Raw genomic sequence first — 119720 nt, 5'->3', positions numbered from 1 at the left:
AACCCCATTAATGCTGTAGAATAGAAGCAGGTGAAATACCATTGGAGCTCAGAAGAGAAAAATTATCACTTACATACTGGATTAGGTTAAACCCCACAAAAATAACAATTCAGAACTGCTGGGAATATGACAAATTTAGGAGAAGTGGATTTGGATGGACATCGAAAGGAAGAGCTAGTGAATATGGCTTGGAGGCTATAGAGTTCACTAGGACTACCCCAATTATTAATATTCCACCATGACTTTATCCAGCAACAGAAGTAGATATTAATATATTAGAGAAGAAAAGAGAATGGCAAACGAATGAAGTGGGTAACAAAGCCTTAAAATTTACACAGATGGGTCAAAGAATAAGCAAGGGAGTGTGGGAATTGGTGTATACATCCCTGAATTTAAAATAACTATACCTAAAAGACTTTCCGATTATTTATTAGGATATACAGCAGAATTAGTGGCAGTCATAATAGGGTTACAATGGGTTGAAGAGGTTAAACCGGATAGGGTGGTTATATGCACTGATTCAATCGCTGTTTTGGGAAGCATCCAATCGAGGAAAAGTGATAGAGAAGATCTTATCACAGAACTATTTCAAAATTTGTATAGGATCCATGGAGATGGTATTGATGTGAAGTTTTGTTGGGTGCCAGCTCATGAGGGACTGGAAGGAAATGAGGGTGCTGACTTGCTTGCAAAAAAAAAAAAAATCTCAATTTCAATTACATTAGGAAAAGGAGAAGGGAAAGCCCTGATTAAGAATAAAGGAATGGAGATTTGGCAGAATAGGTGGGATGAAGATCTAAAAGGAAGGAGATATTATAAAATTAAAAAATCAGTTAAAATAAAGATCTATAAAGAAAAGAACAGAAGAGAGGAAATAATAATAACAAGACTCAGATTAGATCACACAGGATTAAATAGTACGTTGACTGTTCTAGGGAAAATAAATAGTAATAAGTGTGCTAACTGTGGAGATAAAGAAAATGTAGAACATGTCATTATGCATTGTACCATATATGAATCTGATAGAAGGAACTTACATGACAAAGTAAGAGAAACAGGACGGCCGTGGGATCTAAAAGGGGTATTGGGAACAGAAGGGGAGGAAGAAGGAAGAAGAGAGATCAGGAGGGCACTTTTTACCTTTTTAAAAAGCACAAGATTTGAATAATAGAATATGAGCTAAGTGACATGGTGATACACACTCTTGTACAGTAGGTGGCGGTATGCACCTTTAAAAGTTGTTTGCAACCCGCCAAAAAACGAAGAGAAGAAGAAGACTCTCCAGCGCTGGAACAGGGCTAAAACAAAGTGTGGATATAGGTCTGACTATGCGAGACTGTAGTTTGAAGTAATCACTTTTCTTTGCATGATACATTGACTGCATTTATACGATAGCCTATGTCGGGTTAGCTAGCTAGCCAGCTTTATCAATAGTTGTTAGCTAAATCTGGTGGATGATGACAGTAGTTGTTTATAAAATAGACTGTACATTATAAAGATGTTGACACAATTCAGTATTGATGTGATTCCATCATATCTGTCATTTTGATATATCGATGCGCTATTGTTTCTGTTGTTGCTTACTACTAAATCTGTAGGTGTGTTTAGTGTTATTCATATTGAAGCTTGAATTTTTTGACATGTTTTATTAAATAAAATATTTTTATGGGGACATTTCGATACCCTTCGGATTGTGTTTTGTAAATAGGCATACCTATAAAGTCACTGAAACTTTTTATTTTTTTAATATTTCTAAATAGAAATGGGTTGTGCCCTTTTGTTTTGTTTTGTTTTATTTAGGCCTATGGTTTGTTAGTTTATGGTAGCCTCCTAATACTCTTGAGCGCTGTAAGAATTTTGTTGCATTTGTCAAAAGCTCCCGAAATTGACCAATGCGTGTGGTGCATTTTTCCCCCTTGAAGAGACATATTACGATTTGGAGATGTCAAACATTACCTCTGTTGCAGCGATTTTCACTGCCCTTTTTGCATGGCAAGTGTGTTTAAGCCGACAAGACTGGGCAAATTAAAATTGCATCTCAAAAGCCACTCCAACAAGGCAGTAGTCCATGGATATATAAACACCTTGGGTTGTTTGTCAATATATGTAGCACAAATATTTATATTTACTTTATTTTTCACAGATGTGGCTTGGGCTGTAGAGCATCACTCCATTTCCACTGTCTGTACTGAGCAACTACAGAGACGATTTTGAAAATCATTCACATGTTTGTAAACATAAACAGCATCCCACTTCAGCCAAAATGCCACCAACCACCATTGCAACAGTGCCCAAGCCAATAGTCAGAGACACACCATCAAACACCAGTGCAACAGTGACCACACCAGTAGTCAGACTGTGGGGTTTTCATGTTGATGTTGAGGAATATAGGGAAATCATGTTTTTGACATAAGTAAACCTAGAATTTGTGTGCTTTATAAATATTTGTTGAAAGAAAGAATAATGACATGTGCTTTAACATTTATTCAATTGGCAGATGCTTTTATTGAAAACAACTTGCAGTGCATTCAGTCTATTGACTTGGCAAACCAAAACATTGTCGTTACTATCATCCTTGCACTATCTCTGCCTGTTGAAATGCAGAAGCTCTGTAGCTCAACTGGTAGAGTATGGATCATGCTGAACTTGGCATATATGATACTGTAAACACATATTTGCGTAGTACTTTTATGCAATTTGAACTGTTCTTGAAATTGTTTTTGCTGTTTTTCGGTATGCGCAGCACATTGTCTTGGGTGCACCCTTTGTTTTTACCTCTGTAAGTAATTTACTACCACTTAAAGGAATTAAATTGGACTTCATGCAGTTGTTGCAGCTGATATTTAAAATGGTCTTTTTTTCTATCTTCAAGTAAACCATTCCATTATAAGTAAATGGTGGGCTCTAATTATTTTGGTGAACTTTGGAATTATCTCTGAAAGGGATCTCCCTATTTCCCTTCAGACCACTCTAGCCACCCCCTGAACGACAATTGTAAATCAACCAAAAATGTTTGTTACAGGACAGAAGCATTTGTTCAGGAGTCACTTCCAAGAGGAGAACAAGGAACTCCCAGCAGCAATGAGGTACAGTATGTATCAAATATAGATATACACATATAGTTCTGTATGGATTTATATGTATCACACACACACACACACACACACATATATATATACTGTATATGTAGGTGTTGTTGCAAATATTAAAACCAAAAATGTAATTATTACTCCTCTCTAATGAAGAAGCTACCAATAATTAAAGACCTCAAAACAGTTGTGAAATGGCTACATGGGAATAAACAGCAGTTCAGGACCTCGTTTCCTACAGTTGGAAGAAGTGGACAAGAAATGGGCCATCCGCAATCTTTTTGAAGAACCAGAACTTTCCAGAGAGACCTTCACATTTTCTTTTTAGGAATGACATGGAGATTTGTTTCCTGGAATTACATGATAAGATGGGCCTAAGAGTCAGGTGTTCTTTTGATGTGTTTTAAGTCATCTATTTGTTGTATAAAGTTTGTGTTTCTGTTCAAATGTTGCTGTTGTTTACAAGTTGTTTAAATTATTAATTTAGTTCTATTTCATCAATATTAACATTTCTTATTCGTTTTCTAATTGTTCAATGTACATTTTTGTCAGGCTTTGAAATTGAAAGTTTATTTTTAATTTGATATGATTAAATACAATAACATTAAATGCTCATGCTTTGTTCCTTTCTTATGTACAATTTGTAACATCATGAATGTGATGGAAATCATATTATCTCATAAAATAGTAAAATGGGTAACACTTTAAAATAAGGTTCCATTTGTCAACGTTATTTTACTAAATTTGTTAACACGAATAACAATGAGCAATACATTTTTTGCATTTGTTAATCTTGTTTAATATTAATTTGAACATTTACTAATATATTTTTAAAATTAGAAGTTGTATGTTAATATTAGTTCATGCACTATGAACTAACAAAGAACAATTGTGTGTTTATCCATTAACATTACCAAGATTAATAAATAGCCTAATGGTTAAAAATATAGTTCATTGTTCATTCATGATACTTACTGCATTAACTAATGGTAACAATGGAACCTTATTGAAAAGTGTTACCATTAAATGTTTAAGATAATCATCAAATGGAAATCGATATGAAAACAGCACGTTTGAAATGTAATAAAGCAAACAAATGTAAGAAATGACACTTCAAACAGTAGGTGGCTCAAACATCAGCTCCATTAGCTCTGCTCTAACCTCCGGCCTGAGACTGCTGTGACCTGTGGCTCTGCAGATAGATATATCTAATTAAATCCTTCTGTCTCTCTTTACAGTATTCCAGTTAAGTCACAGGTGACCTATCTAGGTGTATCCATATGTAAGGAAGATAAAGTCAGATGCAGATTGAACTTTGACCCAGTTATTGAAAAAGCTAAGAGGAAATTCAGTTCGTGGTTACAGAGAGATTTATCTCTGAGAGGACGAACCCTCCTTGCTAAAGCTGAGGGTACCTCAAGAATGACTTACACCTCTCTTTATACATGGATAAATCTGTATGTGCAGACATTGACAGAGTGCTATTTGGCTTTTTGTGGAAGTGTAAGAGGCACAATGTCAAGAAGTCTGTGGTTATAAATACATTTTCTAGATTCTGCTTCCTTAAATAATACTTTCAAGGTAAATTGGTTAAAACAGTATTTAACAAACCCCAAATCATTTTGGAATATTCTTCCTAATCTTGTTTTCTCTAAGGTGGGATGTCTCCCTTTCTTTTTGTTATGTACCTACAACATCACTAAATTGCCCCTTAAACTCTCAAATTTTCATAAACAAGTGCTTTTGGCCTGGCACCTGATTTATAAACATAATTTTAGCCCTCACCCTTACTTTATTTGGAATAATTGTGATATTCTTTATAAAAATAAGTCTTTGTTTTTCCCAGATTGGGTCAATAATAATGTTATTTTGGTCTCTCAATTAATTAGCGCTGATGGTCACTTGTATTCTTATTCAGAGTTTTTGAATATGTATGATATACCTGTCACTCCACGAGAGTTTGCTATTGTAATGGACGCCATTCCTTATGGGGCCATAACACTTCTTAAAGACTCAGCTAGATCCCAATTTTTTTTTATTTTTTTTAATTTTGTCAGTTGCTCATCCTTTTGATACTATTGGGAATATCTGTTTCTTATCTAACTCTTCTGGTTGGAACAGGAGAATTAGACAACTATTTCAGAATGAGATAGTTTCTCTCCCATACATTGTGTCCTACTGGAATGGCCAGTTTGTCAACATTCCGTGGAAGAAAGTGTGGACTTTGTCATCTAAATACTTAATAACCAATAAGGTTAAGGATGTATCTTATCAATTATTTCATATTTTCTATTCTGTTAAGCTCTACTTAAAAAAGATGTTTCCAGATATTGACTCTTTATGTTCCTTTTGTAGTGCTGAAGATGAATCTATTTCTCATCTCTTCTGGGAATGCACATATACAACTTTGTTCTGGAAGGATTTCTGTATCTTTGTACGTATATTTTTATCACAGAGTTTATCTTTGTTATACAAAGATGTTTTGTTTGGTCATCACAACTTTGACAAAAGTGTAAAGGACCAATATTTTTTAATAAACTTATTTATTTTTCTGGAAAAAAAATTCTTCTACAAATGTAAATTTCAGGGTACTAAGCCTTACTTTTTCATTTTTTGTAAGGATCTTAAATCCTACCTGGACAGTCTCATTGCCTCCAGCAACTCCAAAGCCCTCAAAACTGTCTCACTATGTAATTTTTATGATATTTGCCTAATTTTGTAACATAATTGAATTCTCAACTGTGCTTACCCCTCACGTTGGTTTTGTATGTTCTAAATATTAATAATAATAAATAAAAAATAAAAAATCTCATTAAAGCCCATATCATTTGTAATGGAAGCACATTACTGCCGCCTGTAACTTTAGGTTAAATTCATTATTCAGTCTCCAAATTCCAAAATTTCTACAGCTGTGTATACACTACCGGTCAAAACTTTTGAAACACTTGATTGAAATGTTTCTTATGATCTTAAATCTGAAGGTGTATGCTTACATGTTTGAAATTAGTTTTGTAGACAAAAATATAATTGTGCCACCATATTAATTTATTTCATTATAAAACTAAAATTTAATAAAAAAAATTAAAATAAAAAAAAACTGATGACTTGGACCAAATAATAAAGAAAAGCAGCCAATAAGTGCCCAACATAGTTGGGATCTCCTTCAATACTGTTTAAAAATCATCCCAGGGTGATACCTCAAGAAGTTGGTTGAGAAAATGTCAAGAGTACATGTCTGCAAATTCTAGGCAAAGGGTGACTACTTTGAAGATGCTAAAACATAACACAGTTTTGATTTATTTTAGATTTTGTTTAGTCACAACATAATTCCCATAGTTCCATTTATGTTATTCCATAGTTTTGATGACTTTACTATTATTCTAAAATGTGAGAAAAAACATTATAATAAAGAATGAGTAAGTGTTTCAAAATTTTTGACCAGTAGTGTGTGTGTATATATATATATATATATATATATATATATATATATATATATATATATATATATACACACACACACACACACAAACACTTTGTAGATGTAACTTTTTAATTTCAATTTACTTGAAAACGGCCTTGCTTTTGCATTACATATCGTTTAAAGCAGCATTACAGAGAATAGTTCCTTTACAAATCCAGGAGTAAACAAGCCACAGACAACAGTAGCAAGAAAAAAAGGTAGATGTCTTGACCTCCTCAAGCTGGTATGTATTTTTTTTTTTTTTACAAAACATACATGCATACAACAAATGTTACTTTGATCAGATGAGATGCCACATAGTATTAATGATAATAGTGACTTATTTGTGGCCTGCCACAAGCAGACTGCCACCTGCTACATCCACTAGTGGTGGCTACTGCCAGCCAGTAAGGGACTGAACACCTTCTGGTGAATTAAATATGATTATGACTTCTAATGACATAGGAGTCCATGTGATATGCACAAAGGGATATAGGTGGTGTAGGACAGACAGTGTTTATGGCAGGCATTGTACAGACTATGTGGTGGTAGATGGGGCAAAAGTGTGGGGTAGATGGCAGGCCAGAGGTGGATCTGGGCATTACAGCAGCTAGTGAACCTCGGGATGGGTGTCCCAAGGTGTGGGTGGATGAAGGGAATAAAAGATGTTACCAAGTGATAAATTGAAAATGAGCATTTTTACATATTTACAAGATTACGCAGATCCTGCTGGCATCCCTTTCTTTTACATGCAAGATCAGAAGAGATATATTACTAATGCAATCATCACTGGTGCATAAACAGTGAAAAATACACAGAGCATCTTTTGTAGTATCACTTGAGCAATTACTGTAGGTGGAAAAAGACTACAATGTTAATCTGGGTTACTCAACCATACTATTACTGTATATATAAATTACAGTCTATATGTTTGATTTGATCCAGTGTTTCACCTCTATTTGTTTAAGTAAAAGTTACCATTTATTCCTAAAACAATACCCAAACCACTTAAAAAAAAAAAGAAATAAAGAAGCATGCAACTGCACCAGGTAACATTCTATTAATAGGTCAAAATTGGTTTTATTGACATTTTCTTTTCAGGGCAGAAAAAAATAAAAAAAAATAAATGTAGTTTTCCGGTGTGAACATTCAGCGTAGAAACACTATTTATAACAACACAGTAGCACATTGTTACAGACAATAAATAGACATAAGAGACAAAAAATACAGACTATATACTGTATGCAAAGGATAGACAATTTTTTTAAATAATATTCAGGGTTGGGGAGTAACGGAATACATGTAACAGGATTATGTATTTAAAATACAAAATATAACTGTATTCCACTACAGTTACAATTTAAATAATTGGTAATTAGAACACAGTTACATTTAAAAAGTATTTTGATTACTGAAGAGATTACTTTGCATTATATTGTCATTTGTTTCATTTAATATTTAGTCCTTTCAGATGGAAAACATTTATACATATAAATGATGCAATCCAAAGTGCATCTGAACAGCGGTGAAACACTTTCTTATGATGTGTTACATTCATACGAGCAGACAGAGAAGTAAGTTTGAAGTTAGTTTGGAGCAGAAGAAATAGAAATAAACCTTGTGTTAATTGTCAGCTTTACACTAAGCTAAAATGCTATTTCTAGCCATTTTACATGCACGTTACCAGGCACGATCATATTTTTTTATCAAGAAAATTCACCTTAGATCATAATTTATTTTTTCTAGTAAGACCTTTGATATTAGGGCAAAAATCATATTCTTGATAATAATTTTTTTTATTGTTTTCCTGTAAAAATATCTAAAACTACTTTAAACAAGATCAGTTTGATTTATCTTGTTTTAGAAACAACACTACATAAGATATTTAGGTTTTTCAGAGAATGTATTTTTAACATGTGTATTTTTGTCTTACTGTACTGGCAGAGTTTTTATAGTCAAAACAAGTGAAAAAATCTACCAGTGCTGAAGAAGTAATCCAAAGTATTTAGAATACGTTACTGACCTTGAGTAATCTACCAGAATATGTTACAAATTACATTTACAGCATGTATTCTGTCATTTGTAGTGGAATACATTTCAAAAGTAACCCTCCCAACCCTGATTATATTAGATTATCCTGTATCTTTTTAAAATCTCTTGACACATGAAAAAAAAAAAAAAAAATCCTAGAGTCCTAGATTAAATGACAGGATTAATCGTGTATCTAAATGATTTTTTAACAAGTGCCTTTTATTTGGGATATCTTAAGGTGTGACACGTGCAATTAATGTACTCAAAAGTAATTTTTGAATGACTGGCTTAATGATGGTCTGGATATTATGAGGACAGCTTGCAAAATTCCTTTGTTCCCTGTACAGTGAGGTTCTGGCCCTTTAAGAAGAGACATTTCAATCTAGGCGTGTTTCCTGCTCCCGAAGAGAATCCAGCCCTGCTCGCGCATCTTACGAGGGAGAAGCTGAAGGAAAGATTATACTCTGACTAACACAAATACTTTCTGTATAATCGCCATAGGGTTTCCTTAATTTAGTTATTAATCTTTTTAAGAGAAAAGGGATCGTAGAATCCTGTCGGGATAGACGCTTTTTTAACCAGCGACTTGAATGACAGTCGGTCAAGGTCCAATCTCCAGATGTGCTTTCAGCATTCACACGTTTATTTGATCTAATTTGAATCTAAACTTAAACTTCTTTTAACTGCTTTAAAGTGTATTTTTTTGAAAGCCATTATGGGACATCTTCGCTTGTGGATGAGATTTCTTTTTTGTATGGATTTTGAGCCCAGGAGGGCAGATATGTAGAGCGACGGACTGATGATTTAAAGACTTGAACACTGAAGATTCCTGAGGAAACACACGGGGAGAAACCTACAAACAAATCTCGCACCTGAAGGAAGAATTATACAGAAGCTCTTTGAACCGCATTGCTGATAATCGTTCACGTTTGTCTTTAGTATTTCCTCCGCCCAGGTTAATAATTTAGTGGACACGGCTGCGATCTATTTATTTCAGATTACATCGGCAAAAGGCTCAAAAGATCAGTTTATTTGCTACCATGTCGGCGATCATGATAACACGGAAGGCAACTCGAAAATGGGAGAAATTACCTGGGAAAAACACATTCTGCTGCGATGGACGGGTTATGATGGCTCGGCAGAAAGGAGTATTTTACTTGACGTTGTTTCTCATCATTGGAACCTGCTCTCTGTTCTTCGCCTTTGAGTAAGTTCATTTAAGTCTGTGGTGGTTATTAGACACTATTTGTCCACATTGCTCGCGACGCGACACAACTAAAACGCTTCCATTAGAACCATCGACGCTGCAACAGGAGAGCTTTAGCTGGTGGCGAAGTGCCAATGGCTTTTGTTTAATGCCATTGTAAAAATGATACATTCTTTTAGTAAACCGTCCAAAAATGACGTTTTTGACCATTTTAGTGCCACCTGCCAGAAAACGCCAATCAAAAATGTGTATCAAATGTAGGACTGTGAGCTTTTATTGTTTGGAAGTTATATAGGCCATTACTCGGATATGACAACTGTATTCTGGGGCCAGTTGAAATTAAGTTTTTTTTATGCAATAGCTTTACTTCAACAGTCAAGCTCCAGAGAAGCCAGTATTGCAATGCATTATGGGTGGCACATTTTTGCTTCAGAAACATATGCTTGGTTAATTGTCTGCACCCCTTGTGTGTGACCTCCAATTATATGAGTTTATGAAGACGATTTAAAGGGATATTCAATACAAGTTAGGCTCAATCGACAGCATTTGTGGCATAATGTTGATTACCATAAAAAATCGATTCGTTTTTATTTTTAAAAAGCCAAAAGGTTACAGTAAGGCACTTACAGTGGAAGCGAATGGGGCCAATTTTTGGAGGGTTTAAACACAGAAATGTGAAGCTTAAAATTGTATAAAAGCACTTGCATTAATTATTCTGTGAAAACTTGTGTATTATTTTAGCGGAATAATGGTGTTTAAACTCATGGTGTATAAAAACATACGTTTAAATTGTCGTTTTTAAGGCATTAGGTCGTCATGGCAACAAAGTTGTAAAACTGCATATAACTTTGCACAGAAAAGGTTAGTAAGCAATTTTAGCGTACTTAAATCATGTTAACATGCATCTTGTTTACGTGTTGTGGCTATACGTCAACATTTATTTAGTATTTAACATTTACAGATTGGCCCCATTCACTTCCATTCTTAGTGCCTCACTGTAACCCAAATTTGTGCTTTTTTTTAAGAAAAGGAGGGACAAATCGAAATGGATTTTTGTGGTAGTCAACATTATGCTACAAATGCTGTTGATTGATCTTAACTTATATTAAACCCACAAATATTCCTTTAATGTTTTAAACCTTTTCTAACCTCTGGATGTCAAGCTATAACATGACACTCAAAATACTTCTTACCTTGTAGAATGTAGATCTGCTATTGAAAGATCTTTAAAATTACACAAGATCTTTCACCTGATGATATAGATAGAAAGGAAACAAATAAGACCATTGCACATTTTTGTTTATTACACACATTTTTGCAAAATAAATGAAATTCAAATATATTTGGAAGTGGCTTGGTGTCCATGTTGATAAAACACATCCTGGTTGTGCTTCTGCATTGGATGTGAGCTCTCTTGGGTGGATATGAGCTCCCATGTGTGGACAGTGACGCATGTGGTCTGTGTTTCCTGAGATTGAGTGTTGTGCCCTGCCCTGCCCATATCTTGGATCCTCCATTTGGCATGTTCATCAGCGCACAGGAAACGGTTGGCCTGCCCCTAGCCAGTGGTCAGACTGATATACACTGGCAGCCAAAAGTTTGGAATAATATACAGATTTTGCTCTTAAGGAAAGAAATTGGTACTTTTATTCACCAAAGTGGCATTCAACTGATCACAATGTATAGTCAGGGCATTAATAATGTGAAAAATTACTATTACAATTAGAATTTTTTTTTTCAGAACTTATTAAACAACTTCAAAGAGTTCTCATCAAAACAATTCTCCATGTGCAGCAATGACAGCTTTGTAGATCCCTGGCATTCTAGCTGTCAGTTTGTCCAGATACTCAGGTGACATTTCACCCCACACTTCCTGTAGCACTTGCCATAGATGTGTCTGTCTTGTCGGGCACTTCTCACGCACCTTACAGTCTAGCTGATTCCACAAAATCTCAATGGGGTTAAGATCCATAACACTCTTTTCCAATTATCTGTTGTCCAATGTCTATGTTTCTTTGCCCACTCTAACCTTTTCTTTTTGTTTTTCTGTTTCAAAAGTGGCTTTTCTTTGCAATTCTTCCAATAAGGCCTGCACCCCTGAGTCTTCTCTTTACTGTTGTACATGAAACTTGTGTTGAGTGTGTAGAATTCAATGAAGCTGTCAGCTGAGGACATGTGAGGCATCTATTTCTCAAACTAGAGACTCTGATGTACTTATCTTCTTGTTTAGTTGTACATCTGGTCTTCCACATCTCTTTCTGTCCTTGTTAGAGCCAGTTGTCCTTTGTCTTTGAAGACTGTAGTGTACACCTTTGTATGAAATCTTACAGGTTTTTTTTTTTTTTTTGGCAATTTCAAGCATAGTATAGCCTTCATTCCTCAAAACAATGATTGACTGATGAGTTTCTAGTGAAAGCTGTTTCTTTTTTGCCATTTTTGACCTAATATTGACCTTAAGACATGCCAGTCTATTGCATACTGTGGCAACTCAAAAACGAACACAAAGACAATGTTAAGCTTCATTTAATGAACCAAATAGCTTTCAACTGTGTTTGATATAATGGCAAGTGATTTTCTAGTACCAAATTAGCAATTTAGCATGATTACTCAAGGATAAGGTGATGGAGTGATGGCGGCTGGAAATGGAGCTTGTCTAGATTTGATCAAAAATAACTTTTTTTCAAATAGTGATGGTGATGTTTTTTACATCAGTAATGTCCTGACTATACTTTGTGATCAGATGAATGCCACTTTGGTGAATTAAATTACCACTTTCCTTCCGAAACAACAAAATCTGTACATCATTCCAAACTTTTGGCCGCCAGTGTAACTCACAGTCATGTGTGAAGCTTAGTTTACAGCACACCGTGTTCATATTGCTGATACCCATAATTACTCCTCATGGGCAGTTATATTAGCATAGAGACTAAGCTAAGTGCAAAAGCATAATTGCAAACTGTGTGTTACTTGGTGTTGACCAGCTAATTGAGGAAGTGGATTTTTTCCCCCCATTGAAAAGAGCTCCTACCATTCCAGTTTTTCTTTTTTTTTGAAGCATTTTCTTCAACCAGCTCTAGAATGTGTAATCTTTTGTTTGTACTGAAACCGAAACTGACATGAATGCCATGAATACCTTTATCTGAAACACTTTGTGGAAAATGTCATTGGTTGCAGGAATGTTTTTTTGTCAAATAGTAGCTTTTGAGCGTAATCGGCTCGATAAATTTGTGGTATGTGGGATCATATCAAATAGGATCTCTTTTTTTTTTTTTTTTTTTACTAGGCTATAGCTAGCATACATTTAAAGTCTAAATGAATGTGCACTGTACCTTTTAAGTAATGCAGAGTATGACATTGCATAAAAGAAAGGCAGTGTCTGTGAAACTTGTATCTGTTCTAAGAATTACTGATCTTACTGCCCATGAGCAGCCTAGATGGAAATTAATCCAAATCAGAGAGGCTATTTTTTTTAGCGACTGTCCTTGTTTCTTTGCTGGCACTCAGCTTCTTATCTAATAATTTGCAGGAATTATTCTAAGAGTTTTGTTGCATGCTCACACTACTATGTCCTCATTGGCCTTTATAGGCCAGTTCATCCCTCCACAGAGCTACCAAGTACAAGACTGATTAGTAGGGCTAGACTTTGTTCTTTCTAAAGACCTTTGTCTTTTGCTCTGTGACTGTGTGCTTGGGAGAATCTATTCCTCTTTCCTTCTCCCTCCTCCCCCTGGCCTGCACCCCACCCATTCCTCTCCTTATGTGTCTTTGTTTGTCTGTTTTTGGCTGTGATACCACTCTGGGGATGTGGAAGAGTAATTTGTGCATTCATATATTTTAATTTTAGGAACTAGGGCTTGCATGACTACTCATTTTTACTAGTTGACTAGTCTTAAAAAGTAGTCAACTGGTCGTTGAGTCAATATTTACTTTATGTAAAAGACTCTACATGCACAGTTCAGCTGTCTTTGCAGTTTTTGGCATGTCCAATGCTGCATTAATGTCTGCACAGCTGAGATGGTGTGAGTTAGAAATGAAAGCATGCCTATCTTCATTGTCAGATTTATGCTGCTTGTATTGTCATCAACAATGCAAAAACAGTCATGACTCACTCTCTAATAGATTCTGTCAGCCTGTTGGTGACACTTGATTAGTTTCAGAGCAGTTTGCAAGAATTTTGGTTGTATGTGAATGTTAAATGATCGTAAATATCAGGCCATCTCCAATTTCTGCTATGCATTTGTGGACAGGAATTTCCCTCCTCCTGTGGCCATGTATGGAACATGAGCAACTGAAGTCACAGAGACACAACACAACAGAACTAACTGACTAGAATTGGCTGAAAGAAAGAACCTCAAAGCATTTGTCTTGTGTGAGCTCAAGAAGGCCACTGTCTGGTGCTGTCTTGACAAAAACGAGAGAGCTGTTTATCTTTTTTTTGTGTGTCCCTCTGTTATGTGAGTGTAAAACTGGAGTCTTGGCAAATTTTTTTTTTTTTTTTTTGTGTGTGGTATTGCATAATTTATTTGCTTCGGGAATCACTCACTTAAATGGGCAAACTCTTTATGAAGAATTAACAGAGGCTGTGCATGAATTTTTTAGCCTTGCAGCATTGCAGAACATTACAACAGCTTCATCTGACAGCTTTATCTGAGTGACGCAGCTAAAATCTCTATTCTGCTTTATTAGATCAACTACACTACATATATTTAGTGTACTTTAAGCACTCTTAAAAGTCCCACAACACAGAGAAGAGCCACTGACATCAGATCCGGATTACAGTTTATTTGTTCAATTGCAAATCTCTCCCCACTTTGCTACTGTTAACACTATTATTGCATATGATGTTTTAATTAATTTTGCATTGCAAAACTCAAATAGATGAACTGATTATTTACATGTTGAATGTTTTTTTCCCCAGCTTGCCATTTACTTACTTTTCACTCCTTATCAGTTTGACCTACTTTTTGGTTTAAAAGTACATACTCAGACATTCCGGAACTGATCTGTTTCCACAGAAATTTAACTGGAGAAAAAAAAAAAGAAAAACACTTTCACTCTGTATTCATTGCATTTGTACACATATTCTGTGGAGTAAAATGAAGCATTGTTTAGTCCAGTAACATCGTTAGGTACAGTAACAGTAGTTACCATTGTGTGTCAATGAGGGACACTATTCCTTTATTTACACTGCATTTGTTTTTCAAATACGATCTTTAGGACGGACTTCTGCACTGTCAAATAATGAAATCTGATTCGTTTGTTCAGACGGTATAGTCAATATCCAGTGTATAATAGGTTGCCATAGTAATGACTTAATCACCATGTCTGGAGACATAAGAGAGGAGTTGTCATTGTGTTAAGAGAGAGGATTGAAAAACTGGAAATTTTGCCTCTGCTCAGTCATGACATATTGAACGCCACATGTAAGTTAAAATGAATACACAGATGAAGACACTACCGTGCTTTGTGGATGACATTACATACACGTTGCAGAAATGACGATCCTTCCTCCCCCCAATCTGATTTCACCATTCTGCAATGCATTTTAATTGAAATTAATTGGATCTGGCTCGTAAAGGTCGTATTTTATTTGTGTTTTGCTTTTCAGACTTCAAACAACTAGTCACATATGCCAAAAAAAATCTGATTTTTGCTCTCTGAACAAAGTATTAATTGTATTAATGGCATGTAGAGTATATCCAAATTATAGCCAGCATACATATGAATGTAAGAGGTCATTGCACATAAACACAGTATTCGACATCACAGATCATGATCAATAAACATGCTTCAAGTATATAATGTTGTCATATTTGTCCTTAGATTTGTTTGAGACTGGACCAGGTTGTGCATCAAATATGCAATCTATATTTATTTTCAGTCAGCATCCGTTTTTTTTATTCCCTTCTCATTATTCTTTCCGGTGCATGTTTGCTTAAAGCACTATCAGTAATGATGATTGTCAGGCCTCCCTTCCCCCTGTCCTTCACTGACCTCCACCTAGAGACCAGGCCGACCAATGAAGCAACTCTATTGAATACACTGTAAGCCCTTTTCAAACAAAGCCATAAAACTCTGCAGTTGTGCTTGATGTTGTCTTAATTGTGGAAAACGCTCCTTTTCACCTTGTTCTCTGTGGAACTGTGTAAGCAGATAATTCACCAAGGAGAAACTGTAAAGGTAAACCAAAGGGTGGAGATGCAAGAACAGAGTAACAGGAAGGACTTTGTGCATGATTTGAACTACAAGCATTTGTTTACATTTCATGATCAAGCAGATTATGAAAAAGTGTGTTTGCAAAACATTTTCAGAGTCTTCCGCTGAAATACAAACACTTAATTTTTCCGTGTTGTTTTATTAAGCAGTAAAAGTGTTTACTATGCATATTCAGGCACAATACATACAGTGCTTATTGCATGGTTTTATGGGGGGAATAGAGCGTGGTTAAAGGAATGGTTCACCCAAAAATGAAAATTTGCTGATAATTTACTCATCCTCAGGCCATCCATGGTGTATCTGAGTTTCTTTCTTCATCAAAACAGAATTTAAGATTTTTAGGATTTCATTTCAGGCCTCCTCCTTTAAGCAATGCAAGTGAATGTACTCCATTTTTTGACGGTCCAAAATGCATATTTAGTGTGCATCAAAATAATCCACACAACTCCAGTCGACAAATACATTTCTTCTGAACCCAAACGATTGATTATGTAGGGCTTTACTGGTTGTTTAGATCAGTGTTACTATCAGAAATAATAATTATTTCTGTAGTTATTAATTAATATTAAATTGGATCTAACTCATTAAAATCTCATATGGGGCTCCAGTAAATGTAGTGTGCTACGTTTAGGAGCAAGTTTGGTTATTAGCAATAATTAATAATTATCAAAGATAACTACTAATTATTAAAATCAATAGAACATTGATGAGAATCAATGTTAGTTTTTTTTAATCCTTTAAAAAAAAAAAATTAACAAAGATAATCGTTAATTGTTAACATCGATGAAACATTAATTAAAATTAACACTAGCTTATTGATCATTCAAATTCAACAATCATCAAAGATAATTATCAATTATCAAAAATCAATAGAATATTAATAAGGATTAACATTGATGGGGCACCACCCTGGAATCAGGGACTAGTAACCAAATATTAAAACAGTCTCAATATTAGATTGTTTTCTTAGGAAAATCGACATCCGAAGAATATCGATTTTCGGGAAAAAAAACAATGAATGAAGGTTTGAATCCGAGCACTGTCATCCCGTCAGCATGACACAGGCGTATGCGAAACAAACCAAAACACTTCTCTTTGTAATATAAACAAAGTTTATTTATGCAGTAAAATCAATTAATAATTAATACAATGCAGTCAATAAACTTCCGACTTACAACTACAAACTAAACAGTGATATGATTAGATATGAAAATAAAATAATCCTATAACACATAAGGTGTGTGTGACAGTGTGTGTGTGTCAGTGTGGTTAGTGAGAGAGAGAGAGAGAGAGAGAGAGAGAGAGATGATTAAGTGACAGCCCTAAAGCCGATTTCGTGATAGTGGGAGAGAAAGCAGCTGTGTTCATCACTCAGAGACGCGGTTTTACGAGCGGGGCTCGTAAAAGTCCTGCGTTATTTGACTCTTTAATGGATGAACTCAGTTTCTGTCTCACCCACGATGGCAAAATTGCACAACAATCCAATTTGGTTGGACCACAACACAGCAAAACAAAATCGTGATAATTAATACCTTGAGTATTAATAATGAGCGGACATGGTGATCCGTAAACTGTACAAGCAAAAACCTTGAAACACAAGAATAACACACTATAATATTCTATCTCTGCCCAGATGTAAACCTCTTACTTGAATCGCATGAGGACACAGGTAGAATGTATTTTCCTCCGTCCTTTAACTTTGACCCGGTTCCTTGAGGCTCGTGTGATGACGGGAGGCCGTTTCCTCGCTCTGTCGGCGGGCGGTACGGCTGTTGATTGTCGGCGGGCGGTACGGCTGTTGATTATCGGCGGGCGGTACGGCTGTTGATTCTCGGCGGGCTGGCGGAGAACTCAGAAATGTCGACTTGATTGAAGATGGAAGAGAAATCTTTAATCTCTTCACTTCTGTAGGCAAACGGATGAAGATGCGAATTGCTCGGCGGTCTCCTTCGGATCCATTAGAGTGTTTGGTTGAACACAAAGTAATCTCAACTCGTCCAGCAAGATGGAGATTGTATGGCTACAGTTTCAAGTCGGACATTACTTCCTTGTGCCACGAGGTTGCACCTGAGAGCAGCAAAAAGCTACGTCTATATTCGGTGAACAAAGTCGTTGGAAGTAAATTCTGGAAGCATTTCAGAGGTATTTCAACTCCTGATGATGTCATGTTTGAGGGACGTTCTGTTGTGTGCCTCATCCAATAGGAGGTGAGAGTTCGATCCTTTAGTGAGCAAGGCTTCATGGATTTGTAGTCTGTTTTGGACTCCCTTTGTTTGATTTTGACGCGATTTTTATCAGTATAATTTACGACTTGGAAGGTGGGGGCTTGAGTTAGGTTTTTACGACTGTATTAGGCCTGCCTTTGTCTTCTATCTGAATACATGAGGCCCAACAATTATTTTGAGAAACAAAACAATACTTATATACTTTTTAACTACAAATGTTCACTTCCATACATCTGTGACATGCGCTCATGAGAGAGATGACGTAAGCTCGTTGGTAAGGTCACGTGGAGGAGGAGGCAGGTAGAGCGTCATTGTTTACAAGGGAAGGAGCAACTTCAAATTTCATTGATTGCCTATACATGATTATGAGTGATTGAAGCTCTGGCTTATCGTGCTGAACCTGGATATCAGTACACCCCTACATTCTCTGAAATATTGGAGGGTGTGCAGTGAACATTTTACCCCTGAGGATTTCAGATCTTCGAAAGAAACAAAGGGTCTATATCTGAATTAATCGGCTGTGCCGTGCTGTTTTTCCAGCGAACTCGGGTATGTGTGAAAAATTTTGTCATTGTCACGCCTCCACCTCCCTCAGCGCTCCGCTCCTCATTTCTAATTTCTAATTCACTGCATCTGCACTCAATACACTCGCTCATCACTGCCTGCATAAATAAGTTTGTGAGGCTTCTCTTCTGTGTGATATCACCTGTACCATTGATCTCACTGTGTAAACCCTGTAAATCCTGTGAATCTCAGTAAATGCTCTTGCACTTGATTTCACTAACTACAACTTGTGTGGCTTGAATTCCTGACAGTCATATAGCCTATATATTTCTGCTAAAGAAAAAGCACAAGTAGATAACGCAACGGCATTGCTCCGAAATAAAGGATGGTTATTTACTGCAGTAATGTGTTTTTTTAAAAAAAAATTATTATTATTTTTTATTTTATTTTATATTGTTTTGAAATTGTTTTGGTTTGTGAACAGCGCTTGGTCTGTGCCAGTTTCTCTTGTAAAGGATGCACTTCCTGCATCCTCTTCCACGTGACGCGTGACCTTACCAACGAGCTTACGTCATCCCTCTCATGAGCGCGTGTCACAGAGACATACGGAAGCCAACATTTGTAGTTAAAAAGTATATAAGTATTGTTTTGTTTCTAAAAATAATCAATCGTTTGGGTTCAGAAGAACTGTATTTGTCGACTGGAGTCGTGTGGATTATTGTGATGCACACTAAATATGCATTTTGGACCGTCAAAAAATGGAGTACATTCACTTACATTGTTTAGAGGAGGAGGCCTGAAATGAAATCCTAAAAATCTTAAATTCTGTTTTGATGAAGAAAGAAACTCTGATACATCTTGGATGGCCTTTGGGTGAGTAAATTATCAGCAAATTTTCATTTTTGGGTGAACTATTCCTTTTAAATAACCTCAGTGTGTCAGATATATGAGGAATTTGCACTTTTTTTTTTTCCCAATTTGGAATGCCCAATTGCCAATGCGCTTTTAAGTCCTCGTGGTCACATAGTGATTCACCTCAGTCCGGGTGGCGGAGGACGAATCCCATCTGCCTCTGCGTCTGAGACCGTCAACCCGAGCATCTTATCACCAGGCTTGTTGAGCGCATTGTCACAGAGACATAGCACGCGTGGAGGCTTCACGCCATCCACCGCGGCATCCACGCTCAACTCACCACCCACCGAGAACGAACCACATTATAGCAACCACGAGGAGGTTACCCCATGTGACTCTACCCTCCCTAGAAACCAGGCCAATTTGGTTGCTTAGGAGACCTGGCTGGAGTCACTCAGCACACCCTGGGATTCAAACTAGCGAACTCCATGGGTGGTAGCCAGCATCTTTGCCACTGAGCTACCCAGGCCCCAGGAATTTGCACTTTAATGGTGATGTGACGTGTGTAATCCCAGCTTAATATACACAGACAACTAATTCATTTGTGGATGGATTTCCCTGAAAAGTTTAAACAGTTAAGCTCTGTGGCACTATCAAAACATTGCTCAGTATGTTTGAGCTTCCCGACCAGCCTGAGGGTTTGGGAAACCTGTTTGAAAACAGTTAATATATTTGCAATTCCATTTGTTGACACTATTGGCACAAAAATGACACACTTCAGTTTTAATATTGAAGCTGCTTATCGCTGGTATTGATTATTGAGGAGAGAGGTCATATCCTGCACTGCATGTTGGGTAATGTCTGGCAAGCTCAGAGCTGTGATAGGAACTAATAATGGAGCACATCCAGGATGCTTAAAGTCATCAGCAGAGACATGACACACACACACACACACACACACACAGACAGAGACACAGACAGAGACAGCGCTCTCCTCTGTTTCGCCCTGCTCTTCCCTTACACTGTGCTTTCACAATAAAATATGGATTACCCTGCAGCATTCTACACAGGATCTGGGCATTGGAAAGTTTTATCGACCAGCTATATGCTCTGAATGTTTTTTTCTCCTTTTTAATTTTTCAGATTCCTGAGTTTAAAACTGAAAAGATCACACTAAACCAACCCGTCTCACAGGTAGAATTCCAATGTATTGAAGGTTTAGGTATGCTGACACACCAGTGTGATGTGTGCAGATGAACTTTGGACCCAGTACAGTGTAGTCTGACTGGAAATTATCTTTCTGTTGCTAATTAGTGATGCTTGCTATGATAAGTTTGACTATCATTAATGCTAATTCTTAGGGTTAGGCAGTCAAACATTCAACTTTACAGCTTTGTTTTTAACTTTGGTGTGCTTTAACAAACCCTATCCGATGTGTTCTCACTCGTCCTCCACCGTTTGTGTTATGAACCTGACTGATGCCTCAAATCTTGTGGCTTGTTGTGGAGAGAGGTGCTATTACTTTTCTAAAAGACTGGACTTTTGCATGCTGGACTATAAAAATGTGCAAAAAAAAAAAAAAAAAATCCCATAGATTTAAAATGAAGGGGTGACCCAAGAATATCATAAAGACTTTTGACTCTCTTTTGACTTGGTCCTGTAAGCAACCACCCAGCAATCACCCGTTGCACTCTAGCAACTAGCTAGTGTTGCCAAAGCAATCGTATAATGAGCTCTTGACGCATTGTGTATAAAGTATATTTGTCTCAAATGGAACACTGTTGTTTACTACATGGAATCATTCCCCATTTTTCAGAAGGAAGTGACAAATAAAACACTTGCAATGTGTTTCTGCTAGCTTTTGCATTGTTAGGGCTAGCCATATCTTCTCTCACTGAAGTGTATTATAGTTAGTATTGTAAAGACTCCTCTTCATTTACTTAATGCTAAATGTTGCAAATTTTCCCGAGTCTGTATGCACAGTCCTGTGATGAGGTGTACCATTATAGTGATGTAAAAGCCATACATTACCTTAGTATAGCTGGTCTACATTGCAGGAGAGAGTGGATAAGGAGAGCCAGAGTGACCCTATTAATAGCTAAATGCAGTGGCCTGTGGAGTCGGCCAATCTGCTGCAGTCTGAGCACAGGGAGGCACTTTTACAGGACCAAAGCCATCCGCAGTAATGGGGAACAACCAAATTCATCTCTACATGGCTGTCTGCCGGTGAAATGGAGAAATCACAGTAGTTCATAGTAGGGCTGTCAACTGGGCTGAGAAACTACATTTGAATTTTCACCTTAAAGATTATCTATATTCGAATTAAATTTGAACTTTAAAGTCAGCAGAGTATACTACCCCAGACTCAGGCTTCATAATAACTGCGATACCACAGTGTTTTTCATTAATTACAGTTGTATGTATGGTAGAAATTTTCCAAGATAGCAGGGCTATTCAGTTGTACTCTGTGGTGAAGTGGTTCAGACCATGAGCCTAGGGGCTGTTCAAACAGATGGAGCACAACAGAATGAAATAGAGCGCGAGGATCTCGAGACACATATTTCCAAATTTAACTCCTTTCCGGACAAACTGTTTTAATTTTTTAACTTAAATTCGACTAATATTCAAATTTTAATTTGACAGCACTAGTTCATAGTAAACATTGTCCCTGACTGCTTCATTGTTGGGAAAAGAATGTCTTTAGGGGAGTTAAATTGTTAATTATTTTATAAATAGTGTTTCATGATTGAGGCCCATTGACTGTTTCCAAACAGGTTTCCCAAACACGCCCCTGCCTACAATTGTTCAAAAACGGATAGTCCCGCTCCAAACTCACATCATTGATTGACGTTGCTAGGTTGGGCTGTTCAAATAAAGAGATTGCAATTCTGTTTAGTGTCTGTTGTGAAACAGAAATGACACATTTCACATTAAAACTAGATGTTTATTTCTGTTTCACTTGATGTGCTGGTAATTCCATGTTCACCATGCCCTCCTTTGTAACAGTTGTTTTTGCATTTGTCCCTTACAGGTGCCCGTATCTTGCAGTGCACCTGTCTCCTGCCATCCCTGTGTTTGCGGTGTTGCTCTTCCTCTTCGTAATGGCCATGCTGCTCAGAACCAGCTTCAGTGATCCAGGGGTGCTGCCGCGGGCACTGCCGGAGGAGGCCAATTTCATTGAGATGGAGATCGGTAAGTGTTTTCTGACTGACTGTAGGAAAGGGATTTGAGGCATTATGCCATAGTTTGTACCATCAGCACTACCTGCTTGTGTTTTGATGGAGCGTGTAGCAGGCGTGTGGAGTAAGTGGGACGATGTTAGCCCAGCTCTGCTGATTTATTGTATTGTTGTGCTTTGCAATTAAAGTGGCTGGGTGCATTCATCCATGAGTGTGGGACATGTGGGTGACCTTTTGTTGTTCTTGACTTCCTCTCAAGGTTAATGGGCTGTATTTCATGGCAATCTTGCCATCCGTCTAAATCTGGAGTTTTGAGTAGGGATCCGATATAGGCACCGATACCACTTTTTCTCTTCTGATATCGGAAATCTCAGTATCGGCCGATACCAATCCCAAGCCGATACCAGTGTTGTTTTTTTGCATAATCGGTTTAGAATATCTTTACATTATTATGTGGAACTAATTGGGAGTACTCTTTAAAATGTAAAGAAATGCCAACCTCTAACTACACATTATTTCAATATAAATGTATTGCTTATTAAGAAACAATTTATTATTAACTAGTATACTGGATAATGTAGCAGCAAAATTAACAGTAATTCCAGTCTTTCAAGTCTTCAGTAGAAAGAAACTAGTGTTTTTTTTTTTAGTTTTTTTTTTTTTTTTTTTCAAAAATGTTTCAACTTGTATCTGGACTTTAATGGATTCGATCTCTTTTTTTTTGTTCAATTTAGTTGTAAGACATCAGTTCACTTTTCATTCACACAGTTATTTTTTGGAACCCATTCAACTTAAATATTGTTATAAATTGTAAACAAATACTAATGATGACAATAATAATAATAATAAATTATTAATATTATTATTGTTGACTTTTAATTTTAAATACAACAGTAATATATTTAAATTAAAATTTTTAAACCCTCACGCTTTTATTTTGACATTCTAAACTCTCCAGGAAGTCCTGTATGTGTCTGTTTGTAGGCAAGTTTATTATTTAGCACAGTAGTTTAATTAGCTTCTTATTCAAATTCTGGTAAAATGTACCTCTGGTGCCATTCTAAATGCATATTATAAGTGAACCGAACTATTGAGCATCTACATCTGAGATGGTATTCTTGAGTAGCGCTCAAATATTGCGCACCGCTATGAAGGCTAAAAATAGCCGCAAGTGCATCACCGGCCTGTGCCTGAGTTTGTGTCAACAGAGCAGCACCATTCACTAATGTGCTGGCACGGCACATACTATATATTTACTCATTAAACACAGCCTTTTGTGATTCACAGAGCTATCGCACATCTTCAAGTGGCTTTGAATAAAATGCACAAGTCATATCAACTGCTTTAATGGTGTTTTTATGGTTCTTTTATGTCATTTTTGGAGCTTGACACTAACAAACATGACTAACACACAGTATCGGATTTGGATCGGGCTTGTCGGACCGATACCATATCCATCTAAAAGCTTCAGTATCGGAGCCGATACTGATCCAGCTATCGGATCGATGCATCCCTAGTTTTGAGGTTGAGCTAGATCTCTAGTGTACAGCACTACAGATTTCACAGCTCTGACTGACGTGGAACACTTATACACCAACAATCATGCCACGTTCCAAATAACTGAGATCACATTTTTTTCCCCATTCTGATGGTTTATGTGAACATTAACTGGAGCTCCTGACCCGTATGTGCATGATTTTATGTACTGCACTGCAGCCACGTGATTGGCTGATTAGATAATTGCATGGATGATTATTGGTGCCAGATGGGCTGGTTTGAGTATTTCTGTAACTGCTGATCTCCTGGGATTTTCAAACACAACTAGAATTTCTCTAGAATTTACTCCGAATGGTGCCAAAACAAAAAATATCCAGTGAGCGGCAGTTCTGTGGATGGAAATGCCTTGTTGATGTGACAGGTCAACAGAGAATGGCCAGACTGGTTCAAACTGACAAAGTGTACAGTAACTTAGATAACTGCACTGTACAATTGTGGTGAGAAGAATATCATCTCAGAATGCTATTTCTGAGATGCGGGTTGGTGCTGTTTTGGCGGCACAAGGGGGACCTACACAATATTAGGCAGGTGGTTTTAATGTTGTGGCTGATCGGTGTATGTTGTTTTACTATTTTATGATAACATCAGAACATTGAAGAACAATGCAAGGAGGCATTTTGTTTTATGACATTGAGGTACATTTAATTTTAAGATTAAGAAATCGGATACACCCAAACAATACCAAATGTCAACTCCCTTGGACAGAAACCAGTATTATGACTATTCCGAATTAAAGTTGTGTCTTCTGCAGGAGTGTTTGACAGCAACTATTGAGTCTCACTGGAGACATTTGTCTGTTAAAAACAATTATTTTCAAATAGCGAGGATTTTTCTGAAATGAAAAATCTGCACAAGCATTCACTCTAGAATAGTGAAAGAAAAAGTCTAAACCTTTAATCACAACTGAAAAATGAAAGTTATTTTCCAACTTCATCCACATTAAAGGAATGAATTGCAATAATTAGTTGCTATAAGGGTAAAAATGTGCACTTAGCCTGCAACAAACTCCACTCTTTTCACTACAGTGGGTAAAATGTTTTACACAAAAGTAAAAAGTAAAAATAGGGTATTTATAGTTTTTTGCTAACTTGTCCTACTTTGAATGTCACAAAAGTTAGCGTCATTGCAGCAGACTAATTGGATTAGATTAACTTGATGAGCTGCTCCCATCTTTCTAATTTTGCTTCTAATGATTCATTAATGTAGTCTTGGCTCACTTGTCTCTATGGGAATATTGCCTGATGCAGTTCAGTCACCAACCGTTCCATGTACTGATTAGAAGATCTTGACTACAGTAAAGATGAATCCAGTTCCCTTCATGTAGCCCCCTCCTATCTCTGCCTTTCTGTTCTTCACTTTTTCTGTTCTCTCTCTTCCTTCCTCTTACCTACTCCCTCCCTTTCTCTTTTAAATGAGAGCACCGCTGTTATACATCAGTACCACGGCTAATGCTCAGATGTGTCCGGGGCGGTGCAGCATTTGTTATTACTGATGTTTACTAAACCAAGATATAATTATCTCTAATAGTCCTCCTGATAAACCAGAGTATTCTCTAATGTCAATAAATATCCTCAAACCCTTGTTTTCACTGACTCTGGTACAAAATATGATCTCTGTTCCATAACCTAGTGATTCAAAGGCAGCATTCTAACTGTCATGGAACATCATAAGTGGCTGATTTTGGACTGTTCTATATAGACAGCAGCTCTGCGTGCCACACACGTGTGCCTACAATGCCTTAAAATGCTGCTTTCAGGCAGCTCACGTTTTGGAACAGAGCAATTCACATTCAGAGTTGATCTGCAATCTCTGTCTAAAAAAAGAGCCAATTTGTTTAAGTACTGCAGTGAGGCATAGATTGATTTTTCTATACAAATTTCCTCTCCTGTCTCAGCTCTGTTTCAATATACCAGCTTTAATATGCTATTTTTAGATGAATGTATGTGTGACTGATTAAAAGTGGCTGATGCTGGATCAGATGCAAGCACAGATGTGCCATTTTAGCCAACCCAGGCATGTGGATTAAGAGGCAGCTGTGTGGTTCTGCCCTTTGTGCCTTTTGAGTACATGCTAATGCTACCATCTCTCTGGAGTACTAAAGTGCAGAGGCAGACAGATGTAAGGAAATTACGTTTTTTTTTTTTTTCCACAGCATGATGGAATAAGAGGCTTGTGTTTTAAAGAAGCACTTTGACTTCGATAATGTTGCTATCAGAGGCGTTGAAAGTGAGTCATTTTGAGCAAACACTAATAAAGAAGAGGATATAGAAAAGACGAATTGCCCATTTCAGTGGCCCATGTCTTTTATACCTCTATATTCAAGTTGACAGAAACAGAAGTAAATGGAGTTAATAGAGTTAATAAAATCTTTATGATATAAATAGCCACTAGGTTGGCATTTTCTGAAGGACTTGACATACCAGGACTTGTAAGGCACAAAATAATAATATTTTAGGTAAGTGTAGGTAGTTTAAAGGGTTAGTTCACCCAAAAATGAACATTCTCTCATAATTTACTCTCCCTAATGCCATCCAAGATGTGTATGCCTTTCTTTTATCTGCTGAACACAAGCGAAGATTGTAAGAAGAATTTCTCATCTCTGACGGTCCATACAATGCAAGTGAATGTACCAAAATATTGAAGCTCCAAAATCTACATAAGGGCAACATAAAAGTAATCCAGATGACTCCGGTGGTTAAATCCATATCTTCAGAAGCAATATGATAGGTGTGGGTAATATGATAAGACCAATATTTAAGTAATTTTTTACTATAAATTCTCCTCCCTGCTCAATCTCCACTTTTACTTTCTTCTTCTTCTGTTTTTGGTGATTCACATTCTTTGTGCATATCGCCCCCTACTGGGCAGGGAGGAGAATCTTAATTTATGTTCTGCAGAAAAAAGTCATACACATCTGGGATGCCAGGAGGAAGAGTAAATCATGAGAGAATTTTCATTTTTGGGTGAACGATCCCTTTGAGTCAAGCATAGGTTTAAGGCTCTAGATCTGCACAAACGAAATACAACATCAGAGCCTTATTTTGCTGTTTTCATGACATTCACTGTGCATCTTGTCTGCTATGCAAGACAATCAACACAATCACGCAGTGTAAAGGTGTCTATAAATGGTTAAATATATGCAAAGAAGACTAATCACAATTCAGTATGCAAAAAGATGTAAAAAAAAGACCAATCGAATTCAGTATGGAAATATTATGATAACGTCATTGCTGATACATTTTAAATGCTTACTATTCTTTCATTGTAAGTAAATGGGAGATATTCAGACCATTCTTAACCTTAAATATATATATATATATATATATATATTATATATATATATATATATATATATATATATATTAGGGGTGTAACAGTACACAGAAGTCACGGTTCGGTAGGTACCTCGGTTTTACGAGTCACGGTTCGATACGAGTTCGGTACAACAGGAAAAGCAACAAATCCCAAATGCTAGTTTTCTTTTCATTTATTTTGAACAGACAGTTGTGCAAATTACAGTTTGTTCCACCTAGCGGCATTTAGTCCCTCCTGAGGTAGTTGGTACAATACAGCATCCTTTAGTGTATTAAGCACTAAGCAGTAAACAGAATGCTCTCTTGCACAGGACATATTTTTTTGTAGGGTTGATAAAAAAACAAAAGGTATTTGGTCACAATCAGCTACAAAACTGAAAAGCATCTCTTGTGTTATAAAAGTAAAAAATAAATAGAATAATAAAAAATAAAGCTTGTGCATTAGGAGAAGCCATTCTTGTTTTGGGTTGGTGCATAGATGGTCTCTTCTTCTTGTGCTCTTTTTCCTGTTGTGGCGGTTAGCAAACAGTGTTGCATTACCGCGCGCGCCCCCTTCTGGATTGGAGTGGATCGCCTGTGACTGACTCGGATGTATTCTTCGTCTGACTGCATGCACCGAACCATGACGTCAGTACTGGGACAGTTCGGGACGAATACATGCACCGTTACACCCCTAATATATATATATATATATATATATATATATATATATATATATATATTACACAGGTGCATCTCAATAAATTAGAATGTCGTGGAAAAGTTCATTTATTTCAGTAATTCAACTCAAATTGTGAAACTTGTATATTAAATAAATTCAATGCACACAGACTGAAGTAGTTTAAGTCTTTGGTTCTTTTAATTGTGATGATTTTGGCTCACATTTAACAAAAACCCACCAATTCACTATCTCAAAAAATTAGAATATGGTGACATGCCAATCATTTAATCAACTCAAAACACCTGCAAAGGTTTCCTGAGCCTTCAAAATGGTCTCTCAGTTTGGTTCACTAGGCTACACAATCATGGGGAAGACTGCTGATCTGACAGTTGTCCAGAAGACAATCATTGACACCCTTCACAAGGAGGGTAAGCCACAAACATTCATTGCCAAAGAAGCTGGCTGTTCACAGAGTGCTGTATCCAAGCATGTTAACAGAAAGTTGAGTGGAAGGAAAAAGTGTGGAAGAAAAAGATGCAAAACCAACCGAGAGAACCGCAGCCTTATGATTGTCAAGCAAAATCGATTCAAGAATTTGGGTGAACTTCACAAGGAATGGACTGAGGCTGTGGTCAAGGCATCAAGAGCCACCACACACAGACGTGTCAAGGAATTTGGCTACAGTTGTCGTATTCCTATTGTTATGCCACTTCTGGCGTCTTACCTGGGCTAAGGAGAAGAAGAACTGGACTGTTGCCCAGTGGTCCAAAGTCCTCTTTTCAGATGAGAGCAAGTTTTGTATTTCATTTGGAAACCAAGGTCCTAGAGTCTGGAGGAAGGGTGGAGAAGCTCATAGCCCAAGTTGCTTGAAGTCCAGTGTTAAGTTTCCACAGTCTGTGATGATTTGGGGTGCAGTGTCATCTGCTGGTGTTGGTCCATTGTGTTTTTTGAAAACCAAAGTCACTGCACCCGTTTACCAAGAAATTTTGGAAGCTTCATGCTTCCTTCTGCTGACCAGCTTTTTAAAGATGCTGATTTCATTTTCCAGCAGGATTTGGCACCTGCCCACACTGCCAAAAGCACCAAAAGTTGGTTAAATGACCATGGTGTTGGTGTGCTTGACTGGCCAGCAAACTCACCAGACCTGAACCCCATAGAGAATCTATGGGGTATTGTCAAGAGGAAAATGAGAAACAAGAGACCAAAAAATGCAGATGAGCTGAAGGCTACTGTCAAAGAAACCTGGGCTTCCATACCACCTCAGCAGTGCCACAAACTGATCACCTCCATGCCATGCCGAATTGAGGCAGTAATTAAAGCAAAAGGAGCCCCTACCAAGTATTGAGTACATATACAGTAAATGAACATAATTTCCAGAAGGCCAACAATTCACTAAAAATGATTTTTTTATTGGTCTTATGATGTATTCTAATTTTTTGAGATAGTGAATTGGTGGGTTTTTGTTAAATGTGAGCCAAAATCATCACAATTAAAAGAACCAAAGACTTAAACTACTTCAGTCTGTGTGCATTGAATTTATTTAATACACGAGTTTTATAATTTGAGTTGAATTACTGAAATAAATGAACTTTTCCACGACATTCTAATTTATTGAGATGCACCTGTATATATCAAAACAGTGATGCTTTTCAAGCACTTGTAATATTTTTCCCTTCTAAAATGCCTTATGGAAATTGTGCACATGGGCATACAGTGCTGTGAAAAAGATTTCTTCTGATTTTGTGCATATCTCATTCTAAATTTTTTCAAAATTCAGACAAAATCTAACATAAAACAAAGGCAATCGGTGTAAACACAAAATACAGTTTTTAAATGATAATGTTAATTAATGAAGTAAAAAAGTTATCCAATACCAACTGTGCATGTATGAAAAAGTATTTGCCCCCTTAGTTACTAAATCCCCAAATATATGAAACTACATTCAGAATGGGGTTCAACTGGACTAGACACACCCAGGCCTGATTACTGCCAGCCCTGTTCAATTAAAACAACACTTAAATATAAATTTTTTTGAAGTTTGCTAAAGGTCTTACCCAGCAGCACACTATGCTAAGGTCAAAAGAAATTCCAGAAATGAAGAGGAAAAAGGTGATTGAAATACATCAGTCTGGGAAGGGTTACACAGCTATTTCAAAGGTTGTTGGACTCCAAAGAACCACAGTGAAAGCCATTATCTCCAAATGGAGAAAACTTAGTGCAGTGGTGAACCTTCCCAGAAGTGGCCGACCTTCCAAAATTCCTCCCAAGAGCACAGCGACAACTCATCCAGGAAGTCACAAAAAATCATCCAAGGAAAGACACTGACCAAAAATGCCATCCATGGAAGAGTGGCGAGGCAAAAACCACTGCTAACCTAGAATAACATTAAGGCTCATCTGAATTTTGCCAAAACACCTTGATGATCCTCAAACCTTTTGGGAGAATGTTCTGTGGACTGATGAGTCAAAAGTGGAACTGTTTGGAAGACAGGGGTCCCATTACATCTGGCATAAATCAAACACAGATTTCCACAAAAAGTACATACTACCTACGGTTAAGCATGGTGATGGTAGTGTGATGGTGCTGGGATGCTTTTCTGCTTCAGGGCCAGGGCAACTTGCAATAATTGAGGGAAACGTGAATTCTGCTCTCTACCAGAAGATCCTAAAGGAGAACGTCCGGTCATCAGTCCGTGAGTTGAAGCTCATGCGCAACTGGATTATGCAGCAAGACAATGATCCAAAGCATAGACATAAGTCCACCACTGAATGGCTCAAAAGAAGCTAAATTAAAGTTTTTGAGTGGCCTAGTCAAAGTCCTGACTTGAACCCGATTGAGATGCTGTGGCAGGACGGGCAGTTCATGCTCGAAAACACTCCAGTGTGGCTGAACTAAACAGTTCTGCAAAGAAGAGTGGGCCAACATTTCACCACAGCGCTGTTAAAGACTGATCTCCAGTTATCGGAAGTGTTTGGTTGCAGTTGTTGCTGCTAAAGGTGGCACAACCAGCTATTAAGTTTAAGGGGGCAGTTAGTTTTCACATAGGTGATACAGGTGTTGGATAACTTTTTGCATCAATAATAAAATATATATTTGAAAAATGTATTTTGTGTTTACTCAGGTTGCCTTTGTTTTATGTTCTATCTTGTTTGAAGATCTAAAACAATTTAGTAAGAAACGTACACAAAAATAGAAGAAATCAGGAAGAGGGCAAATATTTTTTCACAGCACTGTACTTGTAATTTTTAGGGGGTAAGAGGCAGGCCACACCAAGTATTTTTCGAAGAAATTCCGATTAAATTACTAAACTGAAAATAAATCAGAACAGATAAAAAGAGCATTTTAATCTCAATCAATGTGTAGCATCAAGCATACCGACATGGCAAGACCATTAATTCCAAAACCATTATGCAACATTATAACAGCACCATCAGCACTATCATGAATAACTATTCTGTACATGAATGTGTGACCTCATGTGACAAAGCCACACACACTCTCAAAATTCACGGTTCTAATTTATTTTTATGTCTTCCCAGCCTTGTGACATTCCAACATCGCCGGCTGTGCTGTGTGTCATGCATATGAATCTTAATCAACGGGAGTGGCTGCCGGTTGCCACGTTAACTGTTTCTACCCTTCTCTCGCAGAGGCAGCCAATGGGAACGTCCTGGCCGGACAGCGGCCTCCTCCCCGGATCAAGAACGTGCAAATCAACAATCAGATCGTCAAACTGAAGTACTGCTACACCTGCAAAATCTTCAGGCCTCCTCGTGCTTCCCACTGCAGCATTTGTGACAACTGTGTGGGTGAGTGTGTCTGACTGAACTCCACCAAGAGCTCAGGGAAGACCCATTGTGCTTTCATCTGTGCAGTGTTTCTGCATTAAAAATGACCGCCTTTGTCTGAGCCATGGTGCAGTGGGCTGTGCTGTGGCGCTCAGGACATATGGGAGCTGTTTTCTCACGGGGACCCAGGTTCGAGTCCAACCTGGGTCATATCCTGATCCAGCTCCCCCCCCCCCTCTCTCTCTCTCAACCCTACTTTCCTGTTATACTCTACTGTCCTATAAAATAAAGAAAGACCCCCCCCCCCCCCCCCCCAAAAAAAAAGAGCGTCGTTGAGGGCCAGTAAGCAGCTACCCAGAACACCATATCAATCACTTAACAACCATCCAGATATTACAGATATCAATTTTTTCATGAAATCTTCACATAAGAATTCTAAACCAACCTGACCTTTGATATGGTTGCATATGTGTGCCATTTGATACTTTAGTGTAATATTGAATTGTTGAGAGATGAGTCAGACAGCAGGCAGCCTTACACACACAAACACACATGCACACACACTGCAAGGTTAGTGAGATACATATGGTGATATTAGAGATTTCACCAAGGCCTCAGCTTGCACAGTCATCCTCAACACAGCACCATTTGTTTGGGCGGCCTGTACCTGCTTTAGATGGTCTGCCACACACACATGCCCACATACACATACACAATCTCTGGTTTAGTATACCATCTCCCTCTTAGCAGTTAAAATATCTGCCCGTTTCTGCCAAATAGATCCACACTCATCAATTAGGGCTGGGTGGTGTATAAGGAATGTTCATACATATTCTCAGTAATTTTGCTGGCAATATAGCAAGCTATATCTGGAATATTGCATTGATTTACAATGCACTTTTTATTTGGCAATTAAGTTTCCTAAAGAGCATGACATTAGGCTAGTGAAAAAAAAATTATTGTGGCAAGTCGCTGTGTGGCATTTTCCATGCTTTAAAATGTTTTTGTAAAATAATATATAAGTACTGTAAATATTGCTGTTTATGTCTGTATTGATATATTGGTGTATACAATGGAAGTGACTCAATAGTATTCTTATTGTGTTAATTTAGTGAAAAACATAGTGGAAAACATGCCTTGATTATTTTTAACGAAATTTTTACTTTATTTTACTTATTGCATTAAACATTTTAAATCTTCTTAGCAACAATGGTTGCTTGGTTAAGATAATGTTTCCTCTATTTAGATATAGATGTATATCAAATATCATAAAGTCTAAAATATATCAAAATATAATTTTCTTAAGCTACAGTATATAGCCTAGCCTGACTCTCCAATAGAAGAATGTAATGTAGAAACTGTCTTTCACAATTTAAAGCTTTTCATTTATCTTTATTCATTCATAAATACTCTTAATTCTCCTCTTCATTATCTTTCCATTAGACCGTTTTGACCATCACTGTCCCTGGGTTGGAAACTGTGTAGGAAAGAGGAATTACAGATACTTCTACCTGTTTACACTCTCCCTATCTCTGCTCACCATCTATATCTTTGTCTTCAACATTGTCCATGTTGTTCTACGTAAGTATCAAGGCAAGAAAAAGCTTGTGAATCTCCAATATAGTTTGGCATGTGTGACTTGTAAGTGTTCTAGAACATACTGTATGTGTCTGCACTATTTATGTTCTTTTTATAAGTGTCTTGTGACTACAATATTTTAAATGTGTATCTTCACTGTTGACATACAGAATCTGATTATTTGAAAGAGGAAATTACATTAATAACATCAGTACCTATTTTAAATGCACAGATGGTCCATCAGTTTAATGACCATGGCTTCTGGGAAAACAAGTTCCCGTAAGCGACTATAAATGCAAGTGAATACAGGAGCCATGAGTTTTCTCAGGAGGCATGTTACAGTCAGAGATGTTCAGGATATTGGATGAGCCACTGTGCTTGTAAATAGCTGCTGTCTTTCCCACTATTTTTAAGTCCTTCTTTGATCTTCCTCTACTCAATGTGTCTCAAAAGACAGAAGAGAGAGAGAGAAAGAGAGCAAGAGAGGCCGAATTCCATCGGACTGCATGAATGGATGTAAAGCTTGACAATTTGCTCTGAGCTTTTGATCTTAATTTAGAGTAAAGAATTAGTTCACCGAAAAATTTAAATTCTGTTGTAATTTACTCATCTTAATGTCATTCCAAACCTTCGAAACAAAAAAAGAGAAAGTTAATGAATATTTCAGTCCATCTATTTTTTTTTCAATACAATGACAGTGAATAGTCTCTCACTTTAAGTGATCCTTTTGGGTCCTTTTTTATGCTGTAAAGTTATCCACTGCCATTGTATTGAAAAATAAAACTGGATCTTCATTAAAACATCTCTCTCTGTGTTCTGTGTAAAAAGAAAGTCATATGGGTTTGGCACAACATGAGGGTGAGTAAATTATGACAGATGTTGAGTTTCTTGGGATAACTATTCCCTTAAACACACTGACTTGCCTTTTTTTTTTTTTTTTTAAAGAAATGATTAACCCAAAAATGTAAATTATTTAATTATTTTTTTCACCCTCATGTCATTCCAAACCTGTACGCTGTTTTTTTTTGTTTTTCGGTTGAACGCATAAGGAGCATTTTAAAGCTGCCACCGTCTATACAATTACTGTTTCTGGTTCCCATTATAGCACAAGAGTCATATGGACTAATTCTATGGTGTTTTATAGTGCTTTTTGTCGTTTTTGTAGCTTGACAGTTGTGATCACTATAAATTTCATTGTATAGAAAAAAGCTGTGTGAAGATTCTTCAAAATTCCCATTTTTGTGTTCCACTGAAAAAATAACAGCAGACAGGTTTGGAATAACATAAGGGTGAGCAAATAATGTCAGAATGTTTTGGATGAAGATTTGAACCTTTTTATGACACTATATTTGAAAAGGTGCATATAAATGGAAAGTGCAAACTTATCAGATCTGGCAGACTGTGGGTGGGTTTATGTGCGAATATCTTCTGAACATTTCATGTAATGATGGGAGAGAGCAAGAGAGATGCATGTCTGATGCTGTGTGTTGCATGTTGGAGCATTTATCAAGTCTTGTGTGTTTTACAGGTTCTGTGGACTCGGGATTTGTCAGTACTCTTAAAGAAACTCCTGGAACATATCCTTACATCTGTACCCCAGAGCCAGTCATTGAAAATTTGAAAACGAAATGAGCTCATCATAAAACCATCATGCTTTGAATGATTTAATGAAAATCTATACCAATAAACTGATATGTTTGTTTACATTACACATAATTTGATTATATTTGAACAGGCACAGAGCTATTATTGTTTAGACGTGTGTCATAATGGCAGCACATTGAACCATTTGTATCACCAAACAAAGCAGACTCGTATATCAAATTTCAATATTTATTCTGTTGTCAACAGACTCTGCTGGGATAAGATGGCAACTGTGTTTTTGAGCATTGTTGCTAGTTTAAGCTGGTCATTTGATGGTCCAAACTGCTGGACCATCCTGGACCAGCAACAAACCATCTGGTCATACAAATTTGAGGTGGTCTAGCTGGTTTTTGGAGTATGGTAGCTGGTCAGCCAGCCATTGACCAGCTTGGAACACCTAGAAACCAGCTATGTTTCAAAACACAGTTACCAGTTTAAGATGATTTTTTTAATATTTTTTTTTATGGGGAGATTGATGGTACAAAAACAGTTCAAAATAGAGACTGGCACCTATAAAGCTAACGAATTTGAACTGCAAGTAGTATTTGATTGAAATGTGTTGTTTAAAGTGTATCGTATGTAATCAGAGCATGTTGTTTTCTTAATTACCCATTCCACTGTGTTGGAGGTTCTAGTCTGTTTCTTTACCCTCTGGTCTGTGGTGGGATTGACTGGCTTCCACACCTACTTGATCTCCCTCAACCAGACCACCAACGAGGACGTAAGTTTGTTTCTTTCCTGTGTGTTCCAAAGTCTACTGTCTGTTCTTCACTCCTGCTACTGTCACATGGCTGGAAATATAAACACATGCCCTAGAGCATTTCAGTACACTAGATCTAGCGGTCGCCTTGGCAACAGTGTGGTCTCGGTGATAAGCAAGTACAGAGGACATCTTAACATGGGTTTTATGTACACTGTATACAGTATTTATAGGTGTAATATCAAGCACACATGCGCATACACACATATGTAATGTATAAACACACGTACAGTATATAAGCATATATAGTCCTTAGATTCTCTGTAGCAGCTAGAGTTATTTATGCTCTGATTTACTTATATTAGACTGCACAATCTGTAGTTCTGGCGGTAAGGCACTTTCACACCCAACCCTAATGATTAATTTACAGCACTTTTTTTTTCCCTGCAATTGCCTTCCGGCCCTTCTTGGGAGGAGGCATGAGAGAAAGTTGCTGATGCTGCAAATAATTTGGTGTGACAGTCGTTTTCCATTGATTTAATCTAAATTTGATCTGACTAATTATCGACATATCAGTACTTGCATACATAGCTGTCAATCAAACTCTGACTCAGACACAACTGAACTAACTTCTAAACTAAAACTAAATCTAAAGTGGTGAAAGTAATTTTTTGGAATACCATGAATGTTTAGGAAACCTGTTTGGATACAGCTATTATTTTTGCAATTGCGGTTTTTGCCGCTATTGCCGCAGAAATCGCTTAAAACAGCTTTAATTACTCTTCAAAATAAAGAAGTGCTGAAACTTTAAATGAGAATTTCTTATTCTGGTTATCATTCCTTTGATGCATACATACATTTCTGTGTAGGAGCAGTTGAAACAGCAACAGCAGAGAAAGCTTATTTTACCTTCTTAAGATGAGGAACCTTGAAGTGATTGACTAGATCAGTTGAAAACCATGGGGAAAGAATGGCTAGAACTGGAGCTGCACTTTTAAATAAAGCGTAACAGGGAAGAGATTCTTTTTAAGTTCCATTAAATAAAAAAATAAATAAAAAAATTAGAGTATAAGGAAAAGAGCCAGCAGAAAGTTGAAGTTGAATTCAGATGATTACAGTCAGTGGCAGTTCTGACATTTTGCCAGTTTTATTTTCGAAGTTCAAAATGTCCTTTATATCTACTGCACAGATCAAAGGTTCGTGGTCAGGAAAGAACCGTATCCAGAACCCATACAGTCACAAGAACTTCATCAAGAACTGCTGTGAGGTTCTATGTGGCCCTACATACCCCAGGTAAGAGCATTATTGTAGTTTTCCTTGTACAGAGGCCCCAATAAGTATTTGATTAGTGATTAGTAGACTCAGTTCCTCTGATGTACGAATGTTACATGATGGTCAGTCCGTGACAATCTGAGCAGGAGATATCTGTGTAAATTATTTGCTGCTTTCTGGTTCTGAGCGAGCATGTGAGAGCAACTTCAAAGTAAAAGCCCTTCAGTTTGATTTGGTCTTTAGTGCGCAAATTCGATAGCTAATGTGCACATGCCAACCGTGGTTGCAGGACGACTTTTTATTTCCTTCTGCCTAATATATTAACAATTTCTTTGTGCAAATAAATTACTAAAATTGGATGACTGAACCAAAATTAGTAGAAACTGCCATCTACCATTTAAAACAGTCTTATTTTTTTTTTTAAAGATTCATTGTGAAATTGAGTAAATATAGTGCTAAATAAGAGTTTGTTTATTTATTTATTTTTGCAATTTTATGTACTTGTTATTTGCTATATTAAATTGTGTGATATATCAGCATTATCGGCCACCCTGCTCACTGGAAATGGGTATCGGCCATTAAAAAACCCATATCGGTCGACCACTAATTTGGACACTTAAGTCAGACTTGTATGATCATAAATGCATGATGTCATTGCATTACATAACATTTCAAACCACATGGAATGTATTTTATATTTTTACATGTATGTTTATATGTCTCTTTCTCTCCTTGTAGTGTTTTGGACAGAAGAGGTGTGATGTTGGAAGATGCATGTAGTTCCACTCCATCTGACGTGTCTGTTGCTTCTACCACTAAAAGCAGCAACCCTGCACCACAAACCACAGTAAGGCAGCAATTACTAAGAGTGTGTAAGCGAATGAGTGAATGTATGTTTAGCACAAACCTTGTTTCTGGCTGCCATAGTGTGCTTTGCGTCGTGAGTCTGCAAGAAAGATCCAAAATCAATTACTGTGAGAGCTGGGAAGTGGAGAGGGAGAAGAACCATGTGGAGTAAATAACTGCATTAAGCTATTTAACTTGATGTGGCTTTCATAGTGCAAGTGGTCATGCAGTCTGTGTCCATCATAACTGCAAAGACTTGAATCTTTAAATTGGGTCAGGTGAATGTAAACTTTGCTGAGAGTTTCTGAACAGAAAATACATTTAAAGAAATGTGTGGCATAATGTTGATTACCACAAAAAAATAATTCACTTTTCCCTTGTTTATTAAAAAAATAAACAAAAATCATGGTTATAGTAAAGCTGGCATCGCACTAGCGGACCCCAAACAACTTGATTTTGACCGAGGGTTTCACACATGCGGGCAGACTGTTTCGTTGCAGATTTCGCTCTCTTCAGTTGGAGGTATGACACACTTGCCGATAAAGAATGGTGGAGGGGTGACAAACATAGTGATTCACCACAACTCTCTCTCTCTCTGATTCCCTGTCACGTGGAGCTTGCCAAAATAACAACAGGAGCACCGCGTGAACATAAACAATTGTAATAGAGTAGATTTAGGAAAGGATTCATGGCGTAACTTTACCTTGTGAAATTGTGTGATTTGTGTATTTATCCCCTTGAGGCTTGATGAAGAACGCTAATGTCCATATGCAGCTTACAGTGAGTAAAGAAATTAAGTTTAACAAAAACAGACTGTTGTGCCTCCGCTTTTTGATTTGATTAGTCATTATAGCGTATGAGAAAAACGCAGGAAAAACTCTTGGTGACAGAATCACAATGGATTACAATCAGCATTTGTGATGATATGCAACTGAGTGTGATCGTAGATGAAAATGTTCAGATCAGCTTGACGTCTTGTAATTACTTCAGTAAAATAAGAGAAGGTCTGCACTTTGAAAATGTCTCTAGAATTTTTTTTTTTATAATTGTTTAGCAGCAGGGAATTTAAAAACAAATGTTTTGGCCAAAAGCCTTCCTCAGTTCTTCAGTAAAAGAATAAGCTCATTGGTCACTTGAAGAGCACACAAGAGCATGCCTGGTGACAGAATGATTTTTTTCTGTCATGTTGGATCTTTTTGTTCCTGTTGCTAAAACCATTAACTCAGCAGGGAGTCCTGATGGTCAAGTGATTAACGACCTCATGCTGGCAGATGGTAATGCATGCTTCGTCTCCCACCTGGCTGGTGATTTTGTAAATGAAGCTCACCTGAAAATCACTGGAAAAATCGGCTTGTGTGATGCCAGCTTTAGGGACATTGAATTGAATAGGACCAGTCCATAAACGTTGAAATACACAATGTTTAAAAAAAAAAAAAGTACAATCAAAAGACGTAAATATTATTCATGTTAACATTGAATGGAACCCGGAACATTCTTTTAATAGAGTGGGAGTGTTTTCTCTCCAGTGTATCAGGTCATATGTTGGTATTTACATGTAGATATCTTGTTTCATGCACACCTTTTTGAGCCTCACTGGAAGGTTATAATGTAAAGTGCTTTAAACAGGAATTATTGCCATCATATATCTGTGGACATCAGTTGTCACATGATTTGTGTGACGAGCAAGTTCCACATTCAAGAAAAACCTGGAAACATCAAGGAATTAAAACATTTATTTTGGAGTTATAAACAGTCTTAAATCAATATATGTTTACTTGAAAAAAAGAAAAGTTGATTCAAAGGGAAAACAAGTTTATTTTTGTTACCCCATTGGCAAATAGCTTTTCCTTGTTTTAAGCGTAAACCCCACCAAATGTTTTGAGATTTCTCTGAAAACAAGACTTCATATCTGAAGGCCATTCTGCTTCTCAAGTATTGTTTTTTCTTGCTTTAAGGATGTTTAGATATTTTTCCTGGAAAATAAGACAAAATACTCTGAAAGCAAGTGATTTTTTGCAGTGTAGTAATTCCTAAAATTCATGGAAAATTTTATTTTAATTATGAATTTTTCTAGTTTTGCTCAACTGTTATATATATTTTGCTGGCGTGCCATTGGTCGTAGTGCATGCAAGTTATAAAAACTGATTTTTAAAAATCCTTATTTAGTCATTGTCAAAGTCATTGGTGAAAATGAGTTCTGGAATATAAATTGCTTAAAGGCATATTTAATCTAAAAATGAAAATTAATTTATTATTTCATTTACTTACTCTCATGTCATTCCAAACCCGTATGATTTTCTATCTTCCGTGAAACACCAGAGGAAAGATTTTGAAGGATGTTGACGCTGCTCTTTTTATCATAAACTGAAATTTAAAGGGGACTGAGGCTGTCAGTCCCTAACAGTCTGCCTAACATCTTTTGTGTTCCACAGAAGTAGTAAAATCGTACAAGTTTTGAACAACATGAGGGGGAGTAAATGATAATGGAATGATAACTATCCCTTTTAAGGTGTTTCATTCAACTAGTCATTAGGTGATCTGCCATCCTTTGAAATGGTGTCCTTTTACCTCATGCAGGAACCCACAGCTCCTCTGATCCCCAATGAACACACTCCTGATGAAGCCAAACCTGGTATTGCTGCAGGCACACAGAAGTCCAGCAGTTCCCCTAAAGAAGAGAAACCCCCCTCTTCAAGAGACCCTCTATCAACATCCCCCAATGCCATCGCTTCTACGGTCATCAAAGAGTCTGCCCACTAGCTTTGGCAGCATTCTCCAGACTTCTATCAAAACTGTGAATGTTCTAACATTGAGGAACACACACAGAAAAACTTTTTATGTACTGCAGGGCACATTGATGTTGACTCTGATGTTCAGAGCAGGGGGCTGTGTTCTCTGCTTTCCTCGCAGAATGCCTAGATCCAGCCATAACACTCCGGAAAAGATCAGGAGGTCTTGATTACATTCCTCTCTAAATCAAAGCATGATCAAACTCACAACATGGGAAATGTGTACAGCTGTGTAATTAATCGGATATTGATGAGAATGGGCTAACGTGAAGCCTAATAAGGAAACTCTTAAAGCACTTGTAAAAAAAACATTTGTTTTCAGTGTCATTACCTGTTTCTGCATAGCCTGAGACCATTATTGTGTACCCTGTAAAACACACATTTCTGGCTTCTGTAGTTGTTGGTGCAAAAGGACCATTGGATCAGACATTTTGTTTTCAGAGTGTGAAGGTGCGGCTACACTAGGCTTTGAGTATGCAAAATTACTTGGGACACAGCAACAAATATGGGCAATATGAAATTATTTCATGCTCTAGGGCTTGTTTTGAATATATAAAGGATAATACATTGAGTGTTTTACAATATATCATCCATTCCACAACCATGCATGTGACTTTAGATTCTCTACTGGTCAAATGTCTTTGTCGCCTGCACAAATTTGCAGGTTAGAGTTCACCAAACTTGAACTTTTTTGTATGCATTAACAAACAAAACTTTGTCACATGCTTGTGTTTCCATTCACCCACACTCAAACATCTTTTCACTATATCATTTTCGTTATAAGAATTTCTAAATTTGAACTTTTGTATGCAACAGAAGATGAAACTTCTTCGCATGACCTTGCATTTCCACTCATCTGTAGTCACGTGCGTTTGAATGGAGGTAAATGGAGCACAAAGTCTAGTGTGACCGCACCATGACAGTGCGCTTTAGCCATTGCTTCCTAGTGCGTAGTAACGTAGTTTGATGTAGCGATGAACTGCCATTGATGACATCAAGAAATGACATCAACTGAAAAGGCCCAACATTCTACTGATGTCACTATGAGCTCTGTTCAGTCAGTATGTTGCAAATGTTATTCAACAGTAAGTTAAAGGGATAGTTCACCCAAAAAAAATTTCCCCCCATGGAAGACAAAAGATGTTAGGAATGGACAAAAAATGAGTATTTAAGTCTTTAACATCTCCCTTTATCTTCCACAGGAGAAAGTCATATGTGTTTAAAACAGCATACAGTAAGAGTGAGTAAATGGTAAGAGTTTTCATTTTTGGGTGAACTATGCCTTTAAGCTCTGACAGAGGATCTGTTTATACACTCAGTGTGAATGTTAGAAAGCAGGCCAGTTCCTTTTGTGGTGGAGGCTGCTCTTTCACATGGCTGTAGGCTGTGTGTGAGTGTTTTCATGTGTTAATCCATGTGTTTGCATGTGTGTGTTTGTGTGTGAGTGTTAGTACAGGCAGATCTAAAAGATGTTAGTAAAAGTGCCTTACCTATGCTCTACTATTACATACAACCAAGGCCATCAACAGAGGACCCCTTAAATTCCATGTCCTTGTACTATCCTTGATAGCCCTATACGTAATAAAAGTAATTTTAATACAATAGAAATTATGTATCAAAAAGCAAAAAAGATTTCAAGCCATTGTTTAAATGTATATAATGTAAAATAACTGAGAAGCTGCATATTCCCTGTAAGAAGTAGAAAGATTTGTCTGATTTATTATTATTATTTTGAGGGAAGTTACAACATTCCCTCCATATTTTTATATTTTAATGAGGACACTCCACAACTGCCTCCTTAAATCCAGCAGCATACTAATGCCTGAGTCTCTCGTCTGTATTCACAACCCAGGGAAGTTTGCTTTCCTTCCTCTTTTATTTCTTTCAGATATTACTACTAGAGGTCATATGTCAGCAGCTGAAGGCTTTCCTGTTTTTGGCAGAATAAATAACACTTAATATTTATTTAATGAATCATTTACTCACCCTCATGTTGTTGCAAACCCATCTGACTTTTTTCTTCTGCGGAACACAGGTGTTAGGTAGTATGTTAGCCTCAGTCACCATGCACTTTCATTGCACCTTTTTGAGGGTGAGTAAATGATGACCGAATATGTATTTTGGGGTGAACTATCCATTTAATCTTCCTGTTGGCATTTAAGCAAATTTTTGCATTAAATTATGAAATATTTTAAATCATGCTTGCAAATTTTTCTCACACTTTCTTTTCACCATGTTTAATGTAAGGCTACTTGTCCCAATGTTTGTTTAAGGGAATGCATTATGTATTCTGAACAACTAATGCTCAACTTCACATATTTTAACTGTGGTATATTGGTGGCAACTTGTAAGAGAACACTGTTTCTGGACAGACCTAGACATTTGGGACCTATGGACCTATATATATGTACATGAATCTCTAAACCTTATAACCAGCCACATACAGTATTTATGTTGTGTGTATCAGAAGATTAGACATTGGCAGTTTTGTTTTGTGTGAAAAGGTGTGGGAGTGAAATGTAAAAATGATTTTATCTCTGTTTGGTTAAAGGAATAGTTCACCCAAAAATCATATTTCTCTCATTATTTACTTACCCTTATGCTGTCTCAAATGCATATGATTTTCTGTCTTCTGGGGAACGCAAACAAAAGATATATTGACATCATATCTCCATCAAAATATCCATACAATTCAAGTCAATGTTGCCCAATAGAGCATGTGTACAGCATTCTGGACATGCGTCAAGTGTGAGGAAGTGTACTTTGAGCTTCATAACATGATCACACCTAGGAGATTGCAGATGTCAAGATTTACAGTGTAAAGGAGTTTGGTCGGTTCTCACCTTAAACCGATCATATCGCTTCAGAAGACATGGATTAAATCACTGGAGTCTTATGGATTAACTTTTAAACCTCTATGCCCCATTGAATTGCATTGTATGGATATATTCAAATCCTATCTCCATCAAAATATTTTTGTTTGTGTTCTGCAGAAAAAAGAAAGTCATACAAGTTTGAGATGGCATAAGGGTGAGTAAATGATAATTTTTTGGGGAACTATTCCTTCAGATCAGCCAACTTTTTTACTGTTGCCAGTCCAGTGCCATCCTTAGCAGGTTGAAATGTATAGGCTGAAATGCTTGTAAAATACATTGATTTAGTTTGGTTAATTATTAGAATGGAATATGGAAGAAAGTTTTGAGGGTATATAATTCCAATTTTACACTTTAGTGCTATTCTAACAACAAAACCAACACACTCTACTCCCCCAGACTGTGCTTCTGTAAAACCCATTTTTAATTTTAAGCAAATGGCATTTCTGTTTGAACTATGATTGATTGCACTGTTAATGTGTATGGAAGATATGTAAACATAAGTCATCACAAATTGAGTTATGTTCACTTTGCTTGGTAATAATACTGTGATCATGTATATCTCATATTCTTCACTTTATACTTTTGTGTGTATATGTATGTTCATTAAATTATATATGGTATTACTACAAATTATTTTTGTGATGTAGTTTCAAAATTTCAATTTAAACATTTCTTTGATAAAATGTAACACAACTAATACAAATACAGTGACAATACAATTGAGCAAGACTTTGAACAATACAAAGACAAACAGGATAAAAACAGATTCAAATTTACAACAATGACTTGGAAAAATAAATGAACAATGACCATATTATAACCACCACTACCATAAACAGGAAACAGGCAAGTGCAGTACACAAAACTTTGAGATAAACATACAGTGTGCTCTAGCCATCTTTGTGTTTTACAAATATATATATATATATATATATTGTTTTTGTTTTTTGAGTGCACCAGTTGCGTATTACTCTGTACTTTCATAATGACAAAAAAAAAAAAAAAAAAATAGTAGAATAATAGTATATAAAATGCTACTTCATAGCTAAAGGAATGATGATGAACCATCTCAGATATTAGAAAATCACAGTTAGGTCATACATATAGTACACGAGTTCTGTCCTAGAAACTATATTGAGAAAAAAAAAAAACTTTTGGGTATCACCATATGCTTCTTATTTTATGATGTAAAATAACCATAGCTACAGTTTAATCCATGGAATATCACATACAGTTTATGATTTTGGATCATTTCAAAAAAGTTCTGAACAATAACGTAAAAGAGAAGACGGCTACGTCCAGCATGAATTTTGTGCCAGCTTCTAAGAAGACCTGTTGTCTTCTGTACATCTTAAATAGTTTCCTTTTTGTGGATTTGGTCCAGCACATGGCCATGACAAATACCCTCAATCGATCGGTGAGGTTGACAGAGTTTCCAAGTAGCAGGATCAAAAGAACATTCTGTGGTCTTCACTCCGTTTGGCTCTCTGGACTCTCCTCCACCTTCATCTCCTCCAGCTGCTGCTGAACGGCTTTTACTTCTATGTCAGGATCAATCTCTGCCTCGGTCTGGGATACCGCCTGGGGCTCCTCACGCCCGTTTGCCAGGTTTTCTGTGCTCTCGTAACAGCCTGAGTCCCGTGGCCTTTCAGTCTTTTGCTCAGATTTTTCCTCTTCATCTGATTCGTCCTCCGCTGAAGAAGAGAAAGGATGTTAGTTGGGCAAACATCATTATTTTGATAATGAGCATTTACAGAAGGCTGCACAAATGACCATTAAGTGGGACACAAAGACAAATCATACAATAGTGTGTTTAAAAAGAAGAGAAGCTTAGTACGTCTACTATAGCTTGAGACCTGTGTAAAACCAAAAGAGCGGATACATCAAAGTAACTGTTTCTCCCTTACACTACAAGGACTGTCAGGTTTGATTTACTGCATAGATCCATAACTCAAGTTATGGTAGTTTTAGGTAGCACAATCAGGTCCTTATGGATTTTAAGATTCTACATGGACTTACAGTCATGAATAAGTTCTGTAGCTTTCAATATCTTGGCACGGTGTTCAGGGTCTGTAATGTTTAGCTCGTTCAGGTGGGACTCCTTCAGGTCACTAAAATCCTCCAAGCTCTGGAAACCATGCATGGACAGGAGAGATCCCAGCTCCTAGATACACAGTGGAGTCAATCATCAGAAGTTCACTACTTATGAGTCATCATTTTTCTTAATAGTTCATCTACTGAAACAAGTATTCATACTGCTGCCCTTAAAGTGATTTGAGAGCAGGTGCTGATGAGTATGGCAAGGATTTTTTTATTGCATATTCTAAAGAAAGTAACAATAGAAGAAAGTCAAGGCTTACAGTTAGGCCTATTCTCTCTAGAACTTCCTGCAGGCTTTTTGGTTTGGGTTTATTCCGATGTCCCTGACTGGTGCATCGTTTTCTCTTTGGTGGCGTGTCCTCCTCTGGTAGCATAGTGACGTAGATGAACTTAAAGGAGCCCACTTTGTTATTGAGTTTACCAGTCCAGGTGCCTACTGGTGGCTTCTCAATAATCTGGATGATATCCCCTTTCTGTGTAATAAACGTAATGTGAGTGTTTGCACTACATACTGCAAGTATTCAAAGTCTCTGAAGTAAACAGATGATGATAGTATTTACTGGTTACAAGGATAAGCATCACTATTACTATTGCTCACACTCAGGGTTAAGGTTAGGGTAAGGGCTAGACTAAGGTAGGTTAGGGGTAGGGGTAGGGATAATGCCTTAGATTTACAATGGAAGGGCCCAAGTCATATCTTGGGACCAGAATATCATAAAGACTTGTAGGTGGGCTCTTTTGACTTGTCTAGGTAAGCACCCAGAACACCTTAGCAAACACCTAGCAATGCTCTAGCAGCCATACAAAAGACCCAAGCAATCGTACAGCAATGTGCTAAAAACCACTCAGAACACCTTAGCAACTCTACAGTATGTTGTGTCCACAAATTTTGCATGGGCAAGCATTGCTCACTCTTAAAATAATAATAATTCAAAATCTTATATTCAAAATTTCATATATCTTTCAAAGAACTATTTGAACAGAACAGATTTAAAATAAACAGGATTACTGATACATTGACCAAAAAATGGTTCAGCACTGTTTGTGGAAAACCTAACCTGCAGTTTTAGGGATTCAATGTCATACGGGCTGGGGGTGAAGTCAGTGTGGACTAGGGCTCTGCCACAGAAGGGCCCTGTATAGGTGCTGTCCTCCAGTCTCATACTGTCTCTCTGGCTGAAGCCACTGTCCAGACTCTGTCTGTCAGCACCTGCACATCAGTAACAAATCAGTAAGCCTTATCATCTCAGTAACGCCACATACGTTCAGGTCTGAGATTAAAAGGGTGCCCAGGCTTACATCCAGAGAGCTGGCGTGAGAGAGGGCTGTGTATTGTGTCCTCTGAGCTGTTGGAGCACACAGATATTCTGTTCCCAGCACTGAGATCTGGCATCCAGTCATTTGGAGACATGGGAGACATAGAGCCATCCTCCCCACTCTCATTCTGAAAATAACAGAGTATTTTAATTCTATTGCCATCCACAGGGGGGAGACATATTCAATCTGTTACAAGTGTTTGTTTGGTTTTTTGTGTGTTTTTTCCCCTCATTATTATGTTTGCTCCCATAATGAGTGAAAGAAATGTACTGCCTTGCATCATACCATGTACACAAATTAATGTAAAAAACAGATAAGCATTTGACTGCAATAATACAGTATTTCTGAAACTGTGGTATTTTAGCAAGAGTTTTACCATCAATTTCAAGGTGAAATGTCTAACTTCTGTGCCATTAGCATTACAAACAGATTTACAAAACAAAAGAAAAAAAAAAAAAAAAGAAGAAGAAGAAGAAGAAATATATTTTCAAACATTTTTCTGAACATTTGCCATTGGTCGGACAAAACAGATAGCCCCAACCAAAACTCATGTCATTGGCAGAGCCAATGTTGCCATATTGGGATGCTCAAACAAACAGAGCAATCAGTGTTTTGATCATACGAAAGAGGGCTCTGTTTAAATTTATAGAGGAAATCACCCAACAAATGACTTTAATCAGTGAGTTAAACATGAGGTAAAATATTTTGGACCTATGTTTTCTTTACTTACCCCTTCCTCTGCAAGGGCTTTCTGTACCATTTTGGAGGTTTTGCGGGTCATTGTGCGAGTTATGACATTTCGCCATCTCTTTCCCAGTTTCCCGTTACTTTTCCCAGAATCCTCTGGTGGTGCCCCCTCCAACTTCTTAGAGGTTTTTCACAAAAACAGAGTGGTTTTAGACATTTTGACCAGCTTTCTTTAATATGTACTGTACACTTGCTCAGTGGCTACTAAATTTGTCTCATCATCTCATCAAACTTCTCCCTGTCTAAAATGGTCTACAGACAATGAATAACTGTTGCTATATTGCTTGATCTCATTTTAAGCCTGGTTTCTCTGTGCAACTCTTACTGCAGAACAGTTGAATAAGTGTGTTTGTCCATCATCATCATCAAAAAAAAAAAAAAGACTTCTGTAAGAACTATGCACTTAAAAAATGTCAACCCACATAACAAGTGTAATTGTCTTGATTTACTAAGGATCTTTTGTGACCATATTAAGATTAGTAACATTTTAAGGTATTTATTTATTGCATTTTTTATTTATTGTTGTTGACAATTCTGTGGTGTGTTACTCAACCCATTTATGATGTGCAAAGCTATTTCAGGTCATTTTTTCCAGCTGAGCTGAATCAGCTCATATGTGTTTGTGATATGACCACAGTACATGTAGTGTTAGTTTTCAAGCACTGGTCCACTGTGCTAAGAAGGAGTTCCAGTAAAGTCTGTGACAATGGTTTATGCGCCATTACCACATTATATACTGTCTCTCTGAACAGTATATAAATGTCAGATGCCTTTCCTTTTATGTGAGCGACAACATGTGCTGTTATCAAAGACACTGACAAAAAAATCGACCTCTTCAAGGTGAATTTCTATAAGTCTCTTTTAGAGTACACTTGTCTGCATACCTCAGCAATTCACTTAACACCACCACAGAAGGTTATTTCATAAAAAACGGACATTCAACACATTCATCATTAAAGATGACTTTGATTTTTTAAATAAACATTTATTGCCCATATTTGCCTGTAACAGTTGCTATTTATACCATATCACACAATTGTCTACATCTGTTAAAAGCAGACAGATTGTAAAGCAGGCTTTCTGCTTGGATGGCTCATGAAAGAATGATATCCTGTCTTGATATTTTTTTTTTTTTTTTTTAAAAACATTGGTTTCCAGATGAACTAGTTTTAAGGCCTTATTTAAGCATTCTAAGCTTTAAAATGCTTGGAAATTTTGTGAAGTGTGACTTCCCAGAATGATCCTGTTTATGCTGTTGTTTTTCCTCTTAGCCAACAGATATTTGTCAGTAATGTACACAGCTACATATTATCAAATATTTTAATTTCTATAAGAGAGCAGTCAGTTAAAGGTTGGGAATAGCCACTTCATCTTTCTAATTAACAAACCACACTTACACTTTCATCCAAGGTGGCCTCACTCACTACAGGTGATGCTGGCTTTGGCTTCATAAAGTCTTTGAAGCTACTGGACCTTTGCAGAGACAGCTGTGAACATAGAAAAGCTTTTAATCAGAGAGATATTATAGTTACAATCAGGGCCAGTTTGTTTTCTGGGTGGACCCACTTTTCCTTGGGCCCACTGTGTCGGTGATACCATAGAGAACCTTAGTAGGTCACTTGCATCATTGGGTGGTGCATCTTGCAATATGTACTTTTGGCTTATGAAATATGGGCTATTACCATGTAAAACTTAATGTTGAAGTTACATTTATAAATTACATTTTTGTTGGTTGTCATATTTCTAATTTCATAAATTATAAACATACAGAAAAAATGAATGTCATTCCATTTTCACCAGGTATGATTTTTTACTAGGTGTTTTTCCACAAATTGTATATAATCAACTGTCTTCTGTTTATATTTTGTTCTGTACTGTTGCACATTCTCTTATTATTGCTCATGACCTAATAACCAGTTGAATGCAGAATCATCTAGCATTGTGCTCTTGAAATTTTATCTCTGTGCAACATGAAAAGTCCAGTTTAGTTTAAATGAGAGCTCATCTCAATGCCATAATAGCCATTAAATGTTATTGTAGTGCCACTATGAATATCCTAATCAATATTTATAAAACATTATCAGGCCCTGAGACAACATCTGAGGAAATGGGGTTCGTTTTTGTGGAACTCGAGCTGAGATCGCTATGGGACACTGTCCAAGTGTCACGTGGTATGAAGCCCTTATACAATCACGGCAATTTATTGGCTGATGGAGCTTAAGCAACGCCCCCTAGGGAGCTATGTCATGGGCTCCATAAAGGCGCTCACTTTTGCACCATCGAGTCAGATTTTCTGTTCTTCAGTGCACGAATTTTCTAAGCCCATGTTTGTTTCTAGCGACTCACATCAAGTTAAAACGCATGTTTATTTTATGTTTATTATATTGTGAATCTCCCTGAATAAAGCAGCTATCTCATTTAAAAATGGGTATGGCGCCCTCTAGTGGCAAACGTGGAATTGCAGACATTTGTCTTGCTTCCGGGCTGCTGTACCCCAACAGTCAAGCTCTCTGTGCTGTGGATAGATGTTGGTCTGCAGCAATAACACACAGCCATAAGGAGATGTCTTTTATTTTCATCATCTGGTATGCCTGTCATTTATTTCTGGTTGTTAACATGCATATGGGTTGTTACATCATAAAATCCCACTATACGATCATAGTGTTAACATTGTTTTAGTAAATATTTCTTACAAAATTATATTTAGTTTTGAAACTGGATAAGCAGTCACGGCGAGCTCTCTATGCTGTGGATAAATGTTAGTCTGCAGCAATAACACACAGCCATAAGGAGATAACTTTTATTTTATTTTCATCATCAGTAAACAGATGTTCCTCAAACTGGCATGTGTGTGAGTTATCATTGGGGGGTCCTGTTGGTTTATCAAGTGGACAAGAGTAGTCCAGTGTGCAACGAGACAGAGCCTGCTATAGTGGAGAGGTGTTCAGAGTCTGTTACACTTGTGCCAAGGATCCATCAAACAGTCACCAGTGATCCATGGATCAGTTACACGAGGACAACGGCGCTTCGTCGAGGCTTGCAATTTTTCACCACGAGGTGTTATCCCCACTTGTTCCAGTTCAATGGCTTCCAGATTTGGAGCTCTGTGTGCTGGAGCCATTTGGGATTTCGGCTTTGTGTCTAAGAAGATAGGAGTGTGAATGGACATCAGAATCCTCCTCGTGTTTGTTGCCCTCCCCCTGAGCGAAAGCGTGAGTCTTATTGGACATGCTCTAAGGCCTAGCTCGGTGGCCATTTTCTGTTGAACAATGCGTGCGAGAGACCATATGCATTGTGAGCCGTCACCATTAAAAAACGTGCCATGGATGGTAAGGAAACAAAATTGGCCCCTTTGTCCCTATTGTCTTTTTCTGTGTCGTTCTGGGAGAATACACATGAATAAGGCAATGGATGAGCGGCCTCGGCTTCTCCCTCTCTCCCCTCCCTGTTTGAAGCACTGCTCACGGTGGAGGGGATCATGCATGGACTGGTGAACCACACTGCAGAACGAGCGGGCTGGAATATTCCACAACTGAGTGATGGTAAACCAACATGCGGAGTGCTTCGTCAGTGCCATTATTCTCTCAGGATTCTATCAGGAGATGCGAGGTATTTTACTAGTTTTTTCTTTCGTCCGTTTCATGGATCACACGGGCATTCTGGTGAGAGAAAAGATGTGCACTGCTATCTCTGCTCGATTTTTTGATGTCACATGGATGTCGCTCTTTTCAGACAGCTGGTCATTTTGCAGTCCAACCAAGCGCATTGCATTAAGGAATGCCTTTAAGTTCACCGGCTCTTTCCCCCCACGGCTCACACTGGGGAACGAATTGGTCAAGGTGATGCTTTTGTTTGCAAGGGTGATAGACAACAGACTTTGTGCCTCCTTCTATGAAAGTTAGCAAATACTCTCCCCCCACATGTATTGTATCTTACAGACAAGCGCTTGGGGATAGTATCGACACCACACAGAGGACCGCAGTCTTCTGATCAGCCAAAGCCCACTAAAGTATTTATTGATGAAGCGGAGTATATGCTGGGACCGATTTAGTGTCTAACCCCTTTTTCAATACACCAATTTAGCTAATTTTCCCCCATAATTTGTGCTGGTGAATGAGCATTGAATATTTTCAGCTGAAGTCTTGCCTCTGCCTCCATGACCAAGCTTGCTAGCCTGCTTAGCATTGCTTATTCTTATATGTTCATCGTTTTATTCTTTGCCATTTTACTGCGTGCTTTGGGTTTTCCGCTTTTCTACTGTTTCATCTGTGTGTATTGTAAGGCTGGCACCAGAATGTCTACAACCAAAAGGCGCCATTTCTGGTAAAAGTCAAAGAACTCTGCGAGAATCAACGTCATAGAACTCTCTCACAAAAGCTGAAATATACACCTGAATATCACCACAGTGTGATAAATTGCAAATCACCTTGCTCTCTCCCCTTCTCCCCTTCAACAGCTCTGGACCAACACAAAGACATAAGATTATATGTAAAAAATATAACAAATAACATGAAAACAAAGAATGCAACTGTATGTGTTTGATATCATTTAAGAGGTTCTGTGCGACTGGTATAGTGGTCTCTTTCCCATGTTGATAAAACCAATGGTAACAAAGTTATAAGGTCTTTGCCAAATACTGCATAATTCTGGAGGTGTCTCCCCCTCCTTGACCTACAAGTGAAATTATCTCCTGTATGTTAACAAGGTTAAACCCCAGGAAGTCAAGAACCCATTCACCCCCAAATCCTCATTGTTCAAAGGATAATACCATTTGGTACACAATGTTTATTCTGTCTGGATATTTAAGGAAAGTTGGCATGAAGTTCTGGGAATCTGTATACAGATCTCCCATGATGTACCGCTGCATGTAGTTTTGTCAGGTATGTTTCTTTGACTTGTCTTTTATTTTTAGTAATGCTTGTTTATTCTGATCATGTGAAATTGGCTTTGATTTGAATTTCTGCAACAATGTTTTATATCCTACCTGACAAATAAATTGTTATTATTTGATTCATTCTGAATTCCTCTGAAATCATTTAATATAGGAGGAAGCCATTTAAAGACTCTCAGTTTGAATTTAAACCACTCAGGACAACCAGGTAGGACAACCACCTAGGACAACCAGGTAGGACAACCACCCAGGACAGCCGGGTAGGATTTGAATTTCAATAGACCAGGGTAGACCATACTGGAGCTTTAATATAGGAGAAACCACTCAGGACAACCGGGTAGGAGAAAGCCATTTAAAGACTCTGTCACTGCTCACCGCCCGTCTTAGCAAGTTGTATGTACGTGACTAAGCGGCAATATCGTCTGGTTATGAGAAAAGCCAAACCAGACGATATTAGTTAACCCTACAACCGCTGACTAAGAACGGAACTGGCTATCCATTTTCGGGAGGTTTATGTAATTTAATAACGGCCGGCGTAAGTCTCCAAAGATCAAAAGGACAATGAATAGAAGAGGATTTAGAGTAATCAATAACCTAAAAATGATAAATTAAAAGAATGATCAGAAATTAATTAGAGCTTAAATATAAATTAGAGGTCAACTTAAAATTGGAGTCAGATTAATATAAAATTGGAGTCAGATAAAATGAATAACGGAATTAAATGTGTGAATTAACAATAATTGATTTACTTCAGCGCTCAGAAAAGACAGAACAACGCAGAGACCTTCAAGGGCAATTTATTAAAGTTCCGCTCCGGAACGGATATGAAAATTATTTTTAACCATATTTTCCTCTTTTTTACATATTATACCGCGCTCACCCGTTTCTCTCGTTTTTTTCTTTTTCTTTTTTCTGCTTTTTTCTGCTTGTCTACACCTCTTGTCTCGACTGCATGCATTCATTTTCTCCACTGTGTTTTACATGGATTATTGCATCAATCTCAAACATCTGCTGATTAGGAACCACATCGATCTCAAATCCTCGCTGCTCAAGAACAACTATAACAACAACAACAAACAATTGCGGTAAGTCATGGCATCCGCTCATGTTATTGCTTCCTGCATTACATACCACATGTTTACTATAGCTTCTTCCGTCAGCAGTGAGGGATTCACATATGATAAATGTAAGGAATTAGTCAGGCTGACGGAGAAGGTTAATTAGCTAGAGGCACGCATCCGAACACTAGTGGAGGTCAGTGAGAAAGAGAAGCTGGTAGATACTGTTTCGGATGAGGGTAAAACAGCAAGCAAAACACACACTTTGGTTCCGGCTCTAGAGCCCACACAGCAGGGTGACTGGGTGATGTCTCGGCGGCATACTCAGCAAAGCGACACCACTCTCCCATTCCTGTTAGAGTATCCAATTGATTCTCCCCACTCAGTGATGCACCCACTGATAATCATGTTGAAAGAGCCCTAATAATTGGTGATTCTATTGTAAGGAACGTAGAAATAGAGATGTCAGCCAACATTGTTAAATGCATTTTGGGGACTCGGGTGTCTGACATCAGATCAAATTTACAAGTGCTGGCTAATGCTAAGCATAGATTTTCTAAAATTGTTATTCATGTCGGCACTAATGATGTCCGGCTTCACCAGTCGAAGATCACTAGAGATAATGTTAAAGAGTTGTGTGAACTTGCAAAAACGATGTCAGACACTGTAATATGCTCGGGCCCCTGAGTAGATTATAGTAGATTAGTGCCACTGAATGGCTGGATGTCTGAGTGGTGTCTGGAGAATAGCATAGGATTTATAGACAATTGGAAGAGTTTTTGGGGCTGACCTGACCTGCTAAAGAGAAACGGACTCCATCCCTCCAGGGAAAGTGCCACTTTCCTTTCTAGCAATTTGGCTCATAGTCTTAATAATGATAGTATTTGACTAACTGGGCCCATGTCAGGAAGCAGACAAACTGGTTAATCCGAAAGTCTGCTAGCTGCCTTAGGATGTCACATAGGTCACATAAACTACAACACATAAAGACTGTATCACCTAGCTATCATACAGAGACTGTGTCTGTTCCCCGAACTACCAAACACAGAACTCTCACTGAATAATTTAGAAAAAATTTGATGAAGGTCAAACTTGAAAAAAAAAAAAAAAAGGATAAACATCATATAAAGGTAGGGTTACTAAACATTAGATCTCTTTCTACCAAAGCACTAATAGTAAATGAAATTATTACAGATTACAGTTTGGATGTCCTCTTTTTAACCTAATTTAAACCGGATGAATATATTAGTTTAAATGAATCTACTCCCTCAGGTTATTGTTATAAACATGAGCCTCATCTGAAGGGTCAAGGAGGAGGTGTTGCTACAATTTACAGTGAAGTTTTTGGTGTTAATCAGAGGACAGGATATAAGTTTAAGTCTTTTGAACTAATAATGCTTAATATGACACCGTCAGATATAAATATAAAAACTGTCGTCTTTTGCCCTTGCTACAGTATATAGATCACCCAGGCCTTACTCTGGTTTTCTTGGTGAATTTGCAAATTTTCTATCTGATCTAGTAGTTAATGTAGATAGAGCTTTAATTGTTGGTGACTTCAACATTCACATAGATAATAAAAATGATACATTGGGATTAGCATTTATTGATATTCTCAACTCTCTTGGAGTCAAACAAAATGTGACAGGACCAACTCATCACTATAATCATATGCTAGATTTAATTCTGTCATATGGATTTGATGTTGATACAATAGAAATTCTACCGCAGAGCAATGACATCTCAGATCATTATCTCGTCTCTTTTTTGTTGCGATCAGTTAATTTCACTTAATCTTCACAATAATCTTTAAAATAGCAGTTATCAAACTTATTAAGCTTATTAAGAAGCCACAGCTTGATCCTAGAGAATTGGCTAATTGCAGACCGCTTTCAAATCTATAATTTATGTAAAAAATACTAGAAAAGGTAGTGTCCTCCCAACTATGTTAATTTCTACAGAGAAATGGAATATATGAACAATTTCAGTCAGGATTTAGGCCCCATCACAGTACAGAGATGGCACTTATCAGAGTTACAAATGACTTGCTCTCATCATCTGATCACAGCTGCATTTCTCTTCTAGTGCTTTTAGATCTTAGTGCTGCCTTTGACATGATAGATCACGACATTCTCTTGAATAGGCTGGAGAATTATGTTGGCATTATTGGACTTGCATTAGCATGGTTTAGGTCCTATTTATCAGACTGCTACCACTTTGTATGTGTAAATGAGGAATTGTCAAATCAAACAAAAGTTAAGTATGGAGTGCTACAGGGATCAGTTTTAGGACCTCTGCTTTTCTCCTTATACATGCTTCCCCTGGGAGATATGATCAGGAATCATGGAATAAGTTTCCACTGTTATGCTGATGATACCCAACTTTATATTTCTTCTAAACCCAACGAAAATTCACAATTCTCCAAATTAGCAGAGTGTATCAATGAAATCAAAGATTGGATGGCCAGAAATTTCCTTCTACTCAATTCCGACAAAACAGAGGTACTAATGATTGGACCAAAAACCTCTAAAATTAAGCCGCTAAAATATCATTTGACTCTCGATGGATGTACTGTTACGTCGTCTTCTTCTGCAAAGAACTTAGGTGTTATATTTGATACCAATCTGTCCTTTGAAAATCAAATTTCCAATGTTTGTAGAACAGCATTCTTCCACCTGAGAAATATTGCTAAATTACGACACATGCTCTCTGTTGCTGATGCCGTAAAATTAATTAATGCGTTCATGACCACAAGACTAGATTATTGTAATGCATTACTGGGAGGATGTCCAGCAAGTTCAATAAATAAACTTCAATTGGTTCAAAATGCAGCTGCCAGAGTGCTGACTAAGAACTCAGAACTAAGAAATATGATCATATTAGCCCAATTTTATCATTGTTATACTGGTTACCTGTTAAAGTTTTTATTAGTTTAAAAAAAGTCGGTCTTTTTCCTTTTTTTCCTCCCCTTTTCTCCCCAGTTTGGCATGCCCAATTCCCAAAAATTCTGGCTTGTTAATAAATCCATGAATTTCAAAATCCACAAAAGGAGGTAGATCCTTTACATACTTGGCTCCTAAACTATGGAATAGTCTCCCTAACACTGTTCGGGATGCAGACACACTCACTCAGTTTAAGTCTTGACTAAGGACTCATCTGTTTAGCCAGGCATACACCTAATTTATCCTTCAACTTACAATTAGGCTGCTTTAGTTAAGTCTGCCGGAACCAGAAACTTTCCATCATGATCTATAACTCTGCATAAAATTGAATGGCATCTGCGCTAATATTATTCTATTTGTTCCCATGTCTCAACAATTCATATTGATGATACATATCCGGAGGTTACCAGAGCCTGCCAGATCCAGCTCTTGAAATGGAATGCATAGATTATCTTTTAATTGCCAACAAAAGCCTTAATCAGCCAACTAATAAAGGACAATGCATCTATGTAAATTTCTGCAGTTAATCCAGGATGTACTTGAAAGACATTAGTCATTAATCTTAAAGTTCATAAAAAATATTTTATTTTTATTTTTTAAAACACTGGACCTTAACACTTACTTAATTTACACATTTAAAACCATGACTTGCACTGCACACAAAGAACTAATATTGGCATTATATTCATGTTGTTTAGCCAGAGGGGAACTGGCCCCCACAGTTTCTCCCAAGGTTATTTTTCTCCATTAACCAACATCTTATGGAGTTTTGTGTTCCATGCCACAGTCGCCTTCAGCTTGCTCACAGGGGTTCTAAATACAATTATTATTTAATTATTTAATTTCTATACACATTTTACAATCATATTTAATCAAACTACACAGTGATCACTGTAAGAAATTATAGATATTACAGTTTAATTTTTTTTGTTTTTGTTTTTGTTAACGTTTTCCTGTAAATCTGGAATGTGTGTTGTGAAAAGCGCTATACAAATAAAAATGACTTGACTTGACTTGGCCAAGGGTCTCGGGGCACATGTAATATAACTCAGTGTACAATAAAAATAGGTCTATACACGAGCCTGATGGGCTTGCTGTGTAGCGAAGTGTGTGCCCCCATTCAGTGAATGAAATTGGACCGTATAAACATATCCGTTTCTTCCCTGTCTGCCGTTCGGTCAGTATCGGGATGAGTTTGCCGTTGTACACGCCTCGAAAGCCCGACAACCAGAATATAGTTCAGTTTCCCCCTGCAACTTGCACTGGGGAGTGAACATTGAGAGACTGCATTCTGAATTCAGCCTCTGTCTCCATGACCAAGGGTCACAAGACATGCATAACAGAATTCAATGTTCAACAAGCACAAGTATACACAAAACACACAGTAACAAGCACCACACTCTGTTCCCCCATAGGAATGCTGGGGCCATTGTGGCTGACCAGCATGTTCCCAAAATCCCTGCCCAAAATGCCTGGGAAGAGATTTTATCAATGAACGTTCATGCTGTATACACAATTCAGGGAGGATTTTATACATACCTAGATAAAATAAAGGCAATTCTCCCTACAGTCTTCCCCATTTAACATGAAAGGGAAGATGTTTTATTCATGACATTTTATTCCATAAGTGTCCCTGCTGTATGCACACTTCAGGGTGATTTTTGTACATGCCTAGATATAATAAAGGCAATTCTCCCAACAATCTTCCCTGTTCAACATGCCAGGGAAGATGTTTTATTCCATGAGCATCCCTGCTGTGTACACACTTCAGGGTGATTTCTATGCATGACTAGATATAATAAAGGCAGTTCTCCCTACATTCTTCCCTGTTCAACATGCCAGGGCAGTTGTTTTATTCCATGAGCGTCCCTGCTGTAGACAATTCAGAGCATTTTTTTTATACAGGCCTGGATATAATACAGGCAAAACTTTATTTACTCTTATTCAATCGGCAGCAGTAGCGAAGGCATAGGGGTCTCCTTCCGCTCTGCCGCTGATTGTAGAACAGTCAACAAAAGTAAGCCAAGAGCGCCATCTAGTTATTACACTTTGCTCTACAGGAGAGAGCCATGCATTAATTCCTCTGTCTGCCCATCTAGCGGCTTGGCAGCAGTTGCAAAATGTTTTGAAATGGGTAATTCGAACGATAGAGCATGGCTATATCACGGCGGCTTGTGTCCCATTCTGGATTTGAGATGTTTGAATTCACTCTAATGATATGTCAATTCAGAATGTTGATGCAGATACAAATAATGTCACAAGTACAGCCAGGGGACTGGTTTGTGACATTAGATTTGAAGGATGCTTATTTCCATATTCAGATTGTGCCAAAGCATAGGCGCTTTCTCAGATTCACTTTTGGGGGCAAAGTGAACCAATTTTGCAACCTTCCGTTTTGACTTATTCTGGTGCTAAGCACTTTCACGAAATTCATGGATGCAGCTCTGACACCTTTGAGGCTTCAAGGCATCCGCTTTTTGAATTATCTCCATGATTGGTTGGTGTTAGCTCACTCAGATAGTCTGGCTGCCCAACACCGAGAAGTCATTCTTAGTCATTTGAGCAATCTAGGGCTGCGAGTGAACCTAGACAAGAGTGTCCTGTTGCCAAGGCAACAGACTATGTTTCTAGGTATGGAGCTAGACTCGCGGGCGATGCAGGCATGCCTGTCTCCAGCTCGCGTTCTGTGATTACGCCAGTATCTAACGATGTTCAGACGTGTTCTCCCTGCAAGAACATTTTATAGTCTTTTAGGACTCATGATCGCGGCGTCTGCTGTCATTCCCCTGGGCTTGCTGCATGCTAGAACTTTTTCAGTGCTGGATGAACTCCACAAAGGGACTTCAACCACTGAGGCATTCGCTTAGTCCATTCAGAGTGACACGTGGGTGCTACCAGGCTCTGTTGTCATGGAAACTGACCCGTTTTTTGATATTGGGTGTTCAAGTTGGGACAGATGTGTCGTTGCTAAGTGGTAATGACAGACGCCTCCTCCGTTGGTTGGGGAGCTGTATATGCCAGCTGCTGGATTGACACGGATTTTAGGGTCGGATCTCCTGTCCAGACAGGGTGTTACCCGGAGAATGGACATCACATCCTCAGATTATGGAACAAATCTGGAGGAAGTTTGGTAGAGCGGAAGTGGACCTATTTGCTTCGAGCAAGATGTTGCACTGTTCCCCCTGGTTTTCTCTCTCACCCTTGGCATGGCTGGGCATCGATGTGCATTTATGGAAGTTATTGAACATTCTCTTGTCTCTCGTTTTATACACGGGGCACACAGGCTTAGACCTTCTCGTCCTGTCTGCATACCTTTATGGGATTTATCTGTTGTGTTAGAAGCACTCTCGGGTGCCCTGTTTGAGCCCTTGATAACAGTTATTGGTAAGTTTTTGACTCTTAAAACGGCCCTGCTAGTAGCATTGGCATTGTTTAAGAGAGTCGATGATTTGCATGCCCTGTCGATCAATCCCTTGTGTATGGATTTTGCACCAGGGTGTTCAAGGGTTGTGTTAAGACCTCATTTGGGCTATTTTCCCAAGGTTATTTCTACGTCATTTCACTCACAGACCATTAATTTTCAGGCTTTATCTCCTCCCCATTTGAGTCGTCGGAGCATGAAAGATACATATGCTTTGTACCTTTGTATATGTTACATATGCTTTGCCCAGTTCGTACACTGCAAGTTTGTGTTGACCGTACTAGCCAATGGCATAAGTCAGAACAGTTGTTTGTGTGTTTGGTGGTCGCAGCAGAGGTGTTTTGGTGTCCAAGCAAAGACTGTCTCATTGGCTTATTGATGCAATTTTGAGTGTTTACGAAGCGTGCGGTTTACCTTCGCCTTCGGGTATTTGAGCCCATTCTACAGGAGTAAATTCATAATTCCTTGTATTTAGATGCTTTAGTTCGCTTGTGCACCGCTGTATGCTTGACAGACGGGCTTAGACAGTTGGCAGCTACTGTTCGCATGGCGTGAATGTATTTCGTCCCCATAGCAATCATGCTACACAGCTCGAGTTCCATGAAAGGGAACGTCTTGGTTATAGACGTAACCTTGGTTCCCTGAGGGGAACGTGACACTGCATAGTTGGCCATAATCTCTAGCAGCTGCATAGGCTCGTGACTTTTGCAGAAAACCTGAAACGATCGTGCGAAAGCGAGCGCCTTTATGGAGCATGTGACGTAGCTCCCTAGAGGGCTTCGCTTAAGAGCCATTAGCCAATTAATTGGCGTGATTGTATAAGGGCTTCAGACCAAGTAACACTCGGACAATGTCCCATAGTGATCATACGCAGCATCTCTTTCCCCTCAGGGAACCAAGGTTACGTACGTAACCGAGACATTATCTTTTCAGATTCATAGACAGGGTTGGGGAGTAACGGAATACATGTAACGGGAATACGTATTTAAAATACAAAATATAAGTAACTGTATTCCACTACAGTTACAATTTAAATAATTAGTCATTAGAATACAGTTACATTCAAAAAGTTTTTTAAATTCTGAAGAGATTACATTGCATTTTATTATCAATTGTTTCATTTAATGTTTAGACCTTTCAGATGGAAAACATTTATACATATAAATTATGTGATTAAAAGTTCATTTGAACAGCAGTGAAATACTTTCTTATGATGTGTTACATTCATACGAGCAGACAGAGAAGTAAGTTTGAAGTAAGTTTGGAGCAGAAGAAATAGAAATAAACCCTGTGTAAATTGTCAGCTTTACGCTAAACTAAAATGCTATTTCTAGCCATTTTACATGCACGTTACCAGGCACGATCATATTTTTTATCAACAAAATTCACGTTGGATAATAATGAATTTTTTTTCTAGTAAAATCTTTGATATTAGGGCTAAAAATCATATTCTTGATAATAATTTTTGTATTGTTTTCCCGTAAAAATATCTAAAAATCCTTAAAACAAGATCAATTTGATTTATCTTGTTTTAGAAACAACACTGCATAAGATATTTCGGTTTTTCAGAGAATGTATTTTTAACGTGTATTTTGTCTTACTATACCGGCAGAGTTTTTATAGTCAAAACAAGTGAAAAAAATCAACCAGTGCTGAAGAAGTAATCCAAAGTATTTAGAATACGTTACTGACCTTGAGTAATCTAACGAAATACTTTACAAATTACATTTTACAGCATGTATTCTGTCATTTGTAGTGGAATACATTTCAAAAGTAACCCTCCCAACCCTGTCCATAGACTAGACAGAGTAATAAGCATTATGGATTACACTTGCTTCAACAATGTGACACATGAGAGTTCTGTAGGCTGGAACTTATAGTATTCTTTATGAAAAACAGGCTGGCATAGGATTTCACAGATGTGAAAAAGTGTTTGGTAACACTTACGTAGTCCATGTAACATCTCATTTGTATTATTCAGTACTTGGTTATGAATTTACACTGTAACATCAACACTGTAATGCAAAGTGTATAGAACATTTAAATGAAGCCAAAAAGAGTTAATTCAAAAGATCAAGGCACTTTTTATTAATGCTAAGATCATTCGTGTGGGTTTTGTGGGCTGCTGTGTAGAACATCATTGTTTCAATTTGACTTTTTCTCTTATCTGAACCTTTCACTGTGCCATTTGTCTTCAGCACGGGAAGTGGGTATGTTAAAGCCAACCCACAGAATGCTACAAGCCAATCCCTGCAGAGCTGTGCACTATCTAGACAACAGACTTTAACTGCAATCTGCTTAACCAACCAAATGCAAAAAACACCAAATTGTTTATTTGTATTTCATGCCTATGTATAAGTTACATTCATCATTTTCAAACTGTAGGAAGACTAGTTTATGTAACATGAGCTATGTCATTATAGTACAGCTACAGGATATGCTCTTCTTTGAGATTTAAATAAATGTACTCATAGTGTTGTAGAAAACAGATTGTTACTTTTCTAATGAACAAACCATTATTGCAAAATGCATTCCCATCTCATAATCTCAACTGTGACCAAAGAGGAAACATCAACTTTTCAGGTGATGTGGAAAAGTGTATTCGTTATATCATGAGAATGGGCATGTGTTCAAATGCATGCTGCATCCTACTCTGGATAGGGATGTGAAAAATAATACTGGTTTTAAAAACAGACATCAAAGTTACCATGATGCACAACAGCCAAAATGTTCATCCTCCCTTTGCTTGGGTTACAGGCAAATACAAAGCGACTGCAGTTTCAGAGAGGAGAAATTTCGAAACTGTTGGCTGTTACACGCAAGATGTAAATCAAATGGAAAATAAGTGTAAGGCTGTAAAGCATGAGTGAAGCCTTTAACCGCTAAACGAGAAGAAATGGAGTGGCGTGGGCTGTGAAGACGTAAATCTCACTTTGTATTCAGGAGCTCTGTTTGGATGCTTTGCTCTGATGAGGTATAAACAACTTCAGGATGTATGATGAGATCTGAAGTGTCTCTACAGGAACTAGAGCTCAGCCATGCATTTCAACCAGAACAATACGGTTTCAGTTCTTATGTTCATTACAAGTCTCAAGCCAAACGTGACATATTACAACAGTACAGTTATTCACATACTGTAGATGACCCTCTCAAAGCACTGTAGATGACCCTCTCAAAGCACTGCTGATATCTGCTTTGGTACACTTGTTGCATTGACTCTAAAAGAGGACATCATCTATGCATATCCCTGCTGTAGCTCAATTGGTAGAGCATGGCACTAGTGATGTAAAGGCCATGGGTTCAAATCCCAAGGAATGCAAAATATACACCAAATGCAATGTAAGTGGCTTTGGATAAAACTGCCAGGTGAATGTAAATGTTCCTTTGGCATTTGTGAAGAGCTCCAGGGTAAACCTCCAATGTTCATAAAATCCCTTGCATACTTGCTCATAAACTCCTCTTCAAACCAAGGCCACACATGCAGAATGAGACCCAAACTCTTACCTTCTTCTTTTGCACCTGGGGCTGCTCCTTTTCTGAGGCGTTGGATGGTTTCCGTCGTAACATGTTGATCCAGTGGTGGGTGAGCAATAATATCCTGAGGATCACAACTACACCTGCGGCAGTGTAAAAGTTGGCTGTGCTACTAATGCTTATCACTTGTACTGAAACATTGACCAAATGCCACTAGAGGAGGAAGAGGCAGAAACAAACTCTGATCAGTGGAGTGGAGAACTAAATGCTTGAGGAAGTCACATGACTAGACAGGAACTTTATTTTTTAAGAGGTGGCTTTGATTGAAATGGTTTACATCAGAAAAAAAAAAATAATAAAATCTTTGGATTTTATAGTATTGAACAACAGCTCCAGCGCTGATGTCATTGCAGTATATGTATGATATAGGGACATAGAGCATCCTCAACTAGAAGCTTTCCAACAGTGTGAATAGATGATGAAGTACATTATATTGTATAATTTTATGTGTGCAACACAAACAATAAGATAAACAGTCACTTAAATGTCCATCTTGCATTCAAAACGCAGTTGCTGATGAGCCAAGACTCAGATGCATGTAAATATTGTAGCGTTTAATAAAAATAAATAAATCTTAAATTAATATATTAAGGATGGATTGAAGGTTTGGAAATTTGAACAAAATTTATCCCATCAGCAATGGGATCAATTATAATTACTAATAGTGATTGGGCCAAGCCTAAATGATGGTAACCCTTAAACGATAACTGCATCACAAGATCACAGACAGTGACAGTTATGACGCACAGCACAATCACTCATCCAAGATAGCAGCTATCAAAAATTAGTGATGCCTCTTATTATTTACTGATACATAAAAGTCACAATGTCCTGAATCCAAAGACCAAATCAGTGGCATAATAATAATATTATTAAATAATAACATAAACAACAACAACAAATATACTGTACTTACCCTATATATATATATATATATATATATAGGGTAAGTACAGTATATGTGTAGGGTAAGAGTTGACTATAGTAGTTCTGCTTCTACTCACAAACAACAGAAGTCTATGGTATGTCCCAATTTAGAGAATGTAAGTGAAGTAAACATGTGTGTGAATGCATGTGCATGTGAGTTGGCACAGAGTAATTTTGTTTGAAATCATATGACAATAGGATGCTTGACTTTTGCTTCAGACTGTGTAACCAGTGTGAAATATTTCAACAACAATATTGAAAAAGTGTTTGAAACAATTCTAAGATGCCAATAAGCAGTACATTTGTTTGTACATGATTACAGTTATTCCTCTTGTCTATGCAGTTGTCATGCACACTGAGTGTAATGAGCTCATAATTTTCAACATCTCCAATTGCTTAAGTTCCTCTTTACGCACAGACCACACCGACCATGGCCTGAGCCTTAAATAACAAAGAAAACACTTACAAAGTTCCAGTGCCACATCTATCAGCCTAGTTTAGAAAAGATAAAGAACAACCAATAGTCTCGACTCTGTAAGTGGCATTTTGGACTTTGCCTCTTCACATGTTCAAAGTTTGTTTCTTAGCTGGGGAAGAACAGCCAAACAAAAGAGTGCAGAGAGAAACAGAAGGAGCGGACGTCTCTGAAACCACACTCACACCTTACTGCGGTTCTGACGGAACTGTTGCCAAGCAACAGCACCTCTGTAGGCATGAAACCTTCACATGCGGCAGTGCTATTGACAGAAGCTCACTTTAAGCCTGTGCCAATTAAATGGGATTGTAAAAAAAAGGCTTCCTCAGAAAACACTGTTATGATGTGTACCTGCTGTGATATGTGATACTGCACTGTGAGAGATAGGAAAGTACTTAGGGTACTAGGTGGGTGGTATTGAAACTGTCATGACAGTTTCAATGCTCTAAACCACACACATCTTTAAAGCCAACACACACACATTAAATGAATAAATAATAAACAGGACATTTATTAGGAGGCATCATTCTTTTAGATAGGAGTGGTTACAAGTAATTTCCCATTAAACACTGTCCTTCAATTTGCTCTGGAAAGCATGATTTGTTTTTAAATTGATTAAAGTGATTATCAAAATTAAATGTATAATTTCAATTGTGGCATCTGACATCATATGAATTATGTTAAATGTGAATTTGTGGCAATTAAAGGTGCAATATGTAACATTTTTCATGTAATATTCGCTTTTTTTTTTTGCCAATGTGTGAACGGCTTGTAACACAACTTAAAAAATGAGCCCTTCCCGGACTTCCTAGGTTGCCTATTAAAGCCTGTAGACTGATTTTCATGCGAAGGGAGCGGGTCGCTTTTGCTGGGAAAATCCAAAGGATGTGACGTTTTGCACGCTCCCGAGAGCCTTGCCTCAGTGCTTCTGCTATTTAACAGTGTCAACAGACAGTCTGCAACACTAGGTAATGTTATCTTAGAGATGGAATCCAACAAACGTCCGTCTCCCAGCACAACACCGACTCCTACACAAACTCAGAGTAAGCCAAAAAAAAAAATGTACTGAATCCCGTCTGGCTAAGCGGGAACGTGATCATGGTTGAGCGAAAACTAGAGTGAACTAGAGTGTAATTTTAGCTAACTTGATCTTGCCTGCTAACGCTGACGAATTGCAAGCTACCTTGCTTCGTAACTTTAAAATAATTTCAACAATCTTCTCTTTAAACTAAAAGTCAGGTATGCTGATTCACAGTAACTGACATAATGTTCATCTGTAATTATTCAGCAAGGTAAACTACAATAACACATGAAATTAATGCTAGACAATGTTCAAGATGCAAAAAGACCCATTCATTAGTGTAACGTAATTTGATTATACAGAAAATATATACAATCTATTATTATAAAACAATAGTGCATCGATATATCAAAATGACAGATGTGATGGAATCACATCAATACTGAATTGTGTCAACATCTTTATAATGTACAGTCTATTTTATAAACAGCTATTGTCATCATCCACCAGATTTAGCTAACAGCTATTGATAAAGCTGGCTAGCTAGCTAACCCGACATAGGCTGTCATATAAATGCAGTCAATGTATCATGCAAAGAAAAGTGATTACTTCAAACTACAGTCTCGCATAGTCAGATCTATATCCACACTTTGTTTTAGCCCTGTTCCAGCACTGGAGAGTCAAATATAATATACAGTTTCAAAGTGTGTAATAAAACAATCATAACTGTGTCATTTTAATTATGCTACCTCATCTGTCAGCATGATGCCGGTGAATCACGTTCAGTCTCTTTGTTTTGATCATGCTCGCTCGCGTTCCTATGGAGTGCACGCGATCACGCAACAGGCCACAGGTGTCATTAATAACAAGGGTTTCTGAATCGTACATACTGCACCTTAGTTAAAAGGTTGACAGGTGGCCATACGACAAACAGTGTGTGGTGATAAAGAGACTGTGATTAAGGGTTTGGCTTCTTTAAGAAAAGCTATTGAAAGCCAACAGAATTGCTGACAAATGAGAGAAGAATGCTATAATTAGTGAAACGCTCAATGACTTTTCCTAAAAATACCTAAAATCTTCTGGTAGATTACATGATTGATTACTACAAGTGATTTGGCTACATAACATAAGAGTGGATGTATTTTGGATATTTACATTTCTTTGTTTGGTTGACATCCAGCAAGAAAGTGCATGTGCTGTCTTGTAATTGCAAGCAGACAAATGTGATCATAGACAAAAATTTGTTTGTTAACCAGATGTTGTGATGTAATATGTGAAAATCAGCAGTCAGCAAGACCTGAGAAGGAGTGCCAGTAAGAATGTGGTGCCAGTGAGACTACTGTGTTTTCTGTTAAACAGAGGTGTTGGGTTAAGTGTCAGATTAGGTGTTGTTGGTGTCCTGATGCTACTGTCTCCCAATGGAGAAAAAAACCTAAATCTGACACATTTAATTATGATTTTATTTTAACACTTTACAATAAGGATCTATTTGTTAACAGTGGCAAATGTTATCATGAACTAACAATGAACAATACTTTCTAACAGCATGTATTAATTTTGGTTCATGTTAATTTATAAGAATTAAATTGTTCATTGTTAGTTTATAATACATTGACTAATTCTAGCATATGCAACTTTTAATTTAAAAATGTATTTAGTATATGTTCAAATTAACATTAATCAAGATGAATAAATGCTGTACAAGTATTGGACATTGTTAATTAATGTTTACTAATGTAGCGAACTAATGTTAATGAATACAACCATTGTTACACCATGATTGATAAAGCTGATGTATGTAATTCCTGCGACACTAGCGGCACCAAACAGAACTGCAAAAATAAACTTTGTTTTCAAAACAGCTTTCCGAATATGCCCCCTGTCTGACATTGTTCAAACAAATAAATAGCCCTGCCCCCAAATCAAGCCACTGATTGAGCAACTTTGTTGGGGCGGGTCTAAGCTGGTCACTCAAAGCAATTTTCATAGCGCAACAGAAACACAGTGCTTACAGTTTTCGAGAAAATTAACCTATGAATAACTATAACTATATGACTTATCTCTACATATTAAGCTGGGATAGGAGAAAGTATTTTAACACAGACAAAGTTACACACATCAGCTATAATAAATATAAGAACTAACCTGAACACACAAAACAAAGAGAAATCAAAAGTAGTAGAGATAACGTAGTTCTGAAGTAATCTAATTTTAATAAATTATAATTAAACAATGATTGTCTCTGATACATTAATCATATTTCCAGCATACAAACACATGCAATTTATCAATTCCTTATCTTGATCTTATCTTTGTTCATTTAATATGAGCATGATACATGATAATATGTTATTATAAATATTAACAAAAGTTCAAACTTAGGCCACAAAAAGCTGTGATTGTAAACCAGGTGCTGCGATTGTGCTATGTCAACTTTCATATGCATGGTTTTGACATCCAATGAGGACTGGTCAATCTGTTAAAAGTTAAAACTGCTTGATGATAAAAATAACAGAGAAAAAATGTTGGCAAAGGACAGAGTAAGAAAAAATACAGTATATTATATGCAACATATTCAGCATTGGAGCTTTTCTGTTTGTACCTGATAGTGAGTTTTGCCTACCAGCACAAAGTAGCAAGAGAGGCAATAAAACTGAGCACTGTGGAGTGACTTAAGTTCTTCCGACTTCTGTCTTTTAAAGCAGATGATACAGTAAGGCAGAGGGCAGCAGTGTTGATAACAGTGTAACTGAGGAGATGACAGCTGAAGATTCAGCTTTAAGGAAGGGTGCTGTATGCTTCATCATCCAGGCATGCTCCTCCTTCAGCCTCTGCTTCTCCAGCTCAGGGCCCACCACACTGCGAATGGTCTCATAGTATGTGTTCAACCAGTGGAGCTACAAGACAATACAATAAATTAAACATGGTCAGGCAGAAACGTTCTGCATTAACATGCATGGTTCATTCCTTCGTATTTAAATTAATTGATGTTTGTTTTGTCATTGGGTTGCATTGCTCAAATGAAAACTGAAAATGAAGCTGCTCCATGTGCAGAAATGTGCTAACTCACAACCCCCTCCCAATTCAAGGTGTTGTTCCACTTAAGTGTTTTTTTGGGGACTTTTCAAATGAAAGGAAACCAACACTACCATACATGTTTTCTCTGCAATACAATGCTTTGCACCATTACCTGCTCAGGGCTAAGAAGAGATGTGTCTATTAGGTTTCTGTCATAAGGCACCAGTGAAACAGTTTCAAAAGTCAGGTAATTGTTGCCATGCTAGAGGAACAAGATAAAAAAATTGTACATTAAAAACAGGTAAATTGGTGAATATAGGCATTACTGCACATTTTTTTTTTTAAAGGAACAGTTCACACTAAAATGAACATTCTGTTATTATTTACTAACACTTATGTTGTTCAAAGACCTGTATGACATACTTTCTTCTATGATACACAAAAGGAAATGTTAAGCAGAATGGCACCATTCACAGTCACCATTCACTTTAATAGTATGGAAAAAGATGCAATGAAGTTCCACAGAAGAAAGTCACATGGGTTTGGAACAACATGAGGGTGATTAAATGATGACAGAATTGTAATTTTTTTTTGGGTGCAGTATCCTTTAAATATTTCATTAGGCTAACTGCACTGAATATCAGAATTTAGAGTTTTGGACTTTAATTAGTTTGAAGTACCTTTGTGGTAGCTGGAATAGTGACAGCGATGTCCTCTATTCTTATACCAAAATCATTCTCCTTGTAATAACCAGGTTCTAAAGGAAAGTTTTCAAAGACTAGTAAATACTTTCACAGAAATGTATTATCATAAAAAGAGCATATATTATGAGCATATCATAATGAGCTGCTCACTGATTCCTCACCTATTGATGTAAACATCCCCTCTTGAAATGGAATGTTATTGGACTGAAATCCCACAGGCCCTATCAGAGAGAACACAATGAAAGAAGACAAACTTTGACGTTAGCTTGGCAAAGCCTTGTCTGAAAGTTTAAACTAGTTTAATGTTTATAAAGACATTCCAGTGAGACAAACAGCTAGTTTGTTATAAAGATATTCAGACAGACTGTCAGATAGATAGCCAAACAGACAGTCAAATAAACCATCAGACAGATAAATCCATCTGTTGTGTGAAAACGGTAAGTCCGATCAGTTAGAAAAGACACAGCAACCTGAGTCAGAACAATCCAATCCAGTGCCAAGTTCGGAGGATGTAGTGACAATTGATCTTTTTGGTCAGACTCATCCCACTGGTTAAGCCAATGTTACTACAATGTTACTAAGACTAGTCAGGATGCTCAAACAAACAGAGCAATGTTTTGACCACAGAGCCAAAGTGTTAACAATTTTTTCGGAATCAACCAACAAATGCATTACTTATAGTTGTCTACACACATTAACCTGAGACACAAGAAGAGATTTTAACACAGAAAAAATTAGACACTTCCGTTTAAGAAATTAAACTAGTGTCAGTGCAGTCACTTTAGATGTAGAAGTTCAGTGCTATAGCATCAGTAACACAATTTATGAATGGCTAGTTGATAGTTCCACTCTTTACTTGTTTTCCACTTTTAGACTGCTAACAGCACAAATGCATCAGGATAACAGTGTAACTAAGATAAAAACATAAACATGTTACAGAATAAGTCTTACATTCATGGACTCCAAAGTAGTTTCCCACACCATGACCTGTGCCATGACCATAATTTAAACCGATTTCCCACAATGCCCTTCGTCCCAGCATCTCAATATTCACACCTAGGAAGGGGTATAAAAACACAGATGAGTGGCCGGCACACAAAAGGTTCTTTAGTGGTCTGCTGCAGATAGGGGGCCCTCTTGTGGGAGAGTCATGGCATGGTTGTGTGTGTGTGTATATACACTATATTGCCATCTGCCTTTAGACGCATATGAATTTAAGTGACATCCCATTCTTAATCCATAGGGTTTAATATGACGTCGGCCCACCCTTTGCAGCAATAACAGCTTCAACTCTTCTGGGAAGGCTTTCCACAAGGTTTAGGAGTGTGTTTATGGGAATTTTTGACCATTCTTCCAGAAGCGCATTTGTGAGGTCAGACACTGATGTTGGACGAGAAGGCCTGGCTCGCAGTCTTCGCTCTAATTCATCCCAAAGGTGCTCTGTCGGGTTGAGGTCAGGACTCTGTGCAGGCCAGTCAAGTTCTTCCACACCAAACTCACTCATCCATGTCTTTATGGACCTTGCTTTGTGCACTGGTGCGCAGTCATGTTGGAACAGGAAGGGGCCATCCCCAAACTGTTCCCACAAAGTTGGGAGCATGGAATTGTCCAAAATCTCTTGGTATGCTGAAGCATTCAGAGTTCCTTTCACTGGAACTAAGGGGCCAAGCCCAGCTCCTGAAAAACAACCCCACACCATAATCCCCCCTCCACCAAACTTCACAGTTGGCACAATGCAGTTAGACAAGTACCGTTCTCCTGGCAACCGCCAAACCCAGACTCGTCCATCAGATTGCCAGATGGAGAAGCGTGATTCGTCACTCCAGAGAACGCGTCTCCACTGCTCTAGAGTCCAGTGGCGGCGTGCTTTACACCACTGCATCCGACGCTTTGCATTGCACTTGGTGTTGTACGGCTTGGATGCAGCTGCTCGGCCATGGAAACCCATTCCATGAAGCTCTCTATGCACTGTTCTTGAGCTAATCTGAAGGCCACATGAACTTTGGAGGTCTGTAGCGATTGACTCTGCAGAAAGTTGGCGATCTCTGCGCACTATGCACCTCAGCATCGCTGACCCCGCTCTGTCATTTCACGTGGTTACGAGTTGCTGTCATTCCCAATCGCTTCCACTTTGTTATAATACCACTGACAGTTGACTGTGGAATATTTAGTAGCAAGGAAATTACACGACTGGACTTGTTGCACAGGTGGCATCCTATCACAGTACCACGCTGGAATTCACTGAGCTCCTGAGAGCGGCCCATTCTTTCACAAATGTTTGTAGAAGCAGTCTGCATGCCTAGGTGCTTCATTTTATACACCTGTGGCCATGGAAGTGATTGGAACACCTGAATTCAATTATTTGGATGGGTGAGCGAATACTTTTGGCAATATAGTGTATGTGCCTAAATGTAGATTGCGATTAAAATTTAGATCCCCACCTCTTGTTCCAGCAGAAAAGATGGTTCTTGAAATTTCAATATTTCCCATGAGCACCCTTGTATATGCCTCCTTTCAGAATAAGACAGGGAGAAAAAAGAGTTTTCTTTCTAGTGTTCTAAATTTATGCCTGCTATTATGCTCTGCATAATCAGTATCTCCCTCTGCCTGCTGTTCAGTACCTTTTGAAAGTCAGTGGGCACACCCCAGTGCACAGTACGCGTGATATCCGTTGTGCCTTCCCTGTAAGGCAAAATGAAGTTTCTGATTCAGTTAACATAGATCAGAGAGAACACTTGCATGTACTTCATCTTATCATGTTTTGCACAAAAAAGCAATACCATGACACTCACAGATACTGTCCTCCAGAGTCAACAAGATACATCTCATCCACCGTTAACTTTCTTGCAGTTTCATTAGACGGACTGTAAAAAATGGCCATTGTTGAATGATCAGGCTTTCAAAGGGCCTAAAAGCATGACTATGTAGCAGTGGCGTAGCCAAGGGTGGCCAAATTAGACTCAGGCCCACCCATAATATTACAGATTATTCTTTGACTTCAAATATATATTTTTAAAATAGTTTAAGAAATGCATAAATTCTGATTTCTGATAGTGTGAAAGAACTGTTTGAATGCGCTGCCTTTCTGTTGTTAGAATCAATGTTAAAATCAATATTTTAAGTTACATTTTAGTATAATCAGAGCAAGTCTGTGAGAAGCCAAGCACTCGATTATTTCTATTTGACTGAGAACAAGCTAAGAACAAATCCATGACTTTAATTTGTAAGATTAATTTGTAAGGATCTCCAAAAACATCACATAGCAGGTTCCCTGCTTATTCCTACCCTTACTATTTGAATAGTGAACAAGGAAATATTGAGAAAGTAAAACATCATGAGAAGAAGGGGAGAGGAAAACAACCAAATTCAATACCTGTAATGGGCAAGAGCAGCATTTGGTCCACTTGCAGAAATGGTCTCAAAACTTGACCCTCTGCTGTTCTTTTGCTTACTGCCCATACACAATAAAGGGTTTGTGAGTGTGTGTCAAATGAAGAAAGTAAAATATAGCACAAAGTGATTTAGTAGGATGAGTTCCTGAATAAACATCCTTTGTTGATCCAAGAACATGTTCTACTTGTTCAAACAATGTTGAGCCTGAAATACAAACTTTGCAAGACGACTAATATTGTAGGAACAGAAACTGTGTTTTTCTGTTTGAGTGGGTTCAGTGATGCAGAATTTAGCTCAGCTGTTCTGTACCTGCGACACTGATTGACGAAATGTGCTGCTGTAAGCTCTGTCTCTTTGCCCTCAGGGACTTTCTTCTCAAGCCACAGCAGAAGCTGCATGACTGCGACTGCGTCCCTTACCTGCGGGGAGCCAGAGAGGATGTTCACCCATCGCAGCTGATAAAAAAAAATCACTGGCTCGAGACCAGACGGATGCCAGACGAAGGGTTTTAATCAAATGCAGTCAACTGTGGTCTGGTTCTAGGCCATAAAACATTAAAACAAAGACGTTTGTCCCTGCTAGTGTTGTTATCGTTAACAAAAATTCTAAATGAAAACATTTTCTAAAAATGAAGCTAACATATTTGGAAAAACAAACTAAACTAATTTACATTTTCATGACTCCAAAACAAACTTATATTAAGTAAAAATTACCACAATTTAATTTGAGTTTTTGATGCACAGTATATTATAAAATTTGAAACCTTTACAACCTTCACAAAACATGAAAACTAAATATAGATATGCCACTAGATAGTGATAATGCTAGACATTCCGTAGAAATGTAAAGGCATAAAAACATATTTAAATCATATAATTTAACTAATTAACTTTGACAGCTCTAAAATACTATGAATACATAAAAACTAAAAATATTAAAAACTTTAAACTGAAACTAAAAACCAATCAAAAACTAAAACTAAACCAAAGATATCAGTCATAAGAGTGAAAACTAACAAAAATGAAACAAAATTGAAAGGAGAAATGAAAAAAACGTTACTAAACCTGGTCCTCGCACATTTTTAAGATAAAAAAAAAAAAAAAAAATAGAATACTAATAAATGTAAAAGCAATATCCAAATATCCCAATAACAGTCAATAAAAAATATCCCAAGATGTTTTTATGGAAGTTCTGTGATAAGGAAAGATTCAGCTCCATCCTGTTGCAGTGAATGGCATCTGTCTGGTCACCTGATGTGGATTTATGTTAACTATTTATGAGTTAAAATGCCATTCAATATAGAAATATTGATAATACAAGATTGGTATCGGCAGCCATCAGGTTTATGACTGCCTCGCAAAAGTCATTTGGGGAGAAGATTGTGTATGTGGCCGTATCTTACGTGAACATCTTTGAGAATACGCTGCTCTGTCGCATCTTTCACTGCTTTTGTGGTCAGCACTGGAGAGTAAGTGCTGGTCAGTAGCTTCTCCTTAAAGAGAGAAAAGTAGTGTAATGGTCCAATATTTTGCACACTTCATTTGTAAAGTACATTGTCAGTCCACCAAACTTAGACTAAGTTTAGATTTAAAAACTTTATTAATAAAAAATTGGACTGCATTGTAAGCAACAGTTGCATTGGGTCAGCAGAGCCATGTCAACTAACATCTAATGCACTATGTCACAATTTAGGTTTTTGACAAATGTAAAACAAAGTAACATTATGACACAATGAAGAAGAAGAAGAAAAAAAGACTCTGCAAGATTTCTAGGTCACTAATCAAATAAGCAAATTTGAGACATTGACCATGTTAACTCCTTTATAAAACAGGTCAGATTTGCTTGCTTCCATTGAACCACACAAGATTCTCTTTCTGCCAGTTCGAGTGCATGCTGCCATTACAGCAAAGGGGACATGCCAAATACTAAGAAATTGTGGAATTTGTGTAAACTTTTCACTCGCTTTTTAAAATTGTTCTGCTGATAATATAATTTGCAATGAAATTGGATTGCATTATAAAAATGCTAAATTGCATTTTCACTAGTGGTCTCAGACTTTTGGCCCCTACTGTACCAGTACTCTATAATTCTGATTCAGGTCTTACCTCAGGAGTAATGAGCTCATACAGGGCCTGGTTGGTGTACTCTGTGCCCACCCACACCCTCACGTTGGGTCTCTGTAGATAGGACTGCAGGTATGTGCGCACAGAGCTGTATTCAAGCAGCTGCACACAGTGGGCCTGGTAGCATGACGCATTCAGATACTCCTTTAACTCTTCGGTTATTCGCTCAGTATGCACAAAGAGCCTGAGAAAGGAGAAGAGTTAGAAACTCTACACCAACTACAATGATGAATTTGGGCACTTTGGGAATCTTAAGTCACACTTAAATTGTCTAAATGTTATAGCATTAGATACAAAATATCTATTTGACTTAAGTTTTATTAGTGAATGCATGAAGTCAGTTCTCAAGTGTAGTTCATCACATTAAGTATGGACATGTTCCACTCAATTTGACATCCAAAAAGTGTCCAAAAATACTTTTTTTTCTCCCTTAATTTTGAATAATATATCTATTGTTTTATTTGAAACTTAATTTTTTTTTTAATGTTCTGCAATCTTTCTTTAAAATAAATGTCACTTAGTTTTGTTATGCAAAGTCATTCATACATCTTTAATGGCTTAATGTTCAAAAGCCTTTTTAGACCACTAAACTGTAAGTGCTTTTAATATGAAGCAGAGGAATTTGTGGACTTGCCATATTTCATCCATTGTTAGCAGAGTGTAGGAATAGAAGAATGGGTTGAAAGGGATGTCGTTGCCTCGTAGATTAAACAGCCCTGAAAATAGAGGCACACGGATCAATGTTTGATCCGAATATCTCCCCTGGAAATTGATTGACAGCCTGCATGAGATGGCTTTGCTATGTAATGTAGGGCACTTACATGCCGTCTCATCCAAAGCTGAAAGCAGCACAGCGGTGGGCTTGTATGGATTGTCATTTATTTGGGCCCGTATCTGCTCAACCTTCATCGGCCAAGTCCTCTCTGAACAGCCGAACAAACACACACATGCACACAGTCATCTTCCATTACCTTAGTACCTTAATAATGCTCCATTAACTTTCTCCAAAATAAGAGTTACATAAGATTAGAATATCTCCTTTGCCTACTGCCATCATGGTCATTAATAGATGTATCTGGTCATTAAAGATTAAATAAGAGCTTTATTGCTTTGTTTGTCATGATCTTATGATCCTCTGTCCTGCTTGCTTGCACTTATCAGTCAAGTGACGGTGATAAGACATGTACACACCAATGATACTGTCAGGTAAGCGTGTAGGGTTGTCAGGAGGCAGAGGAGGTCGATCTGTCCATATTTTATCAACCAGGTTATCAGGGATAGATTTCAGGATCCGGCCCGCTGGAGCCAGGTTGGTGTTGTAAACGTCAAATGTGTCTGCGGCGATAAACAACAGTGACCAATTGAGTCAGGACTGATTTTGTTAACTATAATAATAATTAAAAAAAATACTTAAAGGTGAAGTGTGTAATTTTTCAAATATACAGTTTAGTGGTCATTAAACAAAAATATTTGACTGCAGAATGCTGTGATTGACCAATCTGAATAGAGTATTCCAAAGAGCTACAGTATATTGTCTGCACATTAAACTGGGATAGAAGACAACATTTTTTATGAAAGAGGTTTCATTGGCTGTACTTGCTTACCTACAGAGAAGAGGAATGGGTCAAAGCCAACCTGATGTCCCTCAGGGATCTCTTTGATCAGCCAGTTGGTTATGATGCGAATGGAGACTATGATCCAGTAGAGTTAGACCAGCAAAGTGTTAAAGAATCAGCTAAAAGTTCATGTGGATGTCAGTTTAGAGCAACATCAGAAGAAAATATTACACTACAAAGATTCAAATAATTTTACACAGTCCTCAGTGGAATACACATTTTAAAATCTTTGTACTTCCTTGTTTAACTTTATTTAGAGAGGTTTGAACTACATATTCATCAAGATCATTGACTTCCCAACTAAAAAGTTTGGACCTGCATAAATTCCCATGCTGGTCAAGGCTGGTTTATGCTGGATAGTGCTGGTCTTTCTGGTGGACATGATGTTCACCAACAATTTTTTTTTTTTTTGGAGAAGCTAGCTGACCATGGAAAACTTGCTGGCTAAGCTGGTTAGGAAAGGGGACACCAGCATACCAGCATCCAAAACACAACATATACTGGTGATCAGCAATGCTAGTCTTTTCAACAGGGTTCTCCCCATATAAATGTAACAATTTGTTCTCAAAATTTGCTCCTCACCATCTCTCTCTAGCTCCCAGTTACAGTCCATTTGTCTTTCTGCCTGAATCCAGTAGCGGCTGTCAGTCCACAAAACTGCCTTACTTTGAGTAATAACTGCTGTGCCTTTGGTATGAGAGAGACAGAATATTGTTAGTTATAATAGAAGATGGAGCGGGTCATTTGTCAAGGACCAAAGCATGGGCAAACATAATGTGACTGAGAATGATTTATACTGATGCAGTTATGTTATGGTCAGTAAAGCACACCTGCAGAGCCAGTGAATCCAGACATCCGGGCCAACCTTGCATCTCTAGGGGCGATATACTCACTCTGACAATAAAGTCACAATAAGTTAGTGCCACAAAGTTAATGTGTGTGTGAATGGAAAAGAGAAGTGAAGAGAAGTGAAGAGAAGTGAAGAGAAGAAAAAAGAAGAGATGAGATGTTTTGTACCAGATGAGCATCTGTCGCAGGGATGATGTAGGCAGAGACATTCAAAGGACTCATGGCTGCCCTGAGATCACGAAGCCTCAGAGTCGTGTTTACAGCTGTTGGTGGCAGATACTGCAACAACAGACATTAACCATTTAATCCAACCGTTACTGAGCACCAAATTAATTTAATGTACCTATCATAATATCAAAAATGCTGTTTTAAATATCATAAAAAGAAGTTTTCAATTATACAGTATTTCACATATTCATTGGACACTATACTCAGTATTCAATCCGTTTACACCATCAAAGATTGGACACACCTAATCAATATTTATAATAAAATTTTCACAGGTCAAAATAACAGTAGTCACCAAAACTAACACAAATAACACAAATGTAAGTATGGCAATTATGTAGAGACCGAAATGTTAAACAAATCAAAACTATCTTATATTTTAGCTTTGTTGAAGCAGCCACACTTTGCCTAGATTTTAAGCTCTGCTCACAGCTCTGGGCATTAATTCTCTCAGCAAACTTCATGAGGTGCCACCTGAGATGCTTTGTATACATTTATACTAAGCATTTTAAAGGATAGTTCACCCTAAAATGAAAATTCTCTCATCATTTACTCTACCCTCATGCCATCCCAGATGTGTATGACTTTCATTCTTCTGCAGAACACAAACAAAGATTTTTAGAAGAATATCTCAGCTCTGTTGGTCCATACAATGCAAAGGAATGATGACCAGAATTCTGAAGGTCAAAAAGCACATAAAGTCAGTCAGCTCGAGGAGTCAATTCAACTCCAGTGGTTAAATCCATATCTTCGGAAGCGATGTGATAGGTGTGGGTGAGAAACAGATCAATATTTAAGTCCTTTTGTACTATAAATCTCAACTTTCACTTCCACATTCTTCTTCTTTTGTTTTAGGCAATTCACATTCTTTGTGCATATCACCACCTACTGGTTGGGGCTAGTCAAAGGTGGAGCTTTATAGTACAGAAAGGACTTAAATATTGATCTGTTTCTAAACCCACACCTATCATATCACTTCTGAAGACATGGCTTTAACCACTGGTGTTGTATGGATTACTTTTGTGCTGCCTTTATGTGGTTTTTGGACCTTCAGAATTCTGGCCACCATTCACTTGCATTGTATGGACCTACAGAGCTAAGATATTCTTCTAAAAATATTCTTTTGTGTTCTTCAGAAGAAATAAAGTCATACAAATCTGTGATTGCATGAGTGTGAGTAAATGATGAGAGAATTTTCATTTTTGGGTGAACTATCTCTTTAAGTATACGCCTTTAAATTGAATGGTTTTAATATAATGAGACACATAAATTCAGTCAAGTTTGTCTAAACTTTTGACTTAGTGCACAGAGGTTCTCTAGGTGATTATGGACTCTATCACGATACACATTTTACTCAAACTGAAGTCCACTTCATTTAATTAGTCAAGAGAAAACAATCTATTTATAGGTCAAAGAGAAGTGTTTTGAAATGTGTTCTCTGTGCAGCAGAATTGAGTAAGAATACATAGATATAAGAGTACCGGAGGAATTGCAGAACAGTTCCTCTCGCTGCCCAACACTTCTTCGGCCCGCACTGCATGTCTGCTGCCTGTAATGACATGCGAGATGAAACACACACAGGACAACACTGTAACTGTTTTCACTCATTGTCAGCACATTTAGAGATCAAAGGTGAACACTCTTTGCTAAATAACACTCTCACTCATGCCAGGATTACTGTTGTCACATGTCAGTGTGATTGAAACTTTCCCAGTGGAACTACACTAATAGCTTCATAATAACTAACAAACATGCACAGAAGTTTCCAAAACAATACATGAACAAGCCAAATACAGTGCACGCTCACTTAATATCATCATACGCTGAATGAAATAATATTTAAAGCACAGCCTCTTAAATAAGCATTTAAATAAATAAATAAATGATTCTATCCATTCTTCTACCTCAGTCTCTCACCCTCCTTGCCGGGGATACTTCTCTAAACAATTTTGAAACTTTTATAACAGCACTTCTCTTACTGCTGCTTCCCTACAATGATTCACTTCTGTTGTTCTCCTCTTTTGTAAGTTGCTTTGGATCAATGTAAAAAATAAATAAATGTAAATGTAAGTAATATGGTGAAAATGCATTGCAAAAAAATATTTTCTTAGTAAAAATATTTAAAAATCCTGAAAACAACATTTTTACTTGAGAATCAAATTAAGATAATAAGACTTGTTTTCTGAGAAAATATCTAAAATTAAGTTTATTTTTGTATAAAAATTGTTTTTGTTTTTTTTCTTGTTTTAAGCATAAATCTAACTAAATGTTTAATTAAGGTCAAGAGGCTTATGTCTAAAACAAGAAAAAACAATAAGCCAGTAAGGTAAGAAAAATCAACTTAATTCAATAAATCTTAGCTGGAAACAGTATCTTTATCAACTTTGCTTCTCTAGTAAAGTTATCTTGTTTTAAGGATGTTTAGATATTTGTCTTGGAAATTAAGACAAAATAATGATCAAGAAAATGATTTTGCAGTGTTTATTGAGTGAATAGCAAAACAGCAAACAATTTACATTTTGCTGCTGAATTCATTTTCAGGCTAATGGCATGCAAATATATTTTCTTGAATAAACCAACATGCATGACACAACAACAGATGGTGAATTCAAATTGCCTTAATGAAAGCCTTACTCATACAGTGCATGACACTCTCATTCTTTTGCACAGTTACACCATTAAGATGACATTGCCATCACACAGATATTTTTTTTTTACCTCCAAGAACAACAAGACACACAGCCAGTCTCCAGCCTGAGAAGCCCATTTTAGACCATCTGCTCCAAGCACATCCGCAGACAGAGTGTGACAGTGGGGCATGAGTATCTCTGTTTTGTGAGTATGTGTGTGTATGTTTGTGTGTATGAGGGTGTGTATACCCGATCTAAAACTACATGCACTATCTTGATTCAGAGGGGTGCTGATCAGAATCATGTGCAATAGCTGAGGGGAAGAACTTTGGCTGCGACTCTAATCTTTACTTCAGCAATAAAAACATGTAGTCTCTCTCTCCCTCTGTCTTTCTCTATGCATTTGTTTAAGTTTACAGTGCACTTACACAGGCATGGCAAAGCAACTGAACTCCACTACACATGTCATCTTCTGCTAACTCACTCCGAGCTCATTCAGCCATATCTTGACTGACCAGGATCTACAATGAGTTTAGAAAGTTTTTCTGGTAAGTTCAAAGTCATGTACATGTATTACTCTAATGCGTACTCACTTAAAGGGATAGTTCACCCAAACATTAAAATTCTGTCATCATTTTCTCACCCTCATGTCAGAACAATGTCAGGCCGCCAGATCAATGAGGTGGCTTTTGACCCATAACTTTTCAGTCTACTGAAGTGATGCCACAACACTGTTAAAAGAATTGTGATTTATTTATTTAATAAGTGTACAAAGATCCTCTATCCACAATATTCCTGAGTCCCATGACGCTTTATGGGCGATGTGTGTGGAAAAATGACAGAAACATGAGATCAAATGATCACAGAATTATAGTGAGGCGATATTGTTCTTCCTCGCCTATCTGTTATGATTATGGGTTTCAGGATGATGGCCAAATATCGCAAAAAGAAGCATTTCAGTTATTTTGTTGAGTCTTTATCCATCGATGGAAGAACCTGAGCAGACTAACCTGAAAAGCTATGTAGCCTATTAGCGCCTACACAGCTGTAAAGTTGGACGTGCTTTGAGAGCTGTAGATAATTATGGTTATTTTAAAGCATATGTTGAGTCTAGTAAGAACCTGAAGAGTTTGTTGTATCGAGATTATACTGCAGATACAGGGGAGGTCCAGACAGCAGTTTGCTTGTGTATTACAGGACTCAGGCAATGGTACTGTTATGCTGCCATCTTTCAGATAAAATACAATACAATTATTTTTCAGGAGATGAATGTGTAAAGCTCAATCTAGCTTTATAATTGTCAATTTACATACTTAATCTCCATAACTAAATGCTATAACCTACATGAAATGTTTTAGTGTTGATTGAACAACTGATCCTGTTGATAGATTGAATTATTGTTCATGTGTAGGAAATAACAATGTCTTATGGGGCTTTTCCACTGCACGGTACAGCTCGACAGGACTCTGCTCGTTTTTTGGGGGTTTTCCACTGTGGATAGTACCTGGTACCTGATACATTTTTTAGTACCACCTCGGTCGAGGTTCAAAGCGAGCCGAGCCGATACTAAATGTGACGTCAAAACCCTGCAGATCACTGATTGGTCAGAGAGAATCGTCACTACCAGGGTCACTGGATTTGCGACAAGGGACGTCAACCCGCTAGTTGTAAAGTTAGCAACAGCGATATCATTTGTTCACGCGACTTTCGAATTGTACAAAGAAATGGATGTGCGCAAAACCACGCCGTGGTAAATAAACGAGGTGCAGACGTTCCTCTCGTTAGCGACGAACGAAACGACGCGAAACGAAAAAGTCTTTCAGGAAGAGTCTCAGCTGTTGGACGCACACGGCTACCACCGGACCTACCAACAGTGTAGGGAAAAGTTAAAAATAACTTAAAAGTGACTACAGAACCATCAAGGTTCAAACAGAAGAAAGTGGAAGTGGTTCGACCAAATGCAGCCACAAAATAAACTGTACCGTAAAAAAGAACTACTTGCAATACAAAAAAACATTTATTTGGACATATATTATAAACATTTAACACAAAAGTTCAACGTTCTCTGTAAAGCAACTATAAAACAGTATGTATTATTAAAAGCAGTGTACAAATACATTTAATTGAAACTGAATTAATGTTTTCCAAATCACCTTTTCCCCTTAAGAGAAGACGAGCACAATCTGCAGAGACACTCAAACTTAATTGCAGGCAGGAAAAATGCAGGGCAGAGGAAAATCATAATACAATTAATTTCAAACATGACAAAACACGTGTCTCAACTAATAATTATGGTCTTCCACTGTAGAATTTATCCATTTAACATCACAGCATTAAAACAGTTAAAAACATCGTCACTCACAGACAGTTCAGGTAAAACACTGTTCCATTTTATATACAGTAATAATGCCATTTCAAAACATGAAGCATTCACAAAAAAGGATGCTAAATAGAAATGAACAAACTCTCAAATTTTCGAATGAACTTTCAGCACATGTACACACACCTGTTAGCACAATAATGCTATCGTTTATAAGTAATACATTGCACTCCGTCTCTGGACGTCTATCGCTCCGGACTGTAACAGTGGATAATATAAGTAATCCCCGCTGTTGACTTCTTGCAATAAAGTAAAAAGAGCACACAAACCAATTTTTCCAAGCTTTTTTAAGTCAATCCTTCTGTAGGCAGCCGATGGAAGCAGCAGCATCTGGGACAAGTGTGCTGTGCTTTGCGAGTGTTTTCTGATCATAACATTGCTGTTTTAAATAAAACTTTAGTTTCGCTTGATTATTAGGATAACCATTAAATGCACACATTGTCTGGGAAATTTTTTAAGTCATCTTACAACATTTAAAAAGCAAGAATCTAACCGCACGACACGCAAGCAAGCAGTGACCTGCTACACACAAAACGCACGTCCGCTAGCCAAACGGAAATTCCGACCACTTTGCGAAATACAGTGGACTCGCCTGAGAATATTGTGGCTAAAAAGCGCACAGAGCAGCGGGAGGCGGATCCGAAACTGAAGGCATGGGCAAGATAGACAGGCCAACTCAGCTGAGTGACCAATCAGAACGTTCGTTTCAGACACGATTGGATATTTTCTAACCAATCATATTTCCTGTCACTGCACACCGGCTAGTTTTGTATGCTAAAAGTTGTCCCGTAATTGTATCAAATATAAAAATAAAATAAAACAATAATAATAATAATAAAAATAATCTGCTGTAAGTGGTGCCTTTTTTCCTTGTGTCACGGAAATTCTCCACCTGCAATTCACACGAGTGAGAGTGTTCCAAACACACCCAGGACACAGCGCAGTCTTTTCCTCAGCTTTATTCGTACCAGCGGCCTTCCCGTGTCTTCTAACCCACCTTACACTTATGGCAGGCTTATATAGGAGATACTTACGTATAGTTCCTTGTTTGCTAACAAGTTACATGTGATTTGACCTCAGCAGATTTCTCATGTTTCAAACATTACTCAGCAAAATGTTTGTTAGGGATGTAGTGTATATATTGTATATTGCCTTGAGCAAACATGTTGTCATATGATCAGATTAAGCAGTATGTTCGTTATAACAAGGAGATATGGTATTTTGCTTAAAAAACAGAGTGGTCATCCATTTCAACTCATAAGCACAATATAGGGCTGCTCTCATACTGCATTTTCTAACTTAAAGTATGTTATACATAAATGTTTTAATATACAAAACTATTATAATTTCTTTCACACTTGTATTTCACTATACACAGTTATGTACTATACACACTATGCACATTATACAAAAAACAAAACAAAACATTAATTCTTATGTATATCATAAGATAATGTGTTAACGTGAACATTACTTCACAAATTTCCTATACAATGCTTAACAGTTTATCATGTATTATGTACAGTATGCATTAGATTATTAATTGAAGTATACAGTGTTACCCATTTTATAAATAATTAAAAGAACAGTTAATCAAACCTATTAATTTAACCAGATATTTAACATCAAGTTTTACTAGTGTACTGTACACCATGCCAGCAAGAAACTGTCTTACCATGACATCCTGTACATATTGTAAGTTCAAATGGGAAATAAATTATTATTATTATTTATTTATTTATCTAATGAAAAATATATTTTTTCCTACACACTTTATATACAGACCAGGTGTGTTCATCATGGGGGGCTGGGGTGGGGGCATAAATTCACAATATGCCCATATATTCAAAACAATGGCTTCAGGTGTCATTGATGCTAAAACCGACGTGATGTGTCTTGACTCCACATATTGTAACCAAAAGTGATTTGCCAAGTTTGAAAATACAGAAGTTAAAATAAGATTTGAATGCTAAAGCAGAGGGGGAAATTTTTAGTGAATAACAATTTACAATTCAGTCTTTTCCTCACAAAAAAGCTATCGTATGACTTCAGACAATTTGCAATATAGTGCACATGGAACTTTAATGGGGCTTTTTTGTAATTTTTGGAGCTTGACAGCATCTATCCACAATAATTTTCATTGTATAGAAAAGAGCAGCGTTGACATTCTGCCTCACATCTCCTGTGGTTTGGAATTACTTGAGCGTAAGTAAATGATGACAGGTCTAACATGCTCTAACATCCCTTTTATATTTTACACCCCCAACAATGAAGAACTTTGCTTTCATCTCTAATAAAATGCAGAACTCAAAAGAATGAAACATTACTGCATCATGCTTGATGAACAAAAGATGATGATTATCTTGATAGAGATGATTACTGTGCCACAGTCAGATCCATTCCTACTGAACAGCAGAGATGCACGCCTGGCCGGTCCTCTGCCACCAGACTCATTACTGCATAGCAACAGTGTCATGCGCAGACTAGGAGGAGAAATACCTAATTGTTGAGATGTAGTAGTCTTAATATCGTATTAATAATCCAATATCTCAACATTCAAGTCTTCATAAGTTCCTCCACATGATGATTAAAGGAATAGTTCACCCAAAAGGAAAATTCTGTCATTATTTGTCATGCTCAAACACAAAAGTAGAAAGCTCTTGTCATATAACAACAATTTATGGTCCAGGGGCTGTCAAGCTCAGAAAAAGACAAAATGCCCTCTATAAAAATATCAGAAAAGTTGCCCATACATCGTCTGAAGCCATATGATACAGTGAGGAAAAGACTGAAATTTAAAGGGATAGTTCACCCATATATGAAAATTCTGTCATCATTAACTCACCCTCATGTTGTCAAACCAGTATGACATAAAAATAAATGTTAAAGACAGGATGCCATCCTTAGGCACCATTCACTTTCATTGCATCTTCTCTCTCTCTCTCTCTCTCTCTCTCTCTCTCTCTCCATACAATGAAAGTGAATGGTCCACAGAAAAAAAATAAGGGCATACTAGTATGAAATAGCATGTGGGTGAATAAAAAATTACATTCCTTTAAGAAAGAGAATCGCAAAGGGGCCAGGAGCTGACTGGATGTGTTTGATTGACACCACCTGAGAACCAACTGACACTTCCAGCACACACCTTACATCAGTAACAGCATAAAATGTTGTAACCAACAATAAAACTACGTAAAAGGCAATTACTAATTAACACCAAGGGTGAGTACATTTCCAAAATATAAAAGACTGAACACTCTTTGTTTGTTACACAATAAGCACCTTGTGCTAAGTCATCATACGTATGTGTCACTCATCTACCAGCAGGGGGCAGGTTTGTCACATTCATTTTTCATGTCTTTGGTAGCCCAAACTTGAAATTGTGATAAAGGGGTAAATATTGAATGAAAGCCATTGTTAATGTTACTGAAAATTATATCAAATCCTACTACAATGATAACTCAGGGCAGGCACATGAATACTCAAAATATTAGTAAACAGCATTTCTGTTTCAGTATGCAATGCAACAGGAAATATAGCTAAACTATTAGAGCTTGGCGCCAGCAACGCCAAGGTCATAGGTTCGATTCCCAGAGAACAAACAAACTGATAAAATGTAGGCTATATCTTTAGCCAAGTTGAGTAAATGTAAATCTAAAATTAATCCAAGCAGTAAAAGGTAAGAAGAAGAATAAAATAAATAAATAATAATAATAAAAAAAAAAAAAAAAAAAAAAAGAAAGAGAATGTACAATAGAAAACAAGATGTAGCTAGGGCCAAATGGAGGCATATATACTTAAAAGCCCTTTCATTATAGCTTCAATAAATCTTCTGTTGGTCTTATTTGCTTGGTTGGTCATTTACAAATGCTGCTAATTTGTACATGGACAAAATCATGTTTGATTGCACAAACTTTGTGCATTTGTCATGCAATTGCACTCATGTTTACTAGTTGTAGACATACAGACAGATTCATTCATGTCCTATGCACACTGAGTATGCAGATTTGTACGCTCACATGCCAGCGAACCCTCCCCTGGAACCAGAGGCTGTCTTCATTATTTGCTCAAATGAGCACAGTGCTCAAAGTTATAGATAGATATTAATAAATGGTAGCCCTGGCAACCGTTCCCTGGTAATGTGGAGCAGCAAGGGGAGCCACAAGCAATACCTGCACTGACACAGAGCAATAGAGCCCAGCATGGTCTCTCTCTCTCACATACATGGAGCACTGACCTCAGATCTGAGTCATACACTGCATTTCCACAGAATGCACAGTAATCTGTGACTCAGGTAACACAGCTAAGCCATACACCTGGTTTATTAGGTGTAAAACAGGCTGTGGGGCTACACTCTAAAACATTTCTGTAATTTTAATGGTAAAAGACTGTAAAAATGCAACAGAAATAAAATAATTGTTTAACGAATATTAACTGTAAAATATACAGTAAAAAATATAATATATTTTAAAAGACAATACAGTAGTTTTTACACTAAAATGTTGTAATACAATTTTTTAGATGTAAAAAGTATGATTTTCTTGTATAATTAATGGTAAAAATTTACATTATGTTTAACAAGAGAGAACGTACTTTTTACAAGAAATTATTGTTAAATTTACAGTAAAACACAATAATCGTGCGTTCCCACAATTCACTGCATGACCTATCATATTTCATTACATTTTATGGGAATAGTTATGTTTCTTCTTATTTTAAATATCAGTTACGTACATTGGTGTGTTCCGTTTTATATTTAATGTAGTTTAGTTAATGTTTATTACATTATTTAAATTTCACATGTGTTACCCTGATGGTGTTTAGTATTTCTGTGACACTGAGCACTGTCTCTACATGTTTATTGGTCATTGCTCCTGGAAAAGCCACTATCGGTGAACTTCATGTCTTCATGTGCTCTTCTGTAATTTTTACGGTGATTAACAATACTTTATAAAGTAAAAAGCAGATTTTACAGTTTCAGAAGGTTAATATCAAGTTTATGATTTTTTTATTATTATTTTTTTACTGTAAATTTAACAGATTTAATTTATTTATTTATAAGATTTTTAGATGAACTGGTCCTCTTGAATCAGAACTAATATATATATATATATATATATATATATATATATATATATATATATATATATATATATATATATATATATATATAATCAGAAATTAACAAGGGCTCAGGGCAAAAATGACACTAAAATTGAAAAAATTGTTGTGGAATAGGTATGAAGTGGTTTTTGATTAAATAAAAAAAACTCTAATATCAGCCCGAAATCACTCCTAATATTTCCAAAACAGAAAAAACTTCAATTACAAGAACTGTTTAATCTAATTTATAGACTAGCTATTTATAATATATTCTAGTAGAGTGTTTATTGTGTTTGTATTTGACATTAATTTAATGTTATAGGTAACAGCCATAATTAATTATAATTGTTTTTTTAATTGAAGTATTTGAAATAAATGGGCTGTTTTTTTATATAGTTAGGAAAATATGCCCTTGTAAAGATTAAAATACCCCTTAAAATCCATTGCAGGGGGCAAATATTACCACTAATAAAAATATGATTGAATTGAATTTGGAAACATTTGGTTGAAATCACTGCCCCCAGTGGCCGAAGCTGGAAGCATTATTAAACGTATGGGCAAGCATGAGCTCCTGTTTCCCAGTTAAATGTCCACAGGGTGGTGCCAAAAGCGAGTTGTATTTTTAGTTGTAAATAATGTTATGCAATCAACAAGAATGCATATTTTATTGACTCTACTTGAATCCAAACCACAACCCTAAACCTAATCGTCATGTAATTTGAGTGAACCTTCAAATCATCCTCACCATTGTTTATGTGAACGCCATTACTTCCTGGTTCCCCATAGGACCAGAACCTATTTTTGAGGGGTTGCTCACACAACAGGCTATCAGTGGCACTAGAGGGAAATGTATTCATTCTTAAAGGAGTATTCCAGGTTCAATAAAAGTTAAGCTCAACTGACAGCATTTGTGGCATAATGTTGATTACCACAAAAAATTTTCTTATCTTAAAAAAAAAAAAAAAAAAAAGCAGCTCTTAAATTCATACAGACAGGATCATCACATACTTCAAGTATTACTGTGACCAAGTCAGATCTGAAAACAACACGAAACATTTGTAACTTCTTAATGAGAGACATTTACAGTGATGTACCGGTGGGCGTGTGTACTCATGAGTCACACCTCAGACTCACCCGCGTACAGAGATTAATCGTGGATAAAATATATTTAAATGTCTGCGAAAGTTCAATTTGGCAATATTTGTGCTGTCTTCAGATGTGTATGAATGTTTCCTGAGACTTGCCATGGATAAAAAGTCATTTTTGATGTTTTTCTTGATGTTTCATGGGTGTTTTTCTATTCACCAGCATTATTTCCTCCTGCTGATGGTCACAAATATGGCGGCTGCGAGGAAAATGTGACGTCACTGAAACAGGTCAGTACTTTTGAAAAAGTTAGTAGTTTAACGTTTACAGATTGGCCCCATTTACTTCCATTGTGTGCCTCACTGAAACCCATATTTTTGCTTTTTTAAAGAAAGGAGGAATGAGTCTAAATTAACTTACGTGGTAATCAATATCATGCCACAAATGCTGTCGACTGAGCTTAACTTGTATTGAACCTGGAATATTCCTTTAAAATGATGCAAAAATATCTGGTGGGGAATGGCACTTGTCAGCAGTTCTGGTTGTCTGTAATTGTTTATGTTGTTTTGCGTGATGTTGATTGTGTCCCTCACTTGCTCACTATAATGCTTGTTCAGTCAATCATTATCTTTGATGTGACTGCAGTAGCAACTGACAATGCCTGGAGGTGCTGATACATTACATAGGAATACTGTAAATCATAGATATTAATATATCAAAGTAGATATCATAGCAGAGACCAAGGAAACAGCATGTGTTTGCCACTTGAAATATGTTGTATGGTGTCAAATGGGAAGGAAAGAAAGAGAAAAAGAGAGACTTAAAGGAAAAAAGTCACTATCAGAAACAATAAGAAGTGTGGAGAGGAAATCCTTCAAGAGTGGTTCATACTGTATGAAACATCAGAAGGTTGTGTGCTGGGTCACATAATGCAGTGTATACCTCAACATAAGACTCTGAGTTCGAGTAAAAGAAACAGAATCCACTCCATTATAGAAGCCCTTCTGTCAACATCAACATTTTTAGGTCCCAAAGTCACAGACTGTGAATAAAATTTTCCTGTACTGTAGATTGGATTTATTACTCGAGTTTTTGGCATCAACAAACACAAATTTCTTCTTCTAAATGGTAATTGCGGCAAACTTTACTAAATGTGCCAGATTAAAGCGGGTTACATTTTTGTTAAGTTTGGAATGCGTTTGAAGTTAGCTTTTAAATACTTGGGTGTGGTAATGCTATGCAATTCAGCCCTGATTGCACTTCACTACCCCTGAGAAAAACACAAAACATGTAGTTGCATTTTTTGGTTACACTTAACATTAATGTTCCCTTTGTTTAAAGGGTTTATAAAAGAAATTCATTAAAACCAATTAACTAATTTACAAATGCATTATAAATTATTGATATGCTGATACAACAACAGGATGAATGTCATGCAATACTAGCCAGATAGTGAGCAATGTTACCTGCATGTTATAAATGCTTAATTACACTGATTCAACATTAATAGCCTGTGAAAATGTAACTTAATGTAAAGTGGACACATACAATTTATTAAGGAGTTGCCAACATTAGAAACCTATGTATATAAAGTTCTGTATGGTTTAATGGCCATTAGGCTTTATTAAATTCTGTGCTGTGAATGAGCATAAAGACCTGAAAAATGTTTTTGCATAGGACTTCATGTAACTATAGGACTTGGTAAGTTGGGACATCACTCGTAGTAGCACATTGTACATTGTACACAGTAGAGTGTGTACATTGCATCACTGTATTACTAAGATTGCAGTAATATAGTAACCATGGTTAATTTTGTGGTTACTGTAAATTTACAAAAAATACCATAGTAAAACCATGGTTACTGTAGTAAAACCAAGGTTATTTTTTTCTAAGGTAAGGTTAAAGGAATAGTTCACCCAAAAATGAAAATTTGCTGATAATTTACTCACCCTCATGCCATCCAAGATGTATCTGAGTTTCTTTCTTCATCAAAACAGAATTTAAGACTTTTAGGATTTCATTTCAGCCCTCCTCCTCTAAACAATGCAAGTGAATGTACTCCATTGTTTGACGGTCCAAAATGCATATTTAGTGTGCATCAAAATAATCCACACGACTCCAGTCCACAAATAAAGTTCTTCTGAACGTAAACGATTGATTATTTTTAGAAATGAAACAATACTTATATACTTTTTAACTACAAATGTTAGCTTCCGTACATCTCTGTGATGTGCGCTCATGAGAGGGATGATGTAAGCTCGTTGGTAAGGTCACGTGTCACGTGGAGGAGGAGTCAGGAAGCACGTCATTGTTTACAAGAGAAACTTGTGCTGTTCACAAACCAAAACAGTCCAAAGCAATTTAAAAACAATATAAAATAATGTAAAAAATCATTTCCAAATAATAATAAAAAAAAACAATGTAAACAATGACGCGCTTCCTGACTCCTCCACCACGTGACGCGTGACCTTACCAACGAGCTTACATCATCCCTCTCATGAGCGAGTGTCACAGAGATGTACAGAAGCGAACATTTGTAGTTAAAAAGTATACAAGTATTGTTTCGTTTCTAAAAATAATCAATCGTTTGCGTTCAGAAGAACTTTATTTGTCGACTGGAGTCGTGTGGATTATTTTGATGCACACTAAATATGCATTTTGGACCGTCAAAAAATGGAGGACATTCACTTGCATTGTTTAAAGGAGGAGGCCTGAAATTAAATCCTAAATTCTTAAATTCTGTTTTGATGAAGAAAGAAACTCAGATACATCTTGGATGGCCTGAGGGTGATTAAATTATTAGCAAATTTTCAGTTTTGGGTGAACTAATCCTATAAGGTTAGGTTTAGGGGTACGGGTTAATGTAGTGCATCTGTGGGACTCTAAATAAACACAGTAAACACACTGCAATGATGCCCATTGTCATGCCCCCTTTGGTCAGCCATCAACTGCTCTAGTTCACCCACACTCTAATCAGCCACACCTGTTCCCAATTGACCTCATCAAGGTCTCTATATAAACTCACCTCATTCACTCAGTGCTGATCGAGTCTCGTCTCAGATCACCATCCCTTATCACACTACTAATATCTCCTATATGTTAGTAGTTGTTGTTGTTCTTCATAGTATTTGCAGTAAGATATTCTTCTTCTTTGTTTTGTCTTATATAGTGCTCAGTGTTTTCTTTGTAGTTCTTGTATATAGTTTTGTATTGTTATTGAACTGCACTTGGGTTTACTTTGACTCCCCTTTTGTCCTCCTTCCATCCAAAGCCTAACACCCATATCACGTATGTTAGTATTTAAATATGAGTGCAAAAAGTAACTGACACTAAATCTGCCTTATTTATAATCATTAATGAACCCCATGTAAATTTATAAAGCCTAAAACAAAGGGAACATTAATATAAAGTGTTACCCATATTTTATACAAAGCCTACCTGAAAACATCAACCGGCAAACATTTTTGGGAAATAAAACTTTCATCACTGTGACTGAAATTCACGTCCAACTATTATTATTATTATTATTATTATTATTATTATTTTTGTAATATAAAATGTAATATGCAATATAAGATTTTCAAAGCTATAAAAGGAAGGAATGAAACATGAAATCATCATGCATGGGCTGCGATACATTCAGTCCAGATTGCACTGAAATAAGACAGCAACCTAAAGACAACACGTGGAACAGATCATGAAACCAGACTCATGTCTGAGATTTGTCATTGGCTGTGTACGATCAAACCATATGACAGAATTGATACATCATGCAAACCATATACATGATTATTTACATATTAAAAATAATTAAGCAAAGCTTACATTTATTTTGTCATCAGATGCCTCCATTAATCTTACTGATATTCCTGGGAGTCCACAGGCCGAATATATGTGATTTCCTGAGGGTCTAGATGTGAGACTTTGAAGTGGATCTCTGGCATCGAACATGATGGGAAGGAGAGAAGGGGGCATGGTGGGTGTGGAGAAGGTTCCAGCAGGCCATGGAAGCTGTCAGATGCCAGTAGGAGTGACTGATGATCGGGGTTGGTGTCCGATTCCAACACTGGTCCCTGATCTGTGTAATCAGAACCTGTGAAATGGCGGGATTAGCCAGGTCAGACAGGGTCAGGAGAGATGGATGTTGAACTTCCCTCTCAGCTGTGCTTAGACACTCTGAGGCAGAGGAGTTTTACATAATCAGCGGGTGGTCTCCGGGGTGCGGGAGTAGAGCTGTTCTAACACACATACACAGTCTCGCACTCCACACTTCCTCAAATGCACCCCATGCTGCTTTCGCCAGAGGAAGAGACCCCACTGTGTATAGCTCTACTCCACAGAATTAATGAAGGAATGTGGAATTGTTCTAGTTTTGAATAACAGAGAGCACTGTGCTTGGTGCTGCTCAAAAGGAGGAGGACATGGTGTCTGTGTTCTGTGCAAACAAATGTAGATCACTATATTTGATGATTTTAGGTTTTCTGTGTATTTTTATACACCTTTTAGTGGAAATGCAATTTATTCTCTTCCTGTGATTGGCCCATCACATTAAATCACAGATGCCCTAATAAAACGTCTTTCCCTTCACTCCTTTATAAATAGGGAATTTAAGCAACAGCTGTGGACGCGACGATCCGAAGTAAACAGATCAACCGCCATTGCCAAGAAACGTAAAGGTCATTAAGCAACAACACAGAGGACGGCGGACCAGCTCATTTAATCATTCATTTCACAATTATGAAAATGTCATTTAAAAAAGCAAGAGAAGGGTTGCTTACAGCATTAAATGATAATTAATTATAATTAATTATAATTATATTTATTTATCACACATTATACATTTTTGCACATATACAGTGAAATTATTTTTTATATTTTATATATTATATATATTTTATATATATATATATATATATTATATTTTTGATAATTTACTGACAGAAGAAGAGTTTTTACTCTTGTTTGATGTTAATAGCTCTAAAAACCTAGATTTACCATGTAAAAAATACCCACCTTTCAATCTGACATGGAGGAGGATGAGTGTTTAAATGAATTTTATGTGAGAAAATGTGATTTACCAATCCTGGTAGATGTTCTTGGCAATCCCAAAGAGATAGTGTGTTTAGAGAAGTGTTGTGGGAGGAGTGGAGGTGCTGTGTATGCTCCTGAAGAGGTTGACATACCCTTGCCAGTACAGTGACATGATGCAAAGGTTTTGTCACCAACAAATACCGGTCCTGTGTATGGCCACAAACAGTTGTGTACTGGAGTACAGTTGTGCTCAAAAGTTTGCATACCCTGACAGAAATTGAGAAATGTCCAAGAAAGATTTCAGCCACAACTGCCAGAAGAATTGTTCAGGATACAAAGAAAAACCCACAGGTAACCTCAGGAGAAATACAGGCTGCTCTGGAAAAAGACAGTGTGGTTGTTTCAAGGAGCACAATATGACGATACTTGAACAAAAATGAGCTGCATGGTCGAGTTGCCAGAAAGAAGCCTTTACTGCACCAATGCCACAAAAAAGCCCGGTTACAATATGCCCGACAACACCTTGACACGCCTCACAGCTTCTGGCACACTGTAATTTGGAGTGACGAGACCAAAATAGAGCTTTATGGTCACAACCATAAGCGCTATGTTTGGAGAGGGGTCAACAAGGCCTATAGTGAAAAGAATACCATCCCCACTGTGAAGCATGGTGGTGGCTCACTGATGTTTTGGGGGTGAGTGAGCTCTAAAGGCACGGGGAATCTTGTGAAAATTGATGGCAAGATGAATGCAGCATGTTGTCAGAAAATACTGGCAGACAATTTGCATTCTTCTGCATGAAAGCTGCGCATGGGACGCTCTTGTACTTTCCAGCACGACAATGACCCTAAGCACAAGGCCAAGTTGACCCTCCAGTGGTTACAGCAGAAAAAGGTGAAGGTTCTGGAGTGGCCACCACAGTCTCCTGAACTTAATATCATCGAGCCACTCTGGGGAGATCTCAAACGTGTGGTTCATGCAAGACGACCAAAGACTTTGTATGACCTGGAGGCATTTTGCCAAGACGAATGGGCAGCTATACCACCTGCAAGAATTTGGGGCCTCATAGACAACTATTACAAAAGACTGCACACTGTCAATGATGCTAAAGGGGGCAATACACCGTATTAAGAACTAAGGGTATGCAGACTTTTGAACAGGGGTCATTTCATTTTTTTCTTTGTTGCCATGTTTTGTTTTATGATTGTGCCATTCTGTTATAACCTACAGTTGAATATGAATCCCATAATAAATAAAAGAAATGTGTTTTGCCTGTTCACTCATGTTTTCTTTAAAAATGGTTCATATATTACCAGCATCCTGACTGGCTGTATCTCCGCCTGGTACGGCAATAGCACCGCCCACAACCGCAAAGCACTGCAAAGGGTGGTGTGAACTGCCAAACACATCATCGGAGGTGAGCTTCCCTCCCTCCAGGAAATATATACAAGGCGGTGTGTGAAAAAAGCTCGGAGGATCATCAGAGACTCCAGCCACCCGAGCCATGGGCTGTTCTCACTGCTACCATCAGGTAGGCGGTATCGCAGCATCAGGACCCGCACCAGCCGACTCCATGATAGCTTCTTCCCCCAAGTAATCAGACTTCTGAACTCTTGATCTCCCATGATCAAAATACATCAGCCCTGCACTTTATTACTCTTTTATCTCACACCGGACTGTCATAAATTATATTACTGTTATTATATTATGTCTCTCTTAACAACTGACTATCAACCGACAGCCTGAATGTCAATACAGTACAATACTGTACATTCTATATATATATATATATATATATATATATATATATATATATATATATATATATATATATATATATATACATACTTTTTTTTATATATATTTTAATTTTTATTGAATAATGTGTATCTATATAGTATCTATATAGTAAAAAACAAAAAAACAAAAAACAAAAACAAAAACAGCATATTGTATACTGTACAGTGTATGTTATTATTTGTATATTGTTGAGTGTAATTATGTGTATAACAGATGTTTAAATTGTGTTGTGTTAATCTGATGTTTTAAGTTGTGTAATTATGTATAACAGATGTTTAAATTGTGTTGTGTTAATTTGATGTTTTAAGTTGAGTGTAATTATGTGTATAACAGATGCTTAAATTGTGTTGTGTTAATTTGATGTTTTAAGTTGAGTTTAATTATGTATAACAGATGTTTAAATTGTGTTGTGTTAATTTGATGTTATTGTAAATTGGTATATATCTCATCACTGTCACGACTGCTATGTTGATCGGAACTGCACCCAAGAATTTCACACACCATTGCACTTGTGTATATGGCTGTGTGACAATAAAGTGATTTGATTTGATTTGATTTGAATTCTCCAAGGGTATGCAAACTTTTGAGCACAACTGTATGCTGCATATCTTCAGAGGATAACTCTGCTGCATTAAAAACATATGCTGACTGCATCCACCAAATGGGAGCCCCTCTAGATAACTGCTTTGGATTCATAGATGGCACTGTGCGACCCATAGCCAGACCTGGTATAACACAGAGGGTCCTATACAATGGTCACAAGCAGATTCACAGTTTAAAATATCAGGCAGTTGCCATTCTAATAGTTAAATTGTCCATCTGTATGGCCTTGTAGGTAGGTTTGAATTACTTTCCATATTTGAAAACATTGTTGTTACCCTTACAGTTAATAAAAAATTTATAATAAAAAATCTTTTAACAGAGGGAAAGAAGCATGACTCTGGGATGCTGGCAGAATCTGGACTGTTAGCACTGCTGGAGCATCATGCCGTATCTGAGGATGGTCATCCTATGTGTTTGTATGGGGACCCAGCATACCCACTGCGTGTGCACCTGCAGAGTCCATTTAGAAATGTTCACCTCACCCCCCAAATGCAGACATACAATAAAAGAATGAGTGAAGTCAGAGTGTCTGTGGAATGGCTGTTTGGAGACATAGCAAATTACTTCAAGTTCATGGACTTCAAAAATAATTAAAAAATTGGGCTGAGTAGTGTTGGCACTGTATGTGGTATCTGCTTTAAGAAATGCACTTACTTGTCTGTATGGTAACCAGACATCTCGGTTTTTTAACTTGTATCCTCCACACATTCAAGACTATTTTTCATAATGTCTTGCTCACACGTACAGACATGTACATTAAACTCTATATAAATAATTGCATTAAATATATTACACATCTTACACATCTGTACATATTCACACACTTACTATTTCTTTGACTTCAAATAAAATCACAATGAAATAAATGTGAATGAACAGTAAAACAACTCTATTTCTTTGACATACTTTCAATGAGGGCAAGTATTACTTGCCCTTGCTGTTGCTGATGCTGAAGAAGCATAGCCTGCATTGCCTGCATTTGCTGCTGCTGGTTTTGCATTTGCTGCATCATTGCAGTCGTCTGCCTTTGTGACTCTTTTTGTTCTTCAATCTGTATTTTTTTTTTTCAATTCCAACTCCTTTTCCCTCAGCCTGTCCTCTCTCCCTCAAAAACTCAATGGTGTCATTCCCATGTCTCCTTTTACGTTTGTTGGTTCTACAATCCTCTTCCTTGTTGCTAAGCCTCCTGGTGGTCTAACTAATTTTCTCCATGGCCCTCTTCCTTGCTTCCTCTGCTCTGGAACGGTCTGCCTCTATCTTCCTCCTATTCTCATCACTCCCTCTGTTTTCCTCTGCTGCCCTTTCTTTCTCTATTATTTCTTCAATGAGCTCATCAAGCTCTGTTGTTTCTGCTGATGTGCCACTACTCCTCTCATATTTGTTATTTTTGTTCTTGTATTTCATCTGTATTAAGTGAAATATCTCCATCACAGTCCTCTGTGAAACTTTAAATGTAAGGTCTTGAAGCTTAAAGAAGCTATTTAATGTTTCCGCAATGGCAGACCAGGCTTTGCCCTTCTCAACACTCCCTTGTTTGTACCTGTATTGTTCTGTCAGTAGAATTTCTCTACAGAGAAGTGTATCATGTCTCTCTGTCCACTCCATAGGTGCTCAGAACAACATGAAACATGGACTTGCTAGCTCATACATGAATAAGAAGCCTATTATTATCTGTGTTGCTGGCTAACTTATTCAAAGTCTATTTTAACCGACATTGGGTAATTAATAGAGTTTTGAGGAGGATGTTTGGCTACTTACTGTGATCGCTTCGCATCATCTGAGGTGTTGTTGGCAACAGAGGACATTTCTTTGAACAAATTGTAAATACAATTAGCCAGAGTTTAAAAAATCGCTACACAGAATCCATTATAAAACTAATGGCAAAAACCTATTACAGACACAATTACAAAACCACATATCACAATTCACAACATTTACTTACCAAATCTGTTGCATAGTAACAGCGTATTCTCAGCGGTGATTCTCCCGTAGTAGACAATCACAGTACACCGGCCGGAAGTAGCTCATTAAAATCGCGCATGCGCAAAAGAACAGAGAACGTCGTAGCCGTTGCGTCCACAGCTGTTGCTTAAATTCCCTATTATTTATGTGAGAGAAAGAGATGGGTGAGGGGTGTTCAAAACAAAGTCCAGCCAAGGGTCTTTTGCAAAGGGAGAGGTGAAAGTGAAGTGTCTATTAAAGTCCGCTCTGTTAAATATTTATGGGTCAAGAGTCGCTTTGGGTGATACCAGAGTTTTCAATGACACAGACACTGAATAACCTCACAGGCTACCCGAAAGACTGCCACTAGCACTCTGTTCCTCACACACGACAACAAGTGTAAAAAAAAAAAAAAAAAAAAAAAAGAACCGCAAAACCTTTGTTATGCTGAAGCTCAGATTTTCCCTCAGAATGTCTTAACGATACACTGACAGAATCGAAAGCAGCTGGACAATCATGCCATTACAGTGTATGATGTGAAAGAGGAACAGAGGAAAAAGCAGACACTGCTCTCTACACTGATGAACAGAAACAGCTGGCTCACCACAGAATGAGAAAAACTCTATTTTAAAACTTATTTTGCAGTCATATATCCGCCTGGTATGAGAGTCATCTGATTTCTGTTTTCCACAGACCAAAATTGGCATAGTTTAAATCAACAAATGAGCAATTCAATGGCTGCGTTAGAAAATCTAGAGAATTTCTGTGTTGTCCAAATATTATGTCCAGGTAGCTCACTAGGTTTGAAATATATTTTACTACTACCAACTCATTCTTTATAATTACTATTTTCCATATTTTAGAATAATCGTAAAATAATCAAAACTATGAAGCTCTGCACACATATCTGCACACTCTGGGCATTCTCTCAACAAACTTCCTGAGGTAACCATCTGGGATGCATTTTAAATGTAGAGTTGTTATAATAATATTAATAATAATAATAATTATTATTATCATTATTATAATTTTTAAAAAGCGAACATTTTTGTTATTATTATTATTATTACAAAATTTTAAGCTTTCTAAATACTAGTACTATTACTACTACTACTACTATTATTAGTAGTATTTTATTAACATTTTAGCTTTCTAAAAATAATGATGTGGGCACAAATGAAATGTATATAATGCTAATTTCAAGCATTTAAGTTTGAGCTAGTTGATCAAAGGTTTTTAAGATCACAAGAAGCATACATTCAGTCAAAATTTAAGCTTTTGACTGGTTGTGTAAATCTAAGTGTCTTTAATGAACTAGCTTTAGACATAAAGTTAATATGAGGGAAAGTGTTTACCAGGAGTCCAGTCAGCAGTGTTAACATGTCAGGCCGTCGCGGTCTATGTTCCCTGCTTCTATTACCCTACAGTGGCTGCTTAATTTGGGCCACATGAAAAGTGAATCTCTTTATATCTCCCGCACTCATGTGGAGTAACAGTTTCCGATGCCCTATGAGAAGAGTGGGGCTGTGACCTGTCACAATTTTTAAGTGTTTACCAGGGCAAAGACAGTGCACTCATTATGTTTACAAATGCATTCAGAGTGGTTAGCTGGACATATAGTGCATCACTGTATATTAACCTACTTGGATGTTGAGTAGTCGAAATGTCACTGAATACACAGTTACACATTCAAGAACATTAGTCCCTTAACCACAAGAGGGCCATGTTAATGGGTGTACACTGTTGGTAGGGGCAACCCACTATGCATTAGGGGACTTAATCACATCCCTGAATAGTAATTAGTTTCAGTGTCCATAACAAAACTGACTATACTGTCTATGAAGTCACATATAACAGATTGCCAGAGACCTGTGAACTTAAGTAGGTTCAAACCACACTGTATCAGAGAAGTCAAGACATAAGGGTTCATGAGGTCATAAGTGATAAGAATGAAGGATTGTCAGGAAAGATCTAATCTGAATGATACTCGTACTGTACACAGTAGACAAAGAACGGACATACCATGATTTCAAGAGGGCAGAATATTGCTTCCAACTAAACAGCAACCATTTTGGCATCCAAACATAATTGTGCAAAGCTCTTAATAAATTTATGTTGGGAAATGAAATGTCATTCCACTAATCAGTTCACACTTATTTTTGAGAGTTCAATTAAACATTAATTTGAAAGCATTGTGTTATTAGGGTCAGGTCAGTTTCAAAAAGATATAAATGAATTGCATTGTTTAATTTAACAACACAAGGGTGGAACATCACAGCCACTTAAGATTACAAGGTAAGAATTCACAACAGGGACTAATAACAAAATGTTTTTCATTTCGGTTCATTCTGAGCAAAAATGTAATTTTTTTCGTTCCGGTTCAGAAGTTCCGCAGCCTCCTTTCCAAATGGTAGCCGGTTAGAACAAAATTAAATTACGGTTAATAACGTTCTTTTTAAAATGACAGTACTCTGCGCTTAGGGGTGGGTGAAATACCAATTGCATACTGTAATTTACATTCCCTTTTATGGCTGTTTGCCAGAAAAAATTTAAAATATAAGTATCCTCCAACAATTTTATTTGGACTACTTTTAAAATACATAACTTATCTATGATAAACATTACATGAATGTGATTCCAAAAAATAAAAGGGAGACATGATTACAGAGAAGAAAAGATAAATAAGTTATTTTCAATACACTGATCATCATTTTAAATCGTAATGTATGAAACAATTACATTAAAATCAGTTTGTGTAGGATCTAAATTTCCCTTAATGTCGACAGAGTGAGTTATTGTTGTGCATAAAACATTGTTCAAAACAATGAAAAAAAAAAAAAAAAGGTTATAAAGACTGTCATTTGGCATGTCACATACCACACAATAGAGGGGGTATAGAGCAGAGGTAGGCAAAGTTTTTTGGTACTGGGGCCACATTGGGCTTTAGGTAGAACACAGGGGGTCACATTGTATTCCTATGTTCTGCATAGATTTAATTATGGTATCTAAGCCCAGAAATAGTTCTTCTCATTCTAAAGCATGATAAACAATTTTCTGAAATGTATTTGTGACTGATGATGGGAATATTCTGCATGAAGTATTGCTCTACAAAGTTAGATACTTTTCTATCAGGTATTAGACTTGATAAAGGCTGAGCATAATTATAAATTATTTTATCATCTCTACTTCCCTGGTAATTTACTATTCAAATTAACACACACTCTACATCAGGGGTTGGTATTATTAAAAAATTTACAATGATAAAAATATTATTGAGAATGTCACTGTTTTATTGTTTTATTCAGCCAAAAGAAGTGAGTGGTTTTATCGTTTTCTTGTTATTGTTGTTTGATTAATAGCCTTTTAATGACATACAACGGCAGGTCCATCTACTTGTCCTCCTACATGTACACTTCAAGTCACACTTGAATCTGCTTTTTCTCCCACTGTTTATGTTCACTTTAGACATAACTGACCATGTTTACTAAATACCTCGCCAAGACGGGTATTTTGGCAGAATTATGAAGTGTATTATTTGACCGTTTAGGTGTGTACCTGCATTAGCGGAGCACACACATATGTAAAGTGCGCACATATAAGCCCAAAAACACAATAAGAGAGGAAATAAAAAGTAAATTTTTATCATTTTATGGAGATTAACTTAGTGGTTGTCTTGCTATCACGGTCAATGTAATGAAAACCCCTAGTCTAGATGTAGATTGGAACATAGGCTAAATGAGGAAAATAACTCAAAAGTTTATCATATATATTGAGGATATATTGGCCGTGGATGTTGAGGTGTTGAACTGCTGTTTTGAGGCATTTTCCACATCCATGATTAATAGCATATAACTTGGCGCCAGATCTACAGCTGCCATTCAAGTTTTCTATGGGTGACTTGATTTGACGGGAGTCACGAGACTCTCATAGCCAATCACGTTGATGGATAAAAATAAAATCAGGACTGGGAAGTAGCAAACACAGATGGTTGGAAAATAGCGCAGTAAAAGTACAGTTACAGTCCTTAAAATGTACTCAAGTAAGTAAAAGTATACCATTTCAAAACTACTTAAAAAAGTAAAATTTCTGGGAAAACTACTGTGATGAGGAGGAGGGTGGGGCTGGGCCATGGGTCCGCATGGCCGGCCCCCAATTGGGCTAATCAGCCGAGGAGAAGGATAAGGCCGAGCAGGATGTGGCAGTTCAGGAGAGAGAGAGAGCCACATGCAGCTGCCGTGTGTGTGTTTGTGATTTGTGTCTTTTTGTTTAAGTTTTCATTAAAATATTACTTTGATGCTTTGTCCGGTTCCCGCCTCTTCCTTGCCCATCTTAACCGTGTTACAACTACTTAATTACGAGAGTATTTGTAATTCGTTACTTTACACCCCTGACTATAACTGGGCATGTATCCAAACACCATTCAGTCAAGTGCACTTTTGGCTTTTTAAAAAGCTGATTCACAGTGTGGAGTGATGCTTTACTGTCCTAAGTCTGCTGCATCCTCTACTACTGAACACTCAGAAGTGACGTGTAAGAGATGTGAATTGCAGCTTGCAAATTATGTTCAGCACGATTTTTTTGGACACGTCTGTGACGTTACCTTATTTGCAGAATTCCTATAGTGAATCTAGTGAACGTGAACATACCCCGCTGAAAAGGCCAGCTTAGACCAGCAATGTTGGTCTTTTCAACAGGGGAGGGAGGGATGGAGTGATGGAGCAAGATAAAACTCTAAAAAAAGCCAAAGGCAAAATCCGAGGCATTTTCAAAACAATGCACTGCACACCAGACTCCATCAGACTTCCTGGAGTCGATATTCTGAGATTTTTAATGACATCCGGCAGCCAGACAGCAGCGATTAAGTCAGGTGAGTCCCCGCACGTCACGGAAATATATTGACTCAGGGGACTGAAGGAAAACATCCAAACAAGTGAGCGAGCAGATTGATAAACAGGAAAATACAGGGAGGAAGGGACGGTTTTGAATGCATGCAGGTTTCAGGGACAGGGCCACACTCCAACTGCTACTGTCCTTGTTTCCTCTCCGTCGGCTTGAGCTTCCCCTCTCTCTGGCATCCTGTCTCTTGGCTCATTTGAGTGAGTGTTTGTGTATGTTTGCATCTCTGTTTGTTAAATGATATTGTAATTAATTGCCTCTAAATTTGCCATTGGACATTTTCCACTTTAATCACAGAGGATGTTGCTGCACTCTCTGCTGGGGAATTCTGCAGTGTTTCATGGTGACCCTAATCAGACCAACTGCTCCAACATGAACACACATGTCTCTTTGAACTGAACCCTATGGAGGTGCTCAGCTGGCCAAATGGACCCTACAGCTTGATTAAGGCAGGATATTTTTAAATTCCTCCTTCTTTCCCCAAAGCCTAATCTTGGATAAGTGATTGCATATCCAAGGGACTAAGCATGTTAGCATGACTAACAATAAGGTGAAGGTGTCCCTTTGATTCACAATTAACTGGGTTTTATTGAGAGACACAACGCACAACTTGTGGTAGTTTTCACCGTAAAATATTTCTCATGGTGAAATGATTCAAATCAATAGTCTGCATTGTGTGCAAAAGCATAAAGCTTGATCCACATATTCAAAGAACAATAATTAGCTTGAAGAGGGATTTGCTCGCAACCTAAAGCGACCTTTGTAAGCTTTGAATAATGGGCTGAGACTTCTACTAACAGACAGCACATGCACAGAAAAAACATCCACTCTTGAAACACAGTCATTTTTTTTTCTCTTTAAATTCTTCTGGGGGACTTTTCATGAGAGTTTCTCAGCAGGCCACAGCCCTGACATTATAGAGGTAAAAGACCCCAGGACAACCAGTCAAGATGTGATGGTGAAACTGGTTGAAAGCAGGTCAAAGAATTGTGTGTGAGGGTCAAGTTTTGCCTAAATTGTGGGGACCAAATACCCCCTCAAAGAAAGTAAAATCTGAAATCTCCTACAGTAAGTTGTCTCAGGAAAACAATCTTAATAAATGAACATTTAAAAATGCTAAAAGTTTAAGTGATTGAGGTTGGGGAATCAAAAATATAATTAGCTCAGTATAAAAACAATAGAAGTAAATCAAAAGTCCCCACCATAATAGAAAACAAACATGTTCATTGTCATACACTGGATTTTTATTATTTTTATTGAGTATTTTTGTCTTATTTTCCAACAAAAATATCTAAACATCCTTAATACGTGAAAAAATTACTTTAGAAGCAGAATGACATAGGACATTAAGTCTATTTTTTAGAGCAGTTGTTCCCAAGCCTGTTCCTGGAGGCCCCCCAACACTACACATTTTGGATATCTCCCTAATCAAACATACCTGATTCAACTCATTAGCATGTTAGTGGAGACTCCAAGACCTGAACTGGGTATGTCGGAAAAGGTAGATATACAAAATGTGCAGTGTTGGGGGGCCTCCAGGAACAGGGTTGGGAACCACTGTTTTAGAGAAATCTAGCAAAATTTTGTGAGGTTTATACTTAATACAAGAAAAAACAATTTACTAATGGCATAAGAAAACTAAACTTGAGCCTTTTGAATCAGGTTTTTTTCTTACCCATTGGCAATTACAATATCTTTGTGTTATAAACATAAACTACACAAAATTTGTTAATTTGTTTTGAAAAAAAGACAAAATATCATGTCATTTTGCTTTAAAAAAATTCTCAGTAAGAAAATTACATTCACAGTGTAGTATGAGATGTAAATAATTATTACTGATTATAATATAATAATATAGTTTTTAATTATTCTTATTGTGACATCTATGCTATTTCCATTTCTTCTTAATCTTTTCTGTATGTGTGTGTGTGTGTGTGTGTGTGTGTGTATGGGGGGGGGGGGGGAGGGATAAAGTGTAACAACAATTGATTCAACTACTGAAGTAAAAATCTTTTCTTTCAAGAGAGACAGTTTCGGCTTTTATATTGGGTGGTGCATCAATATTAGAACACGTCCACTGTCTCTGCACTCATTTTGTTAGAAAATTGAGGCCTGCGAGGCAATATCACACTGACAGACAGGGACACATTGATTTTGCTCTCCACTGGGGAAGAGAGAATGAAAGAAAGTGAGAAATAGACAGAGACTGAGAGAGAGAATTTAATAGATAGATGGACATGAAAGCAGAAGGATCTGCCTGACACATGCTGTCAAACACTGAGTGTGTATCCCCGCTGACCCGTGGAGAAAGGGAGCACAGCCACTGGCACACACTCACGTTGGCGAACTCTGCCATACTGTTAGTTCTGACCTTTCTCACACTTTCTTTCCACTCATCTGGTGACAAACTCCATTTTTAGGCCATTATATTCCTGACACTTTTATACTTCACCTATTGGTTTTCACTCACTCATTTAACATTTAAACCAAAGACATGTTAAACATGCCCCCCTTCCTCTAGCTTTATATTTAAAAGATGTACCTAGTTTAATATGCATAGACAACTATAAGTAAGCCATTCATAGGTTTAATTTCCTGAAAAGTGTAAACACTGTAGCTCTGTTGCCCTGTAAAAACATTGTTTCCCGACCAGCCCAACACAGCAACACTGGCTTAACCAATGGTGTGAATTTAGGACAGGACTGTTTTTGTTCCAATGGTAGAAGAGGTGAAGGTTTGAGAAACCTGTTTGAAAAGTAATTATTACGGTGATGCTATAGTGGCTGAGAAATTACACACTTCATCTTTAATCATCTGATCCACTAATATGTGTGATACTAGATTAAAACCATAAAAACACTTTTATGGCATGTAGGTCATAGGCAGATTGGCAAACAGATTCTGTGTGTGGTGTGTTTACTTTTAAGTGTTACATAAGTTTTGAGGCCTTGAAGGCTCCTCAGAACTTGCTAGGTTAAAGTAAACTGTGGTTCAAATGGGCCATGGCGAGATGTCTACGTTGCCCCAACTGTGTTCCTTGGAGACTCTGAGTCACGCTAATTTAAGATGATTTAACCTCTTTAGCCTGAGCTCCCATACTAGACACACTCTTCCACTGGGTCCACCACTTCATGGTAGTGACATGTATGTTACTTTAACAAGTAACATACTTGTTAAATTATAACAAGTATGTTTATTAGTTACATTAGAGTTACATTTTGACCAGCTCCACCATCCTGAGGGCCACATGCATGGTTACTCAGAAGGGAGCCGTTTGTATGTCTCTCCGTACAGTATGTCTCCTGCCTTAGGACAAATGGTCAAAGCAGATGACTAGTCAATAGAAGTGCCCCTCTGATGCCTCACCTCCTCTCTCCTCTTGTTGATTCATTATCTCAACCTGCAGTACTAAAAGACAAGCAAAACAAGAGAAAACCAAAGCCAAACACAGCAGAGCTCTCATAGAGTAAATCTGAGGCTAAGCGATAGGGTTTCTGGGCATGGCTGTGCCGCTGGGTGCCGTGTTAGTGCTGAAGGAAAAAGGAAAGCTCCATCAAGGGAATACAGATTCCCACTGGGGGAACCGAGACCATCACAGAGAATTTCCAGATTGTTCATCTAACCTGTGAGCACCTCCTCCTATGGCCTAGAAACTGCTTGGTGAGGGAAAGAGATGCACCACAGTGACCAATGAACTGGACTGCAAACAAACCTGCCTCTGGTTCTGTTCTGTGAATAAACACTGAGAAAATAGAAGTGTTAGTTAATATTTTTGGTCAGACTGTGAATCAGAATTTCTTTAGAACAAACTCAAGATTCTGGTAAACTGTGAATTCATAGTGACTACATATGCCCAGAATACTGTTTCACAATGTTCACTGAGCAATTATAAAAAAGTATTAGTACTCACTAATACTCATTAGAAGCAGTCTGGGCATCTCAAAAATGGGTACACTTTTCTTCCATGATGAGTTAAAAACTTTAGGTAAACCCCTTTAAACTAATAAGTTGAATATATATATATATATATATATATATATATATATATATATATATATATTCTTTCAGCATGGATAATAAAAGATCAATAATTTTTCTGTCCATATCTTTAGGTCTAAATCTACTACTCTGGCTGCTATTTCTAATTATCTTACTAACAGAAATAAATCCAGAAACAAAACAAATAAAGGAAAATGACTCTTAAAGGGACAGTTCATCCAAAAATGAAAATTCTCTCATTTACTCACCCTCATGCCATCCCAGATGTGTATGACTTTCTTTCTTCTTCGGAACACAAATGAAGATTTTTAAGAATATTTCAGCTCTGTAGGTCCATACAATGCAATAGAATGGGTGCCAAAATCTTGAAACTCCAAAAAGCACATATAGCCATATGATTCCAGTGGATTACGTAATGTCTCCTGAAGTGAAACTAGGTGTATGTAAGAAATAGATCAATATTTAAAACTTTTTTTAAAATAAAATGTTTGCTTCCGGCCAGCTGTGTTATGAACAGTCACAAAGGTGGAGTTAAAACTGCCTCTCGTGTGAAGTGCGTTGGCATGTCGATATCGTCGGATCCCTCGGCTGGTCTGAAAGTGTCAGGGGGAAATATTCACAGCACACCCCCAATATTATGAGTGACTCAGTGGGTATTTTGATATCCCAGTGAACAGCGAGCAGCCATATCTTCAGTTGCTCAGGATTATTGATAGGAAATCTCTGAAAAGTTAGTCTTTCCTCTTGCGATAATGACTGCGGATGTAATCTAACATTTTGCAGTAGGTTGTGACAGCCAGGATAAGCACACACAAGCACTATTTTGAAAAAGAAACAGATACAAATACAAATCTATAGCAAAACCAATTAAGCTTCTGTATAACATTCCTCATCTGTTGTAAACAAGACAGCACTTCTGTATTTTACGTATTTCACGTGTCAGTTCACGCCTGAACTTTCCATCGTGCTTAGAGGCAGCGTGTATTTGACCCTCATGACCAAGCTTGGCGAAAGCGAAATTTTATAGTTTAAAAAGTTTTAAATATTGATCTTTTTCTTACACTCACCTAGTGTTTCACTTCAGAAGACATTATTTAATCCACTGGAGTCATATGGATTACTTTTATGATGGCAATATGTGCTTTTTGGAATTTTAAGATCTTGGCACCCATTCACTTGCATTGTATGGACATACAGAGCAGAAATATTCTTCTAAAAATCTTCCAGTGTTCTGAATAAGAAGTCATACACATCTGGGATGACATAACAGTCAGTAAATTATGAGAGAAATTTCATTTTTGGGTGAACTAATCCTTTAAATTGCCCCTTGATCTTTCGGCTGAAGATTCAAGGAATAAATGCCTGGGAGAGATGGTGCTTGGATAAGCAAAGATGTTCATTAATTTATTCCACTGACATCAATTTATTACAAAGAATGTAAGTCATGATGGTAAGACATCTTTGGGCCTTAACCCCAATAGTTCTTGAACAGCCTGTGTTCTCTTAGAGTTGTGCACTAAAGCTAACTGCAGCTCTCACTAAAGCAATGATCACGCTGTGTTTATGCCATGATAATCCTGCAGCTGGATTTATGAAAGATAACATCACAAAGATGAGTTTTGAAGATGACTGAATTGACCCATCCATTTCTTTCTCATGGGAGCTGTATTCAGCTGCTTTCTCATAATCGTATAAGTAATTAATAAAGTGCAGAACGTTCAGAGAATTTCATGAGAACACCAAATATTTTAAGTTTGTAAAAAACTGAAGAAATTATGCATGAGAACAACTAATGATCCATATGGATGCACTGGAGTTTGAAGGAGTTCCACATCAATGGCCTGCAGTGCCAGTGACAGCAATTACTGTACTTTGAACCAAGAAACCAAGCAATGAATTTCAATTCAACCACCTGTTGATCAGACATCTTTGACTTTCTGAAGGCTGCCAGTATGCCATTTACTATCCAGGCTTCTGTCAAGTGTCCTCTTTGCTCATCGTGTCTCCAATTATACATTCTGCTGTCACTGAAGCACTCCTGGCAGCGCTATGCAACTGTCAAGTACAGTAAGGCTGGCCTCTGTCATATGGGGCACTTGTCAAGCTGCCAGAGCACCCGGTGACATTACCCTTCACAGCACACTGTCAGCTGTCTTAATGGCTGACTGCAATGAATTAATACATTAACCAAAACTACCCATGAGTTTTACACTCCGGTTATCATGGAATAGGCAGACCTTATGATCTCCCACTTTGACCACCCCATCAAAACAAGGGGAAAACCATCAACAAAGGGACCAATGAATTATATTAAGTTTACATGTGTTTATATTAATAATTAATGGCACGGCCATTCAAACAATGCTGAAATTCTTGGCTGTGATGGAGGATATGGAAGAAATGATTGCATTGACATTCCTGGCCATTTCCTCGACGTACACGGTGCTGCCTTAAGGGTTTTCGGCCGCTTGCATACTTTCCGGTCTCGCATCCTCTATGTCCATGCACAGGGATTCCATGGGTCTGGATGGACAGCAGGTGTGTGGCCCAGACATACTTTCCAAGGATGTCAAGTCAACAGAAGAGCCATTACTGCTCTTCCTGTACATCTGAAAACAAAGGCACTGGAATTCAGAAGGATGCATTCTTACATGCCTCTGATTTTAAAGATAGGTTCCTCTGTGCCGGATCCTGACCGCTGTGCCAAAATATTGTGTATAGTCATTTGGGGGAAGTTTTTCATCTGCTTGAGATAAACAGATAACTGTATTAGTCTAAGAGGGCTCTTGGTGTGGTGTCCTTGAGAGGATTGCAAAAAAAGAGAGAATAGAACAATGAAGGTGAGAAGAAGTGAAATATGGAGATGATTCACACGTTACACGTAAGGGCTAATGTATTTAGTCATAATTCATATTTCATAATTTATTTTGCGATAACTGTGCATTACAGTGATTTTACTACAGGTAGGGTGGTCTTAGGTATGAATGCTTCGAACACCCCTCATCCAATCAGAATTCAGGTTTGGAACTAACAATAAATAATACTGATCATTTTGATTTATATAAAGCCTCTATTGAAGCTCAAGGTTACTTCCGTTTTATAATCAGAAATATTTCACAGCTGAATGCCACTTTTGACCAATCAGAATCAAATATTAATTCATAGAGCTGTGTAATTAATCTACATAATAAAGCTAATCCACCTGTTCCAGTTCTGTTCAGATGAAGGAACATTTGTACACACGGAAGTACTCCTGTGTGTTTAATCACATTTAAAATATCACCATGGTGATTATGGGAGATGGGCTTAAAAGCAGAAATTACACATAATTGGTTCTTTCTCCACATGAATGATTTCTCAGAAGGCATATGACACTGGGCCAAACAAAACAAAGCCCACAGCATGCATAAATGTCTGTGATGACAGCAGAAAAAAATAAAAAATAAAAAAGCAATTTCAGCTTGATGACATTTCTGCAAATGTATTGAATGGGTTGATGCTGAGTGGGAAACAGCTAAGTCATTCAAATCACAGCTTTTTGCCACAGGAGGTACATGCCACATGTGTACTGTCCTTTTTAATGTGAACAAAAATTATTAATGGAGCACCAGTGTGTTGTTTGGCATTGAGTACGAAAAAGTATTGCTGGTAGACCGAGTAAACTCCAGGAAAATCAACATGCTTCAAAAATTAGACTTTGGACAAGGTACTGATTAACAATGACAAAAACTATAGTGGTGTTCTACAGTCCAACAGGAATTTTACTTATTGGAGTTTAGTCTCTATGCTAGTGTACACTGCTATAAAACAATTAAATTAGTTTTCTTTGGATATTTGACCATGTTTCAAGACACTAGTATTTTATGCCATATACACAGTAGTGTACATGACACAAAAATGTGGACTCAAATGACCTGAATATGATATTGTCTTAATATTTTATAATAAGCTTATTTTATATATATATATTTCTATAAACTAGTATAAAATGTATCATATACATAATTATATAAATAATAAAATTTACAAAAGTTTAAATTTGTATTTACATAAATACAGTATATATTATATTGCATATTATACATTACATACATATGATTTTTAATATAATTGTATAAGTGTAATATATATATATATATATATATATATATATATATATATATATATATATATATATATATAATTTATACTATATTATATATAATATATTTTTATATATAATATACTTTTTTAATTTATTTGTATAATTATGAATTATGTAATTATTAAATGTAAAATTATATTGAACAGTTATAATTATAATTATAGTATAATGATAAATTACTTATATTTGTGTTGTTGTTGCTTTGGTACCAGCATCTTATGAAATAAGAGTCTCTTTAAGTATTCAAATATCTTAGCTTCCTGTTTGTGTCCAATCTGGCAACCTTGAGCGTGGTCACCAGAGCCACTGGTGAAGTCTTGGCCGTGTTGTCATGGTGTTTTAACAGGCTGCAGTGACTGATGAGTCCATTACTGTAGTGCTCCATGCAGCATGTCCAGCTGCAGCCAGTGCTTGTTCTGAATTGTTTGCATTAGTGGAAACAAATACATTTGCAAAACAAACAAAAAGAAATACCTCCCACCTGACAACTTCCTGACGATAAGAAAAGAAGCTGTCTCGCAGCACGTGGCCGACAAGCTCGTCAAGTGTTGATGCTTGTGGTCAGCCCAGTTCCTTTGGATTGTCGTCTTCCTGAGGTTTTGTCCTGGGGATGCACATTGAGGCCGGGAGATTGGTGTACACATTCAAAGCATGGTGCGAAGAGGAATAGGAGCTTCTGAGCAGCTGTTCTTTTTTAGCACGGACCGCTGATGCAGTGTTCTAGTTGAGAAATGGGATCAGAGACAGAGCACAAATACAACAACAAATACAGTCTGTGGAAATCAAGGTTTACCATATCATTGTGCTACACGCTCTAAGAGTAACACATAGCATGACAAGCCTATATAGAACACACACACTAGCATATACAGAGGCCCAAAAATCTATTTGGACACTTTAACCACACTTAAATAATGAATAACATTGCATTAGATTGCAAATGATCAAACAAAGTGTCATTTATGTTAAAAGACAGATAGCACAAATACATTTTTCAAGCAAAACTTTTGACAAAATAAGTTTGCTTGGTTTCACATGACAAAACAATAGATATATGGTTAAAACAAAAATAAGACAAAAAAAAAAAAAATAAAATAAAAAATAAAATAAAAAATCTGGACACGTTCTGGTTGTCCAGCCTCAGTGGAACATGTCCATAGATATCTAGAACACTTGTGTGAACCTGAGAGGTGACTTACATATTTCCATTAAAAATGATCTCCAGTTAGTTTGAAGACACTGCAAAAAATTATCTTCTTTGAAGATGCCAACTGGATTATTATTTTACTATCTAATGCAATGAAATTCATAACTTTTTAAAGGAATGTTCCGAGTTCAGAGGAAGTTATGATCAATTTACAGCATTTGTGGCATAATATTGATTACCACAGAAAATCATTTTGGCTTGTCCCTCGTTTCTTAAAAAGAAAGGGACACTGAGTCATTTACAATGGAAGTGAATGGAGCCAGTCCGTAAACATTAAAATACATATTATTTAGTAGTATAGTTGTTGCTAAATGGAGAAATGTCATGTAATTTAACTATAGTCATAAATTAGACGTGGCCCCTTTAAGAGTTTTGCGACGCCCGCTGTGTTACACACATGTGTGCTGGTTAGAATGTGAGAGCATACATTGTGCAAGTGTTCATCATTTGAGAATTACATGGGGTGCATATGGATTGCATGTGTGGAGTTTGAACACGTTTGGCATACTTGTGTTAACTGGCCTCTACCGTATTTCATTACCGTATTTCATTTGTTGTATTTTGTTGAACCACATTTCAGTTTCTGTATTTTCTTTTCTTTTTTAATTACAATACGGCCCCATTGACCGCTGTTTTTTCTTTTTTCAAACAGCCATCAGAATAAAACCCCAAAAAGTTATTTTTGTATCCTGTGGTGATTATTTTCAACCCACCGGCTACATAGTATTAGTAGTATAGTAGTAGCCTAAAGTATACAGTAGACGTTAACATTATACATGTTAACATTATTTTATTGTGATAAAATTGTTTAACGAGATTCAAGGTTGTAAGTGTCTAACACATTGTCTACACCGGATGCAAGTGGCGCATTGCATCGTGTCAAAAGAAATAGAACCCATTCTAATCAATGACACTGTCTACACTGGAAGCGTCTGTTGCGGCGCGGCGCTCTGACAGGAAACAGGTGTCCCGTTCCATTTTACACTGCACACACTGGTGCAACTACTGCCAACAACACAAACAAACGGTTTAGAATATTTGTGTCGATGTGTCCAGCGTAGACAGCCTCAAGCCGTTGTGTCGTGTTGCGTCCTGGTGTAGACAGAGTATTAGCATAACCATTTTTTTTTGGGGCGGGGGGGGATAAACAAAGGACAAAATTCTGTTTTAAGATACAGTAAACATTATTATGCCAAAAAATGCTGTTGATTGAGCTTAACTTGTATTGAACATTAGAACATTCCTTTAAAAGTGACCAAAAATAAAATTAAGTATCCAACATTATCCAAATACTTTTTGAGGCCACTATACATGTACTCACACACACGGAAAACCAAGAAACTGCTTTACAGGCAATAGAATCATCTCTGGTTACTCACGTAACCTCGGTTCCCTGAGATGTAGGGAACAAGACATTGCATTTGAATGCTATGGGAAAATCCCTTTTCCACGACCTAGTTGAAGCCCTTGTATCATAACGGCAATCTTGTGATTGGCAATGATGTTTGAGCTCCGCCCCTTTTAAGCGCATTTGCCCTATATAAGTGGGCACTCAAACATCATTTCTTCAGAATTTCTGACTGAGGGACAAGAACGCGTTGCTAATTCCTTGAAACTCTGACGTAGTAATGCGGCCAAGTTTTGCAATGTCTCGTTCCCTTACGTGAGTAACCAGAGACATTCCCTATCGATTCAGTTCACTCAACATTGCATTTGAACACTCCAAAGTTCCATCACGCTGCACTACGTAGCATCATACCCTTGATGTATCAGAGTAGAAACACTTAGAAGAACGTGTATATGAGATCACGGTCCTTTGGGTGGTGACTTATATGTCTTCAAGTGTGTATGAAAATGAATAACCCCATATGGTGAAAACCAGATGGAAAATGAATCCTATAATATACACAGAATAATTAACCCCTTCATAACCAGAGGTAGGGAGGGAGGTTTTATTCTATTGGAAGTTCTTTTGACTTCTAGTGGGTGTAAATTGGATAGCAAAATTATAACAGGTAACCTGCCCAAATTAGGAGCTTGGGCTCACCCGTTGGGTGAAGGAATAGTAGCTCAGTAGACTGAGAGGACTCACGAAGTGATGGACGCCATGTCTAGGTTATAAAACCTTGTAAACGTGTTCTGCGAAGACCATCCTGATGCAAAATATATATCCTGTAGGGATACACTGTTTGTCCATGCCCATGAGGGAGCCATGCCTCTAGCTGAATGCGCCTATACGTCAATAGGGCATCTAATGCCCTGTGACTCATAAGTGAGGGTGATCGAATCAACGATCCAGTGAGAGAGCCTTTGTTTGGACGATCCAGTGAGAGAGCCTTTGTTTGGAGACATACAGGTGCATCTCAATAAATTAGAATGTCGTGGAAAAGTTCATTTATTTCAGTAATTCAACTCAAATTGTGAAACTCGTGTATTAAATAAATTCAGTGCACACAGACTGAAGTAGTTTAAGTCTTTGGTTCTTTTAATTGTGACGATTTTGGCTCACATTTAACAAAAACCCACCAATTCACTATCTCAAAAAATTAGAATACATCATAAGACCAATAAAAAAAACATTTTTAGTGAATTGTTGGCCTTCTGGAAAGTATGTTCATTTACTGTATATGTACTCAATACTTGGTAGGGGCTCCTTTTGCTTTAATTACTGCCTCAATTTGGCATGGCATGGAGGTGATCAGTTTGTGGCACTGCTGAGGTGGTATGGAAGCCCAGGTTTCTTTGACAGTGGCCTTCAGCTCATCTGCATTTTTTGGTCTCTTGTTTCTCATTTTCCTCTTGACAATACCCCATAGATTCTCTATGGGGTTCAGGTCTGGTGAGTTTGCTGGCCAGTCAAGCACACCAACACCATGGTCATTTAACCAACTTTTGGTGCTTTTGGCAGTGTGGGCAGGTGCCAAATCCTGCTGGAAAATGAAATCAGCATCTTTAAAAAGCTGGTCAGCAGAAGGAAGCATGAAGTGCTCCAAAATTTCTTGGTAAACGGGTGCAGTGACTTTGGTTTTCAAAAAACACAATGGACCAACACCAGCAGATGACATTGCACCCCAAATCATCACAGACTGTGGAAACTTAACACTGGACTTCAAGCAACTTGGGCTATGAGCTTCTCCACCCTTCCTCCAGACTCTAGGACCTTGGTTTCCAAATGAAATACAAAACTTGCTCTCATCTGAAAAGAGGACTTTGGAACACTGGGCAACAGTCCAGTTCTTCTTCTCCTTAGCCCAGGTAAGACGCCTCTGACGTTGTCTGTGGTTCAGGAGTGGCTTAACAAGAGGAATACGACAACTGTAGCCAGATTCCTTGACACGTCTGTGTGTGGTGGCTCTTGATGCCTTGACCCCAGCCTCAGTCCATTCCTTGTGAAGTTCACCCAAATTCTTGAATCGATTTTGCTTGACAGTCATAAGGCTGCGGTTCTCTCGGTTGGTTGTGCATCTTTTTCTTCCACACTTTTTCCTTCCACTCAACTTTCTGTTAACATGCTTGGATACAGCACTCTGTGGCAATGAATGTTTGTGGCTTACCCTCCTTGTGAAGGGTGTCAGTGATTGTTCTCTGGACAACTGTCAGATCAGCAGTCTTCCCCATGATTGTGTAGCCTAGTGAACCAAACTGAGAGAGCATTTTGAAGGCTCAGGAAACCTTTGCAGGTGTTTTGAGTTGATTAGCTGATTGGCATGTCACCATATTCAAATTTTTTGAGATAGTGAATTGGTGGGTTTTTGTTAAATGTGAGCCAAAATCATCACAATTAAAAGAACCAAAGACTTAAACTACTTCAGTCTGTGTGCATTGAATTTATTTAATACACGAGTTTCACAATTTGAGTTGAATTACTGAAATAACTGAACTTTTCCACGACATTCTAATTTATTGAGATGCACCTGTACATGACTTTTGTGCATCCTCTATAACAAACGAAGAGCTGATCTGGCGAGTATGTTCCACATACGTGTGCAATGCCCGCACTGGGCTTAATAAATGCACTAACTGCTCCTCATCCGAATTAGACGGTGGAGAAAACAAAGATTGTAGGTGCACTATCTGAGCCCTTAAGGGTGTGGAAAGCACCTTAGGCACATAGCCTGTTTTAGGTTTGATGGTGGCTTTTGAAAGCCCTGGACCAAATTCCAGACATGAACTGTCAACCAACAGCGCCTGTATATCACCAACCCGTTTTAATGAGGCCAGAGCCAACAGCAGTGCAGTTTTTAAAGAGAACACACAACTCAATGGATTCCAATGGTTCGTGAGCACCCTCAGCACCAGATTTAAGTCCCATGTTGGAACCGTAGCAGGGCGAGGGGGGTATAAGCGCCTCGATCCCCTAAGGAACTTTATGATCAGATCATGTATGCCTATAGAGGAACCAGCCTCTGGGGCATGAAATGCCGATATGGTCACTACATAGACCTTAAGCGTTGACGAAGTAAGATCTGCGTCCAACCTCTGTTGAAGGAATGTAAGGACCTCTGTTATGGAGCAATTCACTGGGTCTTTGTTGCATGAAGTGCACCAATCCGCAAACTCATGCCATTTTAGTGCACAGAGGCATCTCGTATATGGCGCTCTAGCTTGCAAAATGGTGTTCCTTATAGACCGAGCCAATTCCGGCTTGTGCGTTGTGCTCCGTTCATGGGCCATATGTGTAGGTTCCACAGCTCCAGCTGGGGATGCCAAATCGTGCCTTGCACTTGAGAGAGCAGATCCCTACTCAGCAGTATTTCCCATGGAGGGCTGCCTATATCACCCTGTAGCTCAAGACCAGTTGCCTGCTGAAGCTAAGCAGGGTTGAGCCTGGTCAGTATCTGGATGGGAGACCTCTTGGGAAAACTAAGGTTGCTGCTGGAAGAGGTATTAGGGAATCCAGCAGGGGGTGCTCACCCTGTGGACTGTGTAGGTCCTAATGCCCAGTATAGTGATGGGGACACTATACTGTAAAAAGGCACCACATCTGTGGTCACCACTTTTCATCTGAAAAACTGACCCAGCATCACACCCTGCTGATAAAGGTCTGAAGCTGTCCATGGTGCTAGAGCAGCAAGGCAGCAGTGAGTCATGGTGAAGCGCGTGAGCCCCCGACACCAGGCGTGACTCGGTACATGGTGTTTGAGCCAGCACTGGAGAGGTCTCATGTGTAAAAGACCTAGCGGTATGATGGTGGATTCTGCCGCCATAAAAACCAGCATTTTCTGAAAAGAATTCAGTGGAAATGCTTTCCTAAGTTTGAACTGAGACAGACACTGGTGGATGGTCTGGATGCTCCCATTTGCATGCATGCTCATGTAGTCGAGTCAAACCCCCAAAAAGGAGATTTGTTGGCTGGGAGAAAGTGTGCATTTAGCCCAGTTGCGGGAAGCTTGTAGATGTATCGCTGAGCGAAGAACCTGATCCGGCGGCGAGGCGAAGAGACTTCTTCGCCGGAATACTAGAGGGGGCGGGTAAATCTTCATTGAAGGGTGTCTGTCAACGGCGAATAGCGGGCTGATAAAGATGAGATGATCTGTCATATTCAAGATGAGATGATGTCGTCTTGAAGGAAGAAATTCTGAAGAAATTATGTTTGAGCACCCGCGTATATAGGGCAAATGCGCGCCTAAAGGGGCGGAGCTCAAACATCATTGCCGATCACAAGATTGCCGTTATGATACAAGGGCTTCAACTAGGTTGTGGAAAAGGGATTTTCCCATAGAGTTCAAATGCAATGTCGAGTGAACTGAATCGATAGGGAACTCCATGGCTTCAGGGAGGAAAATGACATTGGGTCAACTTGCAGCAAACCTGAAATTTCAGTGTATTGTTTTATGAGGGAAGGCATATCGCATTGGTTACACACTCACACGCTAATCAATTACAGGTGTTTCCAGGACTGAGAGGTGTTAACTCAGGGGCCCAAGCAGTGTAGCCTAAGGGGAGGTCTACTACACACACACACGGATGCGCACAGAGATGACTATATCAGAGAGAGGCAGATGTTTCGCCGTTGTCATGAATAAGAGCAAAAAGAAGTTCAGACTCAGGGTCATCTAAAAGTTTACCTCATGGAATGAGAGCGGAACTGGCAAGCTTGATCTTGTAATTTCCCTGCACATTTCACTTGCTGTGTAACCATGACTGAGATGGTGTTTGAATTTCCATTGTAGAATTAAGATGGAATTGTGTTACAGAACAAATCTACTTATACAGTTCATTTGTTGCGTGCGGTGTGTTTGGAATGAGAAACTTCCACTAATCTGGTAGGGCCATTGGTTCCAACTCTTCAAATGCACTACATCAGAGAGGTCTAGTCCATGGGGATTTATCAGACAGGACAGAGCTCACTCTGTGTAACTTTACAGGAGGTGTGCCTGTGTGTCATACAGCCTCATGGGACTGGTTGTGAAAATGTTAAGGGCTGGTCGTGGACTGGATTGATACAGAACACAGCACGCCATTAGAGGTCCACTGAAATGGAGCCATAAAAAATTTACCAACTAGCAATAAATTTTTCACTGTGAAAAAACTTGAAGTGACCCAGTGAGTGAAGAGCAGGAAAAGAGGTTGGGGGGGCATTTGAACTCCTGATGACGTTTAAGCACCAGACGACAAAAATAAAACTGCAGATAAACCTAGTATTTAAAGGGATAGTTCACCCCAAAATAAAAATTCTGTCATCATTTACTCACCCTTCTGATATTACAAACCTGTATGTCTTTTTTTTTTTTTTTGTGCTTGGAAC

General features: G+C 37.6%; 3 protein-coding genes and 2 long non-coding RNA genes across 7 annotated transcripts; 3 read left to right on the top strand and 2 right to left on the bottom strand.

The window, feature by feature from the left end:
* The first annotated feature begins 1250 nt into the window (after positions 1 to 1250).
* On the top strand, positions 1251 to 4060 carry LOC127417718 (uncharacterized). Its single transcript, XR_007893319.1, has 3 exons — positions 1251 to 1348; positions 3023 to 3086; positions 3246 to 4060. It is a non-coding gene; the product is annotated as an uncharacterized LOC127417718 (long non-coding RNA).
* A 4874-nt stretch (positions 4061 to 8934) lies between these two features.
* Positions 8935 to 44884, top strand: LOC127417701 (palmitoyltransferase ZDHHC9-like). Its single transcript, XM_051657874.1, has 9 exons — positions 8935 to 9787; positions 22616 to 22776; positions 31946 to 32104; positions 33527 to 33664; positions 35190 to 35238; positions 35924 to 36026; positions 37195 to 37298; positions 38016 to 38124; positions 40701 to 44884. Exons 1-9 carry the CDS (start codon positions 9621 to 9623, stop codon positions 40881 to 40883), a joined length of 1173 nt encoding a protein of 390 aa, XP_051513834.1. The 5' UTR covers positions 8935 to 9620; the 3' UTR covers positions 40884 to 44884.
* Positions 44885 to 44914: 30 nt separating this feature from the next.
* On the bottom strand, positions 44915 to 63976 carry LOC127417704 (SAM and SH3 domain-containing protein 3-like). Of its 2 annotated transcripts, none has more exons than XM_051657879.1 (8): positions 63769 to 63976; positions 49350 to 49439; positions 47936 to 48070; positions 47188 to 47332; positions 46947 to 47098; positions 46149 to 46361; positions 45808 to 45952; positions 44915 to 45482 (listed from the first exon to the last, which is right to left on the bottom strand). In XM_051657879.1, exons 1-8 carry the CDS (start codon positions 63829 to 63831, stop codon positions 45259 to 45261), a joined length of 1167 nt encoding a protein of 388 aa, XP_051513839.1. In that variant the 5' UTR covers positions 63832 to 63976; the 3' UTR covers positions 44915 to 45258. The 2 variants fall into 2 exon arrangements, with proteins under 2 accessions (XP_051513839.1, XP_051513840.1); XM_051657880.1 differs by having other exon boundaries at positions 47936 to 48067.
* Positions 63977 to 67718: 3742 nt separating this feature from the next.
* LOC127417690 (xaa-Pro aminopeptidase 2-like) lies at positions 67719 to 81048 on the bottom strand. 2 transcript variants are annotated; one of them, XM_051657848.1, is made up of 21 exons: positions 80871 to 81048; positions 79634 to 79701; positions 78093 to 78203; positions 77906 to 77969; positions 77658 to 77762; positions 77064 to 77150; positions 76651 to 76794; positions 76281 to 76382; positions 76094 to 76175; positions 75442 to 75643; positions 74739 to 74828; positions 73646 to 73755; positions 73317 to 73394; positions 72736 to 72807; positions 72565 to 72625; positions 72385 to 72454; positions 70895 to 70999; positions 70105 to 70164; positions 69920 to 69996; positions 69412 to 69501; positions 67719 to 69118 (listed from the first exon to the last, which is right to left on the bottom strand). In XM_051657848.1, the coding sequence occupies exons 1-21, from the start codon at positions 80917 to 80919 to the stop codon at positions 68918 to 68920; spliced, it is 2028 nt and encodes a 675-aa protein (XP_051513808.1). In that variant the 5' UTR covers positions 80920 to 81048; the 3' UTR covers positions 67719 to 68917. The 2 variants fall into 2 exon arrangements, with proteins under 2 accessions (XP_051513808.1, XP_051513809.1); XM_051657849.1 differs by lacking the exon at positions 80871 to 81048 and adding an exon at positions 80057 to 80102.
* Positions 81049 to 81203: 155 nt separating this feature from the next.
* LOC127417721 (uncharacterized) lies at positions 81204 to 94115 on the top strand. Its single transcript, XR_007893321.1, has 3 exons — positions 81204 to 81330; positions 89574 to 89641; positions 93194 to 94115. It is a non-coding gene; the product is annotated as an uncharacterized LOC127417721 (long non-coding RNA).
* Positions 94116 to 119720: the final 25605 nt, after the last annotated feature.

The sequence above is a fragment of the Myxocyprinus asiaticus genome, chromosome 27, assembly GCF_019703515.2.
Source record: "Myxocyprinus asiaticus isolate MX2 ecotype Aquarium Trade chromosome 27, UBuf_Myxa_2, whole genome shotgun sequence".
Classification (NCBI taxonomy): Eukaryota; Metazoa; Chordata; class Actinopteri; order Cypriniformes; family Catostomidae; genus Myxocyprinus; species Myxocyprinus asiaticus.
Note: the sequence above shows the minus strand (reverse complement) of the source record. Positions and strands in the feature narration are given on the sequence as shown.

Excerpts from the sequence above, each read along its gene's own strand:
- LOC127417704 (XM_051657879.1), bottom strand. The coding sequence starts at position 63,831 with ATGTTACGACGGAAACCATCCAACGCCTCAGAAAAGGAGCAGCCCCAG. Across the intron at positions 48,071-49,349 it reads AGGCCACCTTGGATGAAAGT|AAGTTGGAGGGGGCACCACC; the intron begins GTAAGTGTGGTT and ends AAAACCTCTAAG. Across the intron at positions 47,333-47,935 it reads AAGCCCTTGCAGAGGAAGGG|AATGAGAGTGGGGAGGATGG; the intron begins GTAAGTAAAGAA and ends TGTTATTTTCAG.
- LOC127417690 (XM_051657848.1), bottom strand. The coding sequence starts at position 80,919 with ATGGGCTTCTCAGGCTGGAGACTGGCTGTGTGTCTTGTTGTTCTTGGA. Across the intron at positions 76,383-76,650 it reads CTTACCTGACAGTATCATTG|AGAGGACTTGGCCGATGAAG; the intron begins GTGTGTACATGT and ends TCGGCTGTTCAG. Across the intron at positions 72,455-72,564 it reads TGCCCACTGACTTTCAAAAG|GAGGCATATACAAGGGTGCT; the intron begins GTACTGAACAGC and ends TTATTCTGAAAG.
- LOC127417701 (XM_051657874.1), top strand. The coding sequence starts at position 9,621 with ATGTCGGCGATCATGATAACACGGAAGGCAACTCGAAAATGGGAGAAA. Across the intron at positions 9,788-22,615 it reads TCTCTGTTCTTCGCCTTTGA|GTGCCCGTATCTTGCAGTGC; the intron begins GTAAGTTCATTT and ends TGTCCCTTACAG. Across the intron at positions 32,105-33,526 it reads CATTTGTGACAACTGTGTGG|ACCGTTTTGACCATCACTGT; the intron begins GTGAGTGTGTCT and ends TCTTTCCATTAG.